At 44.6% G+C, this 144,179-nt stretch overlaps 5 protein-coding genes across 5 annotated transcripts; 1 reads left to right on the top strand and 4 right to left on the bottom strand.

The window, feature by feature from the left end:
• Positions 1 to 25,225: 25,225 nt before the first annotated feature.
• On the bottom strand, positions 25,226 to 47,623 carry LOC130119768 (keratin, type I cytoskeletal 14-like). The gene is made up of 8 exons (XM_056288370.1): positions 47,381 to 47,623; positions 45,692 to 45,820; positions 41,481 to 41,563; positions 40,959 to 41,118; positions 39,618 to 39,779; positions 34,659 to 34,787; positions 33,290 to 33,510; positions 25,226 to 27,487 (listed from the first exon to the last, which is right to left on the bottom strand). The coding sequence occupies exons 1-8, from the start codon at positions 47,621 to 47,623 to the stop codon at positions 27,433 to 27,435; spliced, it is 1,182 nt and encodes a 393-aa protein (XP_056144345.1). The 3' UTR covers positions 25,226 to 27,432.
• A 9,404-nt stretch (positions 47,624 to 57,027) lies between these two features.
• Positions 57,028 to 61,207, bottom strand: LOC130119374 (uncharacterized). Its single transcript, XM_056287846.1, has 2 exons — positions 60,969 to 61,207; positions 57,028 to 60,818 (listed from the first exon to the last, which is right to left on the bottom strand). Exon 2 carries the CDS (start codon positions 60,429 to 60,431, stop codon positions 58,590 to 58,592), a length of 1,842 nt encoding a protein of 613 aa, XP_056143821.1. The 5' UTR covers positions 60,432 to 60,818; positions 60,969 to 61,207; the 3' UTR covers positions 57,028 to 58,589.
• Positions 61,208 to 64,052: 2,845 nt separating this feature from the next.
• On the bottom strand, positions 64,053 to 88,747 carry LOC130119383 (GTPase IMAP family member 9-like). The gene is made up of 2 exons (XM_056287859.1): positions 88,666 to 88,747; positions 64,053 to 64,909 (listed from the first exon to the last, which is right to left on the bottom strand). The coding sequence occupies exons 1-2, from the start codon at positions 88,688 to 88,690 to the stop codon at positions 64,053 to 64,055; spliced, it is 882 nt and encodes a 293-aa protein (XP_056143834.1). The 5' UTR covers positions 88,691 to 88,747.
• Positions 88,748 to 99,392: 10,645 nt separating this feature from the next.
• On the top strand, positions 99,393 to 107,572 carry LOC130119384 (GTPase IMAP family member 2-like). The gene is made up of 2 exons (XM_056287860.1): positions 99,393 to 99,551; positions 106,560 to 107,572. Exons 1-2 carry the CDS (start codon positions 99,527 to 99,529, stop codon positions 107,282 to 107,284), a joined length of 750 nt encoding a protein of 249 aa, XP_056143835.1. The 5' UTR covers positions 99,393 to 99,526; the 3' UTR covers positions 107,285 to 107,572.
• A 9,101-nt stretch (positions 107,573 to 116,673) lies between these two features.
• LOC130119382 (GTPase IMAP family member 7-like) lies at positions 116,674 to 124,457 on the bottom strand. Its single transcript, XM_056287856.1, has 2 exons — positions 124,316 to 124,457; positions 116,674 to 118,444 (listed from the first exon to the last, which is right to left on the bottom strand). Exons 1-2 carry the CDS (start codon positions 124,338 to 124,340, stop codon positions 117,453 to 117,455), a joined length of 1,017 nt encoding a protein of 338 aa, XP_056143831.1. The 5' UTR covers positions 124,341 to 124,457; the 3' UTR covers positions 116,674 to 117,452.
• Positions 124,458 to 144,179: the final 19,722 nt, after the last annotated feature.

Raw genomic sequence — 144,179 nt, 5'->3', positions numbered from 1 at the left:
CAGCCCTCCCCGGATTGGCAGAGAGAGTTGAGGAGTAATCAGGACAGCTCGGAAGAGTGGAGTAATCAGCCAAGTACGATTGCAGGGAGAGCTTGGTCTGCTGCATCCTGTGAGCCCTGCCTGGAACTGCGCCCGAAGAAGTAACACCGAGGGCGGTCTGACAGGATGCAGAAGCGGAGCAGGCTAAGCTAACTCCTAGCCCATGCAGACTGACAGTTCCGATAACACCGAGGGTGGTCTGGTGGTGGCCTCGCCTGGCATTGACCATGGTGTTCTTAGTGTCATCGTGTGGAGTACGGGGAGTTGTGTTGAGTGTGTCTGGCTGAGAGAGGTGGCATTACATCGTCCGAGGGAGCCTGGTCCGTGCATCCGGTGGGCCCAAGGACCACGTCCCCCGCCCGGAGCTGCGCCCGAATAGGAAACACCGAGGGCAGTCTGACAGGACACGGAAGCGGGGCAGGCTAAGCTAACTGCTAGCCCATGCAGACCGGCAGTTCTGACGTTATCCTGGCTGGCGTTTGTTCCCTTGGACAGTGATTTTTTTAGTTTAGTTTGGATATATGTGTTGTTTGGATATGTGTGTTCTTGTATTATTTGGATATGTGTTTTTGTCTTTGTGTTGCACTGCTGTGGGCTGGGGGAAACAATATTTCGTTTCCTTCCATGTACACAAGTACATGAAATGAAATGACAAAGTGTTCCTGATTCCTTATCTTTAGCAATTGCAGTAGCTTTGGTGAATGATATTGTTAAACTACAATTCACACAACTTACACAAATTTTCAAATCCAGTCAAGATATTGGGGTTTGGAAAAGATTTGAATATTGAAACAGAGAATGTCCTGGACCCCCATTGTAACTCAGCATGTTTGGGAGAATCACTTTAACTTGCGGCCGTGCATGACGGGTCCTGATGGCCCAGATGAACTCTTCTTCTCTGAGTCTGTCTGAGAGAATTGCCGCCAAGACTCTCCTATCGCGAGGAACTCAAACTTTCATAATGTGGTAATCCACAACATTACCAAGGCTGTATCTCAATGTGAAGTCACATCAGGACAGATCAGTTTTTATTGTTCCCAAAGTAAAATGACTCATACAAGGAAGCTGACTTAGTGTGAAACACCAGCGATTGATTGCAGCATTATGAAAGTAAAAAGTCTTAGAATGTTTTATAATATCTGTGAAATCTCTATGAATCTCAACATATCAGTGAATGTTAGAGGGGCACTGGGAAGAAGGGTAGTTGGGAAATTCTTCATCTAAGGGATTTTCATGGTTACATCTTATTTTCTTATCCATTAATTATTAGCATGATACTGTAATCACACAATTGATAGTTCAAGACAAGGAATCCAGATGATCAAAGCCATATACCAGTCTTGCACATAATAATAAAAGCACGGGGCATCCAGGTAGCACATCAGTCTATTCTGTTGCCTGCCAACGTGGGGATTGCCGGATCAAATCCCTGTGTTACCTCCGGCTTGGTTGGGCGTCCCTACAGACACAATTGGCTGTGTCTGCGTGTGGGAAGCCCGATGTGGGTATGTGTCCTGGTCGCTGCACTAGCGCCTCCTCTGCTTGGTTGGGGCGCCTGTTTAGGGGAAGGGGGGACTGGGGGGAATAGCATGATCCTCCCACGTGCTACGTCCCCCTGGCAAAACTCCTGACTGTCAGGTGAAAAGAAGCGGCTGGTGACTCCACATGTATCGGAGGGGGGCACGTAGTAGTCTGCAGCCCTACCCGGCTCATCAGAGGGGGTGGAGCAGTGACAGGAACTGCTCAGAGAGCAGGGTGATTGGCCGGATACAATTGGGGAGAAAAAGGGGGAAATTTTTCTTAATAAATAAATAAAATAATAATAATAATAAATGTGTCTACTCATAAAAACTTGGTCAATTCAGGTCTTGTTGAAAAGGTTGCCCAGGTCATAGCGCTTCTTACATAATATTTGTTGTCAGGACTTTAGGTAGAAAATCAGGCAAGCCAGTCACCCTCCGGCTCCACAGGCTGTGGGTCGCGTTCAGATCAGAGCATGTCTAAATATTCTGTTGAGTTCAGTGTGCTTGTAACATCTTTTTGCAGCTCACGCCTTTTGTTAGTGCCTTTGTTAATTCGAAATAGGCTCATCTTTTAAATCAATTCCATTTGATGATTTTAGTTAAATGTGTAAAACTCATTTCATGATGAGAATTTACACAAAGGGTCTACGTTTGAAAACAGTCTTAATTTATGTCGCATTTTAATGGAACAGATGGAAGTTGCCCATCTGCGTTGGCTATCAAAAATTAAAATCGGGGATTTTGTTCGCTTGGATACAGCCATCTGACGCAATGCGTTGCTGACATACTGCGTGCAGTGGAACACAAGTCACTGACTGCAAGAGATTGAAAAAGCAATGGTCAGTGCAATGCTCATCAAAAACAATGCTCAAGGACTTCAGTGGGGCTTGGGGGTAAAGCTAACAACGTTTTTTTTTTGTTTTTTGGATTTTGATTTTGATATACTTTGTTAATCCCCATGGGGGAAATTATGCTCTGCATTTAACTCATTCTAGCTGTGTAGCTAAGAGCAGTGGGCCGGCCGCCGTGCAGCGCCCGGGGACCAACTCCAGTTCGTCTTGCCATGCCTTCGGTCAGGGGCACAGACAAGAGTACTAGCCCTAACGTGAATGTTTTTTTTTTAATGGTGGGGGAAACCGGAGCACCCAGAGAAAACCCACCCCAGACACAGGGAGAACATGCAAACTCCACACAGAGGACAAAGTTGGACAACCCCGGGGTTGAACCCAGTACCTTCTTGCTGTGAGGTGACAGTGCTAACCACTGAGCCACCATGCCACCCAAATGATAGCCTCGTTGAATCAAGTTAAAGACTCCTAATAACTACTCAGGTTCCCCTGAATAATGCACAATCCCCCAAACCACACACCATAGAGATGACGAGAGGGCTCCCTCCATGAGGGGTAAGCTACTGTATGAAGCTCATGAAAGACCCTCAATTAAAATGTATCTATGAAAGAAAATCCCAAGAGTTTGCCGGGTTTCATACCAACTGTTATTACCAATGCTAAAAATGTAAGCCTTCGCGGTGCATATTGCAAAGCCCTTTAGACGGGTCACATTGCAATGGCATATGCTATCTTACCTGCAGGCCGAAGGCTCGCACAACTTATGAAAAGCTATAATAGCTTGATGCATGCTTAAGCCAACATTGTGCATTAGCGTTGTGCAGCTGGTGTCAACTCTCCTGAATGATTGACAGTAAAAGTGTATGTGGTGCCCTGTGGCCCACTCCACCCCCACCCACTCCCCACATTCCCCTTCTTCCACAAAGTTTGCCGAGGGCGGTCAGGCCCACCTGGAAAACCTGTTTCAGCTGGCCCATCATCCGTTAACCTGTCATGTGTGTTGACACTCACTTGTTCACTGAAATTCATGCTAGCCACCTGTCAAGGTAAAGTTATACAATGTGGAGGTCAGAGAAGCCGTCCCCCTCCCCCAGTTTAAAAGAAGAAACGTGGGGAGAGGCAGCTATACATTCCTAACTCTCACAATTACAGAGGTGGATTTAACAGTCACCACGAGGCTAGTCGACATAAAGGTCCTGCTTTAAAAAAAAATTAAAGTACATAATACCTAACTGTGAGCAGGTCGGGATGAGTGTAGGTTTCCTTAGCATACTTAATTTTACCCCAAAGATGAGTTTGTTTGGCAAATGGAGGTGTGAATGTTGTATAGGTGATTGTTTGTGTAGGCCCTGTTATTAAACTGGTAACCTATCTAGGGTGTTTGGTTGTTTTCTGCTGGGATGGGGTACCAGCCTCCCATTACTCTGAACTGGATTAGGTGGGTGCAAAATACAAATAAATGAAAAACTAGTTACTTGTTTTGAGATGCGGTCCTCTAGTGCCAAACTATCCACTAAAATTTCCTTTCAACTGCCCATATAGCAGGGGTCTCAAATTACTGGCCCGGAGGCGGCATATGGCTGTTTTGTGCAGCCTGCGCTACTTTTTTAGATGTATAAAGAGATCCAGACTGCGTATCCATTTTGCATTGTTGCATACTAGTTTCATGGCTTTTTTCTTTTTGTCTTTTTTGTTAGAACTAGACACACAGAAAGGTTTAAGTACTCAGTTAAGATTTGTTATGAGGCCAGTTGACGAAGCCTAATGTCAGTTTTGCAGCTCTCTCTCTCTCTCTCTCCCTCTCTCTCTCTCTCTCTCTCTCTCTCTCTCTCTCTCTCTCTCTCTCTCTCTCTCTCTCTCTCTCTCTCTCTCTCTCTCTCTCTCTCTCTCTCTCTCTCTCTCTCTCGCACACACACGTACACACACACACAGACAATAGCCAGGCAACACGAGTACATAAACCCAGTAGGCTAGACCACTGCAAAACAAGTTGTTCAGTCATGCTTTCGTCCAGCTCAAGGTAATCTCTAAAATAAGGTCATTTTTATCAATTCCCGATATGCAAAAAGTTGTACATGCTTTTGTCTATTCTCAGCTTGACTATTGTAATGCACTTTCTGGTATTAGCAAGGACTCCCTCCACTGCCTGCAGTTGGTACAACACGCCACTGCTCGGCTCATTACCGGGACAAAGAAGCATGGCCATATCACTCCTGCGCTTGCCTCCCTACACTGGCTCCCTGCTATATTTCATATTGATTTTACAATTTTATTTCTCACTTTTAAGGCTTTAAATGGTCTTGCTCCTACATACATTTGTGATTTATTGACCTGGTATACACTACCTCGACCAATAAGATCAGCAGATGGCGCCCTGCTGGTTATTCCTGGGTCTTGGTTTGTCGCAAAGGGTGATCAGGCTTTTGCTGTTAGAGCCCCCACACCATGGCACTGTCTCCCTACTGAACTAAGACTAACCAAGTCTCCAGCTTCTTTTAAATCTCGTCTTGAAACTTTTTTCTTTTTTTATGAAAGCTTTTACAAATGTTTGATATTTGTTTATTTTATTTATTTATACTGTTTTTATTTCTATCCCTATTTATTTGGTCTTATTCGTTTATTGTTTTTACCTCCTCTTTGCTCATGTCTTTAGTCTTCTCATTTTTCCTTCTCTGGTTTTATTTCTTTTGTAAACCACTTTGTAAAATTGTTAAGAAATATGCTATATAAATAAAGTTATTGTCATTATTATTATTATTATTATTATTATTCATCCATCCATCCATTATCCAAACTGCGTATCCTTACTCAGGGTCATGGGGGAGCCTGGAGCCTATCCCAGCAGCCACTGTGCGGCAGGCGAGGAGACACCCTGGACAGGCTGCCAGTCCATCACAGGGCCGACACATTTAGCCACTTCTTCAACATAATTTAATTATGTTTAAGCTAGTCCTATAATGTTGTAATGTGTAATAATAAGAACAATAATGTTATTATTATTATATATTGTAATGATATAGGAATATATATCGTTAGAAATATACAGTAATAATGATGATATTGTGGCACGGTGGCACAGTGGTTAGCATGGTCGCCTCACAGCAAGAAGGTTCTGGGTTTGAGCCCCAGGGTAGTCCAACCTTGGGGGTCGTCCCGGGTCGTCCTCTGTGTGGAGTTTGCATGTTCTCCCCGTGTCTGCGTGAGTTTCCTCCGGGTGCTCCGGTTTCCTCCCACAGTCCAAAGACATGTAGGTCAGGTGAATCGGCCGTACTAAATTGTTACTAGGTGTGAATGTGTGTGTGGGCTGGGGGCTGTGATTATTATTATTATATTGTTAACCTGCCACTGAGGCTGGAACACTAGACAAACCTACCAACTGCACCCCAGAATGTTAAATCAGTTCATCAGGGCACAACATTTGCTGGGTATCCTCACCAATGCATCAAGACTATCTACCACATTCGAACTAAGCCATTATTTAGCCAGTGACGGGTGGTAATCGTCCATCCTGGACAGCGCAACTATGTCCTGCTTTTTTCATCTCTTCAAGACATTTTATATACAATCCCTCTCAGTCCTGTTCTCCTTTTTCGTTATTTACAGATTGCTCTGATATGCTCTTGAATTAAAATGAAAAATATAAGAGAAAGTTGATTTTTTTTTATCCTTTGCGGCTCTTATTTCTTTCCTCAGCGCTTGTTGGTGATGCATGTTTCAGGAGTGGTAGGAATATTTAGATGTGTTTATAAGGACACTATGTCCCAAAGCCTTGTACATATTACAACCAGTTGTTTGGTGACTTAAGATTTAGCTAGTGGTTTTTTTTGGGGGGGGGGGGGGGTTTACATGTTGCAATCAGTGTAACTTGTTCAGTGAGATAGCATTCAGCGGAATAACTAAAAGCTAAAGCTTGTAAGTGTAACGTTTCCATGTAAGTGCTTAGAAGTGTAGAGTGGCCTGGGGGGAATTTTTTAACAAGGGAGTGGTTGGACTCATAGCTAATAGCTATGGTAGCTTAACGGTGAGACCCTGGGGCCCTTCTTTATAAGGCATTTTTTAATTAAGTGCTTTTAAGAAAGATCTGTTGTGAAGTGGTTTGTATAGACAAATGATATACAGGATGCACAAATGCAGAACTGTGAAATTAATTTTTTGTTTTCAGAAATGTGTTTTTTTTTTTACAATATTGTGTCACTCTATGCACATCAAGTCAAGTTTATTTTGTATAGCCCAAAAGACAAAGTGCTTTACAACCAGAAGACATCTGTCTTAACAAGTCATTAAGTTTATAGTGTAATTTTAAGATCTTATTCATACTGAAACAATTGAAAAAAAATTGCCAGTGGGCAAAATAAAACCAAATGTTTTCTGGATTCCAGTGACATTATCTCAACACTCGTGAATTTGCGCAAGTAAAGCCGCATTGTAAAGTACTGAAATGATCGCACTGTGGGTATTTTCTTTTCTTTTTCATGCAGAACACATACCCACAGAAGAGAAAAAACTTTTCCCAGAACAGAGTTGTGGGTTTTTATGACACAAAGCCTGTGAGTCGTTCAGTGGCAAGTTATCTTTCAATCAGTCTGTCATTTAGACGCAGTCATGTCTACCGAGCTGATCAGCTGCTTTTGATTTTCACCACATTTTATTCCTGTTTGTTCTGCTGCTTGCCTGTATGCATCGCTCCTGCCTGTGCACATCCTTTGCACCCACTGCCTCTTCAATATCCACCTGTGGACTCTGTTTGACTAAAGCTTTCCAACTGAGAGAATTTTGCAGTCCTCACTCACTCACTTCCTGATTATTTCTACCGGACCTCTCAACAAACTGGACACGCTTGAACCAGTCAAAGTTTTTAAATCAAACACAGTGAAAACTGGGCGGCATGGTGGCTCAGTGGTTAGCGCGGTCGCCTCACAACAAGAAGGTCCTGGGTTCGAGCCCCAGGGTAGTCCAACCTTGGGGGTCGTTCCGGGTCGTCCTCTGTGTGGAGTTTGCATGTTCTCCCCGTGTCTGTGTGGGTGTGCTCCGGTATCCTCCCACAGTCCAAAGACATGTAAGTCAAGTGAATTGGCCATACTTAATTGTCCCTAGGTGTGTGTGTGTGTGTGTGTGTGTGTGTGTGTGTGTGGGGGGGGGGCCTGTGATGGACTGGGGGGCCTGTGATGGACTGGGGGCCTGTCTAGGGTTTCTCCCCATCTACCACCCATGACTGTTGGGATAGGCTCCGTGACCCCGGTTGGGATAATGGATGGATGGACAGTAAAAACCCATCAGTTATTTTCAGTATTTTTAAGGTTTAATTTTCAATTTGTTTTTTTTGTGTTTTTGAAGACATCTTAATTATTTCATTATGCCATGATTGGGAATAAATTGTATAGAAGTAGAAAAAATATAGCATACTTAAATATGTTTTAATTTGATTTTGCAACACAGTGAAATTAGGACGGGGACTATGAAGCCACTGTAGGTTTGGTATCGCTCCACACCTCCTCCACACTTACTGTTCAAGGTGTGGCACACACTGCATTCTTTGGAGGTTTGCATTTCTCCCCCCGGGCTCACTCACTCTCACTATTTGTTATAGACCAGTCATTCTCTCTTGCTCTCGCTCTCTCTCTCTCTCTCTCTCTCTCTCTCTCTCTCTCTCTCTCTCTCTCTCTCTCTCTCTCTCTCTCGCTCTCTCTCTCTGTCTTTCTCCCTTTCCTTGGCCCCACAAAACCACATTCATTCTGCCTTTTCTTCTCTTCCCTTTCTAATAAGTCTCATAAATCTCCCTTTTGCATTTTTTTTTGGTATAAAAAGGAAATTATTGAATATTTTTTTCCAATAAAAGTTCACCAATATTATGCAAAAGCACATTTTTTCCAAACTAAGTATTGTAGTATAACCAACAGGAGACCATTAATGTGTGATGTGATTTTGGGGACACTACACTATAAGAGTGAAGTTATTAAATATTTTTGTAGTATCTCTATTTGGTACTGCATTTTTTAGATGGTCTCTGCACACTCATCTCACAGCCGGCTGTACACAGAGACAGTTGCTTTTGTTATTGTTGTTGTTGTTGTTGTTGCTGGCGCTGTAACTACCGCTGCCGCTGCTAGGATGTCTATGGCAGCCCCTAGAACTGTATGGTAATTTTTTTTTAAATTTGGCACACTTACTGGGGACAGTCCCATAATTATTTTCAATATGTTTCATGTCTGAGCTTGAGCGCTCTTTTTGAACCATATGTCTGATTTTTGAAAATGAGGTACCGTTGGATTCCTTGGATCAAGTCAAGGTTCATGGGACCCCATGATGTCAATTCCAGCTATATTGTATTTTCCACCACATTGGAGTTTATAAAAAAGTTTGGGGAAAACAAAATTTACTGGCACAAGGGTAGAGAGATGGGTATGACATGCAACAAAGATCCCTGGCTGGAATCAAACCCGGGACATTGTGGTTATGTGGCATGCACCATAATGTTGCAATACTTCAGTCAAACTACATGGAGTGACTGCAACATTTCCTAGTATGGTTATTTAAAAAAAAAAGAAAAGAAAAAAGAACAACAACATCTGAACATCTGTTCGCTCCAAGTGCAGTGCAGCCTGTCAGACAGGACTGGACAGGTTGTAACACTGTTACTTTGATGTGCTGCACATAAAATAAATTTTAATTTCCAAAAAAGTAGAAAAAAACGCAGTTTCCTGTGAAAAGCAGGAAAACAGCTCATCTCTGTTGGAGTGTATTGTAAATGACAATATTTTTTTACTAACCCTAACTGTAAAATGCAACAAAAAAAGAACAAAAAAAAGAAAGAAAAACTAAATCTTCCCAATGTTCTTAATGACAGATTAAAGTTCCAGCATAGAACGCCAAATGTTATTGTTTGATTTGTGTTCTTGAGCAAGGCATCTCACCTTCAAGTCAGCATCTGAACCTTTTTGGGGGGGGGCTGCCAGATTACTACTGGGTAGCCCCGAGTGAAGGTACACACACCCTCCTCTTATTAAGCAGTTAATCGGTGCTACACTAAGTCATATAAAGAGTCACTTTATGTCTTATTTGCATAGTGTGGGTCATTTTACTACCGCGTGCCATCATAATTATAGCTGCTTTGACAGCTGACTGTTTCCTGCATGCGCTTATTGCTCACGAACGACAAGCAGATTATGAAACAGCACTTTGGTGTGTTTATTGAGGAGAGGGGGAGAAGAGGGTGAAGAGAGAGGAGTGCAAGAAAGAAAAGAAAAGTGGAAGGGGAAAAAAAGAGAAGGGAAAGGGGTGATAATGGAGAAAACAGGAATGAGAAAGAAACAAAATGAGAAAGAAAAAGGCGGACCGAGGGTAGGGATGATAGCGTGATGAGGCGAGGGAAAAGGAGAGAGAGGAAGTCCATAGCATACCTCATCATGCTGGCAAGGAGTGAGAGATAAGAAAATGATGTATTCTCACGCACACGCATACACACAAACACACACACACACACACACACACACACACACACACACACACATACACACACACACACACACACACACACACACACACACACACACATGAATGATCACAATCTCATACATAAACCTCAGTATCGCCCACACAGATTCCAACGCAAACAAGTGCGCACAAATCACAGCTTGATGCTGCAATGGACATTGAGTTTCTGTTATTGCCGTCTCTCAGTCGCTGCCAAGTTTCTTTTTTGGTTCAATCAATGGTAATGACTTGTGATGCACTGTGTTTGAAATTAGTTCTCTTCACCTCTTTTCATCCTGCCTCCTCTGAGTCCTGTCAGCAGGCCATTTTTTTCCTCCCATCAGCCAAGTCAGTTTGTAAATGCAAGGAGTTAACCTTGGCATGCTTACATAAAATATAAAAAAAATATAACTCCATGTTAGAGGAGTAGCTATCAAGTGTAAAAATTGGACAAAATGTGTTAGAAGTCATACAGAAGGTATGGCCTCACTGCATAAAATCAACGTGCTGCTCCATATTTATGCCCCGATCACACCAGCGGTTAGGGCAGCAATTTTTTTTTGCACCAAAATCAATTCATTCTAATGGATCGGTGCACTCAGTGGCTTTGCTTCTGGTGGTGAAGTAAATTCAAGCAACGCCTTCTCATTGAGTCGACCAGCAGCAGAAGTGCTTTGACTGGTGACTGCTTTGACCTGTGATGGGTTGGTCGCTAAAGAAAGTCCAAAATGAAGTAAATGATCGTTTTAGCAGTGTCACATAATCCATCTGTATTGTTATCACCTGACTCAGGCTCAATGAAACATCATATCTGTATTGTTATCATCTAACTCAGGCTCAATGAAACATCATATCTGTACTGTTATCACCTGACTCAGGCTCATTGAAACATCATATCTGTGCTGTTATCACCTGACTCAGGCTCATTGAAACATCATATCTGTGCTGTTATCACCTGACTCAGGCTCATTGAAACATCATATCTGTATTTTTATCATCTGACTCAGGCTCATTGAAACATCATATCTGTATTTTTATCATCTGACTCAGGCTCATTGAAACATCATATCTGTGCTGTTACCATCTGACTCAGGCTCATTGAAACATCATATCTGTACTGTTATCATCTGACTCAGGCTCATTGAAACATCATATCTGTGCTGTTACCATCTGACTCAGGCTCATTGAAACATCATATCTGTACTGTTATCATCTGACTCAGGCTCACTGAAACATCATATCTGTGCTGTTATCACCTGACTCAGGCTCATTGAAACATCATATCTGTACTGTTATCATTTGATTCAGGCTCATTGAAACATCATATGTGTACTGTTATCACCTGACTCAGGCTCATTGAAATATCATATCTCTGCTGTTATCACCTGACTCAGGCTCATTGAAACATCATATGTGTACTGTTATCACCTGACTCCGGTTCATTGAAACATCATATCTGTACTGTTATCACCTGACTCAGGCTCATTGAAATATCATATCTCTGCTGTTATCACCTGACTCCGGTTCATTGAAACATCATATCTGTGCTGTTATCACCTGACTCAGGCTCATTGAAACATCATATCTGTACTGTTATCACCTGACTCAGGCTCATTGAAACATCATATCTGTACTGTTATCATCTGACTCAGGCTCATTGAAACATCATATCTGTACAGTTATCATTTGACTCAGGCTCATTGAAACATCATATCTGTACTGTTATCATCTGACTCAGGCTCATTGAAACATCATATCTGTATTTTTATCATCTGACTCAGGCTCATTGAAACATCATATCTGTGCTGTTACCATCTGACTCAGGCTCATTGAAACATCATATCTGTACTGTTATCATCTGACTCAGGCTCATTGAAACATCATATCTGTGCTGTTACCATCTGACTCAGGCTCATTGAAACATCATATCTGTACTGTTATCATCTGACTCAGGCTCACTGAAACATCATATCTGTGCTGTTATCACCTGACTCAGGCTCATTGAAACATCATATCTGTACTGTTATCATTTGATTCAGGCTCATTGAAACATCATATGTGTACTGTTATCACCTGACTCAGGCTCATTGAAATATCATATCTCTGCTGTTATCACCTGACTCAGGCTCATTGAAACATCATATGTGTACTGTTATCACCTGACTCCGGTTCATTGAAACATCATATCTGTACTGTTATCACCTGACTCAGGCTCATTGAAATATCATATCTCTGCTGTTATCACCTGACTCCGGTTCATTGAAACATCATATCTGTGCTGTTATCACCTGACTCAGGCTCATTGAAACATCATATCTGTACTGTTATCACCTGACTCAGGCTCATTGAAACATCATATCTGTACTGTTATCATCTGACTCAGGCTCATTGAAACATCATATCTGTACAGTTATCATTTGACTCAGGCTCATTGAAACATCATATCTGTACTGTTATCATCTGACTCAGGCTCATTGAAACATCATATCTGTACTGTTATCATTTGACTCAGGCTCATTGAAACATCATATCTGTGCGGTTATCACCTGACTCCGGCTCATTGAAACATCATATGTGTACTGTTATCACCTGACTCAGGCTCATTGAAACATCATATCTGTACTGTTATCGTCTGACTCAGGCTCATTGAAACATCATATCTGTACTGTTATCATCTGACTCAGGCTCATTGAAACATCATATCTGTACTGTTATCACCTGACTCAGGCTCATTGACATTTCATATATATTGTTATCATCTGAAGTGCTAGTGCAGTGACCAGGACACATACCCACATCTGGCGTCTCACTTGCAGACACGGCCAATTGTGGTTGTAGGGACACCCGACCAAGCCAAAGGTAACACAGGGATTCCCGTGTTGGTAGGCAACGGAATAGACCACCACGCTACCCGGGTGCCCATGTAATCCAAATTCATCCAGTTGTGGTCTGAAAGGATATAAATTGCTACACAAAAGATATGGCATGTTTTGCAGTCAGTCGTGACCCAGGAGATATGGGTGTGTGTGTGTGTGTGTGTGTGTGTGTGTGTGTGTGTGTGTGTGTGTGTGTGTGTGTGTGTGTGTGTGTGTGTGTGTGTGTGTGTGTGTGTGTGTGTGTGTGTGTGTAAAAAGTAGCAGTGAAATTACCGCGTTGTGTATGTTGTTAAGACTACGATATCATGAGCACACAAAATGCAGATATCCAGGTGTTGCTCAGGGTGTATAATCAATGTCATTGTCTCTAAATATGCCTTCAAACAACATACAAACAACATATTTAACAGAAGTTTTCGTTTGTAAAAAAATATTTATAAAAGTAGCCTATAAAACGACCGTATGGTCTCTACCTCCCCTTGCCTCTCTCACTTCCACGTCTTCGTGCTTAGAGGAGTGGTAGAGAGGCAGGAGCAGAAGAAGAAGGAATTTTAAAAACCTTTGGGCCGTGTCCTGAGATATCATTACCATGCTGCCAGCCTGGCAGAAGATTAGAGATTGTATTTACACACACACACACACACACACACACGCACACACACACACACACACAAACCAAAGAACACGTGTGCAGCTACACAGGTCACAAGGAGGTGCTCTGGGGGACTGTGGTTCATTATAACAAACACAACCCAACAACACAATAACACACACAGGAGTAATCAGTAGTCTAAAGATTACAAATGATTCTCACTTTGCAGAGGGGCATGGTAGTTCAATACAGTTTCACATACACATAGTCCAGAGTGTGATGGTTGCTTAAAATCTCTCAATCGACGGTACACTTATGCTAATTATATCACACATCACAATAACAACACAATAAAAGTGTTTTCAGAAAATCATTAATGCACTCACGGCAATAATACATTTGAGTCAGTGCCTTGGCCTGCAGCATTGCAGCTGGGATGATATGATTATTTATAAGCAGTTCTGTTAGTGGTGTGGCTCAGTGAACACACACATGCGACGGTTTCGTGCTATGCTTTGTGTGTGTGTGTGTGTGTGTGTGTGTGTGTGTGTGTGTGTGTGTGTGTGTGTGTGTGTGTGTGTGTGTATGTGTGTGTGTGTGAATGTACTTTTCAACAGATTCCTTCCAAAGCCCTGTGGGGAATGTCTGTCACATATGCACTATAAGCTCTTGACAAGTGTGATGGTTTAATGAGTTTGAGATCACTTTCTCAAACCTTTCCCCTGACAAGTCTGGCCAGGTTTACACTTCTATCACGCTCGCAGTCCTGCCGCTTCCTTTCCTGTTCATTTGTCTTACTCATTTCACTTTATTTTATTGTTGCATGTCACCGTGAAGGAGATTATTAGAGAACGTACCACTAAAGAAGGTTCGGGAGACCTGGATGTCTTAAGCAGGAACCTTTATTGAAGCTTGATGAAGGACACAGATCAGCTGTACAAGTGTAGACCCTGCGTGTTGCCACCCAACTCTGAAGGTTACTTCATAGCAGGGAGTGTTTAACCCCCCCCACCAGACCCCAGGTTAACTTATGCTAACCAAAGTCACCTTGTCTGCATTCTGGTCACCTGCAATACATATCTAAGAGGAGTCATCCTGACCACCCCCGACCGTCTGGAACAGAGCATCGTACCCTCTGCAACCATGGACTCCATAGGAGACAGCTCAGTATTATCAAGATCTCCTTCTTGCCCAGTCAACTCACTGCTCCCAGGTTAAAAGTAGAGTACAGATGGGCATCCGGGTGGCGTGGTGGTCTAATCCGTTACCTACCAACTCGGAGATCGGCGGTTCGAATCCTTGTGTTTCCTCTGGCTTGGTCGGGCGTCCCTACAGACACAATTGGCTGTGTCTGTGGGTGGGAAGCCAGATGTGGGGATGTGTCCTGGCCGCTGCACTAGGTGCCCTTGGTCAGTCAGGGCACCTGTTTGGGGGGGAGGGGGACCTGCACTAGCGCCTCCTCTGATCGGTCGGGGCGCCTGTTTGGGGGGGGGGGGACTGGGGGGACTAGCGTGAGCCTCCCACGTGCTACGCCCCCCTGGCAAAACTCCTCACTTTCAGGTGAAAAGAAGCGGCTGGTGACTCCACATGTATCGGAGGAGGCATGTGGCAGTCTACAGCCCTCCCCGGATCGGTGGAGGGGGTTGAGCAGCGACCGGGACGGCTCAGAAGAGTGGGGTAATTGGCTGGGTTCAATTGGGGAGAACAAGGGGGGGGGGGAACAAAAATAAATAAATAAAAGTAAAGTAGAGCTCCCAGGTACACTGTGTCATATTACCTATTCATTTATTAGATTCAAAGCCTCAAAGATACCCCCCCCCCCCGCCATTAACAATGAATCAATGTTCCTTTTGTTGCCGATATGACTTTTTTATCTGGCAAAAACCAGTGCTTTTTCCGAGCATTTAGTACTTAAAAGCAGATCGCCCGTTGAAATGCCACATAACCCTGTACCGGGGAGGACAGTGGAAGACTGGTTGTACTGGGCAGCTCCCAGTCTACAAACAGAGGAACTGCGAGAGAAAACGCAGGTCTTCCAGATGGGTCCAGTTTCACCCTTTTAAGCTCGTCAGGTTTCATTTGAATGCACTACAGGTGTCATGGTTTGATATAGTTCCAGTACTTGGTCTCTTGACGGCCTCCTGTCTATCAACACACACCTTGCTGTCTTTACACAATCCTACTATAAATCCTACCACATACAATACGCTGGCCTGGCAGCATTCTTTATAAACAAATGAATGACAGAAGGAAAGAATAATTGAAATATAAGCTGAACGAACATATGAATGAAGGACTGAATGAACGAGTAAATGGATTAAACAAATGTAAGCACAGGAATAAAATCACTGCATTTGGCTTTGCAGAGCAGAAGAGTGCCTTAACACTTCAGGGCTGCAGGAGAGTTTTGGTAATGTGTTTATAAAAGGAGAAGGTGACTCTTTCCACGGTCTGCCTCTAGAACATTCCTGCCTTTGTTCATTCTTTGTAACTGCTGTGAGATGATTTGCCATTGTGCAATAAGTGCTGGAGAACTTGTTTCGGCGGAAGCGTCATTTGGTTTCGGAGGCACTCGAGAAGAATCCAGAACCTGATCTATTGTTTTTCTTGGCCTTGCTTTGCTGAAAAGCAACCGCACGCAGAATGTCTTCATGCAGGCTCAGTAATCCAGGTCAGAAAATCGAGGAAGGTTGAAACCAGTTCATCTGGACACAATGCTTAGTGACAGAAACGTTTCATCACTAAGCAGGTGTCCCCCACCCCTTATAAACCATACAGTTGCATAACGACCGAAATCAGCAACCAGTTTCATATGCAAAATTGGGTGCGACCATCAACTAGAGTTTCAATGGCCACGTTTGCAATCACAGCACTGTAAGATGGCGACAGATGCATAACCTCCGGTTCGTTGGTTTTGGTCGTTAGGCACTGTATTGTACGGTATTGTTTATAAGGGGTGAGGGTAACTGCAGTCAGGTTAGACTGAAGAGGTCACTTGGATGAGTGACGAAACGTTTCTGTCAATAAACGCTGTGTCCCGGTGAACTGATCCAACCTTCTCTGATTGTCTCGTAACGCACCTCTGTTGGTAATGCAGTACTGCACACAGGATAGATAGTAAAGGGTTTATGCAACATCTTTTGAGTGGCCAGATCACTCCGCTGGGGTACTTTGTTTCTTACCTCAGAGTGATGTTTAAAAAATCTTTAACTGTTCACGTGATGTGTACACCCACAACTACCCCTGCTTCACCTCTGCAACCTTGGAGGACGATGTGCAAAAGGGTGTGTTTTGGTATGCGTGTTTGTAACCTGCTGACCCCAACGTAAGTCACATAGCAGCAGCAGCAAGGCGAGGCGGCCATACAGGGCTGTAAATGACTGAATTGTGAAATGACTGATTCGTGGCCGTATTGTCTTGTCAAAGACTGAACTGCCCCCCCCCCCGGTTCATAAGGTGGAAAATTGCTCCTCTGAGCAACAAGCAACATACATATTACCATTTTTAAAAAGGGGGGGCGGTTTGTATTACATTTTAAAATTATATTAAGGAGCGTCCGGGTCACATAGTGGTCTATTCCGTTGCCTATCAACACAGAAATCACCAGTTCGAATCCCCGTGTTAGCACCGGCTTGGTCGGGCGTCTCGACAGACATAATTGGCCATGTCTGCGGGTGGGAAGCCGGATGTGGGTATGTGTCCTGGTCGCTGAACTAGTACCTCCTCTGGTCGGTTGGGGTGCCTGTTCGGGGGGGGGGGGGATAGCGTGATCGTCCCATGCGCTATGTCCCCCTGGTGAAACTCCTCGCTGTCAGGTGAAAAGAACCGGCTGGTGACTCCACATGTATCGGAGGAGCCCTCCCCGGATCGGAGGAGGGGCTGGAGCAGCAATCTTTCTGACAAACGTCCTTTTCTCATGAAATGGTGAAGATTATTCTTTCAAAAACAGTCAGAAAAGGGTGTCCGGGGGGCGTGGCAGTCTATTCCGTTGCCTACCAACACAGGGATTGCCGGTTTGAATCCCCATGTTACCTCTGGCTTGGTCAGTTCTCCGTGGTGAAACTCCTCACTGTCAGGTGAGAAGAAGCGGCCGGTGACTCCACATGTATCGGAGGAGGCATGTGGTAGTCTGCAGCCTTCTCTAGATTGGCGGAGGGGCTGGAGCAGCGACCGGGACAGGTCGGAAGAATGGGGTAATTGGCCCGTTACAGTTGGGGAGAAAAAGGGGGAAAATCCCCCCCCCCAAAAAAAATATTAATTTATTCATCCATCCATTCATCCTTTATCCACACCGGGAATCGGCGGTTTGAGTCCGCGAGTTACCTCTTGCTTAGCTACGTCCCCCTGGTGAAACCCCTCACTGTCAGGTGAAAAGAAGCCCCTGGTGATTGACTCCACGTGTATCAAAGGAGGCATGTGGTCTGCTGCCCTCCCCAGATCTGCTGAGGGGCTAGAGCAGCGACCGCGACAGCTCGGAAGAGTGGGGTAATTGGCCAACTACAATTAAGGAGAAAAAGGGTGAGAAAAAAATATATATATTCATTTATTCACCCATCCATTCATCTATTATCCAAACCGCTTATCCTGCTCTCAGGGTCACGGGGATGCTGGAGCCTATCTCAGCAGTCATTGGGGCGGCAGGCGGAGAGACACGCTGGGCAGGCCGCCGGACCATCACAGGTCTAAAAGCTAAAAAAAACTACTGTAGAGCCGAAGGAACGGAGAAGACCGTAGGTTCACACTTTAGCCGTGTAGGCAACTTTCTTTAATCCACGGTAAATCAGCGAGACAAACAAAACCCCCAGCTCGACTGAGCGGAGGTGGCAAGAATAACCAGAAAACTGGCTGGACAACCATAACTTAACCCTGCGTTAACCTGCCAGGGCAACCATGACTTAACCCTTAGTTCCTGGGTTGAATTCTGTCCCCAATACGTGTCCACCACATGAGCCCCCCCAGAATTCGCCCTAGTAATCGAAGTCAGGCAGGCGCGGGGGGACGACAGGCCGTCCGTGGCGGCTCCGGATAACAGGGGCCGGAGTGTCTCTGGGAGGCATTGACGCGGGCCTGTGGAGGTCGGCCTGAGGAGCAGAAGAGGCAGCTCGGGCCTCCACGGGGGGAGGAGGCGGAGCCGGGGGACGACCGCGACGAGGAGGTTGGGCTAACTCCAACGGCTGCGTCAAGTCCAGGTGTGCGGGTTTAACTCGGTCCACTGAAACATGCTCGGCCGTGCCCCCAAAATCCACCACCAGGTGCTTAGTTCCCCGTTCCAGGACGCGGAAGGGGCCGTCATAAGGGGGTTGCAGAGGGGGGCGGTGTGCGTCGTGACGGATGAACACGTAGTCCGCTGACTGCAGACCTGGGGGCACCTGGGACACCGGAGCGCCGTGTTGGGCGGTAGGGACGGGTGTGAAAGCTCTGACCCCGTCCAGCAAGGAGGCTCGTTGGTCCACAGCTGACCAGGGACGCGTTGCATTGGGCATGAAATCGCCTGGGACTCGCAGCGGCGTGCCATACACCAGCTCCGCAGAGGAGGCTTGTAGGTCTTCCTTCGGGGCGGTCCGCAGGCCCAGCATGACCCATGGGAGCTTGTCGACCCAGTTGCAGTCCTTGAGAGTAGCCCGAAGCGCAGCCTTCATGGACCGGTGGAAGCGCTCACATAGGCCGTTCGCCTGAGGGTGGTAGGCGGTAGTGCGATGAAGCTTGACGCCCAGAGCCTCACCCACAGCATTCCATAGCTCTGAGGTAAACTGTGGCCCGCGGTCAGATGAAAGGTCGGAAGGCGTACCGAAACGTGAGACCCACGACCCAATAAAAGCCCGGGCCACATCAGCAGATGTCGTGGATGCCAGGGGAACAGCTTCAGGCCAGCGCGTAGTCCTGTCCACCACAGTGAAGAGGTAGGTGAACCCATGGGAGGGGGGTAGGGGACCAACCAGGTCGACGTGGACATGGTCAAATCGTCTCTCCGGCACTGCGAAGCGTTCCAGGGGCGCCTTAATGTGGCGGTGTATCTTAGCCCGCTGACAGGCAACACACGAGTCGGCCCACGCTTTCACGTCTCTCTTAAGTCCCTCCCACACAAACTTAGCAGAGGTCAGGCGCACGGATGGCTTACCGCCTGGATGAGAGAGGCCGTGCACAGCTTCAAATACGGGGCGTCTCCAGCTGTGCGGGACGATGGGCCTGGGCTGTCCTGTGGAGACGTCACACAGGAGGGTGACACCTGTGTCGCTGAAAGGAACGTCCTGCAGGCGTAGCCCCGTGTCGGAGGCCCGGAGACGGAGGATGCTCGGGTCCGTGGCCTGGTCAGCAGCCATCTGTGCATAGTCAAGGCCTAGGTGGACCGCTCCAATCACTGCCCTAGAGAGGCAGTCAGCTACCTGGTTAGACTTACCAGCGACGTGCTGGATGTCGGTAGTGAATTCCGAAATGTAGGAGCGTTGTCGCTGCTGGCGAGCGGACCATGGCTCGGCCGTCTTGGACATGGCAAACGTGAGGGGCTTGTGGTCCACGTACGCCGTAAACTCGCGGCCCTCTAGCAGGAAACGGAAATGCCGGACGGCGAGCCAGAGACCGAGAAGTTCCCTGTCAAAAGTACTATACTTGCGCTCTCGGGGTGTAAGCTGGCGACTGAAAAAGGCCAAAGGCTGCCAAGCCCCCCCCACCCACTGTTCGTGAACTGCACCAACAGCATAGTCCGATGCATCCGTGGTTATGGAAATAGGCGCTGTAGGTGAAGGATGCGCTAGCAGGGTAGCCTGGGAGAGCGCAGCTTTAGTCTCGGTGAACGCACGGTCCCGCTCTGCTGTCCAGTCGACCGCCTGGTTGGGGGACATGCCTTTCAGCGCCTCGTACAGTGGCCGGATGATAAAGGCGGCTCGGGGAATGAAGCGGTGGTAGAATGTCACCATCCCGATGAACTCCCTGAGCGCACGAGCTGTTTGGGGGCGCGGAAAGGCCGCCACCGCTTCCACCTTTGAGGGCAGGGGGACTGCCCCGTCCCCAGTGATGCGGTGCCCGAGGAAATCAATGGCTGTCAGCCCGAACCGGCACTTCGCCGGGTTGACGATCAGCCCATGCTGGCTGAGGCGTGTGAAGAGGGCATGAAGATGGGACAGGTGTTCTTCCTCGGAGGCGCTGGCGATGAGTATGTCGTCCAAATAGATGAAGATGAAAGGAAGGCCACGGAGCACTGAATCCATCAGCCGCTGAAAGGACTGGGCCGCGTTTTTGAGTCCAAATGGCATTCGTAGGAATTCAAATAGGCCGAATGGGGTAGTCACCGCTGTCTTGGGGATGTCTGAGGGGTGCACGGGAACTTGATGATAACCACGGACCAGGTCGACTTTTGAGAAGACGCATTTGCCAGACAGGTTTGCAGAAAAGTCCTGGATATGCGGGACAGGATAGCGGTCGGGCGTGGTGGCGTCATTTAGTCGGCGGTAGTCCCCGCATGGGCGCCAACCTCCATCAGGCTTAGCGACGATGTGGAGTGGGGACGCCCACGGGCTGTCAGAGCGGCGGATGATCCCCATGCGTTCCAGGTGCTCGAACTCAGACTTGGCAATGGCGAGTTTGGCGGGGTCGAGACGCCTGGCTCTGGCGTAGACCGGGGGCCCCTTCGTAGCAATGTGATGCTCCACCCCATGCTTAGCGGTGGGTGCAGAGAAGGTAGGCTGGGTGAGGTCAGGGAACTCAGCGAGGAGGCGGTTGAACTTGTCTGCCTCTGAGAGAGAGTTGGCTAGACCTGCATAGGCCGCTTCCCTCCGCGTACATGCGAAGGAGGAGAAGGTTAAGGCATCGACCAGACGGCTGTTCTGAATGTCCACTAGCAAACCGTAAGCGCACAAAAAATCAGCTCCGAGGAGGGGAAGCGTTACATTGGCCATGACGAACTCCCACGTGAAACGTTGTCCACCAAAACACAGTTCTACAGACCGCACGCCGTAGGTGTGGATAGGGCTGCCGTCAGCCGTCGCCAACTGGGGGCCCCGCTCCCCGCCCATGATGTCGACGTCAGTAGCAGGGAGCACGCTTCTCTGTGCGCCCGTGTCACAAAGAAATCGCCGACCGGAGATGGTGTCGAGGATGAAGAGTAGCCTGCTCGTATCGCCAACACTCATGGCCACTACTGAGTGTTGGCCCTCTCGTTTCCCGTCGGCCTGTAGTTGCAGGGGGAACGGCACCGTTTAGCTTTCGCACCAAATCGAGCGTGGTAAATACAGAGTCCAGAGGGCTTGTAGCGGTCTGATGCTGTGGCGCCACCGTCGGGCCACGCCCGCGATGTCGGCGGGAGGCCAGTGAAGGTAGGAGCCAGCACCCCGGCATGGGAGGAACGTTGTGTAGCGACGAAGAATCGGTCAGCCTCCTTTGCCAGCTCACGGGGATCAGTGATGGTGGAGTTAGCGAGCGCAGTCTGGACGTGGGGCGGCATGTTGCGCAGAAACAGCTCCATAAACAGGAAACATGGCTTTTCTTGACCCAGTAGGTTTAACATCCTGCTCATTAGCTCCGATGGTTTGCCATCTCCCAAGCCCTGAATTGCGAAGAGGCGACGTGCTCTCTCCGTTGTTGACAGTTCAAAAGTTTCAAGGAGGAGATGTTTAAGTGCGGCGTATTTACCATCGGCCGGTGGGTTGGTTATGAAACCGCTTATCCTGGAAGCCGTAGCGCCCCCCAGCGCTGCCACTACGTAGTAGTACCTGGTCTGGTCTGCTGTTATGTCTCTGAGCGCGAACTGTGCCTCAGCCTGCGCGAACCATGTAGTCGCGGAAGACTCCCAAAACTCCGGCAGTTTAATTGCAACGGCGTTCGTAGCCATAATGTGTGTGGTTTCAGAAAACTTATCCGAAAACCGACGTCGGGGTCACCAGTGTAGAGCCGAAGTAACGGAGAAGACCGTAGGTTCACACTTTAGCCGTGTAGGCAACTTTCTGTAATCCACGGTAAATCAGCGAGACAAACAAAACCCCCAGCTCGACTGAGCGGAGGTGGCAAGAATAACCAGAAAACTGGCTGGACAACCATAACTTAACCCTGCGTTAACCTGCCAGGGCAACCATGACTTAACCCTTAGTTCCTGGGTTGAATTCTGTCCCCAATACGTGTCCACCACACTACCTAATAAAAACGTTTTGCCCGTCAGTCTGTGGATGTGCAGCCTCCTATGTGGACCCTGGCACGAATGTGACCAAGTCTAATATGCTGGTTAGATGTACTCAAAATACATCAATGTGTGCAGGTAGTCATTTAGTATGTAGTTTCATGAGCGTGTCCTTCGTCATGTAAGCTTGTGTTTCTGTGTATACATTATATATGCACATAGTGTGCTGTCTGGCAGTCTTCCCTATGTAGTCAGAGCTCTTCCTTGTTTTGAATAAAGATTTGAACAATGCCAACAATGCTAAAGGACGTTATGCTTGGTCGATCTGTGTTTAATCAGCCTTTCAGACAGTGAGATATCCAACTGCAGAGATTAATGACCAAATGAAAGGAGCCAACGTATTATTGATCCTGATTGTATTTAAAATATTTTCCTCAGCATTTATTAATATTGCAGTTATTATTATTATTTTCCTAAGCATTTATTCCGCTACTCTTCATACACACTGCATCCTTATATACACAAAAAAACCTTATTGTTGAGCATGCATCAATAAATAAAAAACAATTCTTTCATTTAACTTTCAGTTTAACTTCTTTCTCACCTTCACAAACAAGTCCTCTGCATCTCTTCTTTTTCTAATTGTTTACATTACCTTGTTTAACCTTGTATGCATATCGCCATGTGATTGTCATCCAAGTAAACTAAGCTATACTAAGCCGTTGAGCAAAACTACACAACGATAAGGTTGATTAAATCAAGATTATATCTGCTAAAGTAAACCAAGCTCAACTTAAAACAATGCCTACCATCTGCAGGAGTAAGAAGAGAAAAAAACTATGTTGATTCATGATCTGAGTTTGTTGCTGAGCCAGACATGACAGAGCAGTTCGTCCATAGCTTGCGTCACGATGTGGTCATTTAAACAAGGTTCATTTCTACAGCAGCAGCTGATCATGGAAACGGAAACCGGATCAGGATCGGATGCGGTTGCGTTCAGGAATCAGTTACGTAGGTGTGGCCACAGTTTGTGTCCTGCATGAGTATATTCACACGTGATGAGTGTAATTGTAAAGACTGTTTTGGGGTTTTTTTAAGCCTAAAAATTTGTTTTCACCTTTGCAATCTTTCTGATAAATGTTTATTTCTCGTGGAATGGTGAATATAATTCTTTCAAAAACAGTCAGTAAAGGGTGTACGCATGGCGTGGCGGTCTATTATGTTGCCTACCAACACGGGGATCGCTGGTTCGAATCCCCATGTTACCTCCAGCTTGGTCAGGCATCCTTACAGACACAATTGGCCATGTCTGGGAAGCTGGATGTGGGTATGTGTCCTGGTCGCTGCACTAGCACCCTCTGGTCGGGGGGGGGACTGGGGGGAATAGCGTGATTCTCCCACGTGCTACGTCCCCCTGGCAAAACTCCTCACTGTCAGGTGAAAAGAAGCGGCTGGCGACTCCACATGTAACGGAGGAGGCATGTGGTAGTCTGCAGCCCTCCCCGGTTCGGCAGAAGGGGTGGAGCAGCGACCAGGACGGCTTGTAAGAGAGGGGCAATTGGTCAAGTACAACTAGGGAGAAAAAAGGGGGGGGAAACCCTACCCCCCAAAAAAAGGTCAATAAAATAGCCTGAAAATATAAGATATAGTGTAACAAGGTGAAATTATTTTGATACAATAAAAAAAATAGATATCACATATCAGTCCATTTGCCTGTCTCTCTGTCATCTAAGTTTCTGTCTGCCTGCTTCCTATGTGTATGTCTGTTTGTCAGCCTGTCTGTCTGTCAATAAGTATGTATAGCTGACCAGCTGGTTAATATCCATCTGGGGCTATCTCTCCTGCAGACAGTCCTCTCAGTATAGTGTGACTCTGCTGCTACCCGGTGGTCTGCTGCTCCTCTTGAGAAACCCACGTATTAATCTATTTCTTCCCATTTTCCTCCTGACCACACTCCTTCTCTATTTTACATTAAACAACAGGCCAAGTTGTTGACATTCAACAAATTTGTGTATCATTCCCATTTCTTACCAGGTGCCACGCTGCAATAATGTATTTTTCAGCAATGTGTAAACCGATGTTATTCATTATAAATAGAATAGAATACTCTATTAGTCATCTTGTACATACATACAAATAAAATGTACTCTGCATTTAACCCATCCTACTGTGTAGGAGCAGTGGGCAGCTGCAGAACCCGGGGACCGACTCCAGTTCTTCTTTCCATTGTCTTGCTCAGGGGCACAGACAGGAGTATTAATCCTAACATGCATGTCTTTTTGATGGTGGGAGGAAACCGGAGCACCCACAGGAAACCCACTCAGACTCGGGGAGAACATGCAAACTCCACACAGAAAGGACCTGGAACAGTCTGGGGTTCGAACCCAGGACCTTCTTTCTGTGAGGCAACAGCGCTAACCACTGGGTCACTGTGCCTCCTAAATAATTGTTATTATTTGATGCCGTTTACTGTTCACTGAACAACTGTTAGGAGCACTTGTGTTTTCTGCAGAGGCCCTTATGAACGGGGCAATGAGGTTAAAATTGCCTGTTTTTCCTGTTTTACCGTGCTGTCAAGACTGGTTAAGCTTACCAGAACACCAACCAACCGACACCGTCACATTAATTTTACTATTGATAAGCAAATTGTGTTATATTTCACCTTACCTTGTAAGATTAGAATTTAAAAAGCAGATGAATACGATCTGCCAGGCACAATACGATGACGCAATACACAGTCACAGAATTAGACAAATGATATTAGGTATCATTAATCAATTTATTGTTCACCAAAGAAATTTACAAATGCAACCCAAGGGATTTAACTTGGTGAAATGCTCACTTTCCAAAACAAGAAACATAACTCAACATTACCAGAAAACACCAATAAGAGAGTTTTTTCCCCCATTTTCAGTTAATTTCTTCTAAACCATAGACAAAAATGGTCAAAAACAGTCAACCACAGAATGAAAAGACAAAACATTTGATTTAATTTGAAGTCATTTCATTTCAAATGTTGTCATTAAAATATTCATTTTAAAGCAATTGAGATGGTAACATTTGTCCTTTACAATCAGAATCAGAATACTTTATTCATCCCCGAGGGGAAATTGGGTATTGATTAGTCCTATGTATTGAGATGTATTTTAATCTGCACAGAGGTGTTTTGAGTACACATAGTACATGGTTATGCAGTTACTGTACGTTAGCATCACCAGTTGCCTATACTTCACTTTAATCACAATTCCCAGAACCTCTTATTAATTGCAAACACAGAAAAATTTTACTTAAAATGATTGTTCATAGCTTAACACACAGGTGGCATCAAACATGCATGAATCTGTATTTCAGTTAGGTGTTACTTAAAAGTGTAATGTACATTCATTGAAAGGCATTTGTAGCTGTATAGATTCAGATAATGTTGAATGGGACCCATCAGAAATATTTGGATTTCTGATGGTGGATACTTAGAAACCCTACTTACCCTTTCTGTCAACCTTTACAAAAGTTGATGATTTTAATCAGATGCGATTTAAATGAAACTCTGTTTTTGGGACTAAGAACAAGAAATGGCCAGCAGCATTCTAAAACACAGAACAAGATTCTCATGTGACAATTTCGTTCTCAAACTAAGAAAACACATTCTGAAAGCACCCTTGTTAAAAAGCTAACCAACCATGCTACCACCCCCACACAGCCATGGAAAATTATTTATTCTCGGTTCTATTACAATCACAGAAAACTGGATGAAAGAGTCAACAAAGAAACTGCTGATGTGTCCCGCTGGTTATTTTACAAGCATTTTGAATGATAGTAAGTTCTACATCATCTTTATTTGGCACCATGACATTCGACCTTGTGTGACCTTGAAAGGTCCAACTCCAAGCTATGACATTTCAAAAGGTTCCAAATCAAACAGCTGTTGTCAAGTCAAGTCACATTTATCCATATAAACCTAAATCACAAATTATATAGCTAATTAATGGAGAGCCATTTAATTACCATTACTGGAAGGAAGTCCCAGTAATACTAGTAGTACTACACTGGAAGGAAGTCCCACTTGTGTTTTAATTTGAGACCATGAACTTTCCCTCTAAGCGAACTTCAAAAGCCAATCTCCAGATCATGGTTCATCAGGATTTTAACTCACAAGTAGATAATTTGGTTTTTGTTACAGACCAACATTAAATCATAAATGGGGTGGGGCGTCCGGGTGGCATGGCAGTCTAGTCCGTTGCCTACCAACATGGGGATCGAGGGTTTGAATCCCCGTGTTACTATCAGCTTAGTCGGGCATCCCTGCAGACACAATTGTCACAGACACACAAGTGTCCACAGGTGGGAAGACTGATGTGGGTATGTGTTCTGGTCACTGCACTACTGCCCCCTCTGGTCAGTCGGGGGGCCTGTCCAGGGAGGAGGGGGAACTGGGGGGAATAGCGTGACCCTCCCATGTGCTACATCTCCCTGGTTGAACTCCTCATTGTCAGGTGAAAAGAAGCGGCTGGCAACTCCACGTGTCGGAGGAGGCATGTAGTAGTCTGCAGCCCTCCCCAGATCGGCAGAGGGGATGGAGCAGTGACTGGGATGGCTTGGAAGAGTGGGGTAATTGGCCGGATATTATTGGGGAGAGGAAGGGGGGGTCATATATCGGGCTTGTTAAGAACATGACCTTGGACCAAACTCAACATTACAGATTTTAGAAGGGAACAGATTCACATCACATTTTTGTCAGTGTATAATGCCAAGTAAGAACTAGATAAACAATGACACAACCCCATTACTGATACTAACAAATGATTTAACAACTTCAAGGCATGTGGTTTGTTGAGCCTGGTGCAACTTGTTTCGACTATTGTTTTCGTGTGTGTTTGGGGAAATATTAATCACAAAATTATATGTTGTCGTGTAACAGCAGTATCTATCCAGCTTTTCATCCACTCACAGGCAAATTATGTCATCTTGGTCATTAAGGTCATCAGCCATGCCCCCTACCCCTGTGGTCAGCCAGTGCTGGACACGAGGACTGGTAGCTAGAGGATAAAAGACAGACAGAATACACAGAGAATGGTCAAAAGTGAGAGAAAGGACAGATAGATATGAAAGGCAGACAAGGAAAGAAAGAGACAGATGGAGAGGGCAGAAAACATATGAATTTATTTATATTTAAACAGAAAAGAGAGGTAGAAAGTGGAAGCTGGAATCAGACATATTAATAATTTGAAAAGGAGCAAGACAGCCATAGAGCAGAGAAGGAGAGAAAAATATACAGTAAGGACAGTAAGAGGAGATGTTCTTATTGACTCAAGTTTTGGATATTTGCAGTCACTCCTGGAATGACCAATATCCCAAGAAATATATCTGAACCCTCCTCAGTTTAAAGTATTTTTCTTTTTTTAATGTGCAGTATCAAATCATGTGAATGTAAGTAAGCTAAAAGTAAATAAGTGATGCTACCTGAAACCAGTCGCTGCTGGGACCCCAGGACTTCTCTGTGCCTCTCCTGGCTCCTCTCCCTCCCTGCTGCTGACATCGACAGAGCCGCCATCTTGCACACACTGATTCGCTCCCTACTGGCTTCAGCTCCGCTGCCTGTGCTCCTGGTTGGCCACTCAATGCTGCGAATTACCCCTCCTCCTGTGCTACTGGTCCTCCCTGAACCTGAGGAGTGTCTGGTCCTTTCTCCGGTCTGGTTTCTCAGTCTGTCTGTGCTCCCAGTGTTGCTGACATAAACCCTGCCTACAGCTCCACTAATTCTATTCCCACTACCCATACAGCTGATGTTCCCTCCACTGCCTCCGCTCAGCCATCCACCACTACCACCACTGATGCTCAATCTCCTAGTGGTCACAGGACTTGGGGATCTCTTACCACTGGCCATACCACCCACTCTCACTCCACTTCCTGCACTGCTCATGTGTCCACTCGCTCCACTGAAAACTGACTTCCACTCTCCACTGCCCATGTTGCCCAAGATCCCAGGGCTTCTTATTCCTTGACTACCAGCTGCACTGCTTAGTCTTCCCCCACTACCTGAGCTACTCAGCCTGTTGCCACTCCCTACATTGGTGCCAAGCCTTCCCCCACTTCCAGCACTGCTAATCCTGTGGCCACTTGACAGACCACTCAATCTACCATCACTGCCTCCACTTGTGCTCAGTCTACCACCAATGCCAGCACTGCTCATACATCTAGTGCCCCCACAATAGACTTTCCACTCCCCACTCCCTGCACTGCTGAGTCTCCCTGCTCTGGCAGAGCTGGCTGCTCGATTCCCACCGCTCAGCCTATCTCCACTTCCCATGCTGGTTAACCTGCCATCACTGCTACCAGAAGGAAAACTTATTAGCCCAGTATTGCCCCTGTAAACTATCCACTCTCCGCTGCTGTGCCCATGGATTCTTGCTTTTCCCCCTGGTGCGGGGGTAGCCATTGCACCATTGTTAGCCTTTGCATCAGCACCAATGTCGCTGGAACTATCTGTTGTATTAGCAGCAAAACCAGCTATACTAGTTAAAGTAAAACTGTCAATTTTTCTGCCTTTATCCACAGTGTTAGCGACTGTGTCACCAAAGCTAACTTCTATATTGCTATCCATACCATCTGTTTTATCTCCTGCATTACCAGCTGTACCAGCAAAACTAGCTCCTTTAGTAACAGCTACACTACCAAAGCTTGCTGATCTATGAAACCCACCTCCACCGGCAGCAAACCAACTCCTTTTTTTCATCTCATTCATACCACTGGTTACACAGAGCCCCCACACCCCGGTGCCCATGCTGGTAATGGCAGTTTCATCCTTGTCACCAAGGCTAAGTTTCCTATACTTGCCAACTGGACTACCAACTGGACTACCAACTGGACTGTAAGGCCTGTTGTTATCTCCAATGCTAGTACTTCTAAACATCCTGCCTAAACTTCTTGGCTGCTCACTATGTCCTATACTGAATACCTCCTCTTTGTCCTCTGTGCTGGCCCTTCTATATCGAGCATCCAGACAGGTTACCCCACTTTGAGCCCCAACACTGCCTCTCATACAACCACCTTCAAGACTGATACTCAATTTAACACTACTTTCTGGGCTTGTTGGTTCAGACTCAGTGTTTGAGCTACTTGGACTGATTTTACGTCCTGCCTGGCCCGATTGAAAGCTCTCTCTGTCCTTGTCTTTCACTTGACTGGTGACCAACTCAGTCCTGTCCCCTTCCAACCATTGCTGACCTCTACTGAATGATACAGACTGATTGTCTTCTTTTGTAAAGAGAGGGTATCTTTCAACCAGGCTCACACACAAGACTGCCTCTGTAGGGCTCATGCATTGTTCTCTGTCAGCAGGGTTAACACATTCTTCTGGATCGTTTGGACTCAGAAATACATCATCTTCCACTAGACTCAAACATGTTTGTGGGTCACAGGGAAGCAACACGGAATCAGAGTCTCGGGGCATTACATATTGCTCTGGATCTACTGCACATACTTTGGAGCTTGTCAGGCTAACAGAAACTTCTGTCTCTACTGGACTTAAGCATATTTCTTGGACTACTGGACTTGAACATACTTTTTGGTTCATGGTACTCAATCTTGTGTCTGGACTCAAAATTTCTTTGGCCACAACTGACAGTTGACACTCTTCCAAGCCTACTGAACTCAGAACCACCCCAGGTTCTGTAAGATTCACAGGCATTTCTGCTTCTAACAGGGTCCTGGGGACCAAAGGTTTTCCATCTTTAACATCAACTTCAGCAGTAGCCACTTCCTGACCAGTGAGCATAACATGGTCCCCCTGTTCTTCGGTTTTTAATGGGTGTGAATTAAGGCTGCCTGAATTACTGAAAGCCTGGATTCCCCCACTGGTAGTCTCTGTTGTCGCTTCTTCCTCCTCTCTTTCCCCACTTCCTCCATTTTCTCTCATCTCTTCTCCTTCCTGTCCATTGTTCAAAGTCACTGTACTGCTGACTTTAGCTTCAATGGAGATATTCATGTCAGCATTTGAGAAAACAGATGTGGCATTTGTTGTTCTTGGGGTAAAGAATGTTTCATTCGATTTCTTCTTAATGTCTTTACTATCAGAGGTACAGTATATAGGTTGACTCTGTTCTAACTTGGGATTTATATAAGTAACCTCTTCCCACACTGCTTGCATTTTGTCTCCTTCCTCTGCTTCTTTCACTTTTTGCTCATCCTCTTCTTCCTTATTCTCCCCATCTCCATCCTTCCTGGCAACTACAGCTATTTTTAGCTTGTTGTTGGCTTCAGGAGACACACTAACAATCTCAGCCTGACTCAAGTGAACTTTGTCCACTTCAGTTTCCTTATTAATGTTAGTCTCAACTCCATGAAACATTCCAGCATGGACTTCATCCTCTTTTTGTGCAGTCTGAGCTGATTTTTCCCTCTGAGTGACTAGCTGATCTTCTCCATTATTAGTTGACACAGGGAGCACATCACGTGAGGTGCACTCTGTCCGAGTCTTGACATTCAAGGGGATATCGTCAGAGCTATACCCAACCTGCAGGGAGGCACCGGTGTCACTGTCCAGATGAATACAGCTAACTGAAGATTCACCAGCCTCTGTGCTTTTCAGTGAAGTAACATGACTTGAATTTAGCATTTCCAACTGTTCCTTACCTATAGTGTAACTGTCATTACAGATTTCAGCTTCACTCTGTCCCTCTGTCATAATCTTTTTATTTGTTTTATCTGTGTTACTGTCATCACAGATTTCAGCTTCACTCTGTCCCTCTGTCATAATCTTTTTATTTGTTTTATCTGTGTTACTGTCATCACAGATTTCAGCTTCACTCTGTCCCTCTGTCATAATCTTTTTATTTGTTTTATCTTCAATCTCACCATAATCAAGCCACATAGTCTTTCCTGTAATGACTTTGTTATCAGTTTGAGTATCTGCTGAAGCCTGTGACTCAAAAGATGCAGTCTGCTCAGTTGCATCTTTCACCTGTTGACTCCCTTTCTCCAGCTCTCTGATAGTTTGTCTACTGAGATCTGTGCTAGTGATACTAGTTGAAAATTTGATCTCTGTTTTACTGTGCACTATACTATCTTTCTTTGTATTTTCTGTGTCCAAAACTGTTTCCATGACCTCTGTAAGGAAATGTATTTTTGGTTGATTTGCATGATCACCAGCTTCATTAGTGGGTTGTGCGTTAGAACGTGTGTTGTGGTTACGTGTTACAGAGTTTGTCACCGGTTCAGTAGCCTGAGCACCAACTTTCTTGGTAGTTTGTGTTTCAACAAAAATGCTGGTTATCTCCGCTTTAGTCTGTATCTCTGGTTTAGTGGTCTGGATGGCAGCTTCCTGATCTACAGCTGGGCAGGTCTGACCTACAGAAATCACTGTGATGCTCAAATTTTTTTCTTCAGTCTTGACTTCAACTCCTCTATTATTGCCGCTCATTTCTGTAAAGTCTGTAATGGAGCTACTTCTGTCAAGCAGAGCTTGCAACTTAACCTCACTTGTGTTTCCTCTGTGGCTTTCATTGGTTGTTGACAGTAACCCACTTAGATTCCTGACATTGGCTGATGTCAAAGATGTGGCCCTTGGATGTTTGTTAGCCACTTCTCGAGTGGTGTCCACATGAACTGACCTAATGGATGTCATCATTTGTGGCATTGCTTCGGTCGCCTTGACTGCTGATATTGGGTCCACTTGGCTGATATGGTGTCTAATTATTCCAGTTTCTACCATCTTTTGTCTCTGATTCCTAATGCCCAAATACCCTCCTCTCTCGATATGGACAGTGTCGTTGAGATCAAATGCATCTGTGCTTTGGGTGACAGAATTGGTGCCCAAGATGCTGCTGAAGATAGAGCAAGACAAAGAGTCAAGTGGATAATTTAAATGAACAGCCAAAGTTAATTTCCCAAGAATAAGGACAAAATAAAGTCAGGAAACCCATTTAACTGGGTTAATGGGTTTTGACATAGCTATTCCAAGCCCTAAACTACTCACCTGTGACCTCATATTCATAGTTTACGCCAGTGTTTCCCAACCCAGTCCTCAAGGACCCCCTATCCTGCAGATTTTCATTGTAACCCTGCATAGGTAGCCCTGCTTGTACTTACTCAACCAATCATTTCATAGCACTAAGGTATGCAACATCTGACATAATTCATTGTTGATTGGTTGAATAACTACAAACGGGTATCTATTCAGGGTTGCAAAGAAAATCTGCAGGATAGGGGTTCCTTGAGAAACACTGGTTTACACATTAAGCTAATGCTAAGCTCTGGATACATTTGCCATGAAAATGCAGGGACAAGTTTCTTTCTTGCCAAGAGCACAGCTGGTTGGATCCAAATCTGATAAAATGCCAGTTACAAAGCTGTACATTTGTCAAGGTGGTATCATTTTTTACAGCAGTGTTGCTACAATCAAATACAGTTAAGAATGGGTATGACATAACTAACACTCAACACCAGAGGAAGACATAGACCACTCTTATTGTGCATTTCAAATTCTCATACAATAACTCCCAAAGTACTGTGTGGAAACACTTCTGCTGACAACACTATCATTAACCTGAAATTATGTTGTCATTTCATAACGACAAGCACATTGCTGTGCTGTAACACCTACTCTTTAAGTCTGTCATTTTATTAATAAACAGCACATTGGGTTATTAAAGTAATGTATAATGGCCAGACATTCGACCTGAACAATACTTTCTATTTTGATGCAAAATAAGGTTATTGAAAGTGTGGATTTAATACTACCTACAGTATATTACTCAAATACAGAATGCAAGTAGGAGAACTAACTGCAACAAGCCAACATCATTATCTCTGTGGCAATGAGTCTTCACTTCCACCCATACCTGTGGCTTTGTCCATTCAGCAGCTTCCTGTAGTCTTCTATTTCTGTCTCTAGTCTGGTCTTGATGTTCAGCAGGGCCTGATGCTCTGAAGACCGTTGGCCCACAGCCTGAAGCACTGAGTCTAGCTCCTCCCCCAAAGCGCCTGCTCTCTGTTGCAGACCAATCAGCTGTCTCCTGTAACCCTCTCTTAGCTCCACCTCCATGTTCTCTAGTAACATATTCTAGACAGAGAGATTATTAATCCTAAATCTATTGTTATTGGAAATGTGTTTAAAACTGTCTATTGAGAACAATGGTAGTCAAGCCTGTACCATGGAGAGCCAAGAGTATGCAAGCCAGGCAAACACTACTCCAGACTAATTTCACTGTTTAGTTCCCTTGTTAGTTAAAAATGTACTTTATTCTAAGCGACGGAAGGGTGCATAGTTCTCAAGTAAAATCCCTGCTGGCAATTATTGAATATTTTTGCCATTTTGAGCTTATTGAGAAAAGTACTGTGTGTCAAGAAAGAGAAGAATTTAAATCTAACTCAACATCAACAATCACAGCTCCATATGAAATGGCTTTGATCTACCACTTTAAGACTAATTTTAGATGGATAGATTGATAAATACAACAGTATTTTATCATGCTCTGCTTTGGCAGTATATATAATCTCTGTGACATGCCAACAAAGGACCCATTGAAATGAGCTGGTTGTCTCTATGACAGACAGCGACTGCCAGACAGACATAGCCTAAACACGGAATAGTCAAGCTCAGAGTTAAATTCCAAGTATTAAACATCAATCAGAAAGTTGTGTCAGTGCCACAATGAGTTTAAAAGTTGGATCTATACAAAACCCTATTTGAGCGGGTTTATGAACATCATTTTAAATAGGACTCAGGCCCTTAGTAACAGAGCACGGTAAAAAGTAATGATTGTAGCCAATTGTAACACACATACACAGCGTAGCAAAGGAAGTGAGATCTTTTGGTTTTTGGTAAAGGGGGAGTCAGACAGTCATCTAAAGGTTGTACATCAGAGTTCCACAAACTAAAATGCTGCATCTGAAAATGCAAAGAGTAATAACAAGGAATGCATATAATCTATGAGAAATGGCCAGAATAACAATAAGAAGAGGAAGTAAATCTGAATGTCCAATGTATGAACTTGACAAATTCATCTGTTCATTAAAAAAAGAAAAAGAAAAAAAAAGCCAAATCTGCAAAGTTGGTTTCCCAAGTTGGTTGTCAGCCTGCTTCTTTCCCATCATTAGTATGATATCAATAGAAACATGATAAGCAGAGAAAGACATGCATGAGATGGGCTGCAGAACACACACAAGATAAGTAATACCTGAAAAATCTGTAACACTGTTTGGTCTTACCTGGGACTGAAACTGGACCAGCTTCTGCTCCAAGCTGACTCTGGTCTTCTGCAGCTCACTAAACTCAGCTTGGCTGACCTTTGACACTGATGAAGAACACAGCTCATCCTTAGAACTTAGTGCCGACACCTGGAGGTCAAAACAAGTCATTCAATCAAAATCAGAAAATATTTTATTGCCATGTGCATTACATGCACTAGGAATTTAGTTTGGCGTTGTCAGTACAGAGAATAAGACAAGATAAAATAAAGTAAAATAAGTATCAATCAAGTTCAAGTTGCATTTCCATAGCGCTTTTCTAGCTGCAACAGCCACTCAAAATGTTTTGGCAGTATATATAATAAAAGTATGTGAAATATATATATGCTGGATAGCTCAGTAGGGTTTTCCTTGCCAAGAGATCGGGGGTTCAAACCCCAGTTGGGACAAGTCTCCAGTAAGAGTCTGTGGCTTAGACTCCTAATTCTATACAAGCCAGCTACCTCTGATAAGAGTGAGAGTAACATGAATAGAGTCATACCATCTCAGACAACACCTGGGTTAACAAGGTCACGTCAGGTGTTGGGGAACCAGGGCAACCTGAAGAGAAATGGGCTACTGGAACAAGACATTCATGGACAAGGGCCACAGGGGACAACAATACTGATCATGGAGGATCCCCACAAGGGTACAACACCTTTAAACTACCGGCCAATAACCTGCCTCTCCACAACATGGAAGATTCTGTCAGGGATCATAGCAGCTAAGCTAAATGCGCACATGGTTCAATACATGAGCGAAAGTCAAAAAGGAATTGGGAACAACACCAGAGGGTCTATGCATAAGCTACTGGTTGATAGAGCAGTCACTCAAGACTCTAAAACCAGACAGACGAACCTGAGCACAGCCTGGATTGACTACAAGAAAGCCCACGATTAAATGCCCCACACCTGGTTACTGGAGTGCTTAGCACTATGCAAAGCCAACAGGCCACTAATAGCCTTCATCAATCACTCAATGCAACAGTGGAAAACAACACTAGAGGCCAACTCAAAGACAATCACACAAGTAACCATCAAATGTGACATATACCAAGGTGATGCACTATCCCACTGCTGTTCTGCATAAGCCTGAACCCCCTCTATCAGATCATCACAAAGAGTGGATATGGATACAGGTTCAGAAGTAGAGTTGCCATCAGCCACCTTCTATACATGGATGACATCAAGATCTATGCCAGGAATGAGTGAGACATTGACTTGCTGATCCACCTCGCCAGAATTTACAGCGACTGCATCAGGATGTCATTCAGACTGGACAAGTGCAGTCAAATAGTGGCAAAAAGAGGAAAGGTGGTGAGCTCTGAAGGGGTTGAATTACCAGATGGCAAGATAACAGACATACAGTACAATACCTGGGTATTCCACAGGCAAATTGAAACCACGAAGAGGCAGCAAGGAGGTCACCTATATCCAAATACCTCCAGAGAATGAGGCAGGTCCTAAGGATCCAGGTCAATGGGTAGAATAAGATCCAAGCCATCAACACATATGCCCTACCAGTCATCAGATACCCAGCTGGAATAATAAGCTGGCCAAAGGAGGGGATAAAGGCCACAGATATCAGGACATGGAAACTCCTCACAATGCATGGATGGTTCCACCTGAAGTCCAGCAGCCTGAGACTGTATGAGTGTGAGTATCAGGGCCACTATCAAGGGTGAAAAAAGGAACACTCATAAGTACATCAGACAGAGCCCCCCCCCCCCATGATGAACTGCTGAGGGAGTACCTCTGGCAGCAGAAAACAGAGAGTGCAGAGGAAGAACAAGAGGTGGTATCATGAAAAGTCAAGCCCCTCCATGGGACGTACGATTGACAGATGGAAGATGTAGCTGATAGAAAAAGCTGGACTGAATGACAGCACAGAGGTTCTGATCATAGCAGCACAAGAACAGGAACTCAGGACCAGATCAACTGAGGCAAGGGTCTACCACACCAGACAAAACCCAAGATGCAAGCTATGCGAAGACGCCCCTGAGACTGTCCAGCACTTAGTAGCAGGGTGTAAAATGCTCGCTTGGGATGTGTACACTTAAAGGCATAACCAAGTGGCTGGGATAGTGTACAGGAATGTAGCGCTATCTATCCGTTTTAACTGTCAAGGACAACGCTCCTGAGTTCTCTATACAACTCAGTATCCAATAAACTATTGAAGTATGCTTACTTCGCTTCTTATGTGTTTAAAGTATGTTCTAAAGGCTCTAAATGTCTTACAGTGTCATCTGGTAACTCCAACTAAAAAGGTTGACTACCCCTTTAAGGCGCTTAAATATGGCATATGACCCCTTTAAGGCAATCTAACATGGTCTAGACACCTCAATGTGTCACCGAGTAACTTATATTAAAACGGTGGACTAGCCCTTTAAGGTTCTAAAATATGGTGTATTAGCCCTTTAAGGTTATATACTATGGTCTACTTATCTCTGGGTGTCATGAGGTTACTTCCAGTAAAAAGGTGGACTAGCCCTTTATGGTTGTCTCAACATGTCACTTACCATAGCCTAGACACCACAGGAATAAACCCACATGAATAATCCACACTCACACAGGTACATAGAATTATATATAAAAATGTATTATGAGTAATAATTATTAGAATGAATGAAAGTAATAAGCCTCAGTGGCTAACAAGCATCTGCATTCATATACACACAAATGAATCAGACCAACACATTAGCATACAGCTCAACAACCCTATAACTAAGCCGGCAATAAAAATAAAAGAAAGTCAACCCCCAGTTGCAGGCCTGTTTCTTTATCGGGTATGTTGGGGCCCTAAACCGCCCTCTTCGCTCCCCTTGGGAGCCCGCACATCCAGCTTGAACTCACAAAGAAAGAATGCTCCTCTTCGTCTCGCGCTTCCCGCCGCAGGGCAGCAGCGAACGTCAGGCAGGCAGCCCTCCTAGCTAACTGGCTAGTTAGCTGTTAGCACCGTTAGCCTCGGTAGCACAACACGGCAACAGACGACTCCTTCCGCGCTCCTCGATGGTCGCATGAACACAACACTACACTGTAACTGATAACGTTACTTCGCTAAACTAGAAGACGGCCCGACTCACTGTGGGGCAAGCCCCTTACCGCATCCAGTCCATTCGCCCGTCTAGCTGTGCTAGCAACGAACACCGACTGGCTAGCTTGCTCCGTAACGTCACTGGGTCCACATATGGGACTGACGAGTAGTCAGTTTGTCTCCCCAGTCCACACAAACAGTTCCCGGGATGGGTCTCGGTCAGACACCCGCACTGTTCACTAAACTTCAATTACATTTCTCTTACCGCAAAATAGCATATAACAACTCGACATCAAACTGTTCCGTTTTGCTCACACAAGGGACGAGTGACCTCCTTTCTCTCCCAGTTCAGTCTGCTCGCGCTGACGTTCCCCGCTGCCCTCTCAACCAATCACATTCAAGGTAAGTTATTCTCTACACAGCCAACCAATCACAACAATGGTAAGTTTTCAACTATAAAAGTAAATGCATTTCACATTGGTAAACAACTGTTTTGCAGAACAATATCAACAATATTATATATTCATACTCAAAAGGTAAACAAAATATCTAAGGCCTATAATTTAACCACAGGGTTACAGGAATATCTGTACTGAATACAGACTGGAAGTCCTCAAGTCCAAATGGGAGACACAGCCAAAGGTGGTTGAGAATGGCAGAGCTAAGATCCTGTGGGACTTCAAGTTCCAGACTGACAAGCAGGTGCTGGATAACCAACCAGACATTGTGGTGGTCGATGGCAACATCAGGAAGAAAGATCACGGGAAGGTACAGAAATATTCCAAGGGCTGAGGGAAGAACTAGGTTGGATATGGAAGGTGAAATCCACAGTAATCCCAGTGGTAACAGGAGAACTAAGAGCTGTGACCCCCAAACTGGGAGAGTGGCTTCAGCAGATTCACGGAACAACATCTGAGGTCTCTGTCAAGAAGAATGCGGTCCTAGGGACAGCTAAGATACTGCACAGAACCATCAAACTCCCAGGCCTCTGGTAGAGGACCTGTGCTTGAGGAAGACACACCACCTGAAAAAGGGTGAGAGGAATATATATAAATCTCATCTACAAAAAATAGAAATGTCAAAAAGTAAGTAGTAAGTCCATCAGTGAGGGGCTATTGATTAGTCTGACTGAAACAGGGAAGAGTTAGGTGCATTATCTGCTATTTGCGCTGGGTACAAGTGCAGTACAAGTTGATTAATTTCCTGTTTTTCCTGATTAGAATTTTTCTGGCACTGCCTACAAATGTATTCAGGTTCTGTGGTGCTTTCTCCTACTTGCATTTTAAACTTGTTTAATCTTGTGGATGTTAGATGCTGTGCACATAAAACTCCTTAAATTTCACATGCAAACAAAACCTCTTTTTGATCCCTTCCATTTCTGATTTATTTGCACATTTCAATAGTTACTTTCTAGCAGGACTTTCCAAGGGAAGATAAGATGGCACACAGAATTTTATGTCCTCACCATAGCAGCCAAAAGCTGAAGAATGAGGATGCAAACTAGAAGTTCCATTTTTTTGCCAACCAGTAGATATGACAGACTCTGCTCACAGAAGACGCCACTGCAATTACCACATATTACCTACCGTAGGTGGTCATAAGTAAATAAAAAATACAGTCTTCAGGATTGTACATTTGATTCTTTGAAGGCCAAGGGAAGCATCCTTGGTCACTGAACAAACACTGGTTCTCTTTGTCACATTATCTACTACTTGGTGAAAAAGGACAATTTTTTAAAATGTTGTCATGTTCAAGTACGTAGCAAAGTGAACATAAATGGAGTTGTGTACTGTGCACAGAGTTCAGTACACAAAGAAGTTACTTTGCTTGACTCTAGACTCTGTCTTGCATGTAACACTCGCACTGGTCTTGTTAATCGTTTAAGTGAAGTTATATCATACAATGCACCTTGGTGTTGAACCAGTCAATGGTGTTGGTCTGGCTCTCTGTGACCAGCGTTATGCAATTCTGCCTGAGATCCTCCAGCTGCTGATTCAGACTGGATGACTCAGTGCACTGCATTTCCACAGCAAATCCCCATGACAAATGGGCCAAGCGCTCCTTTACATCCTAGATATTGAGACAAGCAGGCAGTGAAAATGATGGAAAGACGGGCAGACAGACAGACAGACAGACAGACAGACAGACAGACAGACAGACAGACAGACAGACAGACAGACAGACAGACAGACAGACATAAGTCCAAAAAGATGAATTAACTTTCTTTATATATAGTTGTGTGGGGCCAGATGTCAAGATGATAAGAAAAGTTGGAGGTCTGGGGAAGTTTCATCTCAATCTTTTGTCATTTCTTCTCTGCTAGATTCCAGTGGCAACATTCTGATTGGCTGCACTGGCCTGTCAACCGCTGGCACTTTGAAATCTTGTCACAGGATTTCAAATGGCGAGACTGCTCACAGCTGGCCTCATGCTCAACCATGATTTGTCAACATTTTACATTTTCTCCTGTTCCCTTTTTATGAAACAAGTGAAGGAGTTCAACAGTGTGTAAACACTTGCGCTATCCAGGTAAATGTTGCTTTACCCATTGCTTTAGAAATGCAGGTTTGCTGCACAACAGTTTATAGAAAATAAACATAAAGGACTGGAAAAACAATAAAACCAAGGATTTAAAGGAAAAGTCACTACTACCTCAAAAGGTAAACAATAAAAAATATAGTGAAATGAAAGCATAAAATGTTTTTGGATGGGGCGTCCAGGTAGCAGAGCGGTGTATTCCGTTGCCTACCAACACAGGGATTGTCGGTTCGAATCCCCGTGTTACCTTCAGCTTGGTCAGGCGTCCCTACAGACACAACTGGCCGTGTCTGCAGGTGGGAAGCTGGATGTGGGTATGTGTCCAGGTCGCTGCACTAGCGCCTCCTCTGGTAGGTCGGGGCACCTGTTTGAGGGGAGGGGGACCTGGGAGGAATAGCATGACCCTCCCACATGCTACGTCCCCCTGGTGAAACTCCTCACTGTCAGGTGCAAAGAAGTGGCTGGTGACTCCACATGTATGGGAGGATGCATGTGGTAGTCTGCAACCCTCCCTGGATTGGCAGAGGGGGTGGAGCAGCGACCGGGAATGCTCGGAAGAGCGGGGTAATTGGCTGAATAAAATTGGAGAGAAAAAGGGGGAAAAAACTAATAATAATAGTAAAATAACATGAAAAATTATAGCGAAAGAATAACTAAACATTCATGGTATGAGGTGAAAGCTGGGGGGGGGGCTGGTGTTGAATGTTGTACCTGCTGGTGTTGTCTGTGGAGCCTGTTGAGCTCCTCTGTGTGGGAGGCCAGAAGAAGATGGAGATCAGGTAGTCTATGGAGGCTCAGCTCCTCCTTTATTAGCTTCGCATCCCTCAGGTCTGCCTCCCAGCATTTCTGCTGCTTCTGTACCTGCTCACACCTGGACACAGTGGGACAGCCAGGCGCTCCTTACTGAAAACATGTTGGGTTTGTACATGAGTGAGTGTGTGTTTGGATGTGTATACAGACTTGTGCGTGTATCAGTGCTTGTGCGTGTGTGAGACACTCTTCCATGTTTGAGTGTATAAAATGTTTGCAGATGTGTTTACACCCACCTCGAACCCTGGAAAAAAATATCATCAGCAACTCTCAATCACTCCATCTTTGGTGTGGGGGGACGGGTGTGAATGCGTGAATACATGTATGCATGCTTTAATTTCTTATAGCCATGTTTCATGTATGCATGTCTGCATGTGAATGTGAGCATGCATGTGTGTTGTGTTCATCAGAAAAGGGGCTAACTTGACATTGAGATCAAAGACGTCCAATTCTGCATTGACCAACTCCAGCTTCACCTGGGCCTGGTCCGACAGACAGTCACTGATCTATGGGGGATTGTGCAAAGGAGAAAGAAGGTGTTAGAGACAAATCATGACAGTTGTAAGTGTTGTAATGAATCATCTTCTGATGCTAAGCTAGAGCATATCATCAGTGATGTAACCTGAGGTCCTCAAGTGCTTCAGGTCTTTCAACATGTATTAGCAGTCCCTGGCTGTCAAAGATACGTGGCAGATGGATACCCAGAGATGGACCACGAATGGAAAGAGAAGGGGGGGATAGAGGGTCTTCTTCTTCTTCTTCTTTTGGCTTATTCCCCATTTCTCAAGGGTCAACACAGCATTCTCTACAGTTTCCATCGGTACCCTGTGAGGGCACAGCCCCAATGGCGGCCATCGTCAACCCAGGCCCCGACCGATCCGGTATGGAGCCACGACCGATCCAGTATGGTCTTGTCAATCCTCATAATGATTTGACAAAAAATTTTACATCAGATGCCCTTGCTGACACAGGCACTAACCCTATGGGCAGGCACACAGGTAAAGTGCTGGATGCCATCCCAGTATTCATGGACTTGTGCCCATGCCTATCACAAGGAATAGAGGGTAAAAAAAAAGGAGATAAAGAGATTTCCCCCTTTGAATTTCTTTTTAAAGAGGGGGAAAAGGCTTTTGACAAGTATTTATATTGCATGAAAAAGGAACCACTCCCCTTCATCCTATAACATCCTGTGCAATGGGTAAAATGCATTCCTATCATTATCATTATTATTCACATTGTTGTGCAGTTCCTCTTAGAATAGCTCACTCCACCTGCTGAGTAGAAGGTGGAATGATTATCTGAAAAACTCATTCATAAACACCACGGGCTTAGTATTGTCATGACATGTCATTATGGCTGATTATCCCTGAGCACTGTGATATTTGAATTAAATGACAGCTTGAATGCTGATTAGTTAAAGCCTGTCTGGCTTTAAACAAATAAATGTACCACTCAATGAATGTAGACTCATCTGCCCTCTAAAAAACACATACCAAAGTATGACATCCAGACTAGTTCAAACCAGTCTGACCGACCAAATGTTACCTCAGCGTCTTTCTTTTCAAGCAGTTGTGGTCTGAGGCACTGGCGTAACATATTTATTATGGGCCCTGGTGCAAGCAACCCTCGTAGACCCACACCATCACCACCATAGGTGGGTTTAGTAAGTAATTTTAGTAATTTATTTATATAGCACCTTTCACAGATATACAATCACAAAGTGCTTCACAGCATAAAATATAACAAATAAAATAGAAATATCAAAGTAACAGACAAAGTTTACACAGATTAGTTATTGTAAAGGTCAGTACGTCAAAGATTGGCTACACTTCAGAACCACGAAGAGCGGACACACCACGAACAGAGTTCGGAAACCTAAACAGACGGTCTCTAAATCAAATCAGTCGACATTGGACTAGGACAATGCATGCAGAAATATTGACGGGCCCTCCCTAGCGACGGGCCCTGGTGCCACTGCACCGGCTGCACCACCTATATTTACACCAGTGGTCTGAGGTTAATGTTAGGCCTGGTTTTAAACCCAGACCTATTGCAGAAGCCTTCTTTTTTTTATTAATTTTTCATGATACAAACCGTTGGTTTCAGACAAGCAATCTGATGGGTCAAAGGCACACTGCAACTGGGAAGACACTGGGCCTGAAGGAAGTTCTGGCAAACTATCCAGCTGCTGATGCTGCATCAATCGGCCTGTCAATCTCCCTCTCTATCCTACCCTCACTTGTGAACAAGACCCCAAGATACTTGAACTCATTCACTTGAGCACTTCAGGCAACACCTCATCCCCAACCTGGAGGGAGCAATCCACCATTTTCCAGTAGACAACTATGGTTTCAGAATTGGAGGTGCTGATTCTCATCCCAACCATTTCACACTCAGCTGCAAACCGCCCCAGTGTGCGCTGGAGGTTGCGTTCTGATGAAGCCAACAAAACCACATCATCTGCAAAGAGCAGGGATGTAATTCTGAAGTTCTCAAAATGGACACACTCCTCACCTTGGCTACGCCTTGAGATCCTGTCCATGAATATCACAAACAGAATCGGAGACAAGGGACAACCTTGGCGGAGTCCGACATCCACAGAAAACATGTTTGACTTTGTCCTGAGAATGCGGACACAGCTCTCATTTTGGTTACACAAGGACCAGATGGCTTGTAGCAATTGCCCTGGTACCCTATACTCCCACAGTACCCCCCACAGGGTGCCCCGGGGTATACGGTCATAAGCCTTCTCCAAGTCCACAAAACACATGTAGACTGGCTGGTCAAACTCCCATGCCCCCTTAGCACTTTAGCAAGCGTAAAGAGTTGGTCCGTTGTTACATGGCCAAGACGGAATATGCATTGTTCCTCCTGGATATGAGGTTCAACAATTGGTCAGAACCTCCTTACCAGCTCCCTAGAGTAGACTTTTCCAGGGAGGCTGAGCAATATGATGCCCTGATAATTGGAGCACACCCTCCAGTCCCCCTTTATGAATATGGGAACCACCGCAATAGTCTGCCACTCCACAGGTACTGTCACCGACCTCCACACAACACTGAAGAGCCTTCCTTCTGCCTTCCTTCAGTTCTCTTGTCAGTATAATCCATCCATCCATTCATTATCCCACCTGCATATCCTGCTCTCAGGATTGCAGGGATGCTGGAGCCTATCCCTGCAGTCATTGGACGGCAGGCAGGGAGTGCTATTCTGCCGACGAGATTATAGCGTTATTGACTATTGCAAACTGTTCTCTTTTCGCATGTCTTTTCTCTCTCTCTGAATGATGTCTTCTCCTTTCTCTTCTTGTGTGTGTGTGAACGGTGTGACATGAGTCTTCCTTGTGTGTACGTGCAGTCTGTCCTCCTCCCAGATCTCCATGGTGATGGTGGTCACCACCTGAATGTTGAATATTATATCCTACTGTCCCTCAGACGTGTGACTAATTTTTTTTTCCTACATGGTGATTGCGGTTGTGTGGCTTGAGTCCTGGACTGTTATGGTTGCATCTGGACACTGCTTGGTATCCTCCTTATCATATATTTTATAATTCCATTATAATTCCATTATCCTCTTTCAATGTTGTATTCTGTAAATTTTGTAAACACAACATCCATTGCACATTGTCCGTCTTGGGAGAGAGATCTCTCCTCTCTCACTGAGGTGTCTTCCTATTTTTTTCTCCCTGTTAAAGGGTTTTATTTGTTTATTTATTATTTTTTTAGGGAGTTGTTTCTTATCTGATGTGAGGGTCAAAGGTCAGGGTGTTGTGTTAAAAAAAAGCCCACTGAGGCAAATTTGTGATTTGTGATAATGTGCTATACACATAAAATTGACTTGATGTTAATGCCTTCTGAGCCTCTTCCACCTGACTAATCCTTGTCCTGCACCTCTCATTATCACTCACATGTTACCCATCAGGATTAATCACTGAACCACATCTAAGCCTGCGCTTTCATTACCTCTGGGCTATATTGCCAAGTCGCTCTTGTCATGTCTAGCCCTGCTAGCAGCAATTTACCTTGCCTAGTCTTCAGTTTTGATCAAGGCAACAACTGACATGCTAGCTTTGTCTGTTCTGCTTTATTTATGTATTCTCACCAATATTGCCAAGTCAAGACCTTTTCAATTTTTGACCTACTACACAGCTCAGACTTGTTTGTCTGGACCTGAGTCCCAACTCGAACCATGTCAGCATATTGAATGTGGTGCTGTCTTTAAAATGGTTATGTTACTCAGCAGGAGTTTTCAGAATTCATCTTGTTTTCTATGCTTCACTTTTAAGTCTATTAGTTCAGCTGGTATTGCTCTATTCATATAATCCTATATACCTTCCATCTATAACTTTAATATACGTCATATTTTAGCTGGTTTGTGATTGTTAGGTCTTGCTTTTTGCACTCTGTACAGAAATACACCATATATACTGTATTGCCAACTAAGCTATTTAAATATTATTTTGTACCAAAGAAATACTCTTCTAGATACTGTATGATACTCTCAAGTTTATTTTGTTTTTGACATTAAAACATGTTTATGTTCTTGCATCATTATGTTAAACATCATATAGACAATTTCTCATATGTGCAAACTTACTTGGCTTTCAACACACCTGAACATAGTCTTGAACTGACCTGTGCCTGCAGCATGTCAACAGTCTTCAGATGTCTGTCCAGCTCCCTGAGGTCACTGGGACACTTCCTGTCCAGCAGTTCCTGGATCTGCTTCTCCAGCTTCTCATTGGCTTCCTCCAAGGAATGGACCTATGTCCAACCAATCACAAGTCCAACATTCTATCCATTTTTCTATGATCAGGATTTGTTTTGTGAATAAAATATTTCCAAATTGTCAGTTTTGTTTTTATTTCCTTTTTTATGATAAAGGTTAGACTCTGGCTTTTATCCAACTTTTTTCAGATGGCAATCAGTTATTAATTATCCACATTGCATTTACAGTTGATACTAAAAATGTGTCTCTGATACCTAAATAGAAATTACCATGACTCTCCCCAAGTCCAATATGAAAATGAGCTCTGCTCAAAACAAAACTGTACATTATTTCCCTTTCACTGAAATTATGAGGAATCCAATTTTTTGGAGTAACGAGGCCACAAAAATGCTTTGGTGAAATAGTTCCACTTACAGTTAAACTTGGAGTAAGAATGTGACTCAAACCACCGGCTGAGGTGATTTAAAATACCAAATCGTCCCCAATTGATCCCTGACATTTTATGTTGGACAGTAGGATAAATTGTATTGCTACCTAATCACCCAGAACACATTTTAATGTCAAAAGTAAATAGGGTCATACAGTGATTTCTTACAGCTGAATTGGATAAGAAGCCAGGCCAAGCCATGCTGCTATGTTTGGATGGTTGTTTATTATTTACATAAATGTTTCTAAATGCTACAGCAAAGTTTTGAGTGAATGCACCGCTGACAAAAAAAAGAAAAAAAAGGGGGGGACTACTCCCCACTACTAAACATTATTGCTTACCTATGGGTTTTCACAGAAATAGTTTAGCCTTTCAGCATGACTCTACAGTTAAGACAGTAAGGGAAGTTACTGAGGGACACAAACTGGGGCAGTTTAAGTATGAGACTGGATTTATCTGAGCCAAAGGTGTGTACACTGGTATTTACCAAGTGATGGACAGAAATAAACAGCACAGTTAAATGCTGTGGCATACAATATATACCCCCTGTAATGCAGCACCCCCAAGTATCGGGAGCCTGTGGTGATGTCACTACTTTTCAAATTTACCAGTTTAATTTTTTGTCACGATTGAAATGCCTGACTTGTCGATCTTGCATTGGGCGCTGCAGGCTACTCCAGTGATCAGAAGGCACAAACAATGCTTATCATACGTTGTCAGGATTTACATTGATTAGAAGTGCATGTATAGTGTAGTGTTTACTATTTTCTTTGGACTCAGATAATTTTAGAGAGGCAGTATACAATTTGTCTCTTCTGCAAACACAGTACAATTAATGGTTGGAAACATAGGAACTAAATCAAACTTTGAATCAGTTCATCTGGATACAACATTTATTGACGGATACATTTCATCACTCAAGTGGTGAAATGTTTAATGGCAGATACGTTTCATCACTCGAGTGGTGAAATGTATCTGTCAGTAAACTTTGTATCCAGATGAGCTGATTCAACCTTCTTTGATTTTCTTACCTGAATTGTTGAGCATGCATCTAGACATAGGAACTAAATGTTTCACAAACCGCTTGGCAATACAGTAAAACCATAGCAGGATGACTTGTTATACAAGGCATGTGATATTTATCCCTAGACTTGTTTCTGTCTCCTACCTGGTCCATGTATAAAGCCAGCCTCCTGTTAAGCTCTTGCAGCGTGAGCTCGCTGGTTCCTGGGGGCTTGGAGAAACTCCTGCTGTTTGCTGGGACAGCAGCAGAGGCAAAGTGCATGGAGATGTAGGGTCCATTTCCATGTTGACCTCTTGTTACGCCATCACCGTAAACCCTGCCACAGCCTGCTGTCCTTCCCAGAGCTGTCTGCAAGGCCCCTTTGGCACGCAGCATAGACCACGGCATGACCCCCCTCTTAGAAACTGCCTTATTTTGTTATTGTTCCTGGCATTGTCTTTGGTCTTTCCAAAAAATACAAATGCTCTGTGAAAAACACTACGACTCAAAAATATTGCTTTTTTTTTCCAGAAAAAAATATATGCACTACTCAGAGTGCAAAGCTAGCCTTTGGTTGGGTTTTCAGAGACTACCTCATTCCACTGACACACTTATCTCATGTTCTGGACAAGAGCGCTAAGGTATTTTGTCTAAATTTGTCAATGTAATTTCATCATTCAGCCAGCTCAGTCACCTCTGGACGAGCTAAAGCGTCTGACTTCTTCAAGATCAGGAGTTAAAACTACTCATCTCCCAAAGGGTGTGTGACAGGTGGGGTGTGGTTTGGGCACTGGTTTGAAGGCATTGGTTCACTTGGGCAATAGGGAACACCTGTTTACAATTTATCTCTCTGCTAATATATTTTAGCGGGCAGATAAGCCAGGGGAATCATTAACATATGCATGTTTGTGCAGTTTAACTCTGTGGAGAAATTTAAGATGTTGCCTGTTGCCCAGAAAGAGAGATTTTTTTTCTTTCTATCATTGGGGACTGCCTATGAAAAGGGAATTCGAATTGAGTGCTGGTCCTCTGATGTATTGTGCTATAAATACTCCTTCCTGTTTCCAGTGTGTCCTTCCACTACAGTCGGTGTACATTATCGAAGAGCAGTTCAGTGTAAGCAGGGGCGGATCTACAGGGTGGCAAGGGGTGGCAGCTGCCACCTCTGGGACACAGTCTTGCCACCCCTTTGCCACCTCAGGAAAAAATCTCTAGATCCACTACTGAGTGTAAGTGTCTCTGTGAATTGATATAAGCCATGGGGTTGTCTTAACCTTTAATGCAGTCAAGTCAATTCAGTTTGCCCGATATCACAAATACAAATTATGCACAAATGCCGTGACATTTAAAACAGGTTGAGGCAAGATGTGGAGTCCTACCCACCAAAAGCATAAAAACCCTGTAATAATTAAAACTATTCAGGTTTTCACTTGCATGGAACACACAAAGCCAGAAACGTAATCCTTTTTATAATCCTGTAATCCTTTTATAATCCTTTTATTCTATCCTCACCTGACGAGTCAGTACCTAGACAGATACCTAACGTATAATTGATCCAATAGAGTCTTGAGGCTTGGATAAGTTTGGGTTCCTTATTAGTTTCCTTGTTTTTTTCCAGATTTTACATATATATATATATATATATATATATATATATATATATATATATATATATATATATATATATATATTGAAGCGAATTCGGGGAACAACGCGACCACAGGGACTGCCGCGGCCGGGAAGCGAACCCGTATCGCCCGCAACGCAGGAGACATCGCTAACCGCTCGACTAAAGGGTCAGACCCGCCAACCAGCGGCCAGCGTGTCTACTTATCCATGCACGTTACACTACCCCCCTCCTTCGGGAAGCGCCTCCCCGCGCTTAAGCATATCAGCTCCTTCACTTCCGATGGCCTTACGGTCGCCCCATCCCACTTCTGACACCAATGTAGCGAATTCGGCGGGGGACAACGCAACCACAGGAACTGCCGCGGCCGGGAAGCGAACCCGTATCGCCCGCACCGCAGGAGACATCGCTAACCGCTCGACTAAAGGGTCAGACCCGCCAGCCAGCGGCCAGCGTGTCTACTTATCCATGCACGTTACAATATACTATGTCACAGCCTCTCGCCCTTGACATCAAAGCGTTCGCCCCTGACACCCCCCCCGTCACAGCCTCTCTCCCTTGACTTCAAAGCAATCAGCCTCTCGCCCTTGACATCAAAGCGTTCGCCCCTGACACCAGCTGGCCATCAAAGCAGTCAGCCGCTCTCCCTTGACATCAACGCGATCATCACCCTTAAAAAGCCTCCACTGTGGTCCAGTCTTCGCTGGAACGTCCCCTTTCATGGACTCCTGCTCTACCCCTGAGATCGGTTACTTCAATAAAGACTTGATTCTTCCCTTACCTGGTTGTCCCGTCTGCTTTTGGGTTCTTTCCTGATACGTGACAAAATATATATATATATATATATATATATCATTGACTCCTTTCTTTTAGTAAAACTGAAACAAATTTTATAAACAAAATAACATTTTTGTTTATAAAATTTATAAATGGCGGCGCGCATAGGCGCAGCAGCTCAGTGCTCTCCTTCTCGGTGCGTTTTATGGGTGTCTTTGTATGTTTTGTTGCTCGTTTTGACGACATTCTGCTGGGCGAACAACATCTACAGCCGATTCGATCTCCTAAAAATAGGGCTACACAACGAGCAGTCTGTTACTGCAGAGTTTCTCCACTTCTACGACATACTGGCGGACATAGCCAGGAGCCCGGTTTATCCGTGGTTTCCCATCCCCGCTGGCGGGGGGCGGTGGCGACGCAGGGACATGAGGCAAAAGCGAGGCTGTAGAGCCAGCGTGTTGGTGAGGCTAAGGAGGCGGCCACACAAGCCGCCGTTCCCTAGTATTTTCTTAACCAACGCTAGAGCCCTCGCAAATAAGATGGAAGACCTGAAGTTACAGGTTGCAACGGACAAAACCATCAAGGACAGTTGCATCCTGTTTATTACAGAGACCTGGCTTCATTCATTCATACCGGATACAGCTATTGAGCTAGCAGGCCGCACAATACACTGTCAGGGCAGGACCAGAGACTCTGGTAAGACCAGAGGAGGGGGGCTATTCGTCTATGTGAACAACAAGTGGTGTACCAACACAAAGACTGTAGACAGCTACTGCTCCCCGGACCTGGAGTACGTGACTGTTAAATGCAGGCCCATATATCTTCACCGGGAGTTTACTGTGGTCATGATAACTGCTGTGTATATTCCACCAGATGCTAATGCTAGCTCGACTCTTGGACATTTACATAACACCATTAGCAACAACCAGAGCATGTATCCCGAGGCTGCTCACATCATAGCGGGGGACTTTAACCATGCTGATTTAAAGCAGTGCTCCCTAAATTCCATCAGCACATTAGGTGTGCTACTAGGGGAGCAAATACACTGGACAAGGTCTATTCCAACATCAAACAGGGCTACAGGGCTAAACCACTACCACACCTGGGCCAGTCTGACCATGTGTTCCTGTTCCTAATCCCAGCATACACCCCCCTCAGGAAACGTGCTCTTACCACAACTAAGACTGTTAAAACATGGCCTGAAGGTGCCTCTCATCAGTTGCAGGCCTGCTTTGAAAGAACTAACTGGGATATTTTTTAACATCAGGACCTGGAGGAGTATACCACAACTGTCTTGTGCTATATCAAGAACTGCATGGACACTGTTACCGTTGACAAGCAAATCCGGATTTATCCCAACCAGGAGCCCTGGATGACAAAAGAGGTCCAGAGCCTGCTGAGGGATAGGAACACTGCTCTCAGGTCTGGTGATGGGGCACAATACAGTGCTGCCAGAGCCAAGGTGAAAAGAGTCATCAGAGAGGCCAAGGCAGCTTACAAAAATAAAATTGAGGACAACTTAAACAGCAACAACACAAGGCAGGTGTGGCAGGAGGTTCAGCACATCACCAGTTACAAATCGAGCAACCTCACAGCTGCTGACGGTGACGCCTCACTGGCAGAGGAACTTAACATCTTCTTTGCCTGCTTTGAGGAGAAGCCACGTTCCATCAACCAGCCTACAGCAGCCTCATCCTCATGGTGGAGGAGCATGAGGTGAGGCGCACACTGAGGGCGGTGAACCCGACGAAGGCTGCGGGTCCCGATGGCATCCCTGGATGGGTGCTGAAGGAATGTGCGGACCAACTGGTGGGGGTCTTCACCAAGATCTTCAACCAGTCCCTATCCCAATCCACCATCCCACCCTGTCTAAAGTCATCCACCATAGTCCAACTGCCAAAAAGTCCACTGTCAGCAGCTTGAGCGACTACCGGCCTGTGGCACTCACACCCGTCATAATGAAGTGCTTCAAGAAACTGGTTCGAAGTCACATCATCTCAAGCCTTCCACCCACTGTCGACACACACCAGTTTGCCTACAGAGCAAATAGGTCAACAGAGGACACTATAGCCACATCTCTCCACACTGCCCTGACCGACCTAGAGTAGCAGGGGAGCTATGCCAGGCTGCTCTTTGTGGACTTCAGCTCTGCATTCAACACCCCCCCCCCCCACAGACTGGTGACCAAACTGACAGAACTGGGCCTTGCTTATTCCATCTGCCTCTGGATTAAGGACTTCCTGTCTTAGCACCCACAGGGTCAGAGTAGGCCCCCTACATCTCCTCAGCCCTCAGCCTCAGCACCGGCTCCCCACAGGGCTGGGTGCTGAGCCCCCTATTCGACACCCTGTACACACACGACTGTACCCCCGCTCACTCCAGCAACACCATCATCAAGTTTGCAGACGACACTACGGTGGTGGGGCTCATCTCTGGGGGGGGGTGAGTCTGCGTACCGGGACAAGATGGAGCGGCTGTCTGTGTGGTGCAGGGAAAATAACCTGATCCTCAACACCTCCAAGACAAATGAGCTGACTGTAGTCTACAGGAGGAACAAAATGGACAATCATCCCCTTTTCATCAGTGAGGATTGTGTGGAGAGTGTCTCGGACTTTCATTTTCTGGGCATACACATAGAGGAGGGCCTGACCTGGAGCGTTAACACCACAGCGCTGGTTAAGAAGGCACAGCAGAGACTCTACTTCCTGAGGATCCTCAGGAAGAACCACCTTACCACCTCACTGCTTGTGTCCTTCTACCGCAGCTCCATAGAGAGCATACTGACCTACTGCATCTGTGTTTGTTTTGCCAGTTGGCACAGTAGCAGAGAGGAGGGCGCTCCAGAGCGTCATCTCCACTGCCCAGAAGATCATCGGATGCTCACTCCCCTCGCTGGAAGACCTATACAGTTCCTGCTGCCTCAGAAAAGCCCATGGCATGCTCAAAGACCCATCCCACCCAGGACACCATCTGTTTGAACTGCTGCCCTCGGGCAGACGTTACAGGACAATAAGAGCTCGGACAAACAGACTAAAGAACAGCTTCTATCCCCGAGCCATAATCGCACTTCCTGACTTTTTGTGCAATATGTTGGTTTCCAGTATAATGTAGAAATTAATGTGTGCGTGTTTTATGTTTTTAATTCTTTTTATACTGATCTTTGCACTTTCAACGGCACTTTCAAATTCCATTGTACTTGTACAATGACAAATAAAGTTCTGTTCTATGTTCTATTCTGCATTTGATTTCAATTGGTTGTTCATGTGGTTATATGCTTCCTTGCATATTATAGGTAAACTGTAGGTAAGTATCTGTTATTGGTCCGTTGCAGCGACAAGGACCACCCAGTCATCCTGTGATGGATGACTTACACGATGATTAAAGTGAGGAAGAGTTGCACATCATCAACCCCACTCTCTCGTCCGAGACCACCTACTACCAGTGACAAGACTGGCGAGACGATTGGCAATGGAGAGCGGAGGTTTTAAATCAGAGTTTTCCTTCTAGATGAACTGCCTGACAAGGCTGACGAGCTTCATCTACCCGAGATAAGTATAGATTCACAAAGATAAATAATACATTTCTATAACAACGATATCGGCAAATAAAACAACTTTAAAAATGTTAAAACTACAAAAAACACAATGTTTAAATGTGTTAAAAAAACAAGGTAGGCAATAGCAATCCAATCTGAAGTGAACCTGAGCATGACTAGCTAAACGTGCAATGACCGCATTGTAAATTGGCGAGATGTACCATCTTACAACGCTGTGATTACAGCTATTCCCCAATCATCTGTGAATAGTACACATAGCCATTGTAACTCTAGTTAATGGTCATGACAATTTGCATACGAAACTGATCGTCGATTCCAATCATTACGCAACCGTGTTGTTTATAAGGGAGGGAATACCTGCAGTCAGTTGACACTGAAGAAGTCACTTGGAAAAGTGATGGAACATTTCTCCCAATAAACGTTGTGCACAGATGACCTGATTCAACTCTCTGGCATTTCCCTACTGTCCTATATGTATTGTTAATTAGATTAACAGTGAGGCGACACAATAACTCAGACGGAGAAACACATTGAATCTGGTTGACCGTCTTTTTGCTGATCGCGTTCTTCTATAGTGTTACATGTCATTCAACAGGTATGTAAGAGCAGCAGCGCCACCACAGGCTAAGATTAGTTATTACACATCACATCTCCCTCTTTCAAGCAGAACACCTGAATATGTAACCAAGGCAAATAAACCTGAATCATGTAATAATAAACTCAGATAACAATCTAAGCATTATTAAAGCATTTATGTGCTTCATCTTAGAGATGTTTATCCTTAACTTTAAGACATTAACTTTCCGTTCTCTCTTTTTTTTTCTTCACTTGGTCTATTTTACTTATCAACAAAACATCTATGCAATGTTACTTTCACTCAGTACAAACATTAAACAAGTATGTGACCTGTAATGTAACAACATTAATTCACCGTTACATTCACTCAACTTTACTTTTTTTCTTTTTTCTTTAACTTTACTGGGAATAACGTTTTGGAGGTTTAATCACTCTCCCAGAGCGTGAGGTCTTTACTGGACCTGTTGTAGCGGTAGTCACCTTTGGTGTTACAGTCTCTCTTATAGGAGAAGCGACAGGTGTTGGCGTCACTGTGATGTCTGCGGGTTCACTAGCAGACGCCATGAAGTCCTCCTGTTCCTGACCTGTTCTGTCCAGTTCTGGAAGTCTGTCCTCTCTGCTCTTTAGCAGATGTCGCCTGTTTCTGTGAAAGGTGCTGCCTTCAGGTGTTTGGATCTCAAAAGACCTTGGCTGAACATGGCGATGTTTCACAACAGCTGGCTGTTATGTATTGCCCACTCTGAATCTCACAGTCTCATCCTCCTGTAGGTCTCTCGCGCCTCCATCAAAGTAGTGTTTGTGTTTCAACTGTCTTTTCCTAATTTGTCCATGCACTCCCTTGTACAGCTGAGGCTTCAACAGCTGCATAGTTGCTGGTAGTTTTGTCTTCAGTCGCCGACCTATTAGCAGTTGGGCAGGAGGCAGTCTCACTCTATCCAAAGGTGCATTTCTGTACTCAAGAAGAGCAAGATATGGGTCTCCTCCTCTCTCGTGCTTTCTTGAGCAGGTGTTTTATGGTCTGGATTCCTCGTTCACTTTGACCATTGGATTGTGGATTGTGTTGGATTGAATATGGATTTTCAATACTCCAGCAATATCTCACCAAGGAGGCATTTGGGAAATGCAGATACACACAGTGAGGAAAATTCTTCAATCCATTGTAAAAAACAAACAAAAAAAAAAACAAACAAAAAAAACAAAAAATAAATGTTAGATGACGAGGCACTTAGTACAGTCATGTGTGAAGTGAAAACAATAAGGAATGCTTGCCCAATCACCAAGGCCTCTGATGACCTCAATGATTTGGAGGTTTTGACTCTGAACCATCTTCTGCTGATAAAAAAAGCAACCAGTCTTGGCCCCTGGTGTCTTTAAAAAAGAAGATTCATATGCGTACGTACCTCTTCTTCAAGAGTGTCAGAAATTGACCCAAATGAAGAGAAACTTGAGCCTGGTGATATAGCCCTGGCCGTTGATCATACTGCACCGAGAAAGTACTGGATGATGGGAAGAATACTCAAGAATTTCGCTGACTCCAGGGGAGTTATTCACCGTGCTTGCATCCAGACCAAGACCAGCACGGTGGAGCAACCAATCAAGATCTGCTTGCTCCAAGAAGCAGGATGACAGACAATGACTGTGATATCATAGACAATTATTATTATTAAGTTAAGAAATGAGGAAACAAAACTGTGTAATTGTAATAACATTGGCATGTTTCTTGTGCTATTGTTTATATCATTGCAAGTAAGAAAATTTTCGATGGCTCTATGTAGGACATGTTTTTTACTTGCTTGTGTAAATTCCCATGAAATTAGGTGCTGGGATGTAAGAGCCATAATGTTATTTGGTAATATTTTTGGTTAGTTTAAATGCCAGTTTGTTATGGTGTACTGATGTTCTCCCATGAGGACTTTTATTTTGACAAATGTAGGAGCTGCAAGAGGACACGAGGAGTGCACGTGTTCAGTTCACGCTGGAGAGACAATGGAGCAACACACGGTTTTTACCATGAACGTGTCCATGAAAGCAAAAAGACTTTGAACAAAAAGATTAAGACTTTGATTTGATTGTATACTTGTAAATAGTTCCAGTAAATAGTGAAATGTTATTTTGACTCCAGTATTTTGTTTAAGAAGAGACACGACACTGACACGCCAGGAGGAAAAATGGTTCCATAGACATTCAATTTCAGTAGCCTATAGTGAGTACGAGCAAATGGTGCACAAGATGGCAGACTACAGGAACCACCTGAGATTCAGCCTCAGGTGCACAGAGTGGGAATACACCTAATAGCCTGCAAATGAACTCTTCGGTCAAGGGCCATTGAGCTAGCAAGTTGCTCCAGAAGACACAGAGCCCGCTGTTGAACGAAGGAGTGAGACAAACTAATTTTACCATCGATACTTTGAAATTCAAAGAGCAGCAGATCCAATAGAGACTTGTGTCACATCCCAATGATACCACTTTCCTACATGTGGTTGAGTTGACGTAGAAGGTTCATCTAGCACATCATGGAAAGTAGAAAACCAGGCAACAAAAGAAGTTCGACCTACTTGCTGCATGCCAGACATCGGCAGACAACGGACGGTACCCTCAATGGCAGACAGAGACAGACACCAGACACAGCCTGATGGGTAAAGAATCTGTCTGACAGACAACTCACCCAGGCGGAGAAAGACATCCTTGCTAAGGGGCTGAATTTTGTTGTCACGCCAAGGCAAATAATGATAGTGGAACTGATCACAGCCACAGAATCAGCAATCCGTAACAACATCGCGGACCCAGAACCGGAGCAACTGTGGATGAAAGTTTCAGCTTGCCTCAGCAATGCGAAGACACCGCTGTCCAACATCAACAGAGATGAGAGGAATGCACTCACAACTCTTAAGGACAATAACATCATCACCCTTCCGGCAGACAAAGGAAGATTAACTGTTTTATTAAACCAGACAGACTATCATGAGAAAGTTATGATGTTACTTAGTGACATCAATAATTATGGGCCCCTAAAACGAGATCCAGGCAGCGGTTACTAGAAAAATGTGATAGATTGTCTGAAGCTGTTACAACAGGACAATGCTGTTACAAAGCTGTTACAACAGGACTAGTAGTTCTCCTGATTTCCTAAGTTAAATGCACTTGTAAGTTGCTTTGGATAAAAGTGTCGGCTAAATGACTGTAATGTAATGTGTTGTAATGTAATGGTATTGACATAATTTTGCACCATATGTAGCCCATGGAATTAGATACCACACAGGACACAATTACTTCCGGGGTTCTTGTAGCTTTAATTTTATTGTTTGAACCTTCGAATGCAGATCGTTTTACTGAGTGCATAAATTCCTGTGTCTTTCGAGCAAACAGCTCATAAATGTTCACAGATGTGGCAAGTTTAACAGAAAAGATTTTAAAAGGAAAATAATAAATACAAAATACGGAGCAAAATACGGCAGTGGACTATGTATGTTAAACAGGGTTTAACAAAGACATGTGGAACTTCCTGAAGATTGCGCAACTTCTCACTCTGTCAGTTACCTTTAAACAGAATTAAAATGCATATAAAACCTTTCCATTTCCCTTACTACCCAAATACAATGGCATGGTGTGGCTTTATGCACGCCAACATTACCTTGTCATGCCTGCAATGGCGAACAGTGGTCGACGGCTCGCGCCCAAAATCACCGAACATCAACTCCAGTAGCGTCTAAATCAAACCATCGTGTCAAATTACCGACATACAATATTGTTTGGAATAATGTTACAGGTATATTTCACAAGATATTTACACCTACTTACTACGGAGTCAGAGCAAACGTCACACCGCAATCTTCAGGTGGTTCACACAAGAAAAAAGAAAGAATACCCAAGACGCACTTGGATAACTTGCAGAAAGAGTACCCAAGATGCACTTGGATAACTTGCACGGAGTTACAATAAAAGTCCGCAACACTGCCACTTACTGGTCAAAACATGCAATGACAACCAAAACTATAAAAACACACTCACAATCTGCTTCACAATTTAAATACATCAAATGACATTTTACATGGCTTGACAGTGTAACAATTACATATATTAACAGTTAAACTATACTAAATTTAAGTGGAAAATCATTTAACATATTTAACAGACTTACCACCCGGCTACATACTCCCCAGCAAATATAGTCAACGTCCTCGGTGACTACGAAACATGAACTGACTCAAATACTCCCTGCAAGGCCTTTTGAAAGAGAGCAGCACCCAGGCTTGTCAACACCTTAGAGAACATGTCTGTGCTGACTGAGACTGCATTACAGGCTGACTTTGGCAGATGAAATGGGTTTGAATGAGATCCAGCCATTTCCCGCTTGCTTTTCCTAATGGCAGGTTTAGGTGCATAGGTTCTACGTCCTGCTCCAACAGCATCATCTGTTAGTGCGGGCCTGTCCCTGTTTTCAATAATGGGCAAGTCACTGTCGCTAACGCCTGGATGCACATCATTAACACATTCTGTTTCTGTGCCACAATTTCTCATATCTGAATAACCTTCCTCAGGTCCTTCACCGTCACTCTCCTCTGTGGGTGCTGTCACATGTAAACTAACACTTTCTGCTGCAAGAGGCAGGTTAGGTACTTGCACAAGCCGGCGAGGGATGACTTCCTCAACAATAACAAAGTCAGCCTCAGGTGACTCGGGCTCATCCTCAGCTACAGGCTGTGTAGTGGTCTGTAACCTAGTTCTAGTTCTGGGTTTGGGAACTGGTTTTGCACAAGGTTGCAACTCTGACCTATGAACTCTTTTAATGGGACCTCCCTCAAAAGTTTCAACGGTGTGTGTGGTACCCTGGATGTCAACTACCTTGTAGACTGTTGAGGTCCATGTGTCCTGAATCTTATGTCTACCTGGGGGTCTGTGACGTAGGAAAACCAACTGACCATGTCCACAGGAGGACAATACACCTTCTCATTTTGCAGTGAGATCCTCTCAGCTGCCTTCTGCTCTGAGTACTCTCTGGCTCTCTCGTGTGCCTGTCTGAGTCTCTCCTGATGAACAGACAACCAATCCTGTTTCCTGTCTGACACACACTCACGCCCTAATAAAGCGTCTACTGGGAGATGTGGCTGTACCCCGAAAAGCAAATAATAAGGCGAGTACCCTGTGGTGGAATGAGGAGTGACATTATAGGCATATACTACTTCAGTCAGATGCTCTGGCCAACGCTTTTTTTTCTCTGGTTGGAGTGTCCTTAACAAGTCATGGAGTGTGCGATTGTATCTTTCACACTGACCGTTTCCCTGTGGCCTGTAGGGAGTTGTCCGTGTCTTTTTAACCCCATAGAGTTTGCACAGCTCTGCTATAATTTCACTCTCGACATTTCGACCTTGGTCTGAGTGCAGTCTCTCTGGGACCCCATATTTCATGAACCACTCCCTGAGCAAAACTTTAGCTGTAGTGTCAGCCTTCTGGTCTTTGGTAGCATACGCTTGTGTGAACTTTGTAAACACATCGGTCACAACAAGGACATTTTCACGGCCATGTGAAGCTGCCTCCAACACTGTAAAATCAACAGCCACCACTTCTAGAGGTCGGGAGGCCAGGAATGCCTGAACTGGAGCATGGATTTTTGGCTGAGGCATCTTGGTCAAAATGCACCGCTCGCAGTTTTTAACCCAGCTTTCAACATCCTCACATAGCCCTACCCAAAAACACCTTCCTCTTAGCAAGTTTACAGTGCGCTCCATGCCCTGATGTCCCATGTTGTTATGTACATTTTCTAGAACTTGGTCCCTCAAACAACTAGGCACGAGTAACTGCCACACTTCTCCATGACGTGGGTCTGTGATAACCCTGTATAACAACCCTTCTCGTTGTTGTATGCATCTCCATTGTTTCAACAATCTTTTCACTTGACTAGACAGGGCTGCTCTCTCTCTGGGACATGGCCTCCTCCCCCGATCCCAAAATGCCCTAAACTCTTTTAGGGTGGGGTCACCGGCCTGAAAACCTACCAGCTCCTCTCTGGTATAACCTGGCAGTGTGGGGGTGTTGCCCTGTTTAGTACCTGTCTCACCAGACCTCGACTCCCCAGCACGGATCTGCCTCACTTTGTAACACTCCAGACCTCTAGAGACAAGACCAGGATCCAGAACTGTTCCTCGCTCAATCAGGTTACACACAGCGATACAGTTGTCAAAATCCGAGTCAGGGTCTGTTTGAGGCTCCCCTGCAAACTCCTGCCTAGAGAGAGCATCTGCGGCGGCATTACTGCAACCAGGATGGTACTTAACCTCGAAATCAAAAACAGACAGTTGCGCTACCCACCTCTGCTCTATAGCACCTAACGAGGCTGTCTTGAGGTGGCAGAGGGGATTGTTATCAGTCAGGACAACAAACTTTGAACCAAGCAAGTAACCCCTGAATTTTTCAGCAACTGCCCATTTTAAGGCAAGCAACTCCAACTTCATGCTACTATAATTACGGTCATTCTTCTCAGCCTGGCATAGTCTGCGGCTAGCATATGCTAGGACACGTCTGGTGTCACCTTGCTGCTGACACAATACAGCGCCTAATCCATGCTGACTAGCATCTGTCTCAACTACGAATGGTTGTGTGAAGTCGGCAAAACCCAAAATGGGAGCAGAGGTAAGTTTTTCCTTTAACTGCTCAAAGGAAGAGTCACACTCTGGTGTCCACATATTACAAAACTGGTGACCTACTTTCCCTGTTTTCTTCACACCTGAACATTTGTTGACTAGGTCATGCAGTGGCCCGGCAATCTGTGAGAAGCCTCGAATGAATCTCCTGTAGTAACTACAGAAACCCAAGAACGACTGCAGCTCTTTGGCAGTGGTTGGGACCTTCCAGTTCTTAACAGCAGAGACCTTGGAGGGGTCAGTTCCTATACCTTCTGCTGACACCTGATGACCCAAAAACTTTACTGACTGTTGTAGAAAAGCACACTTCTGCAACTTCACCTTACGGCCCGTCTCTGCCAGTCTCTTAAACACAGTCTCAAGTCTCTCCAAATGCTGCTCAAATGTCTCTGAAAAAACCAAGATGTCATCTAGGTAGACCAGGAGTATCTGAAAAATGAGATCATTCATAGTAACTTGCATAAGTCTCTGAAATGCAGCTGGACCGTTACAAACACCAAAAAGCATTCTCACATACTCATACAGACCAAACGGTGTAGTAAATGCAGTCTTAGTCCGATCTCTCTCATGCATAGCTACCTGGTGGTATCCGCTCGCCAGATCTATGGTCGAAAAGAACTTTGCCCCTCTCAGCGCATCAAAACTCTCTTCAATTCTCGGGAGCGGGAATGCATCACGTCTTGTCTTTGAGTTGAGTTTCCTGTAATCGACACATAGCCTCAGACTACCATCTGCCTTTCTCACTAGTACTATGGGCGAAGCATAAGCACTGGAGCTTTCTTGAATGACCCCTTTTTTAGCAGCTTGCCAATATGTTCCCTGACTTCACTGTACTGTGTGGGTGGGATTGGTCTGTATGGCTGTGTTACAGGTATGTCATCTGTCAGATGGATCTCATGTTGTACTTTGTCAGTGTGGCCTAGATCTTCATCTTCTGTTGCAAACACAAAAGAGTACTTCTCCAGTAACAAAGTCAGCTGTGCTTGCTGTTCTGGGCTACCACAAAAATTGAGCTTGCTGAGAATTTCCTGCACATCTGTCAGTGTTTCAGGGTGTTCACTGATACTCACTTGTTCAGTGTCTGCTGAGATTCTCTGGAACTGTACCTCACAAAGCTCATCACTTTTCACACAGTCTACCTGAGTCAAAACCCATAGCCTAGTCTGTGGCCCTAGCCAGATATCTTCATCAGACATGTTCATGATTCGGACTGGAAAAATGTGATTGCCCGATGAAACCAAAGTAGGCACAACAACCAAACCTCCAGGAACGGGGACACCCATAGACTCCAGCAACAAAAAAGAACCATCCTCACTCACGGTCCTGAGTCCCCTAGCCATAACTGTAGCAGCAGATGAAGCAGGTATATGGACTACATCCTTACCAGCTACCCTAGCGAAAGAGAGTCTATCTGTTGCACGTACTGCATGAAGATGATTAAAAGCCTCTCTCCAGTTTGAGTCAAACCTCTCCTGCAGTGTGGTGTCAAACTCAGTGTGTACTAGCTCTCTGCATTTTTTGACAATGTTCATCCCTATTAGACCTGGAACAGAGGAAGTGTGTTCAGAATCTTTAACTATCAGAAAACCTCGCTCTAGGAAAGTCAGACCCATGGCTTCTACATCAAGCTCCACATAGCCCATATAGGGTATGTCTAATCCATTAGCTGCAGTGATCTTTAACCACTCAAATGCCGGGTGAATGTCTTCGCCGTTCACTGACAGGTGTTCCCTGAAAAAACTCTCAGAAATTGTACTGACCTGGCTACCAGTGTCAAGTAAGCAGGACACTGTAACACCTCGTAGTTTCACCTCAACAGTTTTACATTCTCGGACTGCACGCTCTAAGATCCTGCTTCTGTCTGGTGTCTCTTTTGGTGAGCCAGCTTCCTCCCCTCGAGTTGTGTGGCTCATGACAACTGAGGGTGCGAGTTTTCCTGCACTACAGAAGAACTAGGTGTTGCCTCCCCTTGACCCCCTCTGGCCTGTGGGCATTTTCTTGCAATGTGACCTATGCCTCTACACTTGAAACAGATAGGCTGACCATCTGGTGTGAACTTTGGCTGGGGTCTAGGTCGTGGCTTGGGCTCTAGGAATGTCTGTTGAGTGCTGCGCTTACTCAGTTCACCTACAGCAAAGGCTAGATCAGCGAGTGATTTGCCTAACTCTGCTAGCTGTTTTTCCTGATGGGCTACTGCTCTCCGAACATCATTTAATGCAGTACCTTGGTCATTGTTTGTTTTAATAGTAGAGCACTGGGTTTCTGGAACCTCTGATGTAACTTGGTTGCTCTTTATGACCCTGGGACGATGAGACCTGCTGTCCTCCATCTCCCACAGGAGGGCCTCGTTCCTCACATCTAGAAGGCTGCTCTCTGGTTTGTCCCTAACCATTTTCCTGAGTTCACGCCTGAGTGCTGCTTCTCTTAAACCCTCAATAAACCGGTCTCTGAGCACAGTTTTCTCATTAGGTATTACATCTGTGGACTGTTTCACTACAGAGCTCAAAATCTGGGATAGTGCATGGGAGTAGTCACGGAGGTCTTCTCCATCAGTTTGGTTACGGTTGTAAAAGGTCTGCAAAAGCTGTGTGGAACTGCGCTTTTCCCCAAATGCATTGCTCAGGTAAGAGTATAAATCACTGGGCCCCACTGACTGACCCCTCATGCATAGTCTCACCTCTTCTAATGCAGGGCCACGCAATAGAGATAGTATGTAGTCACATTGTTCTTCTGTTGTTTGCTCTCTGTATCTTAAAACCCTTTCAACCTCTTCAATAAACTCTTCGACAGATCTCCTGTCTGTACCACACTCCCCACTAAATGCTTGGATCTGGCGTTCTCTTGGAACGTAGATGTATGAACGTGTGGGTGCACTGTTATCACTTGCTCTCTGAGCCCTTGCTTCACCATTTAACCTGGTGAGCTCATCTCGCAGTCTGGCGAGCTCTTGCATGGTGGTCTGCATTTCTTCTGTAGCACCTTCACCTATACCCATTATGCCACCTGAGGCGTGGCCATTATCATTACGTGAACTCCCTTCATCACCAGAATCACTAGACATAATGATATATTAATCTTTACTCAGTCCAGTATAAATGAGGATATTTAGTTCAAAACCTGGTTCAAGGATACTACAAGGACAGTCTTTAACTTGGAGCCTTGCTGGATCTTGGTCTTTGTAGCTGAAGTTAGCGCTGGAGTCCTCTGCGCTGGTACGGCTGAGTCGTGTGAAACAGGAAGCACCAGAACCTCGTAGAGCCCCTCACGTCGTCTCTCGATGGTCACCACCTCCACAGCAGGATGGCTTCAGACTCAACACCAACGGACGTCACCAGCAATCTTCACCACTGCCGTATTTTTTTTTAAGTAAAAATAAGCCACTCTGTTGCCAATTTAAAAAAAAATGTTTTAGCTACGCCCCACTCCTGGTACCAAAATTATGTAGCCCATGGAATTAGATACCACACAGGACACAATTACTTGATCAGGGTACGAACCCTGATCAAATCTATAGGCCACGTTGTCCTTCTTAATATCTCTGTAACTGTGTGGACATCAAAGCAGATGTGCTGCGCCAAGGTAAATTGTGCCCCCCCCCCCAAAAAAAAGTTTTTGGAAAAATTTGTTAGCATCAGCCGCTACTGATTGGCAACACTGAAAATGTTACTGTAAAACACATCTTCCCACATTTACAGCAACAGTTCCTGCAAGTATTAGACCTCCCAGTATCGCAACAATGTAATCATCAAATTTTCTGGAATCATCATTTTCAGCTATTTTCCTTGCTGTTTGAATTGAGATTGTTGGATTTTCCTTCATTAGGTTTTGCATCTCCTCTTTTATATCTTTCTCAGCCTTCAGGAACATCTCATTGGTGTAATGACTTCCTCCATTTCGCCGCACCATATTTTTGATCTTCTGCAGCAGCTCGAAAACCTGAGATGAATCCCTGTTCCTGTTGTCAAAGACATGGAATCCCCCATGGCACTGCCTGACAAAGTCTTTAAGAGCTTTATTTTCACCGATCAGTTGATGTATGGAAACTTGTTCAGCTTTCAGGTCATCACCATGAGTGAACAGAACCATAGTGTAACGTTCTGCCTCTTCTCCAAAGAACTTCTTGATGAGTTTAACTGTTTCCTGTTCCTCTGGTGTGAATCTGCCTACCTGGAGAACAACCAGGAACACATGAGGACCAGGAGCCGACAGAGTGAAGCATTTAGCAATCTCATAAAGCGTCTTCTTGTTTGCGTCAGATGCATAAGGCATTTCGACTGTCTCTTTTGATGGATCCCCATCAGGTGTTTTGGTGGCAAACAGACCAGGAGTATCAACAATGGCCAGGGACTGCCCATTGAACTCTACAGTTTCCCTTTGACAGTTCATTGTAAATGAGGAAAAGGACATCCCAGAAGGAAATTTTTCTTTCCCCAGGATGGTGTTCCCTGTGGTACTCTTCCCATCTCCGGTCTTCCCAACAAGCACAATCCGCAGCTGTTCTTCCTCGAATTGTGGTCTCTCTGTTGGAGAATTTCAAAAAGAACATTAATGTTTCGGTACAGGGTGTTTATATCTTGATATACTTGCCTAAAGACTTGGCTAATTATTTAGACCTTTTTTAAACAATTAACAAACAAGCTTACACCTTACGTCCAATTGAATATCGCCACCTTCTTAAAATAATGGCCTAAGTCATCTTTTCAAGTTTTTCAAAAAACAGAATAAACTGACAAATTTTGTTTCAGTTTCAGTTTATTCTGTTTTTTTAAAAACTTGAAAATATGACTTAGGCCATTATTTTAAGAAGGTGACGATATGGTAGTATACCCATGACATGATTGGCCAGCAAGAATGTCAGTACTTTGATTTGCATATCCAATAGCTCAAATGTTTAATATAAAGGAAATAAAGAAGCTTAGGAAATCTTAATCCTGTAGCAATCGCTTGAGAAATCTTTTTCCTAACATTTAAGAAGCAGTTATGATTACAAATATGAGCGTGATACTTAATTTGATAATGCTAAAACCAAACAACCCCTCCTCTAATCCGCAAGGCCTTGTAAGTTGTTTTATATTTCCTTTTCCCATACCTTCCCTTTCCTCTAAGTCTTAAACTCACATGTACAAGAAGTACCAATTTTGATCTACAGATATCAAAGGTGCCTCTAAAGCTGTCAACACATCGGTCAAAAACCCCAACCACACCAGGGCATCAATGTTTCCTTCTGTTTTGAAGCCAGCAGGTATTCCAGCCTTCATGGGGCTACAAAATGATGTCAAAAAAGGCATTTCTGTATAGACTGCCATTTTAATCTAAGGAATGAGATAAGCTATGAAACTTTGTCATTACAATATTTCTGATATCTCTTCAGCATGTAAAACTAAAATAAAAAGATTTTATTCGTTAAAAGCAAACAGTCATCTGTTGCCTAGAAATACCCTACATTTTTAAATCAATTTTAACCTTGCACAAAATAACAATGTGAATTTCATGACAAAAGTCCCTGAAATATGCGCGTGTAAATCAGCGGTACTGTATGAGCATGTTTGTGTTCATTTGTCTACATGTTTCTCCTCTTAAACAGTTAACATCATCGACCAGCATTTTGTAAACAGTGCCTGAATTAGCCCAGGCTAAAACTAGAAGAGTGCACTCGGTAGAGAGCAGATTTCTCTCTGCCAGGCATACGTATCTCCCCTTCTCCGGTGTTTGGACTTGGCACCAAACCTTTTTTCGCCTACCAGGGGAAGGGAAGTACACGCACACATGGACAGAAAAAAAAATGGTTTTCCTAAGACTTTTGCACAGCGCCCAAGTCAATTGATGGGAAATATGGAAAAAAATAAAATTGTTAATATGCACGCACTCAAGATTTAAAAAAAAAATCTACCTAATAAAAATATTTTCCCTTTTAGTCCATCAGGATGTTAGGCTGTTAGGATGTGCAGCTTCCTAGATGGACCACGCATAAAAGCGACCAAGTCTGACATGATAAGACAGAGATCAGGCTATCATCTTTTCAAAGCCCTTATTAAAAGTCTTCAAGTGTTGTTAACCATCATGGTTTTCATGATATAATATTATAACGATCACTGATAAATAGGCTGGCTAGCCCTTGGCTAACGGGTCGGACCTTTTAGTCGACTGGTTAACGTTCTCGCCCGCAGTGCGGAATACATGAGTTCGAGTCCCCAGCTGTGATGGTCCAGTAGTTTTGCACTCAGGCCCAAAGTGGAAGCAGAACTGGAGCACCTGCAACAACTAGGCATTATCTCCCCAGTGCAGTCCAGTGAGTGTACCACCCCCATTGTACTGATCATGAAGAAAAAGGGGGGTGTACACATCTGCGGGGATTTTAAGGTAACTGTCAACCCCGCCCTCTGTGCTGAAAATTATCCTATTCCCCGGATAGAAGATCTGCTTGCTTCCCTAGAGGGGGGGCAGTGTTTCAGCAAACTGAATCTCTCCCATGCTTACCTGCAGGTGCCGGTCCAGGATGCGTCTCGCAGTTACCTTACCATCACCACACATAAAGGAATGTTCCACTACAACCAGCTGCCATTTGGAATAACGTCAGCACCATCAATCTTCCAAAGAGTAATGGACCTAGTTCTTCAGGGGCTTCCCAATGTGCACTGTTTTCTGGACGACACAAATCCCCAGAAAAACTCAGGGCTATTGCCGAGGCCCCTGCCCAAATGAATGTAAGCCAACTCTGCTCCTTTCTAGGGCTGATAAATTATTATGGCAGATTCGTCCCAAACATGGCAACAACACTGGGGCACAGTGGGAATGGTCCCCAGAGCATGAAAAAGCATTCTGCCCGACGAAAGAACAGCTCCTCTCTGAGAGAGTGTTAACTCATTATGACCCCCAACTGCAGATCATACTGGCATGTGATGCCTTGCCATGCAGAGTGGGCATGGTGATTTCTCATGTGATGCCTGGTGGTCAAGAGAGGCCCATAGCATTCGCCTCCAGAACCTTGAGCAAGGCTGAGCAAAATTATGCTCAAATTGAATGGGAGGCCTTGGGGATCATATGCGTATGCAATTTTTTGCATATCTCTATGGGTGCCATTTCACCCTTCTCATGGACCACCCGGCCACTGATGACAATATTGAGCCCCAGTAAAGCCATCCCATCTATGGCAGCTGTGAGGCTGCAGCAATGGGCCCTTGTATTGGCAGCGCACAAATATACTATCTAATACAGGAGTGCAGCTGAACATGGAAATATGGATGACCTCTCACGCCTGCCACTGCAGTTGGATCACAAGGAAAAAACAGGTTCTGTGGATACCGTGCTGTTACACCACCTGGCTCCCTACCTGTGTGCAGCACAGATATTCGCAAAGAAACAAGGTATGACCTGGTGCTCTCTCATTTGATGGACATGGTCTTGTCAGGGCAGTTTCCAGTAGTCAAGGAACAGGACGATGCACTAATGCCCTACTGCTCAAGGAGAGAGGAGCTCACCATGGTTCTAGGGTGCCTTCTGTGGGGCAACCGGGTTATTATACCCCCAAAGTTGAGACCACAACTGCTGAAAGAGCTGGATGCGGGCACCCGGGAGTGGTTAAAATGAAAGCTGTTGCTTGCAGCTACTTCTAGTGACCGGGGGTTGACACTCAGATTGAACTGCAGGCCAAAGTGTGCCATTCGTGCCAGCGCAACCAGAAGTCTCCCGCCCTCTCCCCGCTGCACTCGTGGCCATGGTCGGGCATGCCGTGGCAGAGGGTACATGTGGATTTTGCTGGGCTGGTGGAGGGGGATATGTTGCTAGTGGTGGTTGATGCTCACTCGAAGTGGCCAGAAGTGGAACTGATTGATTCCACCACAAGCTCAAAGACTGTTCAGGCTCTAAGGGGGTTGTTCAGCTGTCGTGGCCTGCCTGAGGTTTTGGTGAGCGAAAATGGTCCGCAGTTCACCTCGAGTGATTTTGCAGATTTTCTCAAAGCGAATGGGGTGAAACACGTGCACTCTGCACCCTTTCACCAAGCCACAAACGGATTGGGGGAACGTTTTGTGCAGATATTTAAGCAGTCGTTGAAAGCTTCCAGGGGGCAGACCACGATGTGACATCGACTGGATTCGTTCCTGCTCATCTACAGAAATGCTCTCCATGCCACAACGAATGAGTCTCTGGCCATGCTCTTCCTTCGCCGTCGGCTCCGCTCCCGCTTCGACCTCCTCAAGCCAAGTGTGGCAGCCGTGGTGGGTCAGGCACAGTTGGGCCGGGAGGGTCGCAGGGCCCCGTTCGCCAAGGACAAAGACTTTGCACCTGGAGACTCTGTTCTGGTGCATGATTATAGATGGGGGGGAGGAGAAGTGGATGCCGGGTGTGGTGGTGTCTCAGGCGGGGCCAGTGTCGTACATGGTAGATGTGGGGTCAGGGCTACACTGGAAACGCCACACAGACCAGATGAGAACCTGCGACCCGGAAATGCTCACGTCTGGAGAGTCACCACAACCCGCCTCATTGGAGCAAACAGCTACTGTCCCCATGAAAGACCCAGTGCCAATTCCCCCAGCCGGTAGGCAGGATTCCCCCCCGAAAAGTTACGCAGTCCCACAAACGGAGCCAGTAAACTCATGGCCAACAGAAGTATCTGTTGAGGCTGATGCTCCCCCAGGAACTGTTCCCTCAGAGACTGTTAGGAGGTAACCTACATGGGAAATAAAACCCCCAGACCGTCTCAATCTGTAATGGACTTTGGATTAAAGGGGCACTCGCCACACTAGGTTAGTTAGTGAGTGGGTCAGTTTACTACAGCTCACCCAGGTTGTGTAACATGTTCAGGTCCTGTTTTTATCTATTTTAAAGTATTCCGTGTTGTTCTGCAGGGATATTCGGGTGTTATCCAGGAGATATAAATAGGCATCCAGGTTTTTCGGGGAAGCTAAATAAGTGGGGAGGAGATGTGATGTATTTTGTGTTTGTCGGCTCTGGACACTTCCCTAGGGTGCCGTTAGAGGGTGCCAGTGCCAGGAAACAGCTGCTGTGCATTACTGTTTCCAGTCTGGTTTTGTTGATTTCTTCTCTGGAATAAAGTCTGACCGCAGCACGGTGAAAGTCCGCTTCACTCCTGTTATTTTATTACGTATTTCGTGTTTAATACAGAGTAAGTCATTCTTTTTTTAAATCAACGTCCCTGTAAATGGACAGGGATGCATTGTACAGCGCAGGAAAGCCAGCAACAGCTGCAATCAGTTTCTCCTCCATATCGGTATGGGAACTAAAAAGCTAACATAGGAACGCAAGTTTAAGAAAACATTTCACAGTGAGCGACGGCCAATCATGGCAGATGTGTTCCTCTTCAGCTTTATGCAAATTACTTTAGGCAACTTTATGCAAACGAGCAGCGACAGTCTGTCACTGCTCATTTGCCAATTGACATCCCCACTGAGATGAGAGCATCTGTGGGCTTAGTATGCTCTTACTATAGATGTTTTGCTAAAGACTTTGCCCAGCATGCAGCTCCTCTGCGGCACCGAACATGCAAAGACACACCTTTGAAATGGACAACTGAATGCAATGCAACCTTTGAGTATCTGAAGGGATGCTCTCATCTGCTCCAGTTGTCACTATGCGTGACTTCAACTTCCCCTTTAAAGTGTACACAGACGCCTCTTAGAAGCTGTGTGGGCTGTATTGGCTCAGGACAGAGATGGACTAGAGAGAGTGGTGGTGTATGTCAGTCAATCGCTCACTTCTGCTGAAAGACGCTTATCCATAATTTGATAGAGAACTGTGGGCCACTGTGTGGGCTGTACATCAATTCAGACACTACCTTGGAGCAGCTGCTTTCACTGTTATGACATATCATAAACCCCTATTGGGCCTCTGCAGTATGTCAATTGACAAGGTTCCTACAGGAAAAAGAGCTTGATGGATACTAGAACTGAACCCTTTCAACTGGGTCATACAGCACAAAGATGGACAACAACATACGAATGCTGATGCAATCTCACGGCAACCTAAGGACACTCAGCTTAGTGCAGTCACAGACTCCTCATAGGGAGCAACCACCCAGGTGAATGCCATAGGCTTCGACAGTGAGTCAGGTGTTCCACAGACAGACACTGTAGTGTAACGTGCATGGATAAGTAGACACGTTGGTCCTTGACTAACGGGTCGGACCCTTTAGTCGACTGGCTAACGTTGTCGCTTGTGGAGTGGGAAACACGGGTTTGCATCCCGGCTGTGGCGACGGTCTCCCAGACTGCCCCCCGAATTCGCTACAGTATTATCTCAGTCACCGCAGCCAACCCGCAAGCCTCTGATCTCACCACAGGGGGGCAGCATGTGCAAATGGACAGTGAGTCGAATGACTTGTTTTTCATGCATGCACTTTCACAGGATTGGAGCCCTATGAGAGAAATGCAGTAGGCTGATCCATAAAGGACAGTGATGGATTGGATTGAGAGGGGGGCCGCCTGACCTCCTCGGGAGAAGATGAGAGGTAACTCCCAGTGGCTCCAGAAGTCATGGACTGAGTATCCTCGTCTCTCTATTGTAATTGGTCTGCTCTGCCACACAGGGAATTCCTTCCCCACAGGGGATACCCAGTGTGAAGTGGTTGTGCCTTCCTCAGTTGTCCCTGATGTGCTGCAGCACCTGCATGGAGGTCCTGATTCAGCACATTTTGCAGCAGAATGAGTATGGGAATGAGCGAGGCAGACCTGTTACCGACCCTTTATGTTCAATGATATTTGCTAGTGGTGTGAGCACTATGTCCCCTGTCAAAACCGCAGGGCCTCTGTGCCTAAGCATCGAGCACCAATGGGGGGGGGGGGGTCTCGAGTAACTCAGCCATTCCAGAGAGTGGCAACTCACATTCTTGAACTGCCAGTGACTTCTAAGGGAAACAGATATGTGTTAGTTGTGGAATACTATTTCACCAAGTTTGTAAACCTGTATGCTCTTCCTAACCAAACAGCCCAATCAGTAGCACAGTGTTTGTTCGAAGATTATGTGCGAGTTCACGACATTCCAGAATTGATTCACAGTGATCAGGGCCGGCAGTTTGAGGACGAGATTGTTCAGAGACTGTGTCGACTCTTAGGGATTAAGAAAACGTGCACCACACTTTATAATCCCAAATCAGATGGAATGGTTGAATGCTTTGATCGGACTCCCATTGACCAGCTAGCCAAATTGCTGCTTGCTTGTGGAGGTGAATGGGATGAACATCTAAAACAGTTGGCCTTCGCCTACAACACATCTGTTCATGCCTGCACTGGCTGCACTCCTTACCACTTGACACATGGACGGGAAGCTTGTGTCGCAGTGGTTGTTTTAGTGCCACCTCAGTTGATGCGTTTAGATTTACCTTTTTCTCATGCTGACTTTGTGACCTCTCTGGCAGGTAGGCGAGAGACTGCTTTTGGCAGTGCCAGGCAACGTGGTGCTGACACCTGTGAGAAACAAAAGCTGTGCTATGATGGAATGGTCCGTCACTGGCCAAATGCAGAGAGGGAACTTGTATAATCCTAGTGAGGGCTGTATGAAATAATCCTACTGCAAAATCCTATTGAGAGATGTATGAAACTTGCCCCACACTGGAAGGGACCCTACAGGGTCCTGGCTGTGCTGGAATCTCAGGGGAAACCTGAACTCGCATATCATAGTGGCATTCTTTTGAGCTCTAGCGTACAGGGGCAGATTGTCCATTACGACAGACTGAAACCCTACTCAGTTGGATTTATGCCTGCTGGTCCTCCGAGCCTCCCTACTTCTTCACATAATCCCTCACTGATGGATGAGGGTTTGCTGTACGGGGACTGTGGAGACCCTCGCTCTGAGTGGCAAAGGGACTGTTCATATTACGGACCCCTGTGAGACACTACAGACAGTGTCTCAGACTGTGAGACAATCAGATCATTTCAAGGACTTTGTCACTTATCATTACTGATGTGTTGGTGAGTTGGTATGATTAATGTGTTCTCATGCAATAAAAAAAATGTCGATGTTCTCTCACTTTTAAGTGTATGTCCACGTGCAATGGTGTGTCAGCTATATCTCGTGCGTTTGCTGGGGCATACTTTATTTGACTGTGCAGTTATATGAGGGGGACATGCATAACATTTTTACCATTTGCCTGTTTGTGCTGTTTTGGCATGTTCAACAAGGAAGATCTGGCAAGCGACACTCTACTTTGGTCTCCCAAACGTGGAAAGACGTGTGTTGGAAGGCCTGCAAGTAATTACACTAATCAACTTGTTGACAACACAGGATGTCCATCTGAGGATCTTCCAACTGCTATTCAGGATAGAGACGGGTGGCGTGAGAGGGTCAGAGCCATCTGAGGATACTCGACCTGATGATGATTGGCATGTTGCTAATGTGGCCACCATGTTTGTTTGTGGCACTTATACTGTTTATACCGGTATTTAGAAACGAGGACTTTTTTTTTTGAAGGAGGGGAGGCATGTAAGCCATTTTATTGAGTTACCACTAAGTGTAATGCTCGGAGGGAAGATCAGTCACACAGTTTATATGATCAGGGGCTCTTAGGGTGAGGGGTATAAACAGAAGTGGTGTATTTGTTATGGGGGGGGGGGCAATGTAAAATGTGTATGGGAGAGCAATAAAACATGCCACCCTGGTTCAGTCTTCAGAAAGTCCGTGTTATTATTTTCCCACTTTAATAAGTATAGGTACGCTCAATTTGGTGCCGAAACCCGGGACTTGGACTATTGAACTTCGAAGTTGGAAGCTAACGAGATAGCTAAGGATAACAGCGGGAATGGGGGGGGGCAATTGGAACGGATGAAAAGGAAGCGGAGGACAATCCGCGCCGCTACAACAAAGCTGCTGACTCATATGGAGGAAGAGGTGAGAGAGGGACAGCCGGACTGTGATCTCCTGCGTGAAATGCTTTCACTATTGTCAACAAAGGAAGAACAATTGATTGACTTGGACGGAGGCATTGAGAGGGAAACGCCGACAGAAGATCTAGAAGCAGAAATTGCAACGACTCAGGACTACCAGGACCGTATTATCACATGGAAAATTCACGGGAGACTGAGTGGGCGGGTGAGTGATGCAAGTTTAAATTCAGTCAGATCATCAACAGACTGTTAAACTACCCAAGCTAGTGATAGAAAAATATGGTGGAGAAATAAGCCAGTGGCAAGAATTCTGGTCCCAATATGAAACAGCTATTCATAACAATGACACGCTGTGCAAGAAGGAAACGTTTACTTACCTGAGATCCTATTTGACTGGAGCAGCCAGAGCCGTTGCAGGACTAACTATGAGTGATAGTAATTATGATGCTGAAATAGAGATACTTCAGAACTGTTTTGGAAGAAAAGACATTGTAGTCAGTGCGCACATGTCCAAATTTATTGAACCTCAGTCCCGTGAGGAGGTCCTCAGATATAGCAGGGCTCAGGCACCTGTATGACGAATGTGAAATACAGATACGCAGTCTAGAATCCTTAGGGGTACACAGCGACGCATATGGCTGCCTGCTCTGCCCAGTACTACTGCAGCTCTTACCAGAGGATATTGCCTTAAACTACACTCGGGGTCAGACTCCGGCAGTGAATGGAAAGTACAAGAGCTTATTAAATTCCTGCAAAGGGAAGTGCAAAGCAGAGAAAGAGCACATCAACTCACCAGACCACACAATGCTCAGAAGGACATCCCGCCAAGTATCCAAAGGAGTTGAAACAAGTGCGACTGGACTTGGTATATATGTTAAGCTCACGCACCAGAACCCGACTCGTGTGGCGAAACCCAAGGCAGACAGACACAGGATGACAGTTCAAAATCCAAAAGGTGGTTTTATTGGGGGAGGGGAATAAAAAGGAAGGGAGATAACAAATACTGCCACTAAATAATAAATGGAATAGAGTGGGGGGGATGTATGGTGCAAAAACGTTCTGTTAATGGGATGTGTGAATAAACTATATGTGGTGTCCAGTGGTTTGTGTATATAACTATGTGTGAGTGTTTTTAGCCTATGTGTCGTGCGGTATGTAAATGACAAGGAGGTGTAGAATAATGTGCGTGCACCTGGCAAGCAAGTCCAGTCCGTGATCCAAAAGGGGTTGTCCGAGGAAGTCCGGGTCCGAGATCCAGGAAGTCAAGTCCGAAAGGAGGGGTCCAGGTAGAGAGACACGGGGGGAGATCGCTGGAGAGGTCCGGGGGAAAAACGTGAAGGTCGCTGGGGACGAAGGAGACGCGGGGAGCCGTGGAAGTCGCGGAGGGAGAGTCTTGGGAGGAAAAAGAGAGACACGAATATTAGACACTGGGGAATAAACGGAATTGCAAGAGGGCTAGGAACGCTGGAGGGCTTGTCAGAGCTTTACCGTAGGGTTCAGTACATCGAAGCACGGAGTGGTGCTCTGGGAGACTTCTTGTAGAGGGCTGCCTGATTGCCGCACGTGTGCCTGATGGATGACGGCAAACACCTGGTGCAGTGCAGCGCTCGTCTCCTCAGAGCGCGAGCCGAGCGCTTGGATGTTTCCGGCACGTCCGATGGGGGAGTGGCTTGAACGTGCCAGGGAGGCAGCTCGGGGCGGTGTAACCACAACAATATATCCGTGAACGGATATATACCGGATATATACCAAGTCCAGTCGCACTTGATTCAAGTCCTTTGGATAACCATGACCTGGATGAATGAGAACATTCACAGACATCCCGCCAAGTAACCAATCATTCACCAAGCCGGCATCCTTCAGCGGAAACAGACCAAAAAAATGGAGTGTGCCCTCTGCAGCTGCACCGCACACAGCGAGTAGTGTTCCTCAGACATGTGTATATTGCGATAGTGCTAGCCATAAACCAGAAAATTGTCCAGAAAATTCAGTGGCTGCTTGCAAAGAGAAATTGAGAAAACTAGGCAGATGTTACATGTGCCTAGGTCCAAGACACATAACCAAATTCTGTAGACTCAAGAACGTTACATGTGCTTTGTGTTGTCGCAGGCATCACTAGTCAGTCTATGATCAAATTGAAACAAAGCCAGACACTAGCAGTAATGTAACAGACAGTGCCAGTGCAGACCGTGGCAGCATAGACAAAGGCAGTACAGGCACTTTGGTAGGCTCTGTGTCCAGCACATTTAAAATGGAAGCTGATGTAGAAAACACCGTATTGCTCCAGACAGTCAAGGCAGGGATAGAGGGCCCAGCAGGTAGAAAAATAGTGTGATGTCTACTAGATGGAGGCAGCCAGAGAAGCTTCATTCATGAGGCTGTGGTTAAGGCAGTAAGACACCAGTAGTTAGGCAAGAGACACTGCATCTACCAGCCTTTGGATCTACTAAGCCTGTAAAGGCACAGCGCAACATAGTGAGAGTATCACTTGAGAATGTGTGGAGCACACAACCAAAAGTTGAGACTGAGGCAGTAGAAACCCCTCAAGTTAGCAGCGCTGTGATAAAGTTCCCTGGGTGAGCCATCCAAGAAGAGCTTCAGAAGAAGGGCCTGCAGCTTGCTGACTCCCCTCTAGAGGACAGTCATGACACAGAATTGTCAGTACTGATAGGATCAGATTATTACTGGCAGCTAGTCTCAGGCAAGGTAGAGATAATAACAGAAACACTAGTAGCCATAGAAAGCGGCTTTGGGTGGGCTTTACAGGGGCCAGTCTCATCATCCAGTGTAACAGATGCCACTTGCCTCCACATTAGTCTAAGTGAGGAAACCCAAATCTCAAAACAGCTGCACGCCTTCTGGGAAATGGAGTCCCTGGACATTGCCAATGAACAAACAGAGCGCCCAGAGGACGCTGAGGCTCTTCAGAACTTTGAACAGACTACAACATTCAAAAATGGACGCTATCAAGTGGAATTACCATGGCGACACAACAGACCGGCTCTTCCAGACAACTTTCGAGTTGCAAAAAGACGATTTGAAGGCCTCAAGAGGAAACTGAAAATGGATGCAACCTTATACACGAGGTACAACGATGTCTTAGACTCTATGACATCGTTGTACCTCTTTTTACTACCTCACACTTCCTGGTTGGGGAAAGACTAACTTCCCTACCACCCAAGACTATGACTCCCCTATCTCAGGCAACCAACGCCAATAGGGAGGACATGGGCCGGAGATGGAAATACCTGCAGAGACTCTTAACCAGCTTTTGGAACAGATGGAAGAAGGACTACTTGATGGACTTGAAATCAGCTCACAAGTGTGAGACCTGTGCCCACTGTGCTGAAAGTGGGGGATGTTGTCCTGATTGGAGAGGACAACCTGCCCAGGCAGACCTGGAAAATGGGGAGGATCACAGGGCTGTTTCCAGGGAGAGATGGAGTTGTACATTCCTGCACTGTCCGTACCACTGCCGGCAGTTCGTTGAGGAGAACTGTTCAGCTGATATATCCTTTAGAGATCACTTGACCCCAAACGTTGACTGAGTAGTAATGAACAGTTGTTCATCAGGCGGGAATGTTGAGAAATTTTTATTTGAATAAATACACAAATATGTTAATTCATGTTTAAGTAAAATGGGCATGAAAATACATTGTTGCAGTTGGAATGCTTGTTTACAATAGTTGCAGTTGTGATGTTGACCGAGGGCGACATAAGAGCTGCAGTAATGCTAATATTTCAGTATTGCCACAGATTTATTTTATTCTGAAAAGTCTCAGTTTAAGTTAGACATATGCTTTATTTTGAAGAAAAAAAATACCGGAAGTGACATTGTGGTTTTGTTCGGCTAGTTTGACGTTTTTTTGTGTGTGTACTCACTGCTAGATTTGTAAGACAGGTCCACCTTTTTTCCACACCTCCTGTAATTTACCGCAGCATTACAGAAATTAAACGTTTAGTTTGAAGGTACAACCGATCTCCTCATTATTGAGACGCTCCAACTAATCAACACTCAGTGCTCGGTTACATAAGTACGACGAATAATAATATGTAACTGCTTTTCACAGCACACACATAATTACTTGCACATTATTTTATCATTCTATTTGATCCTAGAGAGCTTTAATCATTCACAAGCAATTTAAACGATTTGATTTACTCCAATTCCAACCGCTAATCCAAAGCTTCTTTTAATTAATTGCTCCCATCAGTACCACATTTGATGCTGCTTTCAGTACCACATTATTTGATTTTGCATCAGTTCTGACATCTGTCATTCAAATTGTCCTTTCCGGGCCTCCAATATCAGTTCAGATTCAGATTCAGACAACTTTATTTATCCAAGAAGGGCAGTTCAGTTTTACAGTTTACCCAGACCATACACAAACTCAGAGAAGCGGCAATCAGCAGTCTGCCAGAGACAATAGACAGATCAGTACATGGGCAAGAGATGCACACTGTCACCCTTGTCTGGCATTGCATGCAGACTAAAACAAGGACCAGGCGAAGGATAAAAATTCACCTAAGTTAAAAAAAGAACAAATAAATGAAGCATCCTAAGATGCATTTTCTGTTACATTCCAATACAACATTCAGTGACCGTACAGGCCCACAAGCCATTTGAAAAACAAACAAGGTATATGTTACAATAAAGGTGATTTTTGTTAATCAAACAACCAAAATAAAACAAAAGGACATAGTGTGATCAACTCAAAGATCAAAAGGCACTCACTGTAAATTGCATTTCTCGAACGCTTTAGGAATACATACATAAAAAACATACTTTGTTGCTTCCTCTATCAGGTGTTCTATCACATCTCCTGCTATATTTGCCATTTCTAGCCCTGCTACTTTCCTTACCTCCTCTGTTGTTTTATTCCTCACTACAGAACGTACCCCTGAGCCAATCAGTATAACAAGTTTCACTACCAAAGCTTCAATATAGGGTTTTTTTTCCTCAGCCGTTTTTCTTGCTTCTTCCTTTGACACTGTTGGATTTTCTTTCTTTAGGATTTGCATCTCCTCTTCTATAGCTTTCTCAGCCCACATGAACATGTCGTTTGTGTAATGTCTTCCTGCATTTCTCTTTACCATGCTGGTGATCTTGTCCAGTAGATCGGGGACTTGAGATGAATCCTTGTTCCTGTTGTCAAAGACATGGTAACCCCCATGGCACTGCCTGACAAAATCTCTAAGAGCTTCATTATCACCGATCAGTTTGTCTATGGAAACTTTTTCAGCTTTCAGGTCATCACCGTGGGTGAACAGAACCATAGTGTAAGAGTCTGCCTCTTTCCCAAAGAACATCTTGATGAGTTTCACAATTTCCTGTTCCTCTGGTGTGAATCTGCCCACCTGGAGAACAACCAGGAAAACACGGGGACCAGGAGCAGAGAAGGTAATGCACCTAGCAATCTCTCTAAGTATATTCTTGTTTGTTTCAGACAAACCTGGTATTTTGTCTAATATTTTTTTCGGCTCGGGGACATGGGACTGGCGGAGAATCCGGGAACCTCCCTGGGCCAGGCGGGTTCTCCAGAATGGGTTCTGGGCTGGAGACGGCTCGGCACCACTCCTCAATCGGCGGATTACCGGGTGGTAGGCAGGATGGCGGCTAGCAGATTCAGTGCCAGCAAACCGGGAGGCAGGCTGCTGGTTATCCAACCGAACAATCCCTCGCTGGAGGTCATTCAGACACCGGGCTTGGCCTACATCGTCTACGGTACGCCGACCCCTCTGCAGGGTCCACACCAGTCGGGGTGGGCGTCACTGACACAGGTGGTGCTGTCTGGGTAGGCAGCAGCTGCTGGAAAGCGGTGGTGATGAGGTCGGTGATGGCGGCCATTATCTGCTGCTGTTGCGCCTGGGCCTGCTGCAGCTGGGAGTGATCCACTGTCCACTGCTGAAGCATGGGGCGGATCTCTTCCAAAACAACGGAGATGGAGCGGACGCTCGCCTTCAGCGACTGCAGCTCGGTGTGCTCTCCGCCCAGAGCTGCACCATGGGCGGTAATGGCGACGCGCAACTGCTCTAACTCTGCTGGGTCCCAGTCTGGTCGAGTCTTGCTGTAAGGCCGTGTGTTTGGACACAATCGCAGAGAGGAGGCAGAGGCAGTTGGTAAGTACTAAGTCGCTTTACTGGACTTCGGCAAACACAAATAACCAAAAAACCACTGCCAAACAGGCAGGCAAAGATGCAAACAAGAATAAACATAAAATACTAAACACAGGAAATACTCTCGCACACAGAGGAGGCAGACGAGAGTTCAGGAGACACGGGCTTCTGCAGACTGACGCCAAGCTTCTCCGAGACGCGACGACCTATGTCTGCAAAGCACCCAGTCAAATAGTCCCCAGCACAGGTGCACCTAATCAAAGGCCAATCAAGGGCAGGTGTCACTCCTACTGGCCGACAGGGAGATGTTGCACCTGTTGGCTGCTGATCCTCTGGCCAGTGATCGTGCCAGTTGAGGGGTGGAAAGAACACTTTGAGGAGCTCCTGAACCCGACTAACACGTCCTCAGTGGAGGAGGTAGAGTCTGAAGACTCAGGGGAAGCCCCATCCATATCTCTGGCAGAGGTCTCTGAGGTAGTTAAAAAGCTCCGCGGTGGCAAGGCGCCGGGTGTGGATGAGATTTGCTCTGAGATGCTGAAGGCTCTGGACAATGTTGGGCTGTCTTGGTTGACACGCCTCTTCAGTGTCGCGTGGAGGTCGAGGACAGTACCTGTGGAGTGACAGACTGGGGTGGTGGTTCCCATATTCAAAAAGGGGGGCCGAAGGGTGTGCTCCAATTATCGGGGCATCACATTGCTCACCCTCCCTGGGAAAGTCTACTCTAGGGAAAAGATGTTTGCTGCCATTATACTTTTGCTTTCCTCTAATATCTTCTCAGTGTTGAATATTTGCTGTAATAACAGAAATTTTCCTTTAAACTAGGCCTCGCCATCACGGTGCCCGCGGGCACCAGGTAACCCCCGGGGAGCTTATGAGGCGCCCTCAGTGGATGCCAGTGATTGCCGCAGAGTACTAAATCACACATCATAAATAAATAATGAAAAAATTGAGTTTTCGTGTTTTAATACTTGTTTAAGAGTAGAACAGAACAACTTTTAAGATTTTCTATAACATTTGGGATTTCATTTAATAACGTAATAATTTAAAAATCATTGCCGGGTCAAAGTTTAGCCACCGCCGCCTCGACTCCTCTTCGCATTCGAACAGTGGATTGCCCGTCTATAGTTAGCCAAACACTGATACGATGATCGGGTAATTCTACTAATGTAGTCTAATAATAGTGATTGATAATTTATGTCGGAGAAGAAGAAAAAAGAAGACGTACCACTTTCTGGAGGAATGGGAAGAAGAGTTCTTCTTTACTAAAGTGAATGAAAGAAGTGTGTGTCTGATTTGTGTGGCTGCTGTAGCTTTAGCTAAGAGACACAATGTGGAGAGACATTTTTCTACATGCCGCAAGACTTTTAACACGAGCTACCCACCAGGCAGCACATTAAGAAGAGAAAAGGCTGGTGAGCTCAAGGCAGCTTTGGGCAAACGGCAGTCATTTTTCACAAAGCCCTTGAAACAGTCAAAAGCTGCAACCGAAGCGTCATTTAGGGTTGCACATCGTAAAGTTTTAAAATAATAACTCAAATACCAAGAAGCTGCGTTTTGGAATCTTTAGTGAAATGTGAATAACGACAACGGTATATCTGCTGGTGTATCCGCTAGCCATGGCATACTAACACACCTCCCTTACTCTCCTACTTCCGGGGCTTAACACTTAACTTAGAGCGCCCCCTTGTGACCAGAATAAACATCACAAAACCAACACCAGAAACATTACTAAACATGTTACATTACAACCCTCGTGGACATTACAACCCTCCTTTCCTTAAGGTGAATTTTACTAGGGCAGGCAGTGGTGTGCGTGAACCATAAGGAAATCTGGAAACCATGCATTTGGTGATGAGGACTTCTGTTTCAGTCTCTGCTAAGTTATTTCATCGATGATAGTCACTGTTGCCCCTGTATCAAGCATCACTTTTATATTGCAATCACTACCCTTTATCGTTGCATGTGGGAGACTTGCTTTTGATTGGGAGACTGTGTACAGATACTCCTGAGTAAATTATGTGCCTGCGTTGCTTATTTCTTGAGATGTGATGCCACTGTTTCCACTGGTGTATACATGATGCCCTTCATGTCGACCTCTGATGCCCCCTTGTGGCCGCTTAGAGCGACAGCATTTTGCGAAATGTCCTTGCTTTCCACACGCGCTGCATGTTTTCCCCCGTGCCGGGGACGGCATTTCATCACGGTGGGGATGGATACCAGAGCAGTTGTAGCATCTTTTCTTTACAGCTCCCCTCCCCACATCTACTGCCAGAACATCTCCCCTTAGATTACTTTGAGCTGCACGTTGTTGTGTTTGTTCCATTCCCGATGCTTGAATTTCTGCAAATGCCACGGTTCTACCGAGGGAGAGGAGTTCGGTCAACGTAATCTCTGATTTCTGTAGCGCGTGACGCCGCAGTTAATTACATGTGCCCATTTGAATGATCATAGGGTAACCGGTTATTTTCTTGCCCGGTGCGGGATTCGATATGGCGTGTACTGCACCACAAGGCGACATCACTAACCGCTCGGCTAAAGGGTCAGACCCGTTAGCTAGGGGCTAACGTGTCTAATTAGTAGTTTACAATAGTTTTGATCAGGAAAGTCGCAAGTTGCTGCTAGTTGCCGCAGCCTGGTGTGATAGGGGTCGAGTGTTTCCCCTGCTAGTTGCTTGGCTTGTCTGAATTTGTAGGTCTCGTAGACCAGTGCTTCTCAACCGGGGGTCCGCGGACCCCTAGTGGTCAGTGGTGTAATTGCAAGGGGTCCGTGAAAATAAAACATCTTTAAAAAAAGATCCTATGACATTTATAGAAATAGGATTATTTTACTCAAATGTGACTGAGACCTTTATCTACCTAAACTATGAAGGGTAACATGACTTTTTCTCTAATTACATCTGTTTCACAAGTGTAATTTATTGTATTTTAATAAGAGATCTCGCTCCCGTTTGCATTGTTAAAAGTTACTGCATACAAATTCTGTTGTTACATATATCTGAAAGTTACTGAATACATATTCTGTTTTGTTAACTATATCTAAGTTACAACTGAAAGCTCTTATTTTTGCCCCAAAGAGTGAATAAATGCTATAATGCAATTTAAAATGCAGTTTCTACTGTTTCTATCAAATTGCAACCCCCCTCCCCCAAGATCAGGTGGAGGGGTCCTCAGAGTAGATCAAAAATACGCAGGGGGTCCAGGACCCCAAAAAGGTTGAGAACCACTGTCGTAGACTATGTTGATTTTAGGGGAGAAGTACTCACTCAGTTTGTCTTTTGCTCGTTTATAGTCCTTTGCTTCCCCGGTGTCAGTGAGGGTATCAAAGATGTCCTGTACGCCTTCCCCTGCATAATGTAGAAGCATCGCACGCTTTCGAAGTTTTCAAAGCGTTGTAGCCACTTCTTCCAACGGACAGCTGAGTTCTGTTCGTCACTTATATTTAAGACAGGGAACGACGGCAATGCAGCAGCCGTGTTAGTGGGGGAAAAAAATCGAATCCTCATCGCCAGTGTAAAGTTTTAAAATGATACCTCAAATACCAAGAAGCTGCGTTTTGGAATCTTTAGTGAAACGTGAATAACGACAAAGGTATAGCTGCTGGTGTATCCGCTAGCCATGGCATACTAACACACCGGTGGAGGCTAGTTCCCGTCGATGCAGAGAACGGAAATGGAGTAGAGAACGGCCAACTGAGCATGCGCGAAATGCCTCTCCTATGCCCCCACACGCCCCGCGTAGCATCCAGGCGCTAGGATTCTAGGAAGACCCACCCCTACTCTGCGTCTGATTAGCTAACTTTAACCCTAACCCCGCCCTAACCCTAACCTACCCAAACAACGGAGGTAACGAGTACTTGCGCATGCTCAGTTGACCGTTCTCTGCATCGATGGGAACTAGCCTCTACCCTAACACACCTCCCTTACTTTCCTACTTCCGGGCTTAACATTTAAATTAGAGCGCCCTCTAGCGCGCCCCCTTGTGACCAAATTAAACATCAAAAACCAACACCAGAAACATTGCTAAACATGTTGCACTACAACCCTCACGGACATTACACTCATTACCTAGCTAAAAACAAAAAGCCGTTTTCGCATGGCGAGGGTGTGAAAGGGTAATGTCCGTAGTAGCAAACACCTTGTTCAAAGTTCAGAAACGGCAAAGATATCATCTCTGCTCTCTCGGATGTCCAGCTGAGTGCAAACACTATTGCCAGAAGAGTGTCAGCGATGTCCACGATCTTAACTGAACAGCTTAACCGGGACCTGAGTGGTTCAGTATCGAGTGTGACGAGTCTGTGGACAACAGCAGCATGGCGCAGCTGATGGTGTTCCTTAGAATGGTGTTCAGTGATTTCACCGTAAAAGAGGAATTGCTGACATTACTGCCCCTGAAGGCAACAACAAAGGCTGTTGACACCTACGAAGCCATGAAGCGGTATTTCACCGAAAAAAATATCCCGCTGGAAAAGTTGGTGTCGGTGACGACAGACGGACCCCCGCGATGACCGGCCGTCATTCGGGTTTCATTGCGCGCTGCAGACGTGACCCTGATTTTCCACGCTTTTTGATTTACCACTGCATCATCCATCAGCAGGCGATATGTGCCAAAGTGATGGGTTTTGACCACGTCATGACTCCGGTCGTGAAGATTGTGAACAGCATCGGCTCCAAAGCCACACAACATAGGGCATTCAAAATCCTTTTAGAAGGAGCTGTCAGCTGAATACGGTGACCTCCTGCTGCACACGGAGATTCAATGGCTCCGCAGGGGTAGAGTTTTACAACGTTTTTTGTCACTTCTGGGTGAAATAAAAGAGTCCATGGAGTCCAGAGGGGAGGACACTACTTTGCTTCAGGACACTGGGTGGATGCTCGACCTTGCCTTTCTAACAGACGTCACAGGGAAACTCAATCATTTGAACTGTGAATTGCAAGGCAAAGGCAAGAAAGTCTCTGACATGATCAGTGCTGTGAATGCATTCAGAGCCGAGTTGAACATTTTCTCTGTGCACTTGCAAAGTAAGAAATTCCTGCACTTTCCCTCACTGCAGTCAATACTAAATGACAATGCTCCTGCATCTGGGGCCTTGGAGAGGGCTGCAGAAAAGTACTCCCAACTCATAGCTAGGCTTGGGCAAGAGTTTGAAGAAAGATTTGATGACTTTGATAAGCTGAAGCCATGTGTGTCATTTATTTCAAATCCTTTCATGCAGGTTGACATGACATGCATTTCTGAGCAACTAGGTGAAGCATTTAACTTGAATGCTGGTGAGGTAGAAATGGAAATTCTCACGTTGCAAAACGACATTCATCTCAAAGCTGACCAGGGGTCCCCACACTTTTGGTGCCTTGTGGACTAACAAAAATACAAAGGTGTGCACACAGCAGCCTTAAAAGTTGCCTGTCTTTTTTGGTTCCACCTATATTTGTGAGTCAGCCTTCTCTGATATAAATTTCATTAAGAACAAAAACAGGACTTGCTTAACTGATATACACCTTGAAGAGCGGTTTGAAAAATACCTCTATGGCCTGGAGAGTTTCAAACTAGTGACAGACCACAAGCCGTTGGTCCCACTAATGAACAGCAAGGACTTAGACAATGTTCCATTGCGGTGCCAGAGACTTCTTATGCAGCTCATGAGGTTTAAACCCATAGCTGAGTATGCACCTGGAAAGACACTGGTTGTGGCAGACACACTATCAAAGAGCCCTGTGTGCCACATGGAGAACGAGAGGGACACATACTCAGATGTGGAGTGCTACATCGCACCTGTCATTGAGAACATGCCTGCTACTCCACAGAAGCTGGCCAGCATCAGAGCAGCCACAGCAGCGGATGAGACGCTACAGACAGTGATCAGACACATCAGGTCAGGGTGGCCTGAACACATGAGTACAGTCCCAGGTAACATAAGAGAGTATTTTCCAATGAAAAGTGAACTTTCAGAGTATAAGGGAATGGTTACTTGGGGATGTCGAATAGTGTTACCTGAGACATTGAGGACAGACATTCTTGATAGGATTCATGATGGACATGAGGGCCTCACAAAATGTCAGGAGATGGCAAATGCCTCTGTCCGGTGGCCGGGCATTTCCTCACAGATAAAACACAAGGTCTCGTCATGTCAGTTTTGCTGTGAGTCAAGAAGAGCAAAGAAAAAGGAACCATTGATCTCTACTCTGCTCCCTGACAGGCCATGGAAGCGTATACTTCTGGACCTGTGTGAGTACAACAAACAGAACTGTTTAATTATCTCAGACTACTTCTCTAGATACACAGAGATTCTACACATGACAACAACAACCAGTGCTCAAGTCGCTCTGAAGCTAAAAGCAACATGTGCCCGGTACGGCATATCGGATGTGGCCGTGAGTGACAATGGGCCACAGTTCTCAAGCGCCAAGTTTCAAGATCTGGCCCGTGAGCTCGATTTTAAACATATCACCTCGAGCCCGCACAACGCACAAGGAAATGGTCACGCTGAAAGGGCCATGCAGATTGCAAAGAGAATCCTGAAACAGAAGGACCCTCTCATTGCACTCATGTGCTACAGGTCGACTCCGTGCAGCACCACGGGAGCCAGCCCAGCTGAGCTCCTAATGGGCCGGAAGATCAAGACGATGCTTCCTACCCTCGAGAGAAACCTGCAACCTAGATGGCCTAATTTGCAACGGATCAAGCAGAAGGACAAGGCCGAAAAGAAGAAGCAAGCCTTCTATTATAACCAACATCACGGGGTGAGATCCCTAACTCCACTGCAGCCAGGTGGTCATGTTCTCACCAAGCTGGACCACCAGAAATCCTGGACAACTCCTGCAGTAGTGACCAGTGAGAGTGTCACACCATGCTCTTACCTCATCGAGACACAGCAGGGTGGAACGTTCCGGCATAACCGTCGCCATCTCCAGGCGATGCCTGCTCCAGAGTCAGCTGGGAGCATAGCGCCTGTTTCACCTGTTTGCAAGGACTGCCTTACACAGTTGGATAGGGGACTGGTCCACAGACCCCCAGTGTCAGCATACATGCTGGTACAGAGAAACTGTCACAGACCAGGTCTGGACGGGTCATTAAACCAGCTGTTAGACTGGACTTGCGAGTGACTGTGTTCTCACATCTCATGGCCTTTTGGGGGATATACATTTATGAAAATAGGGGGGAAGAAAAGGGTGAAAAAAAAGTTCCAGATGGTAAACTATATAACTAAGGAGTTATTTGGAAATGTCAAAAGAGTTCCAGAGTGTAATAGAATGTGAAATGTTAAACTGAATGTTGAAGCGTTATTGTTGCTGTCAGTGTGGTAAGAGTTTTATTGATGCTACAGAGGAATAGCACCGTTTACATAATGTTTAAAATAATGTTATATCTGTTTACTTTAAAAGGTGAAAGAAAAACTAAAAGGGGGAGATGTCAAAGTATTACAGTTAATACGGTAATGTGCACGACAGTGACGGAAACGTTGAGATGCGGCTGTACATGAAAGGGGTTTTACGACAGTAGACTATGCGTGAAGATCATGTTGCATACATGTGAGCTGACCTGTTAGACGAATAAAGTAGACACTTATAACCTGCTTCGTTTGGCTGGACATATTGTTATTTGCAGAGCTTTTTATTAGCTTGTAGCGTGAGCTACACACACAGCGCCAACAGCATGATACACACAGTGCGCACGAACCGGAACTCTAGAGTAGAAGAAGAGGTGGTATACTGTAGAGCAGTGCAACAGTGCCATCTATTGGCGATGTCTATTGGAAAAGTACTACATTCAACAGGACGTTCCGTGATTTATTACATTATGTGACTGCAAATGAGCTGTAATTGTCCAAGGACATTGGAATTTGAATTTGAACAACTTTATCTTGTATATATGTTGTGAGTAAAAAGGGCAAATTTATTGTTGTGCCTATGAGATTACCAGAAAAAAACGGATTCCTCATATATATATATATATATATATATATATATATATATATATATATATATATATATATATATATATATATATATATATATTTTAATGTGACAGCTATTGAGGTGCAATTGTTCAAGGATATTGGGATTTGAACAGCTTTAACTTGATATATATGTTGTGTGTGTAAAAGGCAAATGTATTGTTGTCCCTATATAAGATTACCAGAAAACCAAAATTATTTTAAATGCAGAAAAGCATACTGGATTTTTTTATAAAGCTTAATGTAAATTTTGAAAAAATATTAAGCAAAAAAGTTGGTAATGCTGACATTATTGATATGTTGAGTGAGACTGTTGAGATTATTAGTAATAATTAAATTGTCATGTTTAAATGTCTGTCTATTCACTGATTACTATTAATAAAAACACAAATAATCTTACATGGTCATAAATTTAAAGGTAAATTAAGACATATTTTATTCAAGAAAATTATTTCAAATGAGTAGCCCTCCATATAATTTCCCTCAGTCTCAAAAAGGTTGGAGACCCCTTTAAACTCTTCACCCATTAGGCATTGGAGGTAGGAGGCTATGACACTGGCCTGACCCGCCTTAGATAAAAAAAAAATGTATACGTGCTTTTAAATTTGAACACACACACACACAAATATATATATTTATATATACCATTTTAGATAATTTATCATTTTTTGAGAGAGAGAGAGGGATGAGAGAGAGTAACAGAGACACAGAGAGAGTAATATGTTTTTAGCAATTGTACATTGCTACGTCATGCCAATAAAGCTATTTGAATTGAACTGAATTGAACGCCAGACAGCGACAGAGAGAGAGAGAGAGAGAGAGAGAGAGAGAGAGAGAGAGAGAGAGAGAGAGAGAGAGAGAGAGAGAGAGAGAGAGAGAGAGAGAGAGAGAGAGAGAGAGAGAGAGAATCGCAGAACCAAGTCTACGTGTTACTTGGGGTAAATTGCCGTGCATTGTTGCTCGATGCCTTTGCATTGTGCATAGCTGGTCTGTTTCAATGAGGGGAAACTCGAAATGAGGTGCACGTGTTCGCGCGTGTGTGAAGGCCGCGTGCGTGTCCGCTCGGTTCCACGTCTTTACACTGGGAATCAACCAGTGTCCGTCATCAATGTGCACTGCCCTGTCTGCCGTGACCGCGACGACTTAACATGTAATGTCGCATGTTCCTGAGGTCTGTCGTCTCTCATCTCTTGGTGTTTGGCGGTAGAGATCCCGTTAAAACAGCAACACGCTGACATACCGTGCAACGCAGTCAAGCTCAAAACCCACGTCTTGTAACGGTCATCGCTGATAAGCGACGACTGCAAAGTTACATTTATCATTATAATATTTATTATAATATTTCCTCTGAATAATAAATTAAATATACTTACGATGGGGGCGATATCTGCTGGCCATGTTTGTTGTCGTAAAGGGAGGCGACCTCTTTCCTTGCAGATCCCGTCAGTGGAAAAGTTCTGAAGTTAAGTTTCATTTTCCCGATAGCCGCCCTCGGGACCCCTCTAGCCCCCTCCCCCACTTACCTAACCAAATAAGGACACTCGTGAACTTGACTGACAACTTTGCAGGCTATTTAATTATAATACTATGTACTTCCACTCAACACATATGCATGATTTAAAATATCTAACAAACACATTTAACTAACGTTTAACTGTTGCTATTGTCGATTGAAAAGTATCCATCAGTAACACATATGAACTCTCATCTTCCAGAATATTTCTACAGTAGAGGTGAACATGTTGGGCTTTGCCTCTCTGCAGTTTAAAGATGATTAAAAAAATATATATATATATATATATATATATATATATGCTATAGGCGGTAAGGATCCATGTATTTATTCTCGTAAACACGAATTTAGATCGATATAACCGGACACTATGTTGATACAGAATGCATTTACCAACTCATGTCAACAAGAGCCAGAAATGTGAACGTCTCTCTTATCTATTTTGTCCAGGATTGATGCTGCCTTATCTTCGTGCATGCATTGTCCCTCTGCATGTTAACGACAACCAACTTTGGCTCACATGCTTGTCTGTAATATGCAGTGCAAACGTATTGCCTTGTTGCTTATTTATCAATATGGTAATAATTCCTGGTTCTCAGTTTTACTGGAGGCCTAAAACCAAAATAAAATACAAAAATGTATACTGAATCGGTGAATTCACTATTGGTATGTCACGTACAGGCTCAACTTATTTGTACTGTGTGCATTTCATCCTCCATGCTGATCATTTGTCATGTCAATATCAACAGCAAGTTCTTCCAAAAAAACCTACATCAGTGTCTAGTACACCCCAGTAAGGTGACACACCTGTTGAAGGAAAATCTGTTTCTATACAATTTCAATAACTGGCCGAAATTAGACTACAAAAGCCAATTTTGTATTAAACACATTCATTTCATTTTTCATTTTCCTTTATTTACCCAGGTTATTCCCATTGAGATTAAAACCTCTTTTACAAGAGACCTGGCCAAGAATGGCAGCAGCACACCAGTTTCAGCACACACTCACATTAAGACAACAGAATACCTCAAAGTGCAAAATAGCATAAAAATGAAGGGAAAAGATACAAACCTGTTATCAATTGAAACATTTACAATTTCCAATAGACTCAGATTCCATAGACTTAACCACACCTTTACATTCGTATAGAGTAATCGAGTCCTGGAGTTTAAGTCTATTCTGCCGGCTATTCCAGGCAAATGGTGCAGAAAACATAAAGGCCTTCTTGCCCAGCTCAGTCTGAACTTTAGGAACAGTCATTTGCAAGGTGTCCTGAGACCGTAACCCATAAGTGCCATGTTTTATGGACAGAAAGATAGATAAATAACAGGGGAGGGTACCCAGAATGGCCTTATAGATAAAAACATACCAGTGACTAAGTCGCCATATTGATACAGCAGAGCAATTGGCTTTGGAGTAAAGGACACAGTGATGACTCAGGGCTCTACAGTTTGTAACAAACTGTAATGCTCCATGATGCACAGTGCCAACACATGGACGCAATGGGCTGATGCGTTCATGTACGGTAAGTCACGATAGTCAAGAACAGGCAATCATGTTGCTTCAACTAGTCTTCACCTGACATCGAGAGAAAAACAAGACTTGTTCCTAAAATAAAAACCTAACTTCAATTTCAACTTTTTCACCAAACTCTGTATATGGGGCTTGAAAGAGAGGTGGTCATCAATTAAAAATCCCAAGTAATGAACGAAGTAGCATAATTTCAAACAGAATAAAAAATATGTCAAATCAAAAATCAAAACAAATAAACAAAAAACATTTTTATGGTGTGTCTTCAAAATCTATTACATGTATATAATTGTGTTTCTCTCTCCTGCTATAATTTCCAGATTATTTGGCTCCTCTGAAAACTGAACAAGGTCAATATGCCAACCAAAAAATACCCACACAAGCAAACGTTCGACATAAACCAGCATATTTTGCTTTCTTGGGCAGAAAGAAACGGCCACGTCCCAAGCAGGATGGGAATGGGGGAACTCCAGAGGGTGGGGTTGGGTGAAAAGAACAGAACAACCTGGAGGCAAACACCCTGAAGACAGCTGAGATGGTCTTGGACTTCAGGAGTACCCCATCCACCCCCCCCCCCCCCGCCAACCCGGGTACCGCCATCGCTCAGGACCTAAACTTCAGCCTCCATCATCTAGTCCATCCTAACCTCCTCCATCACCATCTGGTATGCTGCTGCCACAGGAACCAGGGCAGGCTGCAGCACACCATTCGCTCAGCAGAAAAGGTGATCAGCTGCTGCCTCCAATCTCTCCAGGACCTGCACAACTCCAGCACCTTAAAGTGGACAGGGAAGATCACTGCCAACCCCTCCCACACTGGACACCAACTTTTTTGAGACTCTGCAAAGTCCATCAGCACCAAAACCTCACACCACAAGCACAGTTTCTCCCCTGTTAAACAGATACAAAAGGGCAAGAAAAAAACAAAAAACAGCACTGTAGACGATTTTCTGTAGGGGTTTACTGCCGTAGCCTATTCCACTCCCGAGGTATCCACTAGGCAGTGGCACTATTTAACCCATAGCTGGGGGGCTGGTTCTTCAGCATCAGGTAATATCCACACGTCATACCGCACGTGTAGTGGCCAGACCTCCTCCGAGTCCCATGTAGTTCAGCCAGAGTCCAAGGTGTACCCAGTGACCGTGTGTCGCCACGAGGAGGCACTACATAGGGCTTGCTGTTGGAGAGGCTATGTACTGGCAGGGAGAGACTTACATGCTCGGCTCTCCTGTTCGCATTACTGCTAGCCAGCGGTGAAGGTTGAGAGAGAGACGTGACAGGTACAGAACACTACACCAACACACTAGACGCTTCACAACAACCCCACTTCTTACAGAAGAATGTCAGACACACTAAAGATGTAACTCTATTCTTCTGTCTGTCGCCCCGAGCATCCCTTAAACAGTCTCTGCGTTGTGTTATTATTCTTTTTCTATATGTATATTGTCTCTGGGGCGGACGGAGGGAGAAGATAGTTGTACAGACGGGAGACAGGAGTCCTGATGGAGGTTCACGCAGAGCAGGTTTACTGCATTTATTAGCTTTCTCACATAGGTACAGCACCACTCACAGCACACAGGCAGCTTGTAACACAAAACGGAAGTCGTAAGTCTCTGAGACCACAACAATAAATAAAACATTCCAAGAAATGCTCAATCCATATGAAACACATCATTAACCAACAAAGCAATAGCCTTCTTAGCCCGCTAACATTTTATCATGTTAACCAATACACTGTTTAGCTAGCTCAACCGTACGATGCAATAAAATGTCAAACTTTTCCAACTTCCATTTTTAAATAAAAATCAACCCTATTGATCACTGTCCAAACCCCAAACCAGTCCCCTGGCCTCCAGCACACCAGTGCACTCACATTAGTACATACACACACACCAGTATACACACAGATGCACCTCCAGCCAGGCACGTAGCCGGGTAGGTGGTTTTCGTGTCTGAACACCCCCCCCCCCCCCGAAACCCCACGGCCCGTCTGAAATGGCACAAATAATTATTTAGTTATCGTTTTGATTATTTGTCACCGCCCCTCTAGCCTACTCATACACTGCATCTATCGTGACTGACAGGCGTTAAACCTGTCAGTTAATTTGTTTCCAAACATGATGTATCTTATTGGTCTGTTTCGTAAAACAAATAAAATCACACGCTTTTGATTGGCTCAGGGGTCTGACGAGTCAGCTAAGCAACCTGCCACTGGTTATGCTAGCTAAATGGTCGATCTATAGTTTGCTTTTCAAAAGCAATGGAGCCGCCGAAAGCTACCTGTAAATCAGGCAAGAGCAGTAAAGTTAATATTCGTAAAATCAGTGATTTTTTTGTTTCAACGTGTCCCGACCCAAAAAAGAAAAATGAAAGAACATTACAGATGATCTGGTCACTAACGTTACCGATTTCCCGGAGCAAGTGTTAGCAGACCCACTGCCCTCCTCCTCAGAAACGGAGCCAGAGTTAGCAGACCCGCCGTCCTCCACCTCGGAAACGTTTTCACACGACTTTGTGGATTATATTGGTGGGAAAATATCAGACGAACAGAGAAGAGAAATATACTCACTGGACTGGGCGGCCAATATCGGACAAACATTCCCTACAAAACTAGGAGGTAAACTGCGTTTCCAACGTCATTGGATTGACCAGTTTAGCTGGCTAGTATACTCAACAAGGTCCGACGGTTGTTTCTGTAAGCACTGTGTTGCGTTTGCAGTCGAGCATGTGGGCAAGGGAGGGCACAGAAAAGCTGGCACGCTAATTAATGTCCACTTCTCAGACTGGAAACATGCTTTAGAGACGTTCAAAGACCATGCACAAAAGGCATATCACAAGGATGCATGTTTGAAAGCGGACAATTTCCAAATGGTTCTCAACAATAAAATGGATGCAATTTCACTGAGGCTCGATTCTGAGCGAAAAAAGCGAGTCCAAGAAAACAGAAAAACTCAAAAGCATCATTGCAATGTTGATTTTTTGCAGTCGCCAAGAACTCGCCCTGAGAGGTGATATTGATTCAGGACCAGTGACATTGAATGAGCCAACTCACAATGACGAAAATTTCAGGGCTTCACTCAGGTTTAGGGCTACATCTGGCGACACAGTACTGTTACAACACTTGAGTAAATGTGCAGCAAACGCTAGCTACTGCAGTCCTGATGTACAAAATGAAATAATCAGCATAACTGGAGATGTGATAACAAACAAACTGGTGCAGAAAGTAAACTCCGCGCAGTGTTTCGCTGTGTTGGCAGATGAAATGAAAGATGTTTCAGGGCGGGAGCAGCTTTCTGTCTGTGTCAGATACGTGAACCAGCATGACAGCCAATATAGCATCAGAGAGGATTTTTTGTCCTTTGTTGATATCGAGAAGTTAACCGGGGAGGCAATCACCAATTCAATCGAAAGTCAGTTGACAAATGCAGGCGTTGATTTACAGTTTTTACGTGGCCAGGGATACGACGGCGCATCTGCCATGAGTGGCCGTTTAAATGGTGCCCAAGCTAAAATCAAAGAGAAGCACAAGCAAGCAGTTTATGTGCACTGTGCCAGCCACAGTTTGAATTTGGTCCTAAACAAGTGCTGCACTGTACAAATGGTGCGAAATTGCTTTGGAATTGTCTCGGAAATCTGCACTTTTTTCCATGATTCGGCTTTGCGGTCTTCATGCAGTCTGCGACACGAGACGGAGCGTCTTTTACCCGACTGCAAGAAAACGCGACTGACGAAGTTGTGTGAAACGAGATGGGTCGAACGCCACGACGCAATATTTACATTCAACGAGCTTTTAGACCCTGTGCGATCCAGCCTGCAGAAAATCAGTGAAACCTTCACAGGAGACACATCTGTCAAAGCCACTCAGCTCTTTAATTCAATTGACAATGCAGAATTCATGCTGTCCATGAATGTGAGTGAGAAGATGCTTGCAAAAACCTACCACCTGTCCACCTTCCTTCAGAAGGAAAATTGTGACTTGGTGAGTTGCGTTTCAGCTGCTGATGCTGTTATTAAGCAGGTAGATGAGATGAGGGCTAACTCTGAGATGGAGTTCAGGCAGATTTTCCAAAAGACCTCTTCCCAAGCAGCCAAGTATGGGGTTGAATTTCGACCACGAAGAGGCATGGACTGCAATGAGGATCCATTGAAGGCCTGTGAAAATCACTACCGGCAAAAGCTTTTCATAGTCATGCTTGACTTTTATTCATCACAGATGAAGGAACGCTTCAGCAAACACAGAAATGTGATCTCCAACCTCTGTTCCTTACTGCCATCTAAGGTCAGCATGCTGAACGACAGCTCAGCTCACGCGCTCTCCAACCTGCATCCTGATGAAGTGTCACCGCATCTGGAAGTTGTAAAGTCAGAAATTGACACCTGGCGGGATAAATGGAAAGATGCAACTTATGTTCCGCAAAATGCCATTGAGGCATTAAATGCCTGTAACAGTGAGTTGTTTCCAAGCATCTTCAAGCTTCTCCGCGTTTTGACCACGCTTCCTGTCACCAGTGCCCATGTCGAGAGAAGTTTTTCCCGTCTGGGAAGGATCAAGGACAAAATGCGCAGTACAATGACGGAAAGACGACTTAATGGACTGACATTGCTCTCGGAGCACAGAGACATTGTGGTGACGCAGGAAGTGGTACTGGACATCTTTTGCAGACAAAAAAGACGATTGGACCTGCTTTTATAAGGTAAGACCCACTTTTATTTATTAATGCATTGATGATTATCTATGGGCCATTAATACGTTGACATTTACCGTACGGTTAGGTATTAGGCTATAGCATACAGTGTGGGAATTTTATTTACCGGTAGCGTTCGGCAGTGTTGTCCGACCCCCCCCCCCAAAATATGTTTCTGGCTACGGGCCTGCCCCCAGCACACCAGTAGACCCACCCCTACTACCCCCCACGCGCCCCTCCTACCCCCCCAACCACCCCTCAACTACCCCTCTACCCCCCCAACCACCCTAAAATATCCCCTACTACCCCCCGACCACCCTGTTGTTGTTGCGCTATGCTCTGACCGTTGTGCTGTTCTAGGTTGTTCTATGAGCATTCACTACGTGTGGCCATATCTTCAGTGAGAACCACATTGAGGAGCCTGGACCACAACGTGTGCTGTCCCCTGTGCAAGCCAGCCCCTGCAGGAGGTGAGGACCTGGGCTCTGCTCCCACTACGATCACCGGCCAAACCCCAAACCAGTCCCCTGGCCTCCAGCACACCAGTGCACTCACATCAGTACATGCACACACACTAGTATACACACAGATACACCTCCAGCACACACACCAGTAGACACACCTCCTCTACCCCCCAACTACCCCTTCCCCCTCCTACCCTCCAACCTCACCTCCTATCCCACTGACCCCCCAACCACCCCCTCTTACTCCCACCCACCCCCTCTACCCCCCAACCACCTACTCTTACCACCAACCACTCTGATCTCTTTTCTTTGTTTCAGGACACTCAGAAAGAGGAAGCAGAGGGTGAGCTGCAGCAGGCCACCTTGGCAATTTTTGTGATGAGGAAGGAGGACGACGATCAACTTCATCGCCCAGACGACATCGGAGTTGTCGTTGAGGGAGCTGAGGTTCTGACCAACTTGGCCTCCGCTGCATTGGCATTTGCCATGCTCCTTGGTTTTATCTATGCGCTGAACCTCAGCTACCCGCAGAAACTAAAGCAAATCTTCGAGTTCGTCCAAAAAGTGTTCATGGGACTTGAAAGCCAAAAGATGTCTCCAAAGGTCCAAAGCCTGAACACCAAGCTGTACAGGTCACCAGACTGAAGCTCTTTTTCTCCTTTTCTTCCCTTTTTTTAAACCCCCTTCATACTTGCACACATCTGTGCACACACACACACACACACACACACACACACACACACACACACACACACACACACACGCATACATGCAGGTTGTTCTTTTGCCCCATTTTTTTCCACATGCGTAGGATACACAGATTTATCACATTGATGTTAAGAAAGACTTCACCATTCCAGGTTTCTCTTATGACACAGAAGTTCAGGGGGGAATGGAGAGTACATTGCGAACCAAAAGATGTTGCCTGTCAGTTTAGCCAGTATGTCTGATTTCATCCTTGAACTATCAATTTCTACAAGTTGAATGCTTTCCCAGATCTCCAATTTAGTGCAGTGGCAGAGGCATTGGTGAAAGCACATCTCTGTCTGAAAGGACCTGGGTCCTACAGTGACTGTGGAGGGTGGAAGCGAAGCTTAAAAGTCAAGATGGGCAACTACCCATGGGTCTTCAGCATGGTGAAGACCCATGGGTGCCCAGAATTGTCCGTTAATTCACTGAAGGCCAAATCAAAGGAGTACACGGTGATATTTTCTGCCTATACATTTGGCCATAGAGAACACAAACAATGACTGTTCGTCTCCAAGTACATTTTTGCAAATGTTTGTTTTGCAAATGCTGAGGTAATGAACTGATTTAATGCCATTACTTTTATTACTGTTAGTACTGTTAGTACTGTTATTGACTGCATTTAGTCTTAAGTTGGATGGTTGATTTTGTCACGTGACCTCTTCATTCAGAAACAATTTAAGACCCAACGGTCGTTTTTAATCTATGGCCCCTCCTACTCCCATCCACCCTCCTCTACCCCCCTCCTATCCCCACTGACCCTCCCACTACCTCCCACCCCCTCCTACCACCTGTTAACGATTCCCACTCCAGTTGGGGTTTAAGGTGCATTCAATTCGGATGTTGGGGCCGCCCACGCCGCCCGCATATTAAGGTTAGGGTTAAGGTCAGGGTTAGGAGTGTGGTTAAAGGATGGGTTCACCGACTAACACATAAAGCCGTATTTATAGAGTCCCTAGCATGTTTCTGAGACGTACAGGTCAAATTTCTCAAGTACAACCACTCCAGACCTTGGGCTGATTTTTGAGTCCGCACGCATCACGTTATCATTATAGGGTAGTATAAGACTATAATGATATGTACTGATGAGAAGGCACTGGTGTGTGTACTGGTGCGCTGGAGGCCAGGGGACTGGTTTGGGGTTTGGCCGGTGATCTTAGTGGGAGCAGAGCCCAGGTCCTCACTTCCTGCAGGGGCTGGCTTGCACAGGGGACAGCGCACATTGTGGTCCAGCCTCCTCAATGCAGTTCTTACTGAAGATATGGCCATAGGGGTCTAGTATAGGGGCTCTCATAATGTTGTTTAAAAAACTGATAAACATGCATTTCAGACTTGGGAATAGTGTGATGTAATCTTACCAAGCCCAGGATGCTCTCCTGTGAGACTGTAAGCTAATTGCCATACGAATTTCGAAACAGTTAAAATAAAACAAAATCAGCTTGTTACTTCTAAACCAAATTTACAGACTTTAAATTGCTTGAATTCCTATACAATACCGAGCTAGTGTCCTGTGCTTGGTAAGATTACATCACGCTATTCACAAGTCTGAAATGCATGTTTATCATTGTTTTGAAACAGTATGAGAGCCCCTATACTTGTAATGATAACATGATGCGCGCGGACTCAAATCAGCCTGAGGTCTGGAGTGGTGGTATTTGAGAAATGTTAACCTGTACGTCTCAGAAACATGCTAGGGACTCTATAAATAGGGCTTCATGTGTTATTCGGTGAACCTATCCTTTAAGGTTGGGGGTTGGGTTAGGGGGGGGGTTAAGGTTAAGGTTAGGGGTGGGGTTAGGAGCTGCCCCTGCTTATGATGCCGCTGATCGCCCCGGGATCCAAATCAAATAGGAGGCGGCGCAGGGCGTGGCTGATTGGTGATACGGAACAAGTGTGTTGATAGACAGGGGATCCGAGCTGCAGCTTCTGTAAGAAAGAGAGAATTATGGGGACACTAGGGGGAGACAAAGCCACAACACACCAGGACAGAGCAAAATTCATACAACATGCAGGCCTGCTTACATTAAAAAACAGTACGGGACGTAACAGTGCTTAAAGTATTCTTAAAATGTACTTTTAAAAAGTGTACTTCGAAAGAGATGTCATTAACAACTGAAGTTGTACTCAAGAAGTATACTTGAAGGCGACAAAAAAATATACAAAGAACATGAAAATGTACTTAGTACATGATTTAAAAAGTACAATTTAAGTATGATTTTTTCACCTGGGATGTTAGTGCAGTAGTTATTTTATTTATTTACTCGCTTCTTTATTTTATTTTGTATTTTTTTACTTATCTATTTTTTTTTCTTTTGTTTCCTTTTTCATGTTTATATTGAACCTACTGTAATGTGGTTTAATTCTGTTGCGTGAAAGGGCCTGCGGGACGGGGTAGGAGTAGATAGAGGGGAGCAGGATGTGGGGAAATTTGGATTTGGGGATGTTAAAATGTTTTAAAAAAAATCACAGTCTTGTTCAGTTCGATTTGTTTTCCTTGAAAAGGGTTAATAAAAAATGTAAGTCAAAAAAAAAACGAGGAGGATGAGTTGAAAGCTTTTTCCCAGACTTGATCAGAGAGGGTAGTCTGCAGTTCAGTCTCCCATACTGCTCCAATTTTCTCTAAATTCATTCATTTGTTGGTATTAAAAAAAGTCATAGAGATAAGAGAAATTACCCTTAGTTAAAGCATCAGGCATGAGTGTATGATCTGTGCCAGTGGCATGTGGGGGAATGCAGAAGCATGAGTCCTCGCTTTGGCTGTTGTTGACATCAACATAGTGTCCCGTTACATCGGTCTAAATTCATGTTTATAAGAATAAATACATGGATCCCTACCGCCCACATGCTCTCTCTCTCTCTCTCTCTCTCTCTCTCTCTCTCTCTCTCTCTCTCTCTCTCTCTCTCTCTATTTATTTATTTATTTATTTATTTTTGAGAAATCATCGTTGAACTGCAGAGAAGCAAACCCCACCCCATGTTCACCTCTACTGTAGAAATATCATTCTGGAAGAGTTCACGAAAGTAAAACTGCAAGAGCATGTGTGTTACTGATGGATATTTTTTTTAAATTGACAATAGCAACAGTTGTTAATATGTGTTGAGCGGAAATACATATTATTAAATAGCCTGCAAAGTTGTCAGTCAGGCTCACGAGTGTCCTTATTTGGTTAGGTAAGTGGGGGGGGGGGCTAGAGGGGTCTCGAGGGAGGCTATCGAGAAAATGAAACTTAACTTCAAAATTTTTCCACTGACGGGATCTGCAAGGAAAGAGGTCGCCTCCCTTTACGACGAAAAACATGGCCAGCAAAGATCTCCTCCCCCGTAAGTATATTTAATTTACTACCCAGAGAAAATATTATAATAATAAATATTATAATAATTGGTAGAACTTTGCAGTCGTCGCTTATCAGCGACGATCGTTACTAGACGTGGGTTTTGAGTTTGACTGCGTTGCAGAGTATGTCAGCGTGTTGCTGTTTTAACGGGATCTCTACCGCCAAACACCAAGAGATGAGAGACGACAGACCTCAGGAACATGCGACATTACATGTTAAGTCGTCGCGGTCACGGCAGACAGGGCAGTGCACATTGATGACGGACACTGGTTGATTCCCAGCGTAAAGACGTGGAACAGAGCGGACACGCGCGCGGCCTTCACAATCACGCGAGAACACAAACTCGGTCGTTGCTCGAGCACACTCGCTGTTTCCCCTTATTGCAACAGACCAGCTACGCACAGTGCAAAGGCATGGGGCAACAATGCACGGCAATTTACCACAAGTAACACGTAGTCTCTCTCTCTCTCTCTAAAAACAGTCAAGTTAAGAGACAGTACAAGCCTGTTTCATGCCATAAGCAATCATCAGCATGAAACAGGCTTGTACTGTCTCATAAAACATTTACTTGACTCACTGTATTATTTATCCCCTTATTTTTGAGCACTTTCCCTACCGTTGGGTGTTTCTTTTAAAAAAAAGTTATGTATGTAACTATGTACACTGCTCAAAAAAATAAAGGGAACACCTAAAAACACAATATAGACCTCGATGAATGAAATATTTCAGCCGAAAATCTTTATTTATTAGACAGAGGAATGTGTTTAGAGCAAAATAAACTAAGAATGATCAATGGAAATCAAAATCATTAGCCCATTAAGGTCTGGATTCAGAATCATACTCAAAATCAAAGTGGAAAATGAGAACATAGGCTGATCCAACTTCTGTGGAAATTCTTCAAGACGATTCAAAATGAGGCTCAGTAGTGTGTGTGGCCTCCACGTGCCTGTATGCACTCCCTACAACGTCTGGGCATGCTCCTGATGAGACGACAGATGGTCTCCTGAGGGATCTCCTCCCAGACCTGGATCAGGGCATCGGTCAACTCCTGGACAGTCTGTGGTGCGACATCGCGTTGGCGGATGGTACGAGACATGATGTCCCAGAGGTGCTCGATTGGATTCAGGTCTGGGGAACGTGCAGGCCAGTCCATAGCATCAATGCCCTCGACATACAGGAACTGCTAACACACTCTGGCCACATGAGGACGAGTATTGTCATGCATGGGCAGGAACCCAGGGCCCACTGCACCAGCATATGGTCTGACAATGGGTCTGAGGATCTCATCCCGGTACCTAATGGCAGTCATGGTACCTCTGGCTAGCACGTAGAGGTCTGTGCGGCCCTCCTAGGATATGCCTCCCCAGACCATCACTGACCCACCGCCAAACCGGTCATGCTGGAGGATGTTGCAGGCAGCAGAACGTTCTCCACAGCGTCTCCAGACTCTCTCACGTCTGTCACATGTGTTCAGTGTGAACCTGCTCTTATCTGTGAAGAGCACAGGGCACCAATGGCGAATCTGCCAACCAAGATGTTCTCTGGCAAAGGTCAATCGGGCTGCACGGTGTTGGGCTGTGAGCACAGGCCCCAATTGTGGACGTCGGGCCCTCATACCATCCTCATGCATTCTGTTTCTCACTGTTTGAGCAGAAACCTGCACATTAGTGGCCTGTTGAAGGTCGTTTTGTAGGGCTGCGGCAGTGCTCCTCCTGTTCCTCCTTGCACAAAGGACCAGATAGCGGTCCTGTTGCGGGGTTGTTGTCCTCCTGCGGCCCCCTCCACGTCTCCTGGTGTACTGGTCTGTCTCCTGGTACCTCCTCCATGCTCTGGACACTGTGCTGGGAGACACATCAAATCTTCTTGCCACAGCACGCATTGATGTGCCATCCTGGATTAGCTGCACTACCTGAGCAACTTCTGTAGGTTGCAGAGACCGCCTCATGCCACCTCTAGTGGTGAGGGCACTAGCAAAATGAAAAACTAACCAAAGATCGGCCAGAAAAGATGAGGACAGGCAAATGGTCTGTGGCCACCACCTGCAAATCCATTCCTTTTATAGGGGTTGTCTTGCAAATTGTCTAATTTCCACCTGGTGGAAATATTATATATATATAAATGTTATATATATATATATATATATATATATATATATAAATGTTATATATATATATATATATATATATATATATATATATATAAATGTTATATATATATATATATATAAATGTTATATATATAACTGTAAACTACTAATAAGACACATTAGTCCCTAGGTAGCGAGTCTGACCCTTTAGCCGAGCGGTTAGTGATGTCGCCTTGTGGTGCTGTACACCTCGTATCGAATCCCGCACCGGGCAAGAAAATAGCCTGTTACTTTGGTGGCGGCGGTGGGATCTGGAAGTGTGCAGATCCTCAGAAGTCTCTTCGGAGCGCGGAATGACAAAGCGCGAGGTCGCGCTTCCGGGGAGAGTGATGACTGTAAACTACTGATAAGACACATTAGTCCCTAGCTAGCGGGTCTGACCCTTTAGCCGAGCGGTTAGTGATGTCGCCTTGTGGTACAGTACACTTCGTTTCGAATCCCGCACGGGGCAAGAAAATAACCGGTTACTATATATATGTACCGTTTTTTCTCGAAACCGTCAATGGTGTTATAAGTGCTCAACTAATGAGGAGCGGAATATCAACACGTATACAGGATTATTTTTTTTAATGCATTGCAGATTAGCAGCTGATGAGTGCACGACACACGAAACAGGCTTGTACTGCAATGCATTAAAACTGTTTTTCCCTGTCTTTGTGTTGATATATATAGTTAGTTAGTTAGTTAGTTAGTTAGTTAGTTAGTTAGTTAGTTAGTTAGTTAGTTAGAATATTGGCTAGGCCAAGATTATGTGTATATGCGCTTATATCGATGTCACCACTAGAGGGCGGTGTCGTGTTGCCCTGTGGTTTATTAGAGTGCACCGCAAAATAAAGAAATCATTCCAGTTACAGCAACACCGATCAAGTGCACGCGTATTTTTCTCCGTGAAATGAGTCTAGGTGAGCCGGTATTCCTGCCCTCAGAGATGACAACGTCAACAGGTTCTGGGCCCAGAAGGGAAGGTGGAAGCCGATGGTACAGACTATGCTTCGACGGAGATGAGAAAAATTACGAGTTATGGGAAACCACGTTTTTAGGCCATCTGCGTTTGCTTGGTCTTAAAGAGACCATATTACAAGAGCCAGATGACGACGAAAATGAGGACGTGGTCGCCGAAGATGCAAAAAAAATGAAGATGCTGTAATCGGTTATTTTCTTGCCCGGTGCGGGATTCGATACGTGTGTACTGCACCACAAGGCGACATCACGAACCGCTCGGCTAAAGGGTCAGACCCGTCAGCTAGGGACTAACGTGTATTATTAGTAGTTTGCAGTCGTCACCCTCCCCGGAAGCGCGCCCTCGCGCTTTGTTATTCCCGCGCTCCGAAGAGACTTCTGAGGATCTGCACACTTCCCGATCCCACCGCTGCCACCAATGTAACCGGTTATTTTCTTGCCCGGTGCGGGATTCGATACGAGGTGTACTGCACCACAAGGCGACATCACTAACCGCTCGGCTAAAGGGTCAGACCCGCTAGCTAGGGACTAACGTGTCTTATTATTAGGGGGAGGGAGAAAGAAAATAACTCGGAGATAACCTGCTACAACTGCGGCCAAAAGGGACACAAAGCCCGGACATGCAACAGTACTGGAGGCGAGTATCAAGCAGTGGTGCAGTGTTTGCCAGAGCTCCACTCACAGAGACGAAACGTGCAGACGGAAAACACGAGACAACGTGAAACAAGCAGTGAATGTAGAGGATCCCACTTCCGTTTTCAAAATTGATGACTGGAGTAAAACAGAGAGGTCTGATGGTGGATATGGGTGCAACGTCACACATGATCACCCACATCGGAAAGTTTAGGAGGTTTGATGACAGTTTCCAGCCAGAGACACACGTTTTGGAGTTGGCTGACGGGACGAAAACAAGCGGTGTCGCACTGAAGAGAGGTGAAGCGAACCTGGATCTCCCGTACCACGGGCGACAACGTTAACCAGTCGACTAAAGGGTCTGACCAGTTAGTCGAGGGCTAACGTGTCTACTTATTCGTGTACGTTAAACTACTGTATCAGCCAGGCCCGGCTCCAGGGGGCGCTGTAGCCCCCCCCCAGCGACATTCAATGCCCCCCACCCAAATTATTTCCAGATGTTTAAATCCTCTAAGTAAATCAAAAACGTTATTGCATTATTTCATGTTGGTGCGCTTTTTACCAAATTATAAATTTTAATTCAATTTAGGAAAGATTTATTTTTTTATGTTAGCCGGCTATCCAATCCAAATCATATCTGTTTTGCACATTTCCGTCGCCTGTTGCATCAGCAGGTGTCTCGCAAGTTTCAGTAGGGCAAGGTATGCTCAGTCGGTACATTGTTCTGCTGCACGCGAATTGACCAAAAGTTGAAATTGATATAAGAAGATTCTTCAAAGTAGACAAACCCAAATTACCAACTCAAAATGACTGAAGCGAATGTAGCCTGGTAAAATTTAAATATCCCAAGACAACATAAAAAAACAGGGTTCTTTATTCCCATCAATTTTATGATTTAGAAAAATGACATTAATGAGTTTCAACAATGATACTGCTCAACATAAATCTCAGGCTCTTAGCCTTTGAAATGCCTAATCTCTTCTGCAACTAGCCTGTGGAAACTACCTAGCATGCAAGTGCCTAATCAAATGAAAGAAAATAACCAAATAAAATAACTGCACAATAAACAACTGCAGTGTCCTCCCTGTTACACGACAATAAATAAAACAAATGAAAAGCACAGTTAGTTGCCACCAAACACAACATCTGTAGCTATTAAATGTGATTAGCCTAGCTAACGCTCACAAGTATAGTATTTCCAAGTCCCAGAAATTTTTTTATATAGGTGAAAAAAATCAAATATGCTCAGAATCATCTGAAATGCCGAGAAAAGTGGTTTTTAGCCATTTTTAGAAAAATTCATATTTTGCATATTTATGCATAATTATGCATAATTATGCATAATTTTAATTTTCTGGGATTTTCCCTTATTCTCTGAGACAATACCTACCACCTCCAAAAAGAATTAGGATCATAAGTGCTTTAGTTTTCGGTCCCGCTATCTACACTAACTAACACACACACACACATTCCGAAAATATGAGTAGATCGCTTGCTACCTGTCACTAACTGTGCCCTAACTGCCCCTTTGAGGCCAATAGTTGTTCCAACCAAGCATATTTCACATACATGACATTGCATACACAATAACATTAAAGGGGGAGAGGGTCACATTTTCCAGGTTAAGGGGGGGGGGGGGTCCCAGAAAAAAATGTTAGGTGAAAAAATCAAAAATGCTCAGAATCATCTGAAATGCCGAGAAAAGTGGTATTTAGCCATTTTTAGAAAAATGCATATTTTGCATATTTATGCATGATTATGCATAATTTTAATTTTCTGGGATTTTCCCCTTACTCTCTGAGACAATGCCTACCACCTCCAAAAAGAATTAGGATCATAAATGCTTTAGTTTTCGGTCCCGCTATCTACACTAACTAACACACACACACACACTAACACCACACACACACACACATTCCGAAAATATATGAGTAGATATATATATATATATATATATATATATATATATATATATATATATGTAATTTTCCGTGTTAATATCTCTCGCTCCCCCTCCCACCCCAATTATTCACAATGCCCCTCAAGCCGGGGCTGGTATCAGCTGTGGCGCCTGATATCCCTCCACGCAGCGCAGTGACGTCACGTTTCAGTTCACCTTGGACATTAAAGGAAAAACAAAATTTCAGGACAGAATTCAGAATGGATTTTGAGTCTATCCAACTTATAAACAATAAGAAGTGTGTTCATACGGTTAGTATGCTACAATAATTTTTTTGAAGAATCTTGAATTTAATGCATACATCTGTTTAATCATTTGTATTGTCTTTTTATTTATTTATTTTGTTATGTTACATTTACCCTATGTCTTGATAACTTTTTGATTGTAAAGTCGCGCTGAGAATGGAGTCAGACTTTGTTATATTATTCTTACTTTATAATGATGCCTTAATATGTTCTGTTTTTGTCTCAGTGTTTGTTATTGTAATACTCGCTTCTCCAATAAAAAGACAGTGGGAAAAAAAAGAAAACAAAATGACGAAAACCTCAGTTGTGTGGCGACACTTAAACTTAGCGATGGCAAGGCAGTGTGCCAAATAGGCACTGTCAAACTGGCCTAACATGGTTGGAGTTGGAGAGGGTATAATGATTGAACGAATTACATGGGGGGATGATTAGGTTGCCAGACGGAGAGCGCCAGGTTGGGAATTTTGCCAGGACACCGGGGGACCCCCTACTCTTTGCGATAAGTGTCATGGGATCTTTAATGACCACAGTGAGTCAGGACCTCGGTTTTAACATCTCATCTGAAGGATGACACCTCCTACAGCACAGTGTCCCTGCCACTTCACTGGGGCATCGGGATTCTAAGTAAAACTAATACAGTCTCTTCTCAACAAATAAAATCTCTTCTTAAGTGCACTTTTTTTGAAATGTAAAAGTATTGATTTTATTTGACAGAACATTTTAATAACATTTTATCTAATTCACCACTTGATTTGACAGTTATGTAATCAATTCAGTGTAAATCATTTTTGTTAATCTTACTCCCCATAAACGCTAGGCCAGAATATTAATTAAATTCATGTTTTTATATTCACTGCATTAATAAATACTATTATCCCACAAAATATTGTGTCATGTTTATTCATTTTAAAACAATTTGAAGCACATCATCAAAAGATTTTATTTTTTTTAAGAGATTTAAAGTTTATTGTATCAATAGCTGTTGCTTGTGGCTTATGCTTTTAATTGTAGTTTTCTGACTCATTCCAATATAACCTGATTTGTTTCCAGGGTCAAGCCTCGGCTCTGAGCTGACAATGGTCCTTGTAGGACAGGAGAGAGTGGGTAAGAGTGCATCAGGGAACACCATCCTGGGAAGACTGGAGTTTGAATCCAAGCTAAGTTTCAGACCCGTGACTCTGAAATGCCAAAAGGGAGAAGGCGTTGTGTGTGACAAGAGGCTGAAAGTGGTGGACACCCCTGGACTCTTCAACAGTGAGCTTTCTAAAAGTGAGGTGGATGCAGAATTTGAAGAGGCTTTGCGGCTGAGCTCCCCAGGCCCCCATGCCTTCTTACTCGTCCTACAACTGGGACGCTTCTCCGAACAAGAGAATAAAGTGATGGAAACGCTAGAGAAAATGATGTGTCCCTCCATTAGTGACCACACTTTGGTGCTCTTCACTTATGGAGACCGACTGAGTGGCACTGACATAGAGCATTTCATCAGGGAGGACAAGAACCTGGAGAAATTAGTTCAGAAATGCGGTTGGCGATATCATGTGTTTAACAACCATGATGCAGGAAACATCCAACAGGTGAAAGAACTCCTGGACAAAATAGATGACATGACAGAGCGAGGACAGCTACGGTATCTGAGGTATTCTTGCAGATCAAAGAAGTCTGGACTGATCTCCAGGATGAAACAACTGGTCCAAGTGATATCGACAGTGAAAGGTTTACTGCTTCTCGCAGGAACTACAACAGCCTTGGGTACCATTTACTATATTACAAGATAGAAGGGATTTCATGAAAGAGTCTTGGGCTTAAAAATATAAAAGAATGAATGACTATATGAGAAACCATAATGTAACCTACATCCTAATGTATCCTATGTACTCAAGCATAACAGACATAGATTATAGATCCTTTAGAGAAGTGTAGAGAGTTGAAATGTTCCAGTGCTCACAAGCTTTGAGTGACATTGTATTTTAGTTTACGACTTCGTAGAATATGTCACTGATTAGAAGTTCTTTAAATAAATGTGAGGTGTTTGAATAAAATTTATATACAAATAACATCAAAAACAGTGTGGCTCACTTTTCATTTTACTGACTGCTATATTTCACAAATATGTATTGTGTATGAGTAAATAGTTTTTTGTAACTAACAAATAAGGACTGATATCTGTCTGTTCTTCCATCACATATGATATGTAAGACTCCATCGGTCCAACTTTGATGAAACTTAGAGGAATTATACATAATGAAAAAACACTCAGAAATTTACAAAGTATTTCCCGCTGCTCGCCAAAAAGATCCCAGACTTTAAACAGCTACAACTTTCTCACCATGAAAGCGAGAGTCTTGAAATTTGATACACAGATGCATTTTTCCACCTGAACATTACAGCACCTTGGAGCATTAAGCTCAGCCCACTTACATTTTATGATAAGTTACATGTTATTGACATATTCCACTGTCATTATATTGGTAAAGGAAATCACTGGATACTTTACATGGAAAAGGTGTGAGATCAGGCAGGAGTCTCCATGGACTATGATGTTCATGGATGACATTGTGATCTGTAATGAGAGTAGGGAGCAGGTTGAGGAGAGCCTGGAGAGGTCTGGAGATATGCACTGGAGAGAAGAGAAATTGAAGTTAGTAGGAGCAAGACAGAACACATACATATGTGTGAACAAGTCGAAGGACAGCGGTATCGTGAGGATGCAAGGAGTAGAGGTGACAAAGGTGGATGAGTTTAAATTCTTGGGGTCAACTGTTCAAAGTAATGGGGAGTGCAGGAGAGAGGTGAAGAAGAGAGTGAAGGCAGGGTGGAGTGGGTGGAGAAGAGTGTCAGGATTTATTTGCGACAGAAGAATACATGCAAGAGTTAAAGGGAAGGTTTACAAGATGGTAGTGAGACGAGCTATGTTGTATGGTTTGGAGATGGTGGTACTAACATAAAGTCAGGATATGGAGCTGGAGGTGGCAGAGTTGAAGATGCTAAGATTTTCGTTGGGAGTGACGAAGAAGGACAGGATTAGGAATGAGTATGTTAGAGGGACAGCTCAGGTTGGACTGTTTGGAGACAAAGCAAGAGTGGCAAGATTGAGATGGCTTGAACGTGTGCAGAGGAGAGATGCTGGGTATATTGGGAGAAGGATGCTGAATATGGAGCTGCCAGACAAGATAAAAAGAGCAAAACCAAAGAGGAGGTTTATGGATGTGGTGAGGGAGGATATGCAGGTGGCTGACATGACAAAAGAAGATGCAGAGAACAGGAAGATATGGAAATAGATGATCTACTGTGGTGACCCCTAACGGGAGCAGCCGGAGGTAGGAGGAGGAGGAGTATTTATGGCTGAATGGATATTCTCATTTCCTTGGCTTGTAATTTCTTAAATATTCTTAATACACCATGTTTACTTTTTCATTGCTGATTTATGAAGATGCATTCCCCCCATGATGAAGATGGGTTACCCCCATAAAATACCATAAAATACTCTGATTCAAGTCTTTTTATTGTTTTTCATTTTAATCAAGTGTCTAACAATGAGTAAAGTTTTAAAAAATTCTCACTTTTGGCCTCTTGATGATGTCATTCTTGAGCAGCAGTGTTTCTGACATGCTAGCCCAATATGTGACCTCATCCCTTTATGTTGTTAATGGTAATAGTTTAAAGAAGTGCCATTTCGCAGGAGACTTTGACTCAAAATCAAAAGCACAGGCCATTAAAATATGCGAGAATTTGGGTGGGGGGCATTGAAATGGTAGGTGATGTCTTGAGTATGGCTAGGGATTCTTTTTCCCCCCCAGCAGCACCCCAAGGGAAGGAAGTTGAAGCCAAGTGAAAGTGGAAGAAGAAGTACTCTAAGTTGCGGTTCCACCATGGACATTAGGTGGCTGGTTCTGAAAAAAAAAACTCAATGTCCAACGTTAGTCAATAAGAAAATTCCCAATTTCTACTTCAGAATCTGAATCAGAATCACATTTATTGGCCTTGTAAGTTTGCCTACACATGGAAATTGACTCAGTTTCGCGTCTCTCACAGTGTACTAATTAACAGCATAACAACACAACAATCTTAAGAAATATACACATGGATTGACAAAATATGCAGGCGAAAATATTTTCAAATATAATGTCAATACATTTTTTCGACAAGATGTTGGGGTCTCAATTGTTCATTTCAAGTCTGGCACTCAGGGTTGTTATTTTGAAAATGATTATTCTGTTAAGAAGATATTAGGGATTAAAAAAGTGCCATGTTGTGGGTATTTCTGCCTTGATTAACAGGTATGTCAACATGTCTGCCACCGAGGTCCAAACCCAGCTCCACCCCATCTTCCAAATTTGGATTTTCTGGCTCCAACACTTACCATGTGACCTGATAAATAATGGAGAAACTGCAGTAGGCCTACTTAGTGATATCTGATCATTTATGAAGAAACTGTGTGCTTTATGATACATTGCTCACCTAGAGTGAGTATAACTACCCATCCATCAATCATCCAAACCGCTTATCCTGCTGTCAGGGTCGCTGGGATGCTGGAGCCTATCCCAGCAGTCACTGGGCGGCAGGCAGGGAGACACCCTGGAGAGGCTGTCAGGCCATCACAGGGCTGAACAATAACTGTAACTATAATAATAATAATTTTATTTATATTGCAATTTTATAAAACGTTACAAAGTGCTTTACAATTAAACAAAACCAGACAAGGCAAAAAAAGGGGAAGACTAAATAAGTGTAGCGGACATAATAAGCCACGCCTTGTAGGGGTAGTAATAGTACTTATTTACCTTGAAAGATTAGGTTAATGAAGGGATCTGGGTCCCCATTCCCAATGCAATTAGTCTCAGTACCTACGTGGGTCAGTATGTGGATGTCTATCCTGCTGAACAGAGTGGTTAGTATGTTACACCCTATAAGATATAGTGAGGTGGGCTTCACGCTAAGGTATTTGACACGGAAGTCCCTGACGTGTAGAGTGTATGCTGTGTTATGAGTCCAACTCAGCATAACCCTCCCTCCCCAGAACTAACAGGACAGTTGAGACGCCCCTACTCCAAGTTAAGTAGACAACTCCAAAATACTTATAAACCCTCAGGTAAGTATTGTTATAAGCCCTAAACTCCAAACACAGTAAAGATGAGACAATAGGCAACAACAGTTTAGTATTCATTGAATGTAATACTATAGGATGACAATAGCAAAAAAAACCCCATAGAATTTGGCTTTGTATACACAGTATCTCTTGGTCTACACAATGTTAACACAATCTCAAATGAGAAACTCATTCTAAATGTTGAGTATCAAAACCAATGAATGTTCAAACATAAACAGTTCAGTTCGTTTTTTTAACAGTCTAGTAATGAGTAATAACGAAACTGGAATTGGCTGGTGGTCACTCGCAGCCTCCAAGCAGGATTCTGTAACGTGCATGGATAAGTAGACACGTCGGCCGCTGGCTGACGGGTCTGACCCTTTAGTCGAGCGGTTAGCGATGTCTCCTGCGGTGCGGGCGATACGGGTTCGCGTCTCGGCCGCGGTAGTTCATGTGGTTGCCCCCCGAATTCGCTACGTTGGTGTAAGAAGTGGTATGGGGAGAGGCCATCGGAAGCGGAGGCGTGAAGGAGCTGATATGCTTAAGCGCGGGGACGCGCTTCCCGAAGGAGGGGGGTAGTGTAACGTGCATGGATAAGTAGACACGCTGGCTGACGGGTCTGACCCTTTAGTCGAGCGGTTAGCGATGTCTACTGCGGTGCGGGCGATACGGGTTTGCGTCTCGGTCGCGGCAGTTCCTGTGGTTGCACCCCGAAGACGCTACAATACCTTCTCCGACGCACCCCAGGAAACACGAATTCGTCCCAAAGGATTCTTATAGACGGTAACACAGTCACTCCACGTACAGTACGTGTCTGTCTCTCTCTAGATTTCGTATTTTTTCTATTAGAAAAAAGAAATGTTCAGCGACCCACACACAACCGCAAAGCTCTCGCACACCGCCTCTCTTCTTCTCCCCCCCTTCCCCTGGTGTGTTAGAGAGCCTCACTCTGATTAGCTATAATGGAGGAGGCTTGCCTGATACTAACCCAATCATATCCAACTATACTCAGAATAGTTGCATACCCTACATTCCCCCCTGCTAAACCCTGCCATATCAGCGTCATCTCCAGGCGGCTCCATCTCTAAAGCGCACAGTAAATAAATAAATAAATAAATAAATAAATAAATAAAACATTAACAATGCGAAGCCACTGCATATTCACATCTGTTACAGGAACCAATTAACACAACCAGAGCAAAGATCTTATACATTGACCCCTTATAGCATCTTATCTGAAAACATAGTCCTCCCTATATCTGGTGGGAAGTGTACCTCTATTCTGTCTCTCCGAGCGCCTGGGTTCAGCGGCACTTTCACTGTCTACGTATGAGTCATCACTCTCATCTGACCCTTCTTCTGATGTTGCCCCCATCACCACTACCTCTTTTTGAGCTAGTATATCCTCTGGTACTACTTCGTCTACTACTCCATACCCCAATACTGTGTTTGTGTCAGGCGCATTTGTGGTGGCTGGAACGCAGACTATATCAGAGTACTCAGTATCAGACTCTAGCGGTTCTCCAGATGTGTGCCTAGATATAGGTTTTCTTGCCAGAGACTGAAATGTGTAGTGCTTGAGCCGGTCTCTTTGCACAACTTGTGAAGGACCTCCCTGTTCTGGGTGAATGGTGAATACAGGTATGTCTGAGTGGTTCTGTTTCACTACAAGGTAAGGTATGGATGCCCACTTATCCTGTATTTTGTTTCTTCCCCTAGGCTTGTGGTTGCAGAGTAACACACGGTCACCAGGTCCCAAGAGAGCTCCACTTGACTTGCGATCATAAGCTACCTTCCGTCGTCTTGAGGCTTCTTGAGCTGCTGATTTAGGTACTTCTACAGCGGTCTTCAGTCGTTCATGGTGATTCCGCACCCAATTATTCAGGTTCTCTGCATCATTATCATCATCAAGATCCTTCCCTCCGAGAAGATCCATGGGCAATCTTTAACGTTCTCCTTCATTCTCGTATTACCGACTTCCAATTTAAAATGCTCGCGATTTTCAACAACTGCTCCCGCGAAAAGTGCTCAAAAACTCCTCCGACATTTCAGCAAACTGGATCTCTCCCATGCTTACCTGCAGGTGCTGGTCCAGGAGGGCTCACGCAGTTACCTTACCATCACCACACACAAGGGAATGTTCCACTACAACCGGCTGCCATTTGGAATAACGTCAGCGCCATCAATCTTCCAGAGAGTAATGGACCAAGTTCTTCAGGGCCTTCCCAATGTGCACTGTTTTCTGGACGACATTCTAGTGACTGGATGGGATGACGCCGATTGTCTGAAAAACTTGGAGACAGTGCTCAGCCACTTGGAGAACTTTGGCCTCCGGGTGCAGAAGAAAAAGTGTGAGTTTTTCAGGAACTCACTGGAATATCTGGGACAAACCATCGACGCCACAGGCCTCCACAAATCCCCAGAAAAACTCAGGGCTATTGCCGAGGCCCCTGCCTCAATGAATGTAAGCCAACTCCGCTCCTTTTTAAGGCTGATAAATTATTATGGCAGATTTATCTCAAACATGGCAACAACACTCAGCCCCCTGCACAAACTACTGCATGCAGGGGCACAGTGGGAGTGGTCCCCAGAGCATGAAAAAACGTTCTACTCGACGAAAGAACAGCTCCTTTCTGAGAGAGTGTTAACTCATTCTGACCCCCAACTGCCGAAAATACTTGCATGTGATGCCTTGCCATACGGAGTGGGCGCAGTGATTTCTCATGTGATGCCTGGTGGTCAAGAGAGGCCCATAGCATTTGCCTCCAGAACCTTGAGCAAGGCTGAGCAAAATTATGCTCAAATTGAACGGGAGGCCTTGGGGATCATATTCGGTGCACACAACTTTTTTGCATATCTGTATGGGTGCCATTTAAACCTTTTCACGGACCACCAGCCACTAATGACGATATTGAGCCCCAGTAAAGCAATCCTGTCTATGGCACCTGCGAGGCTGCAGTGAAGGGCCCTTGTATTGGCAGCTCACAACTACACTATCCGATACAGGAGTGCAGCTGAACATGGAAATGCGGTCAGCCTCTCATGCCTGCCACTGCAGGCGGATCACAAGGACAAACTGGGTTCTGTGGATATGTTACACCACCTGCCTCCCTGCCTGTGTGCAGCACAGATATTCGCAAAGAAACAAGGTATGAGCCGGTGCTCTCTCGTGTGATGGACATGGTCTTGTCAGGGCAGTTTCCAGTAGTCAAAGAACGATGCACTGATGCCCTACTGCTCAAGGAGAGAGGAGTTCACTGTGGTTCTAGGATGCCTTCTGTGGGGCAACCGCGTTATTGTACCCCAAAGTTGAGGCCACAACTGCTGAAAGGGCTGCATGCGGGCACCCAGGAGTGGTTAAAATGAAAGCCGTTGCTCGCAGCTACTTCTGGTGGCCGGGGGTTGACGCTCAGATTGAACTGCAAGCCAAAGTATGTCATTCATGCCAGCGCAACCAGAAGTCTCCCGCCCTCTCCCTGCTGCACTCGTGGCCATGGCCGGGCATGCCATGGCAGAGGGTACATGTGGATTTTGCTGGGCCAGTGGAGGGGCATATGTTGCTAGTGATGGCTGATGCTCACTCGAAGTGGCCGGAAGTGGAACTAATGGATTCCACCACAAACTCAAAGACTGTTCAGGCTCTAAGGGGGTTGTTCAGCCGTCATGAGTCAGGTGTTCCACAGACAGACACTGTATTATCTCAACCACCCGCTACCAACCCACAAGCCTCTGATCTCACCACAGGGGGACAACATGTGCAAATGGACAGTGAGTCGAATGACTTGTTTTTCATACATGCACTTTCACAGGATGGGAGCCCTATGAGAGACATGCAGTAGGCTGATCCATACAGGACAGTTATGGATTGGATTGAGAGGGGGACAGCCTGACCTCCTCGGGAGGAGATGAGAGGTAGCTCCCGGTGGCTCTGGAAGTTATGGACTGAGTATCCTCGTCTCTCTATTGTAAATGGTCTGCTCTGCTGCACAGGGAATTCCTTCCCCACAGGGGACAACGGTCGCGAAGTGGTTGGGCCCTCCTCACTTGTCCCTGATGTGCTGCAGCACCTGCATGGAGGTCCTGCTTCAGCTTATTTTGCAGCAGAATGAGTATGGAGATGAGCGAGGCAGGCCTTTTACCAACCCTTTATGGTCAATGATATTCGCCAGTGGTGTGAGCAGTGCGTCCCGTCAAACCCGCAGGACCCCTGTGCCTAAGCATCGAGCACCAATGGGGGGGGGGGTGTTTCCTCAAGTAACTCAGCCATTCCAGAGTGGCAACTCACATTTTTTACCTGCCAGTGACTTCTAAGGGAATTGGATATATGTTGGTAGTGGAAGACTACTTCACCAAGTTTGTAAACCTGTATGCTCTCCCTAACCAAACAGCCCAATCAGTAGCACAGTGTTTGTTCGAAGATTATGTGCTAGTTAACGACATTCCAGAATTGATTCACAGTGAGCAGGGCCGGCAGTTTTGAGGCCGAGATTGTTCAGAGACTGTGTCGACTCTTAGGAATTAAGAAAACTTGCACCATACTTTATAATCCCAAATCAGATGGAATGGTTGAACGCTTTAATCGGACTCCCGTTGACCAGCTAGCCAAATCGCTGCTTGCTTGTGGAGGTGAATGGGATGAACATCTAAAACAGTTGGTCTTCGCCTGTAACACATCTGTTCATGCCTGCACTAGCTACACTCCTTACTACTTGACTCATGGATGGGAAGATCCCCGGTTCCGGTGGTTGTTTTAGTGCCATCTCAGTTGATACGCTCGGACTTACCTTTTGCTCATGCTGACTTTGTGACCTCTCTGGCAGATAAGCAAGGGACTGCTTTTGGCAGTGCCAGGCAACATGGTGTCGACACCCGTGAGAAACAAAAGCTGTGCTATGATGGAGTGGTCCGTTACTGGCCATATGCAGAGGAGGATCTTCTATGGCCTAATAATCCTACTGAGGGCTGTATGAAACTTGCCCCAAACTGGAAGGGACCCTACAGGGTCCTGGCTGTGCTGGACTCTCAGGAGGAACCTGGACTCACATATCGTAGTGGCATTCTTTTGAGCTCTAGCGTATAGGGGCAGATTGTCCATTAGGATAGACTGAAACCCAACACAGTTGGACTGATGCCTGCTGGTCCTCCAAGCCTCCCTACTTATCCTCATACTCCCTCACTGCTGGATGAGGGGTTGCCGTACGGGGACTGTGGGACTGAGGAGCCCCTGGCTCCTAGTGGCAAAGGGACTGTTCATGTTATGGACCCCAGTGAGACACTACAGACTGTGTCTCAGACTGTGAGACAACCAGTTCACTTCAAGGACTTTGTCACTTATCATTACTGATGTGTTGGTGAGTTGGTATGATTAATGTGTTCTCATGCAATGAAAATAAAAAAAATAAAAACCAATGTTCTCTCATGTTTAAGTGTATGTCCACATGCAACAGGGTGTCAGCTATATCTGGTATATCTGGTGGGTTTGCTAGGGCATACTTTATTTGACTGTGCAGTTATGTGAGGGGAACAAGCATAACATTTTGACCATTTGCCTTTTTGTGCTGTGTCAGCATGTTCAACAAGAAACAAGGAAGAACTTGCAAGCGACACTCTGCTTTGGTCTCCCAAATGTAGAAAGACGTGTGTGGGAAGGCCTGCAAGAAATTACACCAATCAACTTGTTGACGACACAGGATGTCCATCTGAGGATCTTCCAGCTGCTATGCAGGATAGAGATGGATGGCGTGAGAGGGTCAGAGCCATCCGATGATACTCGGCCTGATGATGATGATGATTGGCATGTTGCTAATGTGGCCACCATGTTTGTTTGTGGCATTTATATTGTTTATACTGGTATTTAGAAACGAGGACTTTTTTTTTTTTGAAGGAGGGGAGGCATGTAAGTTATGTTATTGTGTTACCTCTAAGTGTAATGCTCTGGGGGATTTTAAGTTCAGTCATGCAGTTTATATGGTCAGGGGCTCTTAGGCTGAAGGGCATAAACGGAAGTGGTGTATCTGTTATGCGGGGGAGGAACAATGTTAAACGTGTATGAGAAAGCAATAAAATATGTCACCCTGGTTCAGTCTTAGGAAAGTCTGTGATATTATTTTCCCACTTTAATAAGTATAGGCGCACTCAACGCTCGGTTACATAAGTATGATGAATAATAATAAAACATGACTGCTTTTCACGGCACACACATAATTACTTACAAATTATTTTTTCATTCTATTTGATCCTTGAGAGCTTTAATCATTCACAAGCAATTTAAACAATTTGATTTACTCCAATTCCAACCGCTAATCCAAAGCTTCTTTTAATTAATTGCTCCCATCAGTACCACATTTGATGCTGCTTTCAGTGCCACATTATTTGATTTTGCAACAATTCTGCCATGTGTCAATCAAATGGTCCTTTTCAGGCCACCAATATAAGTTTAGATTCAGATTCAGACAACTTTATTTATCCCAGAAGGGCAGTTCAGTTTTACGGTTTACCTAGACCATAAACAAACTCAAGAGAAGCAGCAATCAGCAGTCTGCCAGAGACAATAGACAGATCAGTACATGGGCAAGAGATGCACACTGTCACCCTTGTCTGGCATTGCATGCAGACTAAAACAAGGACCAGGCGAAGGATAAAAATTCACCTAAGTTAAAAAAAGAGAACAAATAAATGAAGCATCCTAAGATGCATTTTCTGTTACATTCCAATACAACATTCAGTGAACGTACAGGCCCACAAGCCATTTGAAAAACAAACAAGGTATATGTTACAATAAAGGTGATTTTTGTTACTCAAACAACCAAAATAAAACAAAAGGACATAGTGTGATCAACTCAAAGATCAAAAGGCACTCACTGTAAATTGCATTTCTCGAACGCTTTAGGAATACATACATAAGCAACATACTTTGTTGCTTCCTCTATCAGGTGTTCTATCACATCTCCTGCTATATTTGCTATTTCTAGCCCTGCTACTTTCCTTACCTCCTCTGTTGTTTTATTCCTCACAACAGAACGTACCCCTGAGCCAATCAGTATAACAAGTTTCACTACCAAAGCTTCAATATAGGGGTTGTTTTCCTCAGCCGTTTTTCTTGCTTCTTCCTTTGACATTGTTGGATTTTCTTTCTTTAGGATTTGCATCTCCTCTTCTATAGCTTTCTCAGCCCACATGAACATGTCGTTTGTGTAATGTCTTCCTGCATTTCTCTTTACCATGCTGGTGATCTTGTCCAGTAGATCGGGGACTTGAGATGAATCATTGTTCCTGTTGTCAAAGACATGGTGACCCCCATGGCACTGCCTGACAAAATCTCTAAGAGCTTCATTATCACCGATCAGTTTGTCTATGGAAACTTTTTCAGCTTTCAGGTCATCACCGTGGGTGAACAGAACCATAGTGTAAGAGTCTGCCTCTTTTCCAAAGAACATCTTGATGAGTTTCACCGTTTCCTGTTCCTCTGGTGTGAACCTGCCCACCTGGAGAACAACCAGGAAAACATGGGGACCAGGAGCAGAGAAGGTAATGCACCTAGCAATCTCTCTAAGTATATTCTTGTTTGTTTCAGACAAACCTGGTATTTTGTCTAATATTTTTGATGGAGACACAATCGGTTTGTCAGAAGGAGTCTGAGTAGAAAACAAACCAGGAGTATCAACAACAGTGAGAGACTGCCCATTAAACTCTCCAGTTTCCTTTTGACACTTCATTGTCAATGAGGAAGAGGAAATCCCTGTAGGAAATGCCTTTTTCCCCAGGATGGTGTTTCCTGTAGTGCTCTTCCCAACTCCAGTCTTCCCAACAAGCACGATACGCAGCTGTGGTTTCCCTGTTTGTGGTTTCTCTGTTGGAGACATTCAAAATTGACATTTTTTTGTTACAGTGTTTAACTCTTAGTAAACATGCATTTTGACTTGGCTAGTTATTAAAAAAAAAATCAATGTGAGCCACAAGCTTGTATCTATTTTTTGCCAATTTATGCCAACTGGCTAACTCATAATTTTCACATTAAAACATTTGCTATCCTCACTATTGACAAAAAGTTTCTACACTAACACCACTTTTAAAGCTACATTTATGTATATAGTTCTTTGCCTACAGATGATATACTTTGCCTACCAACTAAAAAACAGGGACAGCTAAACAATCTGACAACGAAAACAAGGACAATAAACGAAAGACCAAAATAGAATGCAAAAAACCCTCAGTGTGTTTCCACTTTTTGTTATGTTGTGTGGTTTGTTACTGTCTTTTGTTTGTTTGTCTTTTGTTCTGTTGTGCCTGTCTACAGATATGATTCTCTGCTTGACCAATAAGCATTGCTATTGCCCCGCACTATTACACTCAGCGCAACAGATTTTGGAGGGGTGCATATCTATGACACTGCCAGCCTTTGCAAGATTCAAGTCACCCAGAAACCTTTTCTGTGTGATGCTTCATACACAGAAACATTCACATGTACCTCAGCAGACACATGTCCCGACCTTAAGACTGCCTGTCAAACATCACTGACAGACAGAAGACCATGCCCGCTCGTTTACGTAAAACTCACAAAAGGAAAATTGCATTTTGAAATGAGATCAATTAATTGAAAATGTAATGGCTCTTCTAAATTTGAATTTAATTCCTGATTAGATCTCTCTTTAAAAAGAGCAATGCAGTAGGATAGTAGGATGTGCAGTACTGTCTGACATTCTTGTGTAAGAAGTGGGGTTGTTGTAAAGGGTCTAGTGTGTTGGTGTAGTGTTCTGTGCCTGTCACGTCTCACTCTCAAACTTCACTGCTGGTGAACAGGGGAGCCGAGCACGCAAGTCTCTCCCTGCCAGTACATATCCTCTCCAACGGCAAGCCCTATGTAGTGCCTCCTCGTGGCGACACACGGTAACTGGGTAGATCTTGGACCCTGGCTGAACTAGGAGGGACTCGGAGGTGGTCTGGCCCCTAGATGTGTGGTATGCAGGCTCACCGGTGCGTGGATATTACCTGATGCCACTGCCTAGTGGCTACCTCGTCAGTGGAATAAGCTACAGGAGTAAACCCCTACAGAAAATCAATGTCTACAGCGCTGTTGTTTTTCGTGCCCTTTTGTATCTGTTTAAGTCGGAGAGTACTGCTGGCGTCATGTGTGGCTGCCGCTTCTCCCTCTCTTGTAGCCCCGCCCCCCTTCCCATCCATCCCTGTATGTCTGTGTTATGTTTATCTGTTGTCTTGTTTAACCTCGTTTATTGTAAAGTGACTTTGAGTGTTAGAAAAGCACTAGATAAGATTGACTTATTATTATTATTATTATTGTTGTTGCTGTTGTTGTTGTCGTTGAGGTGCTGGCCGGTCACGTCAAAAACAATGTATGTTGCCGAAAACTTGTAATCCTGCTGTATTTTAGAGAGAGAGTGTTGACGTGAAGGATAGTCTGCTCCAAGGCAAATAAAATCACAAACAACAAAGTGAATGTATTTATAATAATATAATTTAAGGCACAGCTGCCAAGAATTGATGGACTTATCTATCAATAATATTCAAAAAGGGGGACCGGAGGGTGTGCTTCAATTATCGGGGCATCACATTAATCAGACTCCCTGGGAAAGTCTACTCTAGGGTGCTCGAAAGGAGGCTCCGACGATTGTCCAACCTCAGATCCAGGAGGAACAATGCGGATTCTGTCCTGGCCATGGAACAACGGACCAACTCTTTACCCTCGCGGGAGCGCTGAGGGGGGCATGGGAGTTTGACCAGCAAGTCTACATGTGTTTTGTGGACTTGGAGAAGGCTTATGACCGTGTACCCCAGGGCACTCTGTGGGGAGTACTGTGGGTGTATGGGGTACCTGGGCAGTTGCTACAAGCCATCCGGTCCTTGTATAACCAAAGTGTGAGTTGTGTCTGCATGCTTGGCACAAAGTCAAACATGTTTTCACCAAGGTTGTCCCTTGTCTCCGATTCTGTTTGTGATATTCATGGACAGGATCTCAAGGTGCAGCCAAGGTGAGGAGTGTGTCCATTTTGGGAACCTCGGAACTGCATCTCTGCTCTTCACAGATGATGTGGTTTTGTTGGCTTCATCAGAATGCGACCTCCAACACGCACTGGAGCGGTTTGCAGCTGAGTGTGAAAAGGCTGGGATGAGAGTCAGCACCTCCAAGTCTGAGGCCATGGTTCTCTACCAGAAAATGGTGGATTGCTCCCTCCGGGTTGGGGATGAGTTGTTGCCTCAAGTGAAGGAGTTCCAAGTATCTCTGGGTTTTGCTCACAATTGAGGGTAGGATGGAGCGGAAGATTGACAGGCGGATTGGTGCAGCGTCAGCAGTAATGCGGACGTTCTACCAGACCCTTGTGATGAAGAAGGAACTGAGCCAGAAGGCAAAGCTCTCAATTTACCAGTCAATCTTCATTCCAATCCTCACCTATGGTCATGAGCTTTGGGTAGTGACCGGAAGGGTGAGATTGTGGATACAAGCGGCTGAAATTAGTTTCCTCTGTAGGGTGTCTGGGCTCAGCCTTAAATATAAGGTGAGGAGCTCAGACATCTTGAGGGAGCTTGGAGTAGAGTCGCTGCTCCTTCGCGTCGAAAGGAGCCAGTTGAGATGGTTTGGGCATCTGATTAGGATGCCTTCTGGGCACCTTCCTTTGGAGGTTTACCGCGCACGGCCAACTGGGAGGAGACCCCGGGGTAGACCCAGAACTCGCTGGAGGGATTACATGTCCAATCTGGCCTGGGAACACGTTGGGATCCCCCAGGAGGAGCTGGAGGGCATTGCTGGGGACAGGGATGCCTGGAGTGCCCTAATTAGCTTGCTGCCACCGCGACCTGACCCCGGAAAAGCGGCTGAAGATGAGATGACATGAGATGGGTACACATGAAGACACACACCTACTGTAGCATGTGCAAAGGCCCTCTGCATTACTTTAATATTTTCATCAATATTGAAAAGTGGCAATAAGGTTAAAATATGCATTTTTACAAATAGTATAATGCAAGAATACAGCCATATTGGAAGAGAAGACGATCTCTTCCAAAGGTGGGGGGGAGACCAGGATGAACTTTCATTAAAAAGAGAGGCTTTTTATTTTGATAATCTCTTTCTTTTACTGTGATGTTAGCAATGAAATATATTGCTCATTGCTCATCCTGTGTTTTTTATTTATCTATTTATTCTTTTTACATGTGTTCTTGCATGTGGCATTTGTCAAAAGTTGGTGTTTTAACTTTATTGTAATTTTCACATATTTGCAAAACATTCATGTAGTATGGGTGGCCTTTGTGCATACCAGGCGGGGGTCTCCATGTGGGCCATGCATATGCAAATGTCCACAATATCCTTTGCGGAAGGGTAATAATAATAATAATAATAATAACAATAAACATAGTAGTAGACGTAGTGTTATAGGACAAGAAGTAAATGTCTAAATAGTAATATACTACGTACGTAACAACGATTGAATGACTTTGGAACAAATATTCCTGTAATTTTAAATAGTACCTTTTAGAAATAAATGCAGCTGCTCTGAGACATAACTAAAGCCTACCATAATATTTAACAGGTACTGTACCTTCCTGTAACCAAAGTGTTACACTTAACGGTGCATTAAATTGTCTTAATGGCAACATTTACTGGTCATATTTATCTTGCGAATTATTTTTGTTCTCTAATGTCTTGTCAGTGGCGATGAGTTAATGTTTTACTATTGCATGAATTTCCCCAGCCAAAGTGTGTCAATGAGCCGATGGAGCATGTATGGCTGAGAGGACAGATCAAACCAGTCTTATAAGAACCAATTGACTGTTTTTCTTAATCTGTCAAGTTGCATTGTTCCAGTAGGGAGTGGCATTTAACTAAATTCTACTTTTTCAAAATATTGAAGGTCACAGCTAATACCTTTAAATTAAATGTTAAATATCTTGATGCATGCTCAATAATCCAGGTAAGAAATCAAAGAAGAAAATCAAAGTGAATCAGTTCATCTAGACACAGCGTTTCTTGACAGATATGTTTCATCACTCATCCAAGTGACATCTTCAGTCTAAACTGACTGCAGGTATCCCCACCCTTATAAACAATACAGCACAATCACAGCATTGTGTCGCCATCTTACAATGCTGTGATTGCAACATTCCCAGATCCTCTGTGAATAGTTGTAATGAAGCTCTAGTTAATGGTCACACCCATATTTGCATATGGAACTGGTCGTTGGTTTCGGTCGTTATGCGACAGTATTGTTTATAAGGGGTGGGGATACCTATAGTCAGTTTAGATTAGTTGAGTGATTAAACGTGTCTGTCAATAAACACTTTATCCAGATGAATTGATTCAATCGTCTTTGAAATGTTACATATTTTGAAGATGTTTGATGTCAATATTTCTTTTGTAGCTGTTCCACAGTCAACTTTAATGCAATGCAGCTCCCACCAATGGATACATCTTCTGTTATATAAGACGTTTTGTAGCGTTGACCTTGACTAAAATTTCAAGAAATATTTTCAGTAAAATTTAAAGTTCGCTGTTATCGGTATGTTCCACTCTAGTTTGGTGGTATAATGATGATATTGTGGTGGACACGTATTGGGGACAGAATTCAACCCAGGAACTAAGGGTTAAGTCATGGTTGCCCTGGCAGGTTAACGCAGGGTTAAGTTATGGTTGTCCAGCCAGTTTTCTGGTGATTCTTGCCACCTCCGCTCAGTCGAGCTGTGGTTTGGTTGTCTCTCTGATTTACCGTGGATTAAAGAAAGTTGCCTACACGGCTAAAGTGTGAACCTACGGTCTTCTCCGTTCCTTCGGCTCTACAATATTACATTTCCATGTGGATGCAGGATTTTAGTGAACCTGATTTCTTTAAAGAGCAAAGTGTCAAATAATACCGAAATAAGACTGAGAAACAAACGTTTTCAGCAGGGAAAAGATGTTTGCTGCCATTATACTTTTGCTTTCCTCCAATATCTTCTCAGCATTGAATATTTGCTTTAATTACAGAAATGTTCCTTAAACTCTTCTTCACCTATTAGGCATTGGAAGTAGTAGGCTATGATTGACATTGGCCCGACCTGCCTTAGATAAGAATTTATATAAGTGTTTGTAAATTTCAACTCACACAAATATAAATGCATATATATAAATATATAAATTATTTTTTGAGCCAGAATTACAGAGAGTAATATGTTGTTTTTTGGCAATTGGACATTGCTACGTCATGCCAATAAAGTCATTGAGTTGAACTGAATTGAGCAACGGACAGCGAGCGAGAGAGAGTGTGTGTACGTGTTACTTGGGGTAAATTGCCGTGCATTGTTGCCTCATACCTTTGCACTGTGCATAGCTGGTCTGTTGCAATAAGGGGAAACAGCGAGTGTGCTCGAGCAACGACGGAGTTTGTGTTCTCGCGTGATTGTGAAGGACGCGCGCGTGTCCGCTCGTTCCACGTCTTTACACTGGGAATCAACCAGTGTCCGTCATCAATGTGCACTGCCCTGTCTGCCGTGACCGCGACGACTTAACATGTAATGTCGCATGTTCCTGAGGTCTGTCGTCTCTCATCTCTTGGTGTTTGGCGGTAGAGATCCCGTTAAAACAGCAACACGCTGACATACTGTGCAACGCAGTCAAACTCAAAACCCACGTCTAGTAACGATCATCGCTGATATGCGACGACTGCAAAGTTACATTTATTATTATAATATTTATTATAATATTTTCTATGAGTAGTACATTAAATAAACTTACGAGGGGGAAGATGTTTGCTGGCCATGTTTTTTGTCGTTAAGGGAGACGACCTCTTTCCTTGCAGATTCCGTCAGTGGAAAAGTTTTGAAGTTAAGTTTCATTTTGACTCGCTACCGATAGCCTCCCTCCGGCTCCTCTAGCCCCCTCCCCCATTTACCTAACCAAATAAGGACACTTGTGAACTTGACAAACTTTGCAGGCTATTTAATGATCATATGTATTTCCACTCAACACATATGCATGATTTAAAATATCCAACAAACATATTTAACTAACGTTTAACTGTTGCTATTGTCAATTGAAAAGTATCCATCAGTAACACATATGAACTCTCATCTTCCAGAATATTTCTACAGTAGAGGTGAACATGTTGGGCTTTGCCTCTCTACAGTTTAAAGATAATTTAATTTAAAAAAAAAAAGCTGTAGGCAGTGGGGATCGACGTATTTATTCTCATAAACACGAATTTAGATCGATATAACCGGACACTATGTTGATACAGAATGCATTTACCAACTCATGTCAACAAGAGCCAGAAATGTGAACGTCTCTCTTATCTATTTTGTCCAGGATTGATGCTGCCTTATCTTCGTGCATGCATTGTCCCTCTGCATGTTAACGACAACCAACTTTGGCTCACATGCTTGTCTGTAATATGCAGTGCAAACGTATTGCCTTGTTGCTTATTTATCGATATCCCAGCAAACATTTAGACGTCTAATCAACGTCTTTTAAAGGTCATTTTTGAACATCCAATTTTGGTCCGTGGTGGGTGCAGACTGTGAGTTTTTATGACGTCTTTTTCTGACGTCTTCTGGACGTCCAATTCTGACATCCACAGGACCTCTATATAAGGGCTGATTCTAGTCCAAATGTGGTCATTTTGGACGTCTTTTCAACGTCAAATTTAAACTTATTTTAGACCACTTTTTAATACTGCTTAATCAGTGCATACGCCCCCATTTTCCGACAGTGGCCCATTTTCTGTCAATTAAAGGACCAGGTTGCCGTAAAAACAAGTTATTTCTAAAAATTCCTCAATTTTCTGAGCTTGGCAAAACAAAAAGTAAGTCTCCAGCCCCCTCCTAAGATTTGTTATGATTTAAAAATGACAATTAAGCAAAATCTTTAAAAATTCATAAATCACAGGAATCAGATAGAGACTTACTCCAATACCTTTTTGCTCAGGAATTTATGCACAAAAACTACTTGCCATTAATTTTTCCAAAACAGGAAGTATAATTTTTTCAATGTACTTCCTGTTTTGGAAAAATGAATGGCGACTAGTTTTTGTGCATAATCTCCTGAGCAAAAGTCTCTTTGAAAAAGTCTTACTCATTCCTGTGATTTTCTTTGAATTTTTAAAAATTTTGCTTAATCGTCGTTTTTAAATCATAGGATGGGGCTAGAGACTTTTTGTTTTGCCAAGCTCAGAAAATTGAGGAATTTTTAGAAAGACTTGTTTTTACGCCAACCTGGTCCTTTAATTGCAGGACTACACAGGTTAATACTGTTCCTAAAGTAGATTTCAACATAATGTAACATTGTTCCTATTTTAAGTACAAATTGCATTAATTAACCCATCATACATATACAGTTTAAGACAGATCAACCCAATAATCGTAGTGGGCTGATTTGCTTTCATTCTGTAGTGCACGCACGCCGCATGTGCACACACACACACACACACCATACCTACACAGAAACTAGTCAGGGCTTTGCAGTTGAGACATGTATTTCTCCACAGAGTGAGTAAAACAGTATGTATATGGTAATACATAGGTGGAATAATAAAGCAATAGAACACGAGCAGGAGTGCAATATCGTGTGATATCGACACTGCTGTGATTGTCTGTGGTACTGCCTACGACCAAATCACAGCAGTATCGATATCACACGATATTGCACAACCTCAAGTGTTCTATTGCTTTTATACAACAAGTCTACATGTTAATTTCACCAATATAGGCTAGGACAATCATGTTTTGTTATTCAGTGGCTCTGCCAAGACAAGTAGTTCCTCAACTGCACATTTTGCACCTTCCAATCAGTAAGGTAATACTGAAAAACAAAAACTGGACCAACTGGTCCTTCTGCCCAGAACTTGGCACACGATCTCTAAAATACAAAAATAAAGCCTGTGTGGGCGGGGCTTTCACTTTGGTGGCGGCCACCTACCCCTGCCCACCCATGGCTACAAGGCTACCCTACTGAGTGCCTGGTGTGTGTCCACCACCTCCCCGTCTCGCTGGAGCGTGCTTGAGATGGTCTGCGGCATGCTGCTTAATGATGCCCTCTGTGGCCTTAGGGTCAAATTTCATGACTGCATCTGCGTAGAAAAAGACAACATGCATTTAAACAACAAGTCTCCATATTTATGCAAAAAATACATTTCCTGTACATCCACTACTGGTGTAATCGTTAGTTAGTTATCGTTTATTAAGGGGACACCTTTGTAGAAAGCGACTTACAAAAATAGGTAGACATAGTTGTGCATCTATACAGTCAAACTCCAAAAGGCTGAATGATTGAAAGCGTCCTTTTCTTTCAGGGGGAGGTCTCTTATCCTTTGGCCTCACGAAGGTATTTTGACAGGTAGAGCCATACTGGGTGTGGCCTCTGCCCATGGAAGTGTTCATGCGCATTAAAGACTTCCTCTACCCTGGCACAGCCATCCCTACTACGTTATCCTTTGGAAGCTATCCTTTCTAATTCAGAATAGAGGTGCTACAGTATCATTTAGAATGAGATATTGATGATGTAGTAGGGATGGCTGTCTATCCATGCCCATCCCTACTATAGCATCAATATCTCATTCTAAATGATAACGTAGTAGGGATGGCTGTGCCAGGCTAGAGGAAGTCTTTAATGCGCATGAACACTTCCATGGGCAGAGGCCACGCCCAGTATGGCTCTACCTGTCATTTAATTACCTTGGGCCTCACTGCAAGCAAGGTATTTTGACAGGTAACGTCATACTGGGCGTGGCCTTTGCCCATGGAAGTGCTCATGCGCATTAAAGACTTCCTCTAGCCTGGCACAGCCATCCCTACTACGTTATTCAGAACGAGATATTAATGATGTAGTAGGGATGGATAGGGATAGACAGCCATCCCTACTACATCATCAATATCTCATTCTAAATGATACTGTAGCACCTCTATTCTGAATTAGAAAGGATAGCTATACATAAATTTCTTGGCTCTGAGTAGTGTGGTTGACAAGACTCACAAGGAGATGTCGCTTTTATAACAGAACAGCTGGCAGGTTTATTGCACAATCTCTGCAACACACCATTCACAATAATGTTTTCTTTTGTAACTGAAAATACCCCAAAATAAAATAGAGCTCTTTGTTTTAGGAAAAATAACAATGAAAATAAATTGTCTTTTGGTTTGTCTTTGAAAATAAAGTTGAGAGTCAATCTACCCGGGTATTAACACAAAACACTTCTAAGTGTTCCTTATCTGGAATCCAGTATCCGATATCCTGATGCAAATCAGTTCAGTCACTCCGCAGGATGGAAACCGACACAGCTGGCCACACTGCGTCCAAACGTTCATTCTGTGGAGTGTCGCTCACTGGGACAGGCCCGCCATCAAAGTTGATATGGTATTGAACCAAACCAAATCCAGGATAAAGAAAAAACCAATTGGAGTTTTCGGCAAGGAAAACACGGTAAACCCAGAAGGAAACCGGGCTCTCATGATGCAGCACTTGAGTTACTAACAGGAGACTATCTTACACACAACTCCTGATAATAATTAACTGAATATCTTCATTTATTTCTGTCTATTTTCGCCAAATGAGCTGGAGCTCTTTCATGCAACTTTATACGAAGGAAAATCTCTCATGACTGGCGTAAAAATAGTGCGCATGCGCCCTCTGCTAGCGTCATGTGAACTGACTCTCAATTAGTTAACCCTTTAGTGACTGCATATTCTATGTGGGTTACACGTTCCCCCCTGAAATCAGCATGAGTCCCTTCATGTACTATAATATTCTGGCTCAGATCCTCAGAACTTCTTGACTCTCATAGTCACTGAATGAACTAAGTGCATGGTTAAAACTCTCCAAAAGGTTTTGAGCAAAGGAGATGAGGGTTTTCCCAACTGTGGGTAGTGGAAGCGGCCAGGTGCTTGCCGTGACCTTTCAGATCGACGTACAGGATTGTCTTCCCCAATTTGTTCAAGTACTTCATTCGCGTCCTTATCTTGTTTAGCACAAACTTCAGAAATTTCAGTGTCATTTCCTTTTACTCCATTTTCATTACTCCCATCATCCGGATCACCCAAATCCAGCAGGGGTACATCATCATCATCTTCCACAGTAATAGCTGGCATCACACTGCCTGGCTCAGGCAAGCTCTCCACTTCCCCAGGCGGAAATGCTGGCTCATTACCTGCAGAGGGCTCCACTTGAGACTGGGGTGGTAATGTCTTGCCCATATCACTCTCTCTGGGAGGATTGGCAGACATATCCAGCTCCTTTTGGATGTCGTAAACCTTTGTGAACCTCTCCTCAGTGAAAACTGAGGGTTCCGCAGGAAGGACTGTATACTCATCTTCAGACTCAGAATGTTCCTCTTCCTGGAGCTGTGGGGAACTTTGTCTCGTTCTGGGACGATGAATGAGCCTTAGCGGGTCTGGGTCATCTTCCTCAGCTTCAGCCAAATACCCGCATGCTAACAGGAGATCCCTGTGTAAAGTGCGGATCGGACCCTCTTCATTGTCCGGTTGAACCATGTGACCAGGTAAGTCTCCTATCTGTTTTAGGACACAGTACACAGCAGACTCCCACTTGTCTGCGAGTTTGTGCTTGTTCCGCAGCCGGACGTTCCTCACTAGGACTCTATCTCCCACTTCAAGGGTGGATTCTCGGATGCTTTTATCAAAACGTCGTTTGTTTCTGTCAGCCACTTTCTGCGAGTTTTCAATGGCAGTTTGATAACTCTCCTCTAGACGAGACTTGAGGTTCCGTACATATTGCGAATGAGATGCTGGTGTTCCTTCTCTGACAGGTAATCTGAATGCGATATCCACTGGAAGTCTGGGTTGTCTCCCAAACATCAGCTCATAGGGGCTGAACCCGGTGACCTCATTTCTAGTGCAGTTGTAGGCACGTGTGAGCGGTTTCACAAAGTCACGCCAGTGACTCTTCTCTTTATCTTTTAGTGTGCCCAACATGCCAAGGAGGGTGCGGTTGAACCGCTCAACCGGGTTGCCTCTAGGATGATAGGGACTGGTTCGCACTTTCTTGATACCAGCTATAGCACACAGTTCTTTAATAGTGTGAGACTCAAAATCCCTGCCCTGATCACTATGCAGGCGTTCGGGAAACCCATAATGCAGCAGAAACTGCTCCCACAGACACTGCAACAGTAGTAGCCTTTTGGTCTTTAGTAGGTATGGCTACGGCGTACTTTGTAAAGTGGTCTGTGATGACCAGGATGTCTTTAGTATTGTGAGCATCAGGCTCCAGGGATAAGAAATCCATGCAAACCAACTGCATTGGCCTAGTTGTCTGGATGCTGACAAGTGGTGCTGCTTTTTCAGGTGAAGTCTTTCTTCTAACACACCGGCCACATGTTTTGACCTTGTGCTCGACATCGGCAGCCATTCGTGGCCAATAGAATCTTGACCTTATTAAGTCAATGTTACGCTCTATCCCCATATGCCCCATGTCGTCATGGAGACACTTGAGTACAATTGCCCTGAGAGACTCTGGAAGTACGAGCTGATAGGCAGTTTGCTCTTCGCACTGACGTTTCCTTTACAGAAGACCACCTCGCATCTCAAGGCGCTTCCACTCCTTGAGCACCGGTTTTAGTTCAGGGGAGTCAGGACTGATGTAACAAGGTTCTTTGTCTCCAGCTTTTAAGAGGTGAATGACATGCTTGATGACAGGGTCAGCTTCCTGTCGTTCTTTGAGATCCCCTTTACTGAAGGTGGGTACAGTTACATGTCCTAATATGTCCTCATCACCATGGATGTCGGGCACGGCATCTGCATGGAGAGCCAGAGATTCAACCAACGTGATGGAAGGTAAGTTGTTGTCAGTTTCTCTTAGAAGGTGTCTGTGACATAGAGCTGTAACAGCATCTGCAGTTAAGTTTAGATGGTCAGGTGATGATGCTAGATGATGTGGCATGAACTGTTTTATCCTTTCTCTCTCTTCCAGGGAAGCGTCATCATCAACTAACATGCCATGGGGTCGCCTAGAGAGACCGTCGGCGTCCTTATTGCACTTTCCAGCCCTATACTTTATGTTGAAATTGAATGTGGAAAGGGCTGCTAGCTAACGATAGCTGGCGGCATCTAGTTTAGCTGAGGTGAGTATGTAGGTTAATGGATTGTTATCCGTTATGACAGTGAAGGTATTACCATAGAGATAGTCTTGAAATTTCTCCAGGATTGCCCATTTTAAAGCGAGAAACTCCAGCTTGTGTGCTGGATATCTCGCTTCCCAGGGTCAGTCTCCACACCATTTCTTGAGACGACATGTCCGAGGTAACGCACAGAAGTTTGAAAGAATCTGCACTTCTCGGGAGCGAGTTTGAGACCATTTTCTCTTAGCCGTTGGAGTACATGCAGAAGCCTGGTTTCGTGCTCCTCCAGGGAGTCAGAGAACACGATCAGATCATCAAGAAACACTAGCACCTCCTTCAGTCCAATGTCACCCATACATTTCTCCATTAACCATTGGAAGGTGCTAGGCGCATTTGTTATTCCCTGGGGCATCCGGTTGAACTCCCCAAACCCCAAGGGACACACAAAAGCAGTCTTGGCTTTGTCACACTCCTCTATGTCGATTTGGTAAAAGCCTGACTCAAGGTCCATCACCGAAAACCATTTTGACCCGGTAAGGGCAGAGAATGCTTCTTCGAGGTTTGGTAATGCATAAGCATCCTTTATGGTTAGCATATTCAGCTTTCGATAATCGACACAAAGGCGGACATCACCGTTTTTTTTCCTCACAACAACGATGGGTGAGGAGTAGGGGGACTCCGACTCCCGTATCACTCCAGCTTCCAGCAGTGATTGAAGGTGTCTCCTCACAGCTTCATAATCACTGGCATGGATGGGTCTAGGACGCTGTTTGAAAGGCGTCTCATCTTTTAGTTTGATATGGTGTTTGACCTTGGTAGCATGGCCAAAATCAAGGTCATGGTGTGCAAAAACATCAGCATAACCATTGAGCTTCTCTGTGATTCTGTTTTTCCACTCCTCTGGCCAAATGAGCTGGAGTTCTTTCATGCAACTTTATATGAAGGAAAATCTCTCATGACTGGTGTAAAAATAGTGCGCATGCGCTCTCTGCTAGCGTCATGTGAACTGACGCTCAATTAGTTAACCCTTTAGTGACTGCAAATTCTATGTGGGTTACAATACCAACGTAGTAGGGATAGCTGTGCCAGGCTAGAGGAAGTCTTTAATGCGCATGAACATTTCCATAGGCGAAGGCTACGCCTAGTAAAACTTTACCTGTCATTTAATTACCTTGACTGTCTCCCATCCATGTACTAACCAGGCCCTACCCTGCTCAGCTTCCAAGATCTGACAAAGGTCCACAAAAGTGACTACTCCAGTGTGTGACAATCATTAGGACTTTATGAATTTATCCTTGTGATGCTTAAGTTAAAGGTTATTGTATGTTAAGACATATCTGTCAAGAACTTTGTGAACAGTCTTTTGTGTCTTTCCCGCCAATACGGGAAAGTTGCAGCACCTGTTGGAATAAGTCCATGAAAACTTTGACCTAAAAAATAGTGTGCAAGTGCACCTTATACTGTGTTATGCTGTTCATTAATTCCAGACTTTTGTAAAACTTACCAGGGTATTGAAAGCTTTGGCATCAGACAGGCGTTGTTCCTCTCTCTTGAAGGCTTCCATGTCCTCCATCCTCTCTACACGACTGGCTGAAGAGACCGGTTCAGCTCTTCCTATGAGTCTCACCTCATTGCGAATGTCTATCAACATGTTTAGCACTTTCTTCTGGTACACTGAAAGAAAGAAAAGTAACACTCTCAAAGCTTTTGTTGAAAACAAGGATGGGTTTGCCGTACTTCCTAGAGGTATAATCCCGTGAAGCACGGTCTTATTGCTTAAGCAATTGAAATACCGGCTCAGTGGCCTAGTGGTTAGAGTGTCTGCCCCGAGTCTGGGGAGGCTGTGAGTTTAATTCCCGGCCAAGTCATACCAAATACTACTTAAAAATAGTACCCATAGCCTCCCTGCCTGACACTCAGCATCAAGGATTGGTTTGGGGGTAAGTCCTTACGACATACTAGTGTCATGTCCAGGGGGTGTACTTGTACATCAAGCTGCCTCACGCTACGGAAACAAGAGATATGCTCCTGCCCTATGAGCCTAACGGCTTGAGAACCATTGGTTCAAGGCTACTTACTAAGTCATTGAAATAGCTCAGCACTAACCTGCTGGTGGCAATGGGAATGTCCCTGCTGGCTTCTCAGTCACTGTCTCAACACCTGTAGTAAGAAAAAAAAAGTTTAAAAAAAAGGTGTTTTAGATTGCATTAAAATTTCCAAAGACACAGAGGACCATACATTACACGATAAATAATAAATCTGGTATATTGTAACAAATAGGGATGCACCGATACTAATTGTTGGCGAATTATAAAGACTGATTACTTAGGCACTCACCATGCCTGTCCCTGGATCGGTCAAGTCTGGACCTAGTCTCCCTCGACCATGGCGGGACCTGTGATCATGTCTTGAGCCACTGCTGGACCTTTCGCTGTACCTAGATTCGTGGGTGGACCTGGACCGGTGCCGGTATCCGCCACTGGGTCTAGAGCCGCCACTGTGTCCAGAACTGATGCTGGCTCTGTCACTGGACCTAGAACATAAGTGACCATTTAATTATTGGACATAATACTACAATACCATGTCACACTGAAAAAGACTAACCCCTACTGGTCTTCGATGTTGACAATCACGCCTCCTCTGATACAAACACAGTTGCCCTGCCCTGCTGACAGGTGCCCTAGGCCTGTCGGAAATCGCTAGGGCAGCGATAAGCCCTAGCCTCGGTACCATGCTCACCATTACAGTGTATGGAGAGCATGGAATTTTTGTGTATGAGCCTCTAGACAGCGGATATACAGATGACGTTATAGCTGTATTCCATGCAAATAGGTCAAAGCAGTTCCGTAGGCAGGCAGTGGCGCGAAGCTAACTAGCCATTGGCCGATTCAAAAACTCAGAACCTATCAGATCCCTGCCTCCAATTTCCGAAGACTCGCCATCTTTGCGGAAGACTAGTTGAAAGCGGGAACTGGGCCAGATGTGTCTTTAGCCCGTCCACCCGTCACATGACACGTTTGGTACACAGACTAGCCTGGCCTAAGCCATCCTGAAGGCCGTAATCACAAATGTGATTTGGTATGTAGGCCTGAGACCAACCAGTAGAAGTCAGTTGCTACTGATGCTGTGTCCTAACCATATTACACTGTACCTGGAGCGATAGCCATGCCTTGGAGGACCTCCATCCTTTCTGCGGTTTTCTTGTCGAGCTCCTGAAGAGACAAATGTTTTGAGATTTAACTTGGCTGATTAGTTAGCAAAAGGGTGATTTTTTTTAATAAAATGTGACAAATACTCACTGGGTGTTGAAGTTTCTCTGCTTTGAGATGCTGCACTTGCATGTGGAAAGCCTGAAAGCGACAAATAATGTTCTTAGATTAAGGTGACCAGATATTCCAATCCTAAAACCGGGACACTTAGTGCACGTCTATCCTTGCACGCACATGTGACATCCTTGTACGCGCACACATTTTTCAGATAGATCACATCAAAACGATGGTGAATGGGCTGCACATTAAGGGGCCTTACATAGTCCTAGCTCCGCGTAGTCTCGTGCACGAGCATGCGTGAAGTTACAATTGAGTGCACTACACACTAATGGCCCGGGTTTGATCCCCGGACGAGCAAAAACCCAGCGCGTGTTAAAAACCGGGACCGTTCATTGGTGCATCACAAAAACCGGGACAATTCTGTTTTTTACAGATATCTCTCGAGTCGGGACTCGGAGCTTAAGACTGTCCCGAACCAATGGCCACCCTTTCCTAGAGTCTAGTTTTTTTAAACGTTAACGTTACGTTAATTAGCTACAAGCTGTTGGCTGATTCAGACGCAAATGCTAGCTAGCGAACGTTAACTAACTAGATCGACCTCAGGATATGGTTGAGACAAAGCTAAGTAACAAACACATTTAGAACCACAACATTAAATTAGTTGGACTTACCCTCAACTTTGTAGATTTTCACAACGCGCGCACGACAGTTGACATTGACAGCTAACGAGTTCTGAATGGCGGGGTCGGAACGGGCGACCTTGGGGGCGACGATTAGACAGAACACGTCCTTCAGCCAATCAGAATGACGTTCACTATCGAGTCAGATGATGTCGTGTTGCCTCAGCCAACCAGGATAGCGTTCACTGTTTGAACTCAGAGGCTGACCGTTGAGAAGTTTTTTAATAATAATTGTATATGAATTAATCATGTTTTTAACAACAAGAATGTTGTTAATCATTTCTCCAATCATAAATAATAAAAAATATATCCTTCCCTAATCATATTAATTTCTTGCACCTGTTTTAGACGTCCACAGACGTCCAAAAAAATGACCTAGCCAGACGTTCAGACATTGAACTGCATATTGACGTCTAAGAGGGGTCATATTTAGACGTCAAAATATTGCACGTCGCACAGACGTCTAGAAATTGTCTTTGACGGACTGACCCAATATAGACCTGATCTGCACGTCCCTCAGATGTCCAATGTTTGTTGGGATGGTAATAATTCCTGGTTCTCAGTTTTACTGGAGGCCTAAAACCAAAATAAAATACAAAAATGTATACTGAATCATTGAATTCAGTATCGGTATGTCACGTACAGGCTCAACTTATTTGTACTGTGTGCATTTCATCCTCCATGCTGATCATTTGTCATGTCAATATCAACAGCAAGTTCTTCCAAAAAAAAAACCTACATCAGTGTCTAGTACACCCCAGTAAGGTGACACACTTGTTGAAGGAAAATCTGTTTCTATACAATTTCAATAACTGGCCAAAATTAGACTACAAAAGCCAACTTTGTATTGTTCATCGAATAATCAGGTTCATGTTTTCCAGATCCAGAGTTTGAAGTTTACTGCAAACAAATAAATAAATCACCAGTAATGCTAACAACTTATTGGAATTATGTAAGGCTGTCTTTTCACGTAACTTTAGTTAGTTGAAACTTAGCTGAAACTAAGTTGCACTTGAGGCCTTCTGCAAGACACTTGAAACTTGTCTTAAATTCAATTGCAAACATTTAAACTTTGTGAAACTAGTTTCATGCAGCAACCAATTAAACCTCTGATAACCTGTCCTATGATGATTTCATTGATGACAGTTGATATAATCTCAAGTTAGTGAAGTTGCATTGTGTACCTGTTGAGTTACCTGAAAATTTGGCTAGGTTGGACTCGACTTGCAACCTGCAACTAGTTGCATGAAAGTTTCACTGTGTAAAGGATGCCCAAGACTTCCAAAGTGCTCTTTTCTCTGATTTACCTTGAAAAGGTATTTAAAGGTTATTTTTTCTCACTGCAATATTTACACATATCCCCCAAAGACCAAAAAAAAAGAAGAAAAAAAAAAGAAAAAGGGTGTTTCAACTCTTATCTTTCAAGGCCATTGTTAAATGTTGTTATTTGATGGCGCCCTTACTTCTGGTATTATGGTACCAGCCATATTATTGTTCTATCTAAGGCTTTACGGTACATTCGGATGTGACGTCGCCACGTCCTCAGTGTGCGACAGTGTGTGTTGTAAGAGTCGGTAGTAGAGAGCGAAGACCTGCTGTATTTGCCTAAATAACCAGCCTAATGTTAAAATCTAAAGAGAAAACCGAGTCAAGCTTTGCTTATTTCCCATACGCTTGAAGAAGATTGTGCACCCCAGCTCAACAGGTTATGGGTCCAGGCAGAGTTGTACACAAGCTAGCATTCCGGAAGAAGTTTAACGCGAAGTATTACACGGAATTTCTACAGGCTATGTGGACCAGCTTGGAGTTAAGTGAGCATTTATATCACAGAGTTTCTTAATCTGTGTTTATATTCTCGGAAGAAGTTTTACGCGACGTATTATGTGTTAGCTAGCGAAGCTAACAAGCTAGCTTAGCGAAGAAAAAGTATAGCAAGATAGTAGGCCACGGTAAATTAGCGCTTTAGCAAAATGGCAAGCAGAGCAACAGGAGTCCTGGCACCGCAGCTTTTGTTCGACGGATCCGGAGACAAGTATGACCTTTGGGAAACAAGATTCCTAGGCTGCTTACATACTCTGAAGCTAAAAGAGACTATTTTACACGAGCTCATCAGCACTAGCGAAGAACAGTTAGCTGAAGATAGGAGGAAGAATGCTGATTGCTATGCTGAGCTAATAAGACTGATAGATGATAAAAGCCTATCGCTGATAAGACATGAAGCTGCTGATGATGGCAGGAAGGCTCTGAGAATACTGAAAGAACATTATTCTCGAAAAAGCAAGCTGCGGATAATACATTTATACACGTCGTTGACCAAGCTACGCATGGCGGACAACGAGAGTGTTACCGACTATATAATAAGGGCGGAGAACCTCATTACAGCTCTGAGAGATGCAGGCGAGACCATGAGTGATGGACTGATCGTAGCCATGATACTAGGTGGGCTACCAGACTCTTTTAAGCCACTAGCCGTCCACATAACACAAAACGAAGATAAGGTTACATTCGCAGACTTTAAAAGAAGACTACGGGTCTATGAAGAGGCGGAGAAAATTAACACGGCAAGATCTACGGCTAATGTCTGTGAATGTTCTCATTCATCTAGGTCATGGTTATCCAAAGGAGTTGAATCAAGTGCAACTGGACTTGGTATATATCCGTGAAGACGTTTCGCCTCTCATCCAAGAGGCTTCCTCAGTTCGTGCCTTTCTGACTAGACGAAGCTAGTCTGACTGGCTGGTGATGAGACTCAGAATTTATCCTCTTGGGGTCGTTGTCAGAGCTATAGATGTCCATGGCTCTTTGTGTCCCGATGTTTACCAATGCCCGTCGCTAACAGAGCCATAGATATGAGTGGCTCTTTTGTGTACCTAAGATCCATAAAGATGGAACCCCCCTCAGGCCCATCGTCAGCAGCATAAACTCGGTCACGTACAACATTGCCAAACATATAGCCAACATCTTGACCCCTTTAGTGGGCGAAACACCTCACCATATCCAAAACTCCATTGACTTCGTGGACAAGGTCCAAGGCGTAAAACTGGAACCGGATGAAACCATGGTATCCTATGACGTGACCTCGTTATTCACCTGCATCCCAACCATGGAGGCTTTGAAAACTGTGAGGCAACGTTTGCTATGGGACGACACCCTCCACAATAGGACCAACCTCAGCCCAGACCAGATTTGCCAACTACTGGACCTTTGCCTGAACACTACATATTTCCAATTCAGGGGCCAGTTTTACAGACAGAAACACGGCTGTGCAACGGGCTCACCAGTATTGCCCATTGTGGCGAACTTATATATGGAAGAGGTAGAACACAGGGCCCTGAACTCCTTCAGAAGAACAGCTCCGAGCCACTGGTTCAGATATGTGGATGACACATGGGTCAAAATCCAAACACAAGAGGTGCAAGCGCTTACCAAACACATCAACTCAGTGGACAAGAACATTAAGTTCACAAGGAAAGACGTAAAGAACAACAGTTTGCCCTTCTTGGACTGTGACGTCCACATTGGGGGAGACAGGAGCCTCCACATTGGGGTTTACAGGAAATCTACACACACAGACCAATATCTACTTTTCGACTCACACCACCCTCTGGAACACAAACTGAGCATCATCAGAACTTTGCAACACAGAGCTGACAATGTGCCCAGCAGCACTCAGGCCCAACGAGAAGAACACAAACACCTGAGGGGAGCTTTAAAAACCCGCAGCTACCCCAGTTGGACCTTTGTGAAAACTGCAACACGTTCCAAAAAGACCAACCAGGTGAGCGATGAGGAGAAAAGGAACAGAAGGAAAAGCACAGTCATCCCGTATGTTTCTGGGGTCTCCGGGAAACTCAAGAGAATTTTCAACAAACACCGCATCTCGGTATACTTCAAACCCAGCAACACACTCCGACAAAGACTAGTTCATCCCAAAGACCATGTACCACACACCCAAAAAAGCAATCTGGTTTATGCTGTACAATGCAATGAGGATTGCACTGACCTATACATAGGAGAAACCAAACAACCACTACACAAACGGATGGCCCAGCACAGAAGGCCAAACTCCTCAGGACAAGACTTAGCAGTCTATCTACACCTAAAGGAGAAGACACACTCCTTCGAGGACAGCAACGTACACATTTTGGACAGAGAAGATAGATGGTTTGAAAGAGGGGTGAAGGAAGCCATCTATGCGAAATTGGAAAAACCATCCCTCAACAGAGGAGGAGGTCTGCGACACCACCTATCTCCCACTTAAAATGCCGTCCTTTCATCTCTACCCAGGAGACTCAAGAAGTCTAGCCTCCAAGAACAACAGTCGGTCACTAACGGCTCCAACGACTCTCATGACCACTGAATAATGAAGTCGAAACTAACACCCCCAACGACCGTTGCTGCTAAACAAATGCAAATCAATAACTCCGATGGCGACGGGCGCGGCTGGACATCGGAGCACAGGAGAGCCACGCATATCAATAGCTCCGATAACGACGGGCACGGCCAAACATCGGTACTCAAAAGAGCCACTCATATCTATGGCTCTGTTAGCGACGGGCGTTGGTAAACATCGGGAACTGAGGAAGCCTCTTGGATGAGAGGCGAAACATCTTCACGGATATATACCAAGTCCAGTTGCACTTGATTCAACTCCTTTGGATATCTACGGATAATGTGATGAAGACATGTGCAAGGCAAGGCCAAGGCCCCACCAAGACGCCCACTAGCAACAGAAAAGATGAAGATGCCATCATGACGTGTTACAAGTGTGGAATAAAAGGGCACAAGGCAAGAAAATGTTTTCGAAAAGTGTGGTGCAGTTACTGCAAAAATAATACACACCAAGAATCCCTGTGCAAGAAAAAGGGGGAAAAAGGTGGTGTAATAAAAGTCATGGAGGAACAAAATAGCGACCAAGACCATTTCTTCAAGGCCAAGCACACAAAGAACGAGAGACCACCAGACAGCGTGAAGATGAAAGGCATCATGGTGGATGCAGGAGCAACATCCCACATCGTGAACGACATCGGAAAGTTTAAAAGCTTCGACAACTCATTCCAGCCTGACACCCATTCAGTGGAGTTAGCCGATGGGACCAAGTGCAGTGGAATAACACAATGAAGAGGGACGGTGATGATATATCTACTAGACAGTACCGGACGACAGCACAGAGCACAGCTACGGGATACACTGTACATGCCTTCATACCCACATGACATATTTTCGGTGGCAAGAGCAACAAACGGAGGGGCGACAATCACTTTCAAGAATGGAGACAGTCGCATGGTTATCAAGGACGGTAACAGATTTGACATCCACGAGAGTGGAAATTTGTATTACTTGCCAACTGTTGAGGAGAGTGTTGACCAAAGTAAAGGGTGTTACGACATGCAAACTTGGCATGACATTTTGGGTCATTGTAACTACTATGAAGATGTACAAAAGTTGCAAGGTGTAGTGAAAGGCATGGAGATAAAAGGAAGTGCAGTCAAACCAGATCAGTTATGTGAAGTGTGTACACAGGGCAAATTCACCCAGACGAGAAATAGGGAGCCAGACAGAAAGGCTAAGAAACCCTTAGAACTAGTCCACACTGACTTAGCCGGTCCCACGCCAATGCCGAGCATAGAAGGGTACAGATATGCACAGTCTTTTACATACGACTGCTCAGGTACCGTGTTGGTGTATTTTCTAAGGTCCAAGAGTGATACAGTGCAAGCCACAGAAAGGTTCTTAGCAGACATAGCACCTTACGGAGAAGTCAAGTGTATCCGTTCAGATAACGACACTGAGTTTACAAGCCGAGACTTCCAGGCACTGTTAACCAAGAATAGGTTTAGACACGAGACGTCCCAACCCTATTCACCCCACCAAAACGGCACAGCAGAGAGAGGTTTGGCGAACTCTCTATGATATGAGCAGATGCTTACTGATAGAAAGTGAGTTACCAGATAAGCTATGGAACTACGCTATGCAGACAGCAGCTTATGTGAGGAACAGGTGCTACAGCAGGCGCACAAAGAAAACGCCATACGAGCTGGTCACAGGCAAGAAATCAAACATATCCAAACTGCAGAAATTTGGATCAATGTGTTTTGCGGACAAGCAAGAGAAAGGGAAGCCAGAATAAAAAAATATGTCAATCAAAAATCAAAACAAATAAAAAAAAAACATTATTTCTCATGGTGTGTCTTCAAAATCTATTATATGTATAGAATTGTGTTTCTCTCGCCTGCTAAAATTTCCAGATTATTCAGATCCTCTGAAAACTGAACAAGGTCAAGGTGTCAACCAAAAAAAATACCCACACAAACTTTTGACATAAACCAGCATATTTTGCTTTCTTGGGCAGTGTTACAGCCACGGGTGTGTCCGTGTCCATATAGTTGTTTTGTTCCCTTCTGTATCTCTCACTCTACCCTCACTCTCACTCTACATTCAGGTATCCGCCAGGTGCTCCTCATCACCTAATCAACTGGTCAACAAATCATCCAATTTCCATCAGCTGTGCAGTCTCCCATTTAAACCCCTTTATATGTTCAGTTCACCAGCCAGATAGTTTAGTTTGTGTGATGTCTCTACAGCTATTTTGTGTTTGTAATGTCTGGCCCGTTTTCGGTTAAGTTTGCATTTTGACTATTTTGAGTTATGTTTAGCGTTTAGTTCTTTTGGGCAAGGGGATCAAGGTAAGATGCCCATGGGCAAACACCCCATCATGTAGCTTACCTCTGTTAGACACACTAGGTTAGGAGCGGTTACCACCTTCTGTCTTCAGGTTTGGTGCTTTTCAGCACTGTCAGGAGTGGGTTACTTTTGTTAGTAGTTTATTGTTTCGGCAACCGTTCACTTCCCTTGTCCTGTCATGGTGTCAATAAATACTTATTTTATTATATTTATACATTTATGTCTCACTGTGTTGCACCCTCACTTCACTGTTACCCAGTACACTAATTATTGCACCCTCTCCAGACCGAGGGACGTAACAGGCAGAAAGAAACGGCCGCATCCCAAGCAGGATGGGAATGAAGGACCTCCAGAGGGTGGGGTTGGGTGAGAAGAACAGAACAACCTGGAGGTAAACACCCTGAGAACAGTTGAGATGGTCTTGGACTTCAGGAGTACCCCAGCCAGCCCCCCCCCCATCCAACCTGGGTACCACCATCGCTCAGGACCTAAACATCTAGTTAATCCTACCCTCCTCCATCACCATCTCGTACACTGCTGCCACAGGACCCAGGGCAGGCTGCAGCAAATCATTCGCGCTCCGGAGAAGGTGATCAGCTGCTGCCTCCCATCTCTCCAGGACCTGCACACCTCCAGGACCTTAAGGTGGACAGGGAAGATCACTGCCAACCCCTCTCACACTTTGAGACTATGCAAAGTCCATCAGCACCAATACCTCACACCACAAGAACAGTTTCTTCCCTGTTAAAAAGACACAAAAGAGCAAGAAAAAAAAAAAAAAAAAAAAACAGCACGATAGATATTGATTTTCTGTAGAGGTTTACTCCTGTAGCTTATTCCACTCACGAGGTATCCACTAGGCAGTGGCACTATTTAATCCATAGCTGGAGGCTGGTTTGTGGGCATCAGGTAATATCCACACAGCGGTGAGCCTGCATACCACACGTCTTTGGGTCAGACCTCCTCCGAGTCCCTTGTACACTGCTCAAAAAAATAAAGGGAACACCTAAAAACACAATATAGACCTCGATGAATGAAATATTTCAGCTGAAAATCTTTATTTATTAGACAGAGGAATGTGTTTAGAGCAAAATAACCTAAGAATGATCAATGGAAATCAAAATCATTAGCCCATTAAGGTCTGGATTCAGAATCATACTCAAAATCAAAGTGGAAAATGAGAACATAGGCTGATCCAACTTCTGTGGAAATTCTTCAAGACGATTCAAAATGAGGCTCAGTAGTGTGTGTGGCCTCCACGTGCCTGTATGCACTCCCTACAACGTCTGGGCATGCTCCTGATGAGATGACGGATGGTCTCCTGAGGGATCTCCTCCCAGACCTGGATCAGGGCATCGGTCAACTCCTGGACAATCTGTGGTGCGACATCGCGTTGGCGGATAGTACAAGACATGATGTCCCAGAGGTGCCTGATTGGATTCAGGTCTGGGGAACGTGCAGGCCAGTCCATAGCATCAATGCCCTCGACATGCAGGAACTGCTGACACACTCTGGCCACATGAGGACGAGCATTGTCATGCATGAGCAGGAACCCAGGGCCCACTGCACCAGCATATGGTCTGACAATGGGTCTGAGGATCTCATCCCGGTACCTAATGGCAGTCATGGTACCTCTGGCTAGCACGTAGAGGTCTGTGCGGCCCTCCAAGGATATGCCTCCCCAGACCATCACTGACCCACCGCCAAACCGGTCATGCTGGAGGATGTTGCAGGCAGCAGAACGTTCTCCACAGCGTCTCCAGACTCTCTCACGTCTGTCACATGTGTTCAGTGTGAACCTGCTCTCATCTGTGAAGAGCACATGGCGCCAATGGCGAATCTGCCAACCAAGATGTTCTCTGGCAAAGGTCAATCGGGCTGCACGGTGTTGGGCTGTGAGCACAGGCCCCAATTGTGGACGTCGGGCCCTCATACCATCCTCATGCATTCTGTTTCTCACTGAGCAGAAACCTGCACATTAGTGGCCTGTTGAAGGTCGTTTTGTAGGGCTCCGGCAGTGCTCCTCCTGTTCCTCCTTGCACAAAGGACCAGATAGCGGTCCTGCTGCGGGGTTGTTGTCCTCCTGCGGCCCCCTCCACATCTCCTGGTGTACTGGCATGTCTCCTGGTACCTCCTCCATGCTCTGGACACTGTGCTGGGAGACACATCAAATCTTCTTGCCACAGCACGCATTGATGTGCCATCCTGGATGAGCTGCACTACCTGAGCAACTTCTGTAGGTTGCAGATACCGCCTCATGCCACCTCTAGGGGTGAGGGCACTAGCAAAATGAAAAACTAACCAAAGATCGGCCAGAAAAGATGAGGACAGGCAAATGGTCTGTGGCCACCACCTGCAAATCCATTCCTTTTATAGGGGTTGTCTTGCAAATTGTCTAATTTCCACCAACAGGTGAAATTGATTCACAAATCAGTGTTGCTTCCTAACTGGACAGGTTGATATCTCAAAAGTGTGATTGACTTGGAGCTACATTGCATTGCTTATGTGTTCCCTTTATTTTTTTGAGCAGTGTAGTTCAGCCAGGGTCCAAGGTGTACCCAGTTACCATGTGTCGCCACGAGGAGGCACCACATAGGGCTTGCTGTTGGAGAGGCTACGGGCAGGGAGAGACTTGCATGCTCGGCCCTCCTGTTCGCATTTCTGCTAGCCAGCAATGAAGGTTGAGAGTGAGACGTGACAGGCAGAGAACACTACACTAACACACTAGATGCTTCACAACAACCCAACTTCTTACACAAGAATGTCAGACACACTGAAGATGTAACCTTATTCTTATGTCTGTCGGCCTGAACACCCCTTGAACAGTCTCTGCATTGTGTTATTTATTTATTTTAATGTATATTGACTACGGGGCGGAGGGAGAAGACAGTTGTACAGAAAGG

The sequence above is a fragment of the Lampris incognitus genome, chromosome 10 (genome assembly GCF_029633865.1).
Source record: "Lampris incognitus isolate fLamInc1 chromosome 10, fLamInc1.hap2, whole genome shotgun sequence".
Classification (NCBI taxonomy): domain Eukaryota; kingdom Metazoa; phylum Chordata; class Actinopteri; order Lampriformes; family Lampridae; genus Lampris; species Lampris incognitus.
This window is presented reverse-complemented; position numbering and strand designations above follow the sequence as displayed.

What these genes read in the sequence shown, in the direction of transcription:
- LOC130119768 (XM_056288370.1), bottom strand. Translation starts at nt 47,623, where the DNA reads ATGCCGTGGTCTATGCTGCGTGCCAAAGGGGCCTTGCAGACAGCTCTG. An exon ending in GTCTTTGATCTCAATGTCAA is followed by an intron (nt 41,119 to 41,480) that starts GTTAGCCCCTTT and finishes CACTGTGTCCAG; the next exon opens with GTGTGAGCAGGTACAGAAGC. An exon ending in TCCACAGACAACACCAGCAG is followed by an intron (nt 39,780 to 40,958) that starts GTACAACATTCA and finishes CTCAATATCTAG; the next exon opens with GATGTAAAGGAGCGCTTGGC.
- LOC130119383 (XM_056287859.1), bottom strand. Translation starts at nt 88,690, where the DNA reads ATGGCCAGCAGATATCGCCCCCATC. An exon ending in CAGCAGATATCGCCCCCATC is followed by an intron (nt 64,910 to 88,665) that starts GTAAGTATATTT and finishes ATTCTCCAACAG; the next exon opens with AGAGACCACAATTCGAGGAA.
- LOC130119382 (XM_056287856.1), bottom strand. Translation starts at nt 124,340, where the DNA reads ATGGCCAGCAAACATCTTCCCCCTC. An exon ending in CAGCAAACATCTTCCCCCTC is followed by an intron (nt 118,445 to 124,315) that starts GTAAGTTTATTT and finishes TGTCTCCAACAG; the next exon opens with AGAAACCACAAACAGGGAAA.
- LOC130119384 (XM_056287860.1), top strand. Translation starts at nt 99,527, where the DNA reads ATGGCCAGCAAAGATCTCCTCCCCC. An exon ending in CAGCAAAGATCTCCTCCCCC is followed by an intron (nt 99,552 to 106,559) that starts GTAAGTATATTT and finishes ATTTGTTTCCAG; the next exon opens with GGTCAAGCCTCGGCTCTGAG.
- LOC130119374 (XM_056287846.1), bottom strand. Translation starts at nt 60,431, where the DNA reads ATGTGGACACCAGAGTGTGACTCTTCCTTTGAGCAGTTAAAGGAAAAA.